Source organism: Sciurus vulgaris (assembly GCF_902686455.1).
Source record: "Sciurus vulgaris genome assembly, chromosome: 10".
Classification (NCBI taxonomy): Eukaryota; Metazoa; Chordata; class Mammalia; order Rodentia; family Sciuridae; genus Sciurus; species Sciurus vulgaris.
This window is the reverse complement of record NC_136470.1, coordinates 127,959,538-128,083,166: the sequence shown is the minus strand read 5'-3', so window position 1 is coordinate 128,083,166 and position 123,629 is coordinate 127,959,538. Positions and strand designations below refer to the sequence as shown.

The following is a 123,629-nucleotide window of genomic DNA, read 5'->3' as shown; positions in this document are numbered from 1 at the left end:
CCTGTTGCTGTTTTAAGAGTCTTAGGACTGAGACCTGGGGTTGTCTGTGCACTAAGATGGAGCTGAGACCTGAGCAGGAAGGGCTGATGGGGAGGGGTCTGGGGAGGTGGGACTCAAAGCCCAGAAGACATTAAATAAAGCATTTGGATGAAAAGCCAAATATGCCACCATCCCTCAACACCGGTACCCCAAATATTCCTTCTTGGTGGGTGTCTTATCTGCTACGAAGCTGATCACATTTGCTAGTGCCTCTGTGAAGGCGAGGGGAGAGGTGGAGTGGAAGAGAGCTGGATTTGGAGGATCCTCAGTCAGCGAACAGAGGATGGAGAGTAGCCATGATTACTCACTGTGGTCGTGTCTTAAATGTGACAGCGATTTTTACTTGGCATGCCAGTTTTATATTTCCATATTGAAAATAAAAATATTTATAAAGGTCTTTCATAGAGTTGGAAACCTAGAGCTGAATAAAGAAGTTTCCAGAAGGAAGGATCTGGGATTCTTCAACAGAAATTCTCCAACCTTTACAGGATTTTAGGAAATTAATTTCTGTGATTCGACTGAGATGACTAGGTGTGGGGTGCTGCTTTCACGAATGTGAAGAAAAATGTTTAAAGTGAAAACAGGTTTATTTTTGTCGTTGGAAAGGCTGAATGGGAGGAAGCAACTGTCCCTCCATTTTTCTCTCTCAGGGTTCCTTGAGTAGGCATGGCTGATATTTTGGCCAGGATACCTCTTGGTCATCAAGGGCTGTCCTCTGCATTAGAGGGGGGTGCTTAGCAGTTTCCCCCGCCTCTACTCACTAGATGCCGCTAGCTGTGACAATCAAAAATGTCTGCAGACGTTGCCAGATGGCCTCTGGGAGACAAAGTCACCCCCAGCGGAGCATGCCTGCTCTGCCTTAAAGCACCGGTATAATGGCAGGGTCATCGCTCTTGATAGGAACTCCGCTCTTAGATCTCGAGGAATATAAAGGAGAGCCATGTCCGTAACCTAGAGCAGCCTTTATTAAAATACTTTTCTTCTCATCTCTTCCAATATCCAGCAATGCCAGGACCCCTTGCTCTCTTTCCCCAGAGAAATGCTCTTTCCTTCTTCCATCTCTCTGTCCTCCCCCTCCCCCTTCGACACCTCTGGACACAACCACGTCCCTTGCTTGCCTCTGCCTCTGCCTCTTGACAAAAGGAGCTTGTCTTTCATTCTCGCTCCGTAGAATCTACCTGCGTGGCTTTTGCCATTTGTATTCCTCTCTCATTCTCCTGACTGCATCCAGTGTCCCCCAGATCCCGCCCGGACCCTGCGGGCTCCCCTGTGCAGTGGCGTGTGGCTGGATGGGGGGACCCGAGCAGTCTAGGCAGCACCCAATTTAGCAGTGGGAGGAGGCCGGGAGAGGCTCCAGCACGTGTATGTGAGCTACAGATTTTTTTCAGCCTGCTCACAGATGTGCAAGGAAGATGTAGCATCTTCATTTCTCTAAAATTATTCTTCTCTTCCTCTGAGCCTCCAACCACTGAATAGAGGGGAAACAGTCATCTCTTTAGGTTAAAAAAAAAAAAATGCTGCTTAGTCTCTTAGACTTCTGCATCCTCTTTTTCTGTCTTTTGGAGACGGTGTCTGGGTCAGCGATGGATTTGTGGCCAATGGGTTGTTAGTGACAAAGATAGGATCCTCAGATCCATATGCATCTTCTGCATTCCGCTGGTATGTGCTCTGGGTGGGCGGAATGGATACTCCCTGGTTACATCTTTGAGGGTGAGAACGGTCCCATCCCTGAGAGTTTTGTGTCCACCTGCTGTTGAAGCTGCAGCCACGGGCCACATGGCTTGGAAGGGCCTGCTTGGGTTCCCTGATGCCTTGGTCCCTGGTCTGACTGCTGCTGCCGACCCCACATCCTCCAGTTGGCTCCTCCCTAGAACATGAACCGTGTGACTCACCTTTTCCTCATGATGGCAGATGTAAAGAGGCCTACTGGCCTTTCTTTGGCGCAGGTGGGTCCAGTCTATTCTACAGTGATCCAGTGAGCAGCCCCAGAAATTCTAATTCAGCCCTTGTCCCTGCATAACCATGCTGCAGGGACTCCAACCTGCAGGTAAACACCCAAGTCCCAAAGTCGAGGGCTTCAGAAGCCCTTGGCCTTTCCCCACCACCGGCCCACCCTCCTGTGGCCGACAGAATCAGGAGTGAGTGAGACTCGCCTCTGACACTGGCCTCTTCCCTCCCTCCTCCTTCTTGCCCAAAAGACCATGAGGCCAGAGGGGTGGGCTTTCTTCTTTCTCTCCCGTCTGCTCCAGGACTTCCCTTCATAAATCTCCCTGAGCCAGTTGGCTCTTAATATGCCAAGAAGAGGGATAAAGAAACCTAGAACATTTTTCTCTCTTTCTTAGAACCCTTAGCTTTTCAAGCGACTTTCTAGCTGAAAAGTCCTAAAATTCCATTTAGACGCAAATACTTTGCTTCCCTGACTCCTGTTTCATCTTCCCATTCTTCTGGAATGATTCTCAGCCTCCCTGGAGAAGTAGCAGGGAGAGTCAGTATTAAGAAATTAAAACAGAGGAAGCCTGTTTGGATATTTTGAAACTGTACTACCACCGTGACATGCAGGACAATTTACCAACTGCATATCACGTTATAATGTAGTTGTCCCATTGAGGCTACAGTCTGTCCAGTCAATGGCCAGAAGAAGTGTAGGTCCCCAGACAGGAAACCAGGCTCTGAGGGCAAGCTTGACAAACAGGAGAAAGGGCGCTTTGCCATCCTGGAGATCTGGAACCTCAGAACGAGGACAGTCACCCAGGGGTGGGCTAATTCTGTCTCCCAACTGGAGTAGGCCAGGCTCTTCAAAGGGGATTTCTTCATTGGGTCATGCTTCCTCGACTCTACAATCCAAAAGATTAGTGTAATAAAACCTTTTTAATGGGAAGACCAACATAGGAATAAAAATCTTTCATTTTTGCCAAGTAAGAATGTTTAAAACAAACCACTATTTACCTGTTTGTATCATCTGTGGATCTTGGTGAGTTTGCTTTAAGGAAGGCATCATTTACTGACAGGAGGGAAAGCCACCTGAGACGCCTGGAATGGCGTGAACAAAGACCTGGATTGGAGGCAGGGAAGGAGATGTGCAATGTCTAGTCCAGGGGTGGTAGGTATTCTCCTTGGCCTCCAGGGACCATGAAGGCAGGACTAAAAGGAGGCTGGAGGTTGTCATGGAGATCCTTAAGTGGCAGATGAGAAACTAGAACATCAGTTTTGAGAGAGCGAAGCTTCTTGCTCTTTCAAGGAAAGGAAGCTGATACAAAAAGTGCCATGTCTGGGAATTTAAGTCAGAGGTTCTGCACAGCTTCTCATGGACTCAGTGCATTTTGAGGAGATGTGTTAGAAGAAGGAAAGTCATTTAGGAATCTATCCCAGCCTTGAGCCTAAGGGTAATATTTGATGGGAAATTAAAGGGTCACTTTTTCTGTACCTGTTTGTTACTGCTTCTATTGGTGACCGCAAAGAAAGGGGTGATTTAAGACTGTCACAAATACTTATAGTAAACATTTTAGACAATTCCTAAGTCATCGTCACAGAACGTAGTGCATGTTTATTCCAGGCCCTCTGCCATGATTCACCTTGTCTTATATCTGCATTCCTGTCTGTCTTTTCCTCTGGATCACTTGCTACAAATTGTGGTTATTTTATTATCCTGAGCATTTCAGTAATGTCTGTCCCCCTCAGCCCATCAAACTGTAATCTGCATAAGAACAGGATCCACTGTTTTCCTCACTATTATATCTCAAGCACCAAGCCTGGGCCCCACATGTGGTAGGTACTCAATACCTATTTGTTGCCTGAGTAAATCAGCCAATGAATAAATAAGTAGCTAGCAGAAGTAATGACATCATCCTCATCGAGTACTCCTTACTACATGCCTTCCTGCTGGGGGTCCTGGGTTGTTTGTTCATTAGGGTGAGCTTCTCAAAGGCCTCCCTTAAACACAGACAAATGGATGTGCACACTGCTAACGGAAGTGGTCTTGGTGGTTCCTGACGGCGTGCTTTCCCCTGAAGCACGGTGCTAGCACAGCGCCACCTGTTGGAGAAAACAGAAAGTACAATATTTTTTGTACAATCACATTTTCTCTTTACAAATAATCTGGTCTAAATGTTGTAGATCTAGAATCTTCTTTGGTATTTAAAAACGTTTACGTTTGGCTTCATTTCCTGTTAAACTTAGGCCGTTTTCTTACTTTTCGTCTCTTAAGCATTAGTTTGTTTCACATCATTTCAGATAAAGGAGTCATGATAACCTGTCGAACTTCAGTTATACAAAGTAGCTGGTGAATGGAAATATTAATAGACCTACCCTATGAGCCACGTAGGGATCTCTTGAAGATACAGGCATTTGTGATAGGAATACACTCTATGGCCAGGTGGGGTGGTGCACACCTGTCATCCCGGTGACTCGGAGGCTAAAGTAGGAGGATCGCAAGTTCAAGGCCAGCCTCAGCAACTTAGCAAGACCCTGTCTCAAAATTGAAAAAAAAGAAAAAAGAAGTACCCTGTATAATGATGGCATGGCAATGCTTTCATTGATGAGATTATTGAGAAGAAACTTCTAGAACATGCAGCTCTTCTGTCATTATTATAAACATTTTTTATACTAGGAAACATGAAAATAGCAGCAGTAGACTTGTGACTAAAGATGCTAGTGATCATGCTTCATGGGGCTCCTGCACTTTTAACATCTCACGTGAAATGCGTAGGCCCTCCGGGCCTCCTTACCCATTTTAGGAGGAACGCTCATTAATCCACGTTGAACTCTCCTGTCTCTCACGGAGGTTCTGTCACGTCAGTGTTGGCTCACTTGTCTCCTCTTCTGGACAGATGACCAAACTATCTAAAGTCCTGTGTTTTGGGTTTTTGATATTTCACTTTTTCTTTTCTCTCCTGATTACTGGTTCCCTGACAGCAGTGGAACCCCCTTATAATCCTTTTATCTGGGAATGTGGGTGAGACTGTTTACTTCTTACTGATTTCTTAGAAAAAACTTCTATATTAACTACGTGGCCCATTTGTATGTGCTGTAATGTGCTGCTATTGTCTCCTAGTCTGTGTGTGTGCGTAGCCTTGTGTGGTTTCAAACACACAGAGATGTCACACTTCACGCTTCCGTACTCGGTCTTTGCCTTTGTGGGAATTTCTATCATCACTCTGGTGCTCGGAACACCCTTCTTGTTTTGGATAACAGACACAGATGTACTTGTTTTTAACTTTGTTTTTCTGATGCTATTTTTCCAGACTCTCTAATTCACTTCAGATTTACTTTTGTATATTTGAACCAAGCATTACATGTTGGCTCCAAATAGACAATAACCTCCACAGTTCGCTCAACAGACTGTTCGCTTGTCCTTGCTTTCTGTTCCTTCCTTTGTTATAAATGAATTAATCTTACACATGAATATAAATTTTATAGCTTTCTTTTTTAGTTGCCTTAGGCAGCTTGCTGATTTATTATAGTAATACCACACATTTTTAACCACAATAACTACTTAATACCTTTCAATGTTCAAATCTTCTGTATTACTATTTCCTTTGGAATTTCTCATACCTATTCTTGTTTGTTTTTTCTTCCAGATGAACTATTAAAATCATTTTGCCATTTCCCAAGTTATAACTTTTAGGATTTTGATTTACCCCTTTCCATCCTATTCAACAATTTTTAAAAAAATAATTGAATGAAGAAGTTAATAATATTGACCAAATAAAAATGGCAGCAACATTTATAAATGAATAACTTCTTATATTTGCAAGGCACTTGAAACTTTAATATTATCTCCTTTCACATTGTCCATCAAGGATCTTCAGAATACTTGAACATAAGAAAGCTGTGACAAGTGCAAAGAAAGGAGAAGAATCTCTAATACAAACCAGGAAGAGACCAGGCTGGTAGAGGTTCAGAATCTCCTTAATTCAAATCAGAAAATTAAACGTCATATAAAATGTTAAGGCAGAGATTGGGAAAGGGGCACATGGGTTATTTAAAAAGTCATGGACTTAGCGCCACACTATAATGGGACACTGCATCTAACTGGCAGGGGTTTGGCATCTGAGTCAAGTGTATCCGGGTTCTGGGTCTGTGCTTTGAGGATCTGAGAGCGGCTCTGGGCTGGGTAACTAATAGCCTTTGCAGAAAAAAAGTTTGAGCATGATAAAGTAAATCAGTCATACTATTAAAACCTGAAGTAACTATAAATTTTATAATCATGATAATCTCTAAATGTCTGTCATTTATATTATTGGAAAAAATTAAGAAATTTTAAATAAGAACTATTAAGGTCATTTAAGTTGGTGAACAGAGTTCGAATGTTAAGCAAACTCAATTTGTTACACCTATAAGTTGTATTTAACATATTTATTATTTCTTAATGAATTGAGTAGGATTTTGTTTGTTAAATTTATAACTGTTCTGTGACAACAGAAATGCTTACGAGGATCCAACATTAAATTGGTAAATGTCATTTAAAATGTCTAAATGTCATTTAAAATGTTTAAAGTAGCTGCATCAATTTGTATGAAAAGGTATTTGCTCAGAGGAACATACTCTTTTAAATTTATAAGCTAAATGATCATTATTATTATTATTTTATATATAACAAAAAAAAATTTTTTTTGATCAGTCCTGGTATTGAACCCAGGTCCTCATGCATGCCAGGCAAGAACTCTACCACTAAGCCACATCCCCAACCTGATAACATACTTTTATATATACTTTGGAACAAATGTACTTATGAATAAAATAACCGTGTCTGCAGGTCGACTTTCTTTCCAAGCTACAAGGTCTGTGTTGGATGTTAACTCCATTAGCAGTAAGATAACTAACTCATTCAGATATTCTCCGGACAGTTTCAGTTTAAAAACTCAAAAGTCCTGAATCCCTGGGATCTTGGCAAGCCGGATGGTTTGGTCACCCTTATTGACAGACACACAGTCCCATCTGATCTTCAAGAGCCGTGGCAGCCTGCTGTGAAATGAGTAGGTGGAGACATCATCCTCACTAAGAGAGCGGCGAGTGGCTTCAGAGAAGTCAAGAAGGCCTGGCCAATGCCATCCTTAGTTTATAGTTACCGCCTTCCTTCCAGTCTTTCTCCACTTTGATTGGTTGGTTTATTTCTGAGATTTTTTTTCCCCACCCCTCCCCCACCCCTCCCCCACCCCAAAGAGAGAACTTGGTTCCTTCCTTTTGGAATGAATGTGATCATTTCTATTTTTAGGTTCCTGATCTGAAGAGGCCCATGGCCTCGGATTAACTTCAGCTGAGGTTCTCTTCAGCTCCTCTGTAGAAACGCTCAGGCACTTGCCTCAGCCTTTGTAGGATGGACGAACTGGACATTAGGAGGATGCTCCGGATGTGAATTACTGGGCATTGTTATCATTTTTCTGATTATTTGAAATATTTTACTTCTTACCATTTAACTTTTATATCAGTTTTATTGAAAGATAATTCACGTTTTAAAGTATGTAATTCATTGTTTTTTTATACTGTATATTCACAGTTGTACAATCATCACCACAATCAATTTTATATTTTCTTTGTCCCCCAAAGAACCCCTAATCCCATAAGACCCATGAATCCACTCTCCATTTCCTTTATCCGCCTCTTGCCCCACCTCAGCTGCAAGCAATCAGTAATCTACTTCCTGTCTCTATAGATTTGCCTTTTCTATGGCTGAATGATATTCCATTTTGTTTACATATCACATTTGATCTTTTCATTAGTTTATGGACATTTGGGTTGTGGGCATATTTTCACCATTATGAATAATGCTGCTATGAGTCCTTGTTTTCAAGTTCATTTGTCATGGGTATATGCCCAGGAGTGGAACATCCAGGTCATGTGATAACTGTTTAATCTTGGGAGGCACTGCCAACCCGTTTCCAAAGCAGCTGCATTTTACGTAGACACTAGCAATGCATGGGATCTCGATTTCTCTATATTCTCTCTCGCTCCTGATATTATCTGTCTTTTTTATGATAGCCTCTCTGGCGGATATGAGGTGACATTTCATTGTAGTTTTGATCTTCATTTTCCTGACAGCTATTGATGTTGAGCCTCATGTGCTTATTAGCCATTTGTGTATCTTCTTTGGGGAAAAAAAGGTCCAATTTGGATTGTTGGCCCATTTTAAAATTGGGTTGTCTTTTTATCTGAATCCTTATAGTGCTTTATACACCTAGATATATCTTTTTATCAGATATATGATTTATTAAGTGTTTTCCACTCTCCTGTGGTTGTCTTTCCATTTTCTTCATGGTGTCCTTTGAAGCACAGAGGTTTTAAATTTCGGTGATGTCCGATGGATCTAATATTTTTCTTGTGTCACGAGCACTTATGTTGTCACGTTTAAGATTCAGTTCACGGGGCTGGGGAGATAGCTCAGTTGGTGGAGTGCTTGCCTTGCAAACACAAGGCCCTGGGTTCTAATCCCCAGCACCAAAAAAAAAAAAAAAGAAAGAAAGATTCAGATCACTTTTAAAAGTTATCCTGAGATGAAAATGTTATTATGTGATAAAAACGAATACATTATTTATATACATATAAAGCAATTTAAATACCTGGAAAATAGATAGGCCTTCTAGAATATGCACATATACACATATAGATTGTCTTTCTCCATTAGTAACAAGAAGGTCCAAAAACCAAGGAGAGCTCCTAGATTCACCCCCATGGAAGAATAGAGAGAGGCATCTTTATTGGAAAGATTGCTTTAAAATGTCTGAGGAGGGTGAAGATGGGCTGAGGGGTTGATTTTACCCATGTGAACCACACCCAGTTCCAATAACAAAAACAATAAATGTGGAAAACATTTCATGAAGTTCTCTGATATGAACAATTTTTCATTGGGGCCAGGGGTGGGAGGCCAGCAAGTCCCAGGAAGAAGTTTGCCAGGATTGGAGGTTGGGGGAAGAATTCAGAGGCACCATAAAACAGATTTGGTGAATTCTTTCAACCCAGAATTAGTGGGAGTTTGTTTTTCTGAAGACTGGACACTAGATGTCTCAGTTTCATTGAGTTGGTCAAGAGAAAGACAGGAAATCACACACACACACACACACACACACACACACACACACACACAGGTCGGGAAACAGGAGTTGTGTCCCATCGTATATGATGTAACCTTTACATGGTTGTTAGAATTTAATTTCAGTCAAACTTTCTTTGAAATTCGGCTGTTCTTTTTAATTAAAACGCTTTGAAATATGCACCAGGCCCTGTCATTCTCTGGATGAGGAACTAGAAAAAATGATATTGAGAAACTTTTCTTTCTTTCTTTCTTTTTTTTTAAACAAAGCTGTAGATGAAAACACCATTGGAAATCAGGTGAGAATTCAAAATCTACCTCTAGAAAGCACCCACTGCCATTGAGTGATTTACAAGAAAACGTGTAGGAAGGTAAAACTAGAAAGTGCACCAGATGAGACACGTGGGGCAGAGAGAAAAGCACGGATCAGGAGCCCAGAGGCATGATTTAACCCCGGAAATCGCTGCCTTTCTGCGAGTCGATGCAACTGAAGACGGGATCCACATGCCCCCTCAACACCCTGCCCTCCTGGGTCCGGGTGGATCTGGTCCTGCCTGGATAACTACAGAGGAAGGACAGGGATAAGAGGCTCGTTGTCAGTCCAGGAACCTCTTAGGTGACACTTTTGGTACTTCCTGGGAAATCACCCTTTGCCCTTTCCTCTGCTGCCCGGGGTCGGGGCCGCCCCCACACCCCTCCTCAAGTGCAAGTGATCCAGGCCCACGAGGTGGAGCTGGAAGAGGGGCCCAGGGGTCCGGTTGTTCCCAGACTGCTGGGTTTCACGGAGAAGGAACAAATGACGCTTGTTCTTCAGAGCCGCACAATGAGCGGCTTTCTCCTAGGCCCTGACCTTTCCCAGGAAGAGGCCGAGCCACTTGTCAACTCTGCCTTCGCTGCAGAGAATACGTGGCAAACAGCAAGAGGCCTCCTTGCTAGTGAGGGCATCTGGAAGCCCCCGGAGCTTCTCTCACAGGGCCCGGGGTGCCGGGCTGGTGGGTACGACCCAGTTTTAGGTAGAAATGGAATACTTAAAATACAAGTCAGATCTGGATGGCCTGCGTGATGGCCAATGACCACCATGTGGAGATTCCATGGCAAACACATTGCTGCTCACCCCTGATCCATGTCTTCTTCTTTCGGATTCACAGAGGCCTGATTATGTACAGCCATGGGGTGACCGTGAATCCAGCAGCCTTTTAATAGCCGCCCCCTGCCCTTTTGCCAGGAGTTGGTCTTTGGGGGGCTGCTAAGGGCCTTTGAAGAAGGCAGAACATCCTTCTATGCTTTCTTCTTGTTTTTAGCCTCGTGTGAAACCCTACCACTTGGACTGGCCTGGCGTCTCCTGACCCAGAAGGTGGACATTAAAGACAGACTTGGTGGGTAAATAAAGGCCCGGGCCCTGGTGGGTACAAATGAGCTTCAGACTTGCCTGCTTTAGGATTCCTTGTTTTTTTTTTTTTTTTTCTTTTTTCTGGATTTCAGTCCAAAGCATCCTGCTTGTTATACAAACTTCTTTCCCAGCTGATCCAACACTACCAGGCATAAGACAAATCTTCAGCAAACCATTTATAGAACACTTTGGTTTTATTAAGGTTTCAAGAAAGATTCTGGAGGATTCCTGAGGAAGTTTGTGTCATTCCAATACAGAGGAACTGGAAATCACATCAGGCTAGAAGGCTAGGGAACGCTGCTTCCTGTCAAGACAACAGCCTGTGTACCTCAGAACTGGCTTTCTTTCTTGTTTAGTCATTTCTCTCCCGAAAGGATTTAAAACTGAGACCCATCTTGGCTGTCCATCCATCCATCCATCCATCCATCCATCCATCCATCCATCCCCATTCATGTGAGCATCTGCCAGTATGGCAGTGATGTGGTTCCTGGGGCTCCCTGAGCTGGGTGCCACAGTACTGTGACGACTGTGGCAGTGACGTGGGTCATCGGCTATGGCTTCGTTAGTTCACAGCCTCCTCCCTTCATAACTAGGCTCTCCTGGAGGTGGTGTCAGAGGAAGTCCTTGGGGGAACCTAGCCTAACAAAGATTTATCCAGTGTCAACTAGGCCAGGGCCTCACGGCTGGGTGTAGGGTCAGAGACCTGCTGCCATTGTGATACAGGGACAGTTGCATCAAAACATGTGGAACAGGCGCTGCTGGTTTAGAAGAAAGTCCAGGGAAGGAGACAAAAATTCAGCTTCACCAAAGTTCATTTGCCAATGAGGACATAGATCAGAGAGGTTAAGTCACTTGATGGGTGGATGTTCAAGTTCATCAAGTTATACACGAGATTTGCATACTTTACTGTGGATATGTTTTATTTCAATAAAAAAGCAAAAAGGAACACAAGAAAAAAAATGACCTTCAATATTTCTTTGCCACCATTCAAAGAAAGGAATAAAGCCCTTCGTGTATAAGGGGAATATTAATGATACTAATGATACTTTACACATTTTAATAATAATGGAACTGGTCCTCTTAATTTGTATTTTTCATTGCTCTTCTGCTAGAAGCTCTTCTAAATCCTTGTTGTTGTTGTTGTTGTTGTTTGTTTTGATGTCCCTGGATGGGCTTAATCTCTTCTAAATCTTAAATTGAAGTTTCAACGGTAGTTTCAAGGAGATGCTTTTGAGTGGGTGTTGTTTTCTGCAGATGATACCTGATAGGAGTGTTGCTATCTGTGTTAATCTTAGAGTTCAGGATTAGGTCTCCAAATTGTTGGCTCCCACTCTAGGTCTGTCACAAAAATTTGGGAATGCTTCTTTGGGAACAACCTGTGGGTGACTTTTGGGCATGTGCAGCTTGCTTTGGCAATTGAGTTGATCACAGTTTAGCCTTACTAAAAGGAATCCTAAGGGTAGCAAATGTTAGAACACCTATCTTATCTTGCCCACCCAAAGGAGCAGAGGAATGCAATTCTAATCAGCAAAAGGGGAGTTTATTGGCTTACTGAAAACCCAGGAACAGAAGCAGCTTCAGGAATGGCTGGATCCAGGGTCCAAACAATGTCATCTGAACTGTGTTTCCCTCTACCTTGAGGCTCTTCTGTGTCAATTAGATCTCAGGTCCCAAGTTGGCCCCAGTCAGTTGTGGATTTTCCCTTGTGTTGGCAACATGGAGGCAGAACCTCCAGACTGTGTATCCCCTCCGTTCCAATGAGGAGAGAAATGTACCTTTTCTCTTACACCATTGCCAGCGGTATTAGGTCTCATTGTCTCTGAGTGGGTCACGTGCACTTTGCTGGCCCGATCGCTGTGGTCTTGGAAATGCAGTGTATGGATTGGCTAATTCTCTTCATCAGAGCCCTCCCCAGGCAAATGGACAACTTCCTTTCTCTCCAGAGAGTTCCCTGGAGCCACTGTGCATCTCTTCCTCTTTCTGGTTTCAGAGGATCATCATAGCTGTGCCCAGGGGCTGTGATGTGCTCTTACCTTGCTGTCCCATCACTGGGCTGCCTGAGCGGGGATCAGGCCGTCCAGCCAGCGGCTCCTGTCGTTGGCATTCCTACCTGGCCTCTGAGGCTGGCGGCATTTTAGCTCTGGCCAGAATACTAGGTGGGTGCCATCGTGTGGCAATTCAGTGGTGCTTAGGTCCCTACTGCTCCCTCCCCCATCCTAAAAATGCGCAGTGTCTTCCCCTCTCAGTAGGTGGACGATCCTTGGGCATCTCTTTGCTCTGGTGATTGCCCTTTGAGAAGCTGCCAAGCCAGTCCTGCAGACACAGCTCCTGCTTGTGGCCCACGACGGCTCGGGGATGCTCCTTACCTATGTGACGGTCCACAGGCACCTTCTGGTACCACCTCTCCTAGGGCTGTCCCACTCTGCTCCACACCACCTTCCCCATCCCTCCTCTGTAGGGGTCTTTGCCTATGACCTCAGGTCACTTGGTGTGAGAGTGCGTCTGTGTGTGCGCTGCAGTGGGAAGGGCGTCTCTCCCAGGTCAGGCAAGAGGCAGGTGTAACTTATTTATGGAGTGAACTAAAATTCGGTAAGGTCCATCCCAGGACTGAAGCAGCACCTGATGATCTGTCGCGTTACTGTCTGTCTGATTCTGAGACCTCACTTAATGTTAAACTCAACAACCCTCGGTTGGGGATCTCGAAGGGTAGGTCCCACGGAGAAAAGCTGCTGATGGCAAGCACGCACTTGGTTAGTGCAGCATGACGTTGATTTCCTTCAGAGGCAGGAAGTGAGCAAGTTCCTGGAGAGGAGGGTGCCTCCCTATGAGGATGGGGCCTGGGCTGTCGCCTACTTCCAGCTGGCGTGTCAGCGCCCTCTGCTGGCAAGATTTTCCTTTGTGCTCTGCACAGAAGTGGGCAAAGTCTGTGGTTCCCTGTTCTTCAGAGAGATGCCACCAGACTAATGCCCCGCAAGGGTAGGGCAGACCTGGTTTCCATGCTGACGCTTTTCCTAGGGGGCCAGGGATCGGAGTTTAGGCAAGGATCCTATCCCTGCCTCCAGAGGCTTCTTCTCAAACACAGACAGCTTGCTCACATTACTCGGATATATATTTTCAGATCTAAACATGTTTCTTTAAAAAAAAAAAAAAAATCCTCAAAAAGAATATGTTAAAAAAATTTCACTCCAACCCATCTATGAAATTTCTTAAAAATAACATGTTTACAATTTGACGAAGTGAACTATGAATATTCTGTCAAAATAACTTCATTTTTTGGTCTGTGTGGGGCAGGGGCTGAGGCACCCTTTTCAAATACACAGATTACACACCTCCTATCGCCACACCATCTCTAACCCCCGTGAATGTGAAATGCTGTTGGGGGACAGAGCCTTCATCTGCCTCTTAGGTCAGGCAGACCTTTTTATTAACTGTGCAGGCACAGCTGTCTCAGGAGACGCCATGCTGGAAGCTGGACACTCAGTTGAAGCCACTGGGCAGGGCCATGAGGGCCCTGCTGGTGTGTGTACTGACTAAACAGCTCTTGTCTACAAAGCTCTCATGCCTGTGGGACCACTTGGTGGCACTTGAGAGCTTCTCCGGCCTGTGCCGTTTGCCTGTGGGTGGGGCCTCTGCAGCCATCTTCTACTGTGGGGCTGCAGCTCCTCAGCAGAGCTCATGGGAGGAGCAGTGAACTCCAGACCAAGCGGAAACCAACCCTCTTGGTGGGGTGGGGAGGCTGGGAAGCAGATTCCTTTGCTGTGAGGTCCTGTAAGGGCATCTTCCACCCACCAGAAGAGACCAAGCAGGCTCGCCAGCATGGAGAGAACCAAAGCAAGGGGACGCAAAGGGGACCCAGAGATGAGGTGACACATGAAGAGAGGGTTTCTACTTCCTGGTTCCAACTTTTCCCTGTCTTCCCTTAGAGTCTATCTTATCCTCTTCTTTCCAACTTGCCATTCGGTTGAAGCAATAAAAGATCACTAAGGCATGAACTTCTGTTTAGATTGCATTTAATACAGAAGAGAAGAACGCTGAAAAGTTTTGCTCCAGAGCTCAGAATTTGAGTTATTTTCATGCAAACTACCAGAGACCCGCAGAATACAGTGGGGCCTCTGTTAACAGAATTTTGTTTCCATGAGAATTAAGCAGAAAACCATTTTTTCTTTGTCTGTTTGTTTCCACCTTTGGTATAAAAGCCTAAAATGCACACACAAAAGCACAACATTGAAAACAACTTAGAGGCCTATTAATAGGAGACTGGCTAAACATTTCATGCCACAGAACACTACAACACCATCCAAAGAATAGGACAGATCCATAGCATGGAAGGCTCTCTAGGATCCATAGTTAAACAAACAAAATAATACATTCAGTGGCCTGTGTTGTGTGCTTTCATGCATACGACAAAAAAGAAAAGGGAAAAATATATGAGTTCATTTGCACACACACATAGATATGCTCGGATTAGCATGGGATTCTCTATTTGCATGGGATGCTCAAGCTCAGGCACAGTGCATGCCTTCAGGGAGACATTGCGGGGACAGAGAGGAAGGGAGTCCTCTTTTTCTCTGTTTACCCTTTTGCACTGTGCAAAAAAAAATATTTTCCCCACGTTCAGGTATTAGCTCTTTCAATACACTCGTCCTATAAGAAGCACACCCAGATGCACTTTATCAAGTATGGTTCGACACTCCTGGGCTCACTTTATTCTAATGTTTGCTTTCATCTGTGAAAACGGTTGTGCAACCAGGTGGAGGCGGGTAGGGGAAGAAAAGGCTTCTTTTCTTCCTGGCCCTGCAAGGTGGGGGCAGAATGAAACAGGCGGGGTGTAGTCTGAGCATGGTAAGGCAATACCTGCGGCCGGGAACCGCCCGGAAGTCAGCTGGGGTTCCTGCCTCCCGTGTGCGTTCTCGAGGCTCAGAGCAGTGGAGTCTTTAGACTTGGACCTTTAGTTCCTGCATCTGTTAAACGGTGAAAATGAGGCCTTCTCTCCTGGTTCTGAGGAATAACGGCGGAAGCACCTGGCTGAGTCTTAGCTAAGTGCAGGGCGTGGGGTGTCATTTTGATTGAATTTTCTTCAGTGTATCCTAAAAGGAGGTACACAGCCTGGATTGGTAGTGATTAGGAGGGTCAACTATGATGTGGATGCCCGGGGTTTGAATTCAGACTCTGCTGTTCAGAGATTGTTAGAAGAGTTTTTAAAAAGAGTATGTTTCCCTCCGGTTTGAAGAACTATCTTCTATCAGCATGGACATCTTTGACATCAGTCATCAGACTAGAGACCAGTCTGGGTCTGAGGCCAACACATACGAAAGTAAGCAGAGAGAAGAGGGATCGTGGGAGAAATTAAAGAGAAAATATATCATTTTGCTTGAACCCTTGGATCCAGCTTTGCTGAAGCCCACTACAGCCAGGTGTCCTCTAAGGACAGATGAGCTCTGAGATGCATCATAAGGCAATTTTGTCATAGTGTGAACGTCATAGATTGCACTTACGCAAACCATGCTATTGGTTGATGACTTGATGTGGCCTCTTGATGCAATGAAGAGGTGCGCTAAGCAAGAGGCCAGTGCTGGCCTAACAGTTGACTGTTCTTCGTTAACCTTTTCCTTATATATATAAGTAGGAGGTCATGTGAGGTGGTGAACATCTGCAACTTGGGAGGCTGAGGCAGAAACATCACAAGTTCAAGGTCAGCCTCAGCAACACAGTGAGGCCCTAACCAATGTAGCAGGACCCCATCTCAGAAGAAAACATAAAAAGGGCTGGGGATGTGGTTCAGTGGCTAAGCACCTCTAGGTTCAATCCCTGGTACCCAAAGCAAACAAAATAAAAACAAAATCCAAGACATATGTATGTATAGATGTAGGAGTACAGTCTAAAATAACGATGAAAAGTACAGTATGGTAAATGCATAAACATAGCATAGTCATTTGTGATCATTATCAAGTTTTATATACTGCACATAATTATACTGCTGTACTTTTATATGGCTGGCGGGGCTGTGGATGTGTCTGCACCAGTAGGACCACAGACTCCAGAGTAATGTGTAGAGCTATGCTGTTGCAATGGCCATGATGTCACCAGGCAACAGGAATTTTTCAGTTCCATCATAAGCTTCTGGGCACTCTGATGTGTGTGTGGTCTGTCATTGACTGAAACTCCACATCACATGATTGTATATCCCTGAATGGTGAAGAACTGGGTCACTGCCTCTGGAATTGAGGAGGTCCTCCCTCAGTTTCCTCATTTTTGTGTCAAGGCGTAAAAACATGTCATACTAGAAACCAGGTCACGTATGGCCCACCCACCCAGCCACCCTTCATCGGATCCCGATTCCAGGTATGCTCTGAAAATGGGGATAAAAGGGTGAAGAGTGAATTCTGAAGGAAATTTAGGCGCCTTCCCCATGAAAATAGGAAAAGACTGAGCAGGAAAACCCATTGCCAGCCACATCCTGCATAGGGTTCGAGAGATTTGGATAGGTCATTGCTTTTTCTTAAGAGTGAACTCAATTAAGGCATTTGCCAGTACATGGATGGATTGGAGACGATTGTGCTAAGTGAAATAAGCCAATCCCCCAAAACCAGGGGCCAAATGTTCTCTCTGATATGCTGCTGCTGACATAGTAAGGGTGGGGGAGGGAAGAATAGAAGTTCAATGGATTAGACAAAGGGGAATGAAGGGAAGGGAGAGGGGTAGGAATAGGAAGGACGTAGAATGATCGGACATGACTTCCCTGTGTTCATATATGAATGCGTGACCCGTATAACTCCACAACAGGTACAACCACGAGAATGGATCCTAATTAGAATAAGTTATACTCCATGTAGGTATAGGATGTCAAAATTCACTCTACTGTCAAGCATATCTAAAAAGAACAAATTTTTTAAAAAAAGAGTGGACTCAAAAATTCTGGGAGCAAATACTTCGTGTGGGCAGCTGGAAGCTGTGCATTAAGCTGGGTCCCCAAGAGGTTTTTCAGAGAAATGAGAGAAGAGGGGGCTTTGTGAGCCGATGGAGGGATTTTAGCAGGGTTCTGGCAATTGGGCCTGTGGTTGTTCCCTTCAGTCTCCCACCCCAGACCTGCTCGGCCTGGACAGATGACTGTGTGGTCTAGATGTCTCCCCACTGCTCAGGAAAGTGGACAGTCCCATTAGCTGTTTAAGACTTGTTGGTCTATTAGTTCTCCTGTTGCAGTTGCTGTCCCTCCTTGTCGGGACTAATGACACGTTAACTAACTCAGGCTGACTCCTTACTCCCTGGCAAGTGAGCAAGATCAAGGCCTCAAAGGCGGTTTCAAAAGTTAATGATGATAAATCAGACCACCGTCAGGGACTGGTTAGCAACAGTTTCACAAACGTGATCAGCTCGTGCTTGCCATATAGTCCTATGGGATTCGCCTCTGTGAACCGCCCTCTCCCCTCCGTGCCTTGCTGACCTTTAAGCTGATTGGTTCCTGCCTAGCCTTCACCCTACATAAAAGCTGTGTGACTTCCTCAATAAAGAGTTCCTGCTGTCACTGGTCTCCCTGACGCGTCTCATTGTCCTCCGCCCGGAGGGCTGGGTGCCTTTCCTGGTCTGGCCTTGTTGGGGAGTGCTCCCTTCCCTTGCCGCTGGTCGAGAAGAGCAAGGGGCCTAAAGACCCCGACACCTCCCCCCAACCCTGCCACCACAACTCCCCTTCCAGAAGAGCCTCTTCCCATTAGGGCGACCAGTCACGCTGGTTTGCTAAGGGGGCGCGTGGGGGCACTTCCTTGAGGACTCACATTTGGACAGCACCATGCTCGTGCTGGGGACATGGTGCTAAAGGAGTCAGCTCTGGGCTTAGCCTGGCGGAGCTGCTGTCTGACAGCTGAGGCTGTCAAACATGGATTTTGCTAGGGAGAGGTGGTGAGGGCCTGGGCAAAGGTCCGCAGGACTGGGGGGCTGCCTCATACAACAGGAGCAGGACAGAGGCCTTTGGAAGGGGTTTCTGCATTAGGAATTGAGAAACGACCCTGTGTGCCGATAGCGATGGGGTAGGAACGGACATTTCAGTCTGGCCAGGAGCTTGTACAGAGACAGTGTGGTGGACGCCAGGCGTTTTGGGGAGTGGTGGCAGCTATCCCCCAGCCCCACTCCCAACATTTGCAGGCCTGGGGTCAAGCACACAAATGGAGGCTGTATATCATGTGTCTCAATATTTTAAAGTTCTCTAGCAGGCCAAGAGCTCTTAATTACATGCTCTTAATTTATTCTCCTACACTGTACACGAACGGTCTCTGGTTCTCAGGGTTTGGGGGAGAGAGCAGCCACTCCCGAGATGAGTCAGCTTCGTTCCAGCAACATGCCACTGCTCCATGAGGTGACTCACCTTGTGGAGTCAGCCATGTCATTTCCTTGTCCCTTCATTAGAGGGACCAGGAAGTGCATAATTCATTGGAAGGCCCAGACATTCAGTCCATTATCTTGTACAGGAGGGGGCACTGAAGGAACTTGAAAATTCTTCCCGAGGCTGGTCTACGCCCTACATTCTAACTCTCTCCTCCAAGCCTTAGGCTCCCCCATATCTGATCCTTTTGAGTTGCTGACTACAAGTTCCATATTTTAAATATTTATGAGAAAACACACACACACACACACACACACACACATGCACACACATTTCCATTCCTTTCTGATTTGATAGACAAAAGCAAAAGTAAGAAGTCTTCCATTTGCCTTGGGCCACGAGACCTATATTTTTACCCCCCACGTAAATGGAATTTCTTTCCATTCATAAAATTTTTGGGCATTTCTTTTTCTCTCTCAGATGCTGAGAGGGAGCTCCAGAATGCTCTGGTTTTGCTCCTGGGCCCCCGATCACGGTAGCTCTGCGATGAGGAGCTGTGTCACGGGCTCCAGGACCTTCTGTGCTCTGAGCTCTGGCGCTAGCTCTCTGGGATTAGTGCTCTCTCTCCACATACCAGCTGTACCACCTTGGGTAAGTTATTTAACTTCCGTGTCTTGACTCCCTCTCGGGGGTTATCCCTTGCAGAAGCTCATCTCTAAATGCCGCCATCAGTTCCTTCCCTTCCTGGGTGCACCTGCCACTCTCCCATTGAGGATCGCCCACCCCTCTCCTCCCTTGAATCTGGGATGGACTCTGATGGCTTTGACGCCAGCCTGGGAAGCCTTTTCCAGCCCCACCACCATCTGACTAGAACCACGCAAGAGGTCCTGCTCAGCTGGTCCTAGTCCAACCACAGAACCTTGTGAGATGATAATAAGTGGGTGTTTTAAGTCACTAAGTTTTAGGGCACGGTACCACAAAATATAGCTACAATAAACACAGATGGCAACAGTCACCATGCCTTCCTCACAAGCTGGATGTGAGGATTCAATGAGTTAAAATTCATTAGACACTTAGAATAGCGCTGGCAATGCCATGTTGTCAGCTGTTCATCCCTGTGTCCAAAATACCTGAGAAGAACCGCTTAGAGGAAGGCTTGTTCTGTGGTTCTGGTGAGGGAACCAGGGCTGCTTCACCACTGAGCTACACCCCTGGCTCTTCATATATTTTATTTTGAGACAGGGTCTTGTTAAATTGCTCGGCTGGCCTCAAACTTACAATGCTCCTGCCTCAGCCTCCTGATAGTAGGACTTCTGGGCACGTGCCACCGCGCCCACCAAGGAAAGGTTTATCAAGGAAGGATCACGGTTTCAGAGGTTCAGATACCGTCAGCTGCTCCAAGGCGGAAGCATCATGGCAGAAGGCTCAACCCATGGCAGCCAGCAAGTAGAGAAGGGAGAGACAGGAAGGGGTGGGGGACGGATTCAGTCCCGGAGGCTGTGCCCACAGGGACCTACTTCCACCAGCCATGCCGCCGTCTGCCTGCACTTACCACTCAGTAGTTCATTCAAATTATCAACCTATCAAATGGATTAATCCACTGATGATGTCACAGCCCTTGTGATCCAATCATTTCTTAAGGCTCCACCTCCGAACCTCGTCATTTTGGGGATCATGCTTTCAACACACGACCTTTGGTGGGGGTGGGGGTCACTTCAGATCCAAACCAAAGCAAATGCCAACTGCCCTATAGAATATGTTGAATAAAGAAATGAGCGACCTAGGACTCTGAGAGCATTAGACTCTCAAGCTAATAAAATGAGGAAAGCACAGTCTTGGTCACTCAGTTCTGAGATACCTTAGTCAATGTGGATCAGCTGCTGAAAGTGAAAAGAGTGTCCTGGAGACCAAGAGGCTAAGAGTTGGTCTGTTGTCTGAGCCTGGGCAAGTCCCTAACTCTGCCAGGCCTCAGTGTCCCCAGCTCCCAAATTAAGGTGGTAATCATTGCCACGATGGCAGATCTACAGGAAGGACACTTGGGAAAATAGTCGCGAGGCGCTCTGAAGCTCATAGATTCTTCAGGTTTACTGAGACACCTCATCCTGACCCCTCCATTTGTGTCTCTCTGTCAAACATTGATCTGTGCTTCTGTTGGTTGTGGTGACGCATGCCGGCAATCCTGGCAGCTCGAGAGGCCCAGGCAGGAGGATCACGAGTTTCAAGTCAGCCTCAGCAACTTAGCAAGGCCCTAAGCAACTCAGCGAGACCCCATCTTTAGAGAAATATAAAATATAAAAAAGGGCTAGGGATGTGGCTCAGTGGTTAAGTGCCCTAGATGCAATCCCTGGCACCCCCCCCCTAAAAAACCCAAACCAAACCAAACAAAAACAACAACAAAAAACAACACTCCCCAAACTGCATCTTTAAATTAAACCCAGCTTCCACAGTCCTGTGGCAACTGATCTCTCATCAACGTTCTCCACTCCCTTGCCTCCTCATCCGTGGTTCCATCCGCCATGTTTCTCAGACCACAGGTTCTGCTCACAGCTGCCTTTCTCTGTATTTCTTCTCCTTTTATAGCTAAGCTTCTGGAAGCAGGAGTTCTTACTTGCTGTCTCCACCCTCTCCCCTCCATCTACTCCCCGCTGCACCACCACACTGGACCTACCCTGGCCAAGATCACCGCTGAGTCACCAGAGCAGGCTCACACCAGCTCTCACGAGCCAATTGGGGGCACCTCTTCCGATCACCATGTGCAGTGCTGTCCTGTCGGTTCCTTAAAATCATCCTCAGTGGGGGGGTTGACAAGACAGAAATTGGCCACTGCTACAAATCAGGGCCTCCCTTCTCACCTAAGAGCTGGTTGTTGAATACTTACCAGCACAGCACTGCCAATGGCCTGCTGGGTGCCAAAGGCGCTCTCCAGTCTTTCCTGACGGAGACACTTGGTCACTCTGAGTGGCTCTCCCTCTCTGGCTTCTCTGCTGCCACAGTCTCATGTGCAGGTTTTTAGGTCACTTGTCTTTCACATAGTGGCATTATCTGCAATTCTGGCTTCTTCCTCAAATAAGTGCAAAGGGGACATCTTGCATTCCCATAGTTTCAATGATTCTAAAACCAAAAGATGACCCTTGATCCCTTCCCAGGCTTCCCTGCCCGTATCCAATCCAACATCAAGTCCAATTCAATCTCCTGCATCGCTCTCAAATCCTCTCCTTCCTCTCCATCTTTACTACCACCACATGGTTCAAGCCACTGTCCGCTCCCGCCTGGACCACTGCTTTCTTTCAGTGCCTTCCTCCCTTCCTTCCTCTCTTTCCTTGCTGGGAAAGGAACCTAGGACTGCCTGCTGCACAAGTGCTCACCACTGAGCTCCACGTCCAGGCTCAGCGGCTTTCCGTCGCTGGTCCCGTGCAGACCAGATCCTCAGCAAGACCTGGAAGGCCCGTGTGCCACGGCTCCCGCCCTCCAGTCTGATTTTAAATTCGCGTCTCCTGCATCCCGGCGGTGACTGGCCTCCTACCCACGGTGTTCTCCAGAGGCAGACCTCGGCGTGTGCCATTCCCTGTACCTAGAAACCCTGCTCCTTCCCAACTCTTATTCATCTTTCAGATCTCAGCTCAAAAGTCCCTTGGGGATGGTATTCCTTGAGCTTCCAGACTAGGTCACTTCCCCTCTCAGATGTTCTCATAGCGCCATGTGGCTCTTCTTCGTAGCCCTTACGGTGATTATAATTACTTAGCTTTTTGTGTTCTCCTCCTGATCACAAGCTCCAGGGACTATTTGTTTTGCCCCCCTGTTGTATACCCAGTGCCTAACTCAAGTATGTTTTGAATGAATGAAACACATCTTTCAAATCCATATCTCAAATCAGTCCCCTCTTCTGAATTTCAGTGCCATGTATCTAATTGTCTGCTGGTAACTCCATCCTTCCTGTTGTTCCCCAACTTGGAGTCACCCTTGATTCCTCTCTCTCTCTTTTTGTAACCCCCTGGTACCTAAATCACCCAGCAAAGCCTATCAAATCTGTCTTCAAAATACATTGAAGGGCCGGAGAGAGAGCTCAGTCGATAGAGTGCTTGCCTTGCAAGCACAAGGCCCTGGGTTGGATCCCGAGCACCACAAAAACAAAAAGAAAATACATCTAATGTCTTAGCAGGATACTCTGTGCTTCCTCGTGGAAGACTGTTAACAACTGGAAAGTTGATTTGCTACTGCAGACATCGTGAACAACCTGATTTCCTTAAAACTAAATTGTGAAGAGGAAAAAAAATAGACACAGAGGATAAGCAGTAGATTAAAAGAGAGACATACCATCTGATAATTGCACTGTGGGACCTTGGTTGGATTGATTCAAGTTGTTAAGTTTTAACTGATGGGATTTGATGATATCAAGGAATGATTAATTTTTGAAGTGTGATTACAGTATAGTTAGGTTTAAAATGCTTATTTTTGGCCCAGTGCAGTGGTGCACACCTGTAACATTAGCAGCTCGGGAGACTGAGGCAGGAGGAGGGCAAGTTCAAGGCCAGCCTCAGCAACTTGGTCAGGTCCTAAGCAACTTAGCAAGACCCTGTCTCTAAATACAATATAAAAGGGGCTGGGGATGAGGCTCAGTGGTTAAGTGCCCCTGGTTTCAATCCCTGGTAGACACACACACACACACACACATACGAAGCTTACTTTTTTAGAATAAGCATAATGACATGAATGACGAATGGTATGATGTCCAGGGCCTGCTTCTGAGTAATACAGCAGAGGGGGAAGTAGGTGAGGCACAGACAAGAGTGGCCTGAACTACAGATGGCTGAAGTACCATGGCTGCCCTGGAATCTGCTAAACATCCATTTTTGCACAACTGTACTTTCCCGCATTAAAATATGAAAATTATCTCTATCCAAAATGTGACCTGTTCTTACTTTTTCCCATTCCCACCCTTGTCCAAACCACAGCCTCCCCCCTGACCTCCCTGCCTCCATCCCGGCCTTGCCCTGCAAACCGCTAACTACACTGCTGCACCAGAGTGAGCTGCTCAAACACATCAGGTCCTCCCTCTGCCTGCGAGTGAGTCCTCAGGAGGCTTCTCATTTGGCTTAGACCGTGTGGAACCTCTCTCTGACCTATCTCCTGCCACTCAGCCCCTCACTGGCTCCCCAAGTGCCTCTGTGCTATCAGGATAGAAGTTCAAACCCTCCTGTGAGCCTGTAAGTCTCCAGTGATGTGACCTCTGCCTATCTCTCCAGGGTCCCAACCCAAACCTCAAGCTTTGGGGACAGCCTACATCCACCACGGCTCCCTTGTTCTAACTCTCCAGCTTGGACCTGGCCCCTGTGGTGAAGGCCCAGCTCAATACCACTCCTCCAGCTCAGGGCTCTGCTTCATAAGCATCTACTGCTTCCTCAATCGTTCACTGGACTGAAGTTCCTTGAACGCTCGAGCTACCTCTGTATCTCAGTAGCCACAGTCTTGATAAAATGCCCAACACTCAACATTAAGCACATTTTGAATCAATGGATTTAAATTCTACACAAATGAACATTGTTGTATTTTTGAAATCTGTGACCAAAGTTTGTGACCAAATCACAAACTTTATATTTATTGAAAAAGCAATTTTGATTTCCCAGGAAAACATCAAAACAAATAGATGTCTTGAGGGTCAATGATGAAATAATAAAGATAACAATACTTCTGATTGGTTCTTCCATCCATTGTCCAAATTTTGAGTGTGCAGTTTTAAAAATTGCACACCAAGACATTTGCTTACTGACCGTCTTGTTTGAAGAATCAGGGTCAGAGGGAGCAAACTAGAAAGGGGTGCTTCTGTCTCCAGAAGATCAGTTAATAGATGGAGGAGATCTGGGGAGGGAAAAGGTACAGACTTCTCAGATGTGGATGAAATTGAAATAGAACTGTTGCCTCTGCAGAGAAACATGGGGACAGGAAGCAGAGACGCATCGGCCAATGGGGGAAGAGCAAAGGACCGCAGCAGGAACGAACAGAACTGAACTAATTAAAAAATAGGTACAAACAGCATTGCCTGGCATGATTTATTTTTACGCTTTTAATTCTGGTACTTTTCTCAACTGTTACAAGTTCTTTCAATATTAAATCTGTTGTTTGGGTAGGTAATGAAGTTAGTTTTAGCAGATAACGGTTATCAAAGTTTCGGTGAGTCTGGTTTGTCTCGCCCTTTAAATACAAAATTGATGCTATGGCCAGTTATTGGTAAGCCAGAAATTTGAATTATTTTTCCCTGTGTGGGTAATGGATTGTACTGCCTGAGCCACCGACACAAGCCATTAGACATTTGTGACTAATTGTATGCATTTGCAAGACGATTAGCTAAGGTCGGGAACATGGTTTGTGACAATGGAACAGAGTTCTTCCTTCATGTGAAAAATTACTAGCTTATAATTGCATTATATTATAATTTCACTCCATAGTCATAAAAAGAAAAACAGTGTAAAAACTCTTAAAAACTGGTTTTATAAAACCAGGTCACATCCCTATAAAGAGAAGCCTGAGTCGGTGACACGGAGCTTAGCGCTGCCTGCTTCAGCCTGCTGCAGGGCGGCTGCACGACCTGCCATGCCTAAGGCTGCTCTGCCTTGTCACGGCTGGTTCCTCGTGCTCCATTCCATTTATAGTTAGCATTTTGCTCTAAGATGTGGAGAGGTAACAAACACAGGAGCTCTGGAGTCAGGAAGACCCAGGTTGGAGTCCCGGCTCTGTCTGGCTGTGGGACCTTCTCCATGTCACTATAAAATGATGCGGAGGGCTACTTCAGGGTGGGGTTGTTCATGGGAGCCCAGGTAAAGACATTTGCAGAATACCTCCACGACAGCCTTTCACTCACTGAGTATGAGGTCAGGCCTATTCAAAACACTCCATTATCAGAAGACTGGATGTCTCTTATTCTGCTTTTTCTTTAAATGTCATAATCCATTGGAGACCTAAGGATGTAAATGGGGACCAAGAAATGTAAACAAGCACAGCCACAGAAATATATTGAATGAATAATCTGTGAGATAAAGCCGTGACTCACACAGAAGAAACAGCTGCACAAAAGGATTAACATTGAAACATTTAAAAAGAGACTTAACGTAGGAATAAGCTATTTTAATCAAGCAAAAACAAATTTATATTCATTATTTCTAAAAATAAAATTAGACTTTTCCAACCCTTAACATCTGCATTTAATAATATCTTCTAATCAAAATACAGATGCTAAAACAGCAAATTACAATATATCTTGTACAGCATACAGTATGTTCACTGTTTACACTTACTTAAATTCTAGTTGGTCTTTATGTACTCAAAGCATACTTAAACATCACTCATAATAAAATTTTCACAATTAACAAAAAATGTGACAAGGTTGTCTTAAAACGGCTCTGCTATAAATTGTATAGAATATACAGAATTACAAAGTCAAGTATTTTTTTTATCAAAATATACACCCCTCCCTGAAACTAACACAAGCTATCAACATTTTAAACGAATAGTACAATTATAGAAAATATTTGCAAAATTATTTTTTCATGTATAAATATTCTGCCATATTTACTTTGGTCTAGAATTATCAGCATACGAGTCCACTTAAAAAATATCCACATGAGGGCTTCACTACATGTAATCATTTTATATTTATAGTTTTAAATCAAAATAACTAAAATACATAATTTATTGACTCATAATCCTAACTCAGATAAGACAAATCAGTGGATCACAGGGTTGCTTTTTCAGTATTCTAATTATCAATCTGAAAGTGATTTTCATAAGCCCTTTGTGACTATCTCCTTAACAAAACCCAAATGGATGGTGTAGGTATACATATATACAACATACAAAATAAAGTTGAGTTCGCTTGCAATTTCCCATTTTCCTCTACTATATAATACTGCATGTAAGTGAAAGTAGATGAACAAAAGATAAATGCAGATACAATATTGGGGTTACTTAACAGCAAACTACTACGGTATAAAAAGGTCAACTTTAATCATGTCCTTTTCTGGGTGTTGAAATGTTTTCTCGCCCACAAAAATCCATACTAAGCCTTCTTCGTGGACACATCACACTTGTCAAGAGAAACTGGAGTCCTCTGAGCTACTTCTTCATGGTGATAACCTTCCAACCTCAGATCACCTTGGGTTTCCATCTGTCAATCCAATGGACATGGATGGCTGCTGGTTACCCTTGAACTTGGTTCTGAATTCTGCTCTCTCTGGTGATCAAAAGGGAAGGAATGTATTCTTTCTCCCTCTATTCTGGCAGTTTTAAAAGAAAGAATCATTAAGTTTCAGCTTTCCAAAACCTAGTCCATATGACAGAATATCCTGTAGCGCAACTGGATTTTTGAGGGCAATGTTGACGAGCCGGGCCGGGTCAGTATAAAAGAACGGTAAAGAACCTAGGTGGGCTGTTAGCAAGGGATCGAGGTGTCTGCAGATAGAAACATAAAGCTTCTGGATTTGGGGATAGATTTCTGAGTGATATAATTAAGGGGCAGAACTCTATATTCCATCTCCCCAATCCTCAAAAACAAAGCTCCTGTGTGAGGAGGAAGGCCTATCACTTCCTCTTGCCCGCTCAAGTCATTAATGGGCCTGGAGGTGGCCTACTGTCCTTCTATTTTATTCTAGGATGGACTTGTGGGCTGCATGATCTCCAAGAAGGCTAGTAATCATAGGGGCGAGGTTGTCACTTTCCCTAGCACACGTATGCCTTGTACTAAATCTCCCGGACACTCCTTTAGTGGAACGGGAAATGCCAGGTTTACTTGCACCCTTGTCTGTCTGGAACAGACCCCCACATCCACGGCCATGGCCTTGTGACGGTTGGAAGACTGCAGAGTTTCAGAAGAATTTGACCCTCTCTCATTCTCTGAGGTGAGGCCATTGCAAAGTAAGGTATGGCACAGGTAATCACAGGTAAATTCTGGGAAGGCTTTCTCCCACAGATAAGGCATGACCTATGTTCTCTGTGACTTGAGTAGACCAGTTCTAGTAACAGCTCAGCCATACTTCCAGGGAACCACACAGCATTCCCTCTAAAAGCGTGCGCATGCTCTTAAGTCAGTTCTACTCATTTTCACACCAGTCCTCGTTATTGGCAGATCTATTGCTTGTCAGAATTCTCTGCAGGGGATATGGACAGTTCAAAGTTCTTGTGATTCATAAATGTATTTTACAAGGTCTATTTGCAGAAGTCGTTCTAGATAATGTATGAATGTCCTACTGTAGGTTCCTCATTACACACATTTTCAGTTATATTGTTAAGTGTTTCATATCTACCCATTAATTTAAACACATTTGAAGAGTGCAGAAGCTGGGTGGGAATAAATACTGTCATAGCTCACTTATCATTTCACATATTTTGAAGATGCCATCTTCATATCTGACCCTTATTTTCTCCAGTGATTAAAGACAGTTCAGTAGCCAGCTCTTATTAGCATTTACTATTAAGTTTTAAATTAGGCTAAAATTAAACTCCTCTTTCACTGGTAGAAATACCACAGCTAAGAACTTCATTAACTTTCACAAGATACTTGGGATGTTGGAGGATTCAGCTATTTTATTTTTGTGCACTTTATGAAGTTAATGCTAAAACTCAAAGTAGATGTTAGGATCCTTTTTTCTGGAGTTTTCACAAATGAGATTTTTTTTTTTTTTTTTTTTTTTTTACATTTCACTCCTTCATGACTGTTATTATGTGAACAAAAACAAAATTCTAAACAACAAAACAAAACAAAAAAACTAAACTAAAAAAAAAAAAAAAAAAAAAAAAATCCCCACCAACTTATCTTTCCGAAGATTTTTCTAACTACTGCCACTCAGAGGACATTTTCAACAATGGTTTGTGCGTGATCCTTTTGATCCTTTTGATCACCGTCTTCTGAATCCATGAGATGTCGGTTCTCCAAGGGATTTGAGTTTTCCTGGCTCACGTCCCCCGTTTTCTCCTGCTGACTTGGGTTTTTGAATAAGTGTTTCTTTTGATGCATCCCGAGAGCAGCAGCTGTTTTGCAAATTTTGGGGCACTGGAAGCAAGCAAAGCCTTTCCCATCATGCTCTCGGATATGCCTCTGCTCATGATTCCTTTTTGTGGAGAGATACAAAAAACTCTGGAAGCAGAACTGACAGCGGTAACGCTTTTCGCCAGTGTGGATTCTCTCGTGGATTTTGAGGGTCTCATTCAAGGTGAACGCCTTGTTGCAATACTGACAGATGAACTCTTTCACGCCCAGGTGGATGCGTTCGTGTTTCTGTAAGTTCCCTTGCACTGAAAAGCAGCGTCCACAGGTCTTGCACTGGTACGGCTTCTCCCCAGTGTGGCATCTCATGTGCATTTTGAGCGTGGAAGGGCTCTGGAACTGCTTGGCACACAGCTCGCAGACATAAGGCTTGGAGGTGAGATGCCGGTGGGGCCTTCCGTGGCTTCCGGCCCCGGAGGCTTTGTCTCCATCGCAGAGTTCACACTGCAGCTTGGGCATCTCTTTGTTGTCTTCTTCCTCAAAGGCCTTGTCTGGAGGCGACTTCCCCACAGCACAGTCTAGTTCTGCTGGGAATTTACACCTATTGCTCGGGCTCCTGCTGCCCCGCTCTTTCTTCCAGTTGACCTTCCTCATTTTTCTCAACTGTCTGGATTTCTTTTTGGGCTTGTAGTTGTAGTAAGGGCGCCACGGCTTGTCAGTGGAATCCTGGTCGCTTGCATCATCGAACACCTCATTCATCTCCACACACTCGGACTGGCAAAGCCCCAGGGGGCTGTCTCTGTGGGTCTCCAGGTCACTCTCTTGCGGCAATGCCTCCTCCTGCATTTCATACTTAGGTCTTCTCCCTCTTTTGTAAAATAATTTAGATCCTAGGATATGCCTCTTCACAATGGCTTCATTCCCAATTTTCACTGTTATTTGGCAAAGTGGGGCTACGTTGCTATTTGTGGAGGTTCCCGGCAGAGCAGGTTTTGCAATGTAGGTTTCAATTTTACTGGTTTCTTCAAGGTTTGTGGTTTTGCTCAAGGACCCTCCAGGATCAGCGGCATATTTTGATTCCTCCGCTATCTCTCCCCTGTTATGCGGAATTGTTTTCTTTTTCTCCTTAATGCTTTTGGGTCTGCTTGCAGATCTGCCCACTTTATCCATCTCAGGCTTGCTGTCATCTTTCAGGGGCTGGTTGATAGCTGGCTCTCCAGGGGTTCTGTGGTTGCTGTTGGTCATGGCAGCGACGGCATTGCTGTGCATTATCACCGATGAAAACTGGCTACTATGCACAATGACCGAGGGTGCCGGACCACTGTAGCTGATCACAGAGGCTGGGTTCTCACTGCCATTGCTCAAAGATGAAACAGGTAGTTCCCCTCCCTGGGGGTCAGAACTGACCGCATTGTCAGTGGACGAGACTGATACCTCAGTTGAATAGAAGTTATTGTCAAGATCGATTTTCAACGTCTCCTCTCCCCATTTGGTGCCCTGTGCGTTTTGTGCGTTGGCAGAAGTGGGCGTGTCCCGACACGCGGATGTTTCCAAAGGGACGGCGGGACTGTTGGTCAAGGCGTTCACGTTCTCTTGGAAATTCAGTGTAGACAACTCAGAGCTGCGTGGATTCTGAACAACATAGGCGCCAGGCGCGGACTCATTCATCTGACCGTTTTCTCGCGCATTTTCATAGGAAGAATTTCGATAGCTCTTATAAGGAGCTCTCTTGCACTTCATAGGCAGGAGCCTATAAAGCTTATACGGATAGACAGTAGGCTTCAAGCCCCCATTGGCTGTTTTTTTGCTGATGGAAAGTCTATGATCTATGGCATGGAAAGACTTCTGATGGTTTTTAAGGATATAGTAAGTCATAAAAGTTTCAAGACAGAAAATGCACTGATACCGCCTTTCCCCGGTGTGCCAGATTTCGTGTCTTGTCCTGTACTCTGCCAATGCAAAGACTTTGTTGCAGTAATGGCAAGGGTATGTTCTTCTCCACGAGTGGACATTTGCGTGCCTTCGGAGGCTGGATAAAGTCACATAACTACGTTTGCACACGACACAACTGTAGAGCATTTGCCCGTTAACAAATTTAACCATGTGGTCCGTGTCTGGCAAGGTACTTCCAGGACTGGAAAATTCACCAACCCTGTTTTCAGATAGCAACGGTTCTGGACCGGTGAAGGAACCTCCATTCTGTCCAATGGTGGGATAATTTTCTAAGAAGCGCTGGTTTTCTCCAGGGACAGGCATGTGGCTTGACCTCATACAGATCTGTTCGTGCCGATCCAGTCTGTTCAGGGTGGTGAACTGTTTGTTGCAATACTTGCACACTAAAGGCTCCTGGGTTGGCTTGTGCAGCTGCATGTGGGCACTGAGCAAAGCGCTGCTGTCGAAGGATTTGGAACAACAGCTGCAATTGTAGACCAGCGGAGGGACCTCTGCTGCTGCTGGTGGCCCAGGAACAGCCGAAGACTGATTTTCATCTTCCCTGGAAAGATGGACGTCGCCTTCGTTGCTGGGAGATTTGGAATGGGGGAGGACCGTGGCGGGCTGGGGACTTCTTTCCTGGGTAGCCTCTGGGGCGGTCACGGGCGGGGGTGGTATATTTTCTGAGGTTGAGTCAGAATCCTGGGGTATGGAGAAGGTCTTTGGCTTCCGGCAGGTTTTCGGCTTTGCGGCAGGAGCCTCACAATCGTCCTTACCTGCTTGGGCAGGTGAGCTGCTCTCGTGCTCGCGCGCAGGCTGGCTCCGGTAGGCCTCGGTGATGGACGAGACGGCGTACGAGTGCTCGGCCAGCGTGCGGACCGGCTCTGCCTCCTGGCAGACATCGGTCCTCTCCAGGCCAAGGCTGGCCGTCCGCATGGAGTCGGAGACTTTTTTGAAACTAGCCCTCAAGTCCAGCGGAGAAAACATGTTATTACTATTTTCTGTCTCGATGATGGAAAACGCATTCGTGATCCTTGGCCCGTTAGTGATGGCTGGCTCTTCGTGCCTTTTCTCATTTTTCTCTTCTTTGACCACTCCCTTTTCAGTAATGCAGAACACATAGGGACCTGGGGAATTCGAGAAGTTGCGGTCAGTCAGATCTTCCAGGAACGATATTCCCAGCTTTTTCCCCGCAGCCGCAAGATCGGTGACAGTTTCCTGTCTCTTGACGACGACTGTGGAGCTGTAGATATAATTAAGTATTTCTGTGAACACTTCAGCTTTGAGATCATCCAGCTCCAGGACATGGCTGGAAATGCAGATTGTGTGGCTCCAAAAGATGTTTTTGAAATAAAGGCTTGAAGCGGCCAGGACATTGCTGTGGGCTTTGAACTTGGTATCTTCCACGATGATGGTGACATCACATAAAATGCCCCGGATACGCTGCTCATTTAAGATGGAGAGCACCGTGTCACTGTGAAAGTCATCCTTGAGGTCCCTGGAAAGGGACATGACTGTCATCTGAAACAAGAGGGGACAAATGGTCAGAGCCTCTTCCACAAGTGGCTTCTTTATTTCTAGATGCTTCACAACTTCTGAGAAAAACATTTTTTTTAGGTATGAAAATTCAGGTTTTTTTTTTTTTTTTAAATCTCATTCTGACTTGAAGTCAACATTAGAGCTAATCTTTCTCTCGCCCCAGCCTGTTTCTCATACCATTGCTAATAGTTATCATGGTTGGAAATCCTCCCAGAATGCTCTTCCTCCTTCCCCCTCCAAAGTTGTAACCGGGTGTATGAGTCCAAATTTGTGTGCAGGGCGGGTACTGTTTGTTTTTCCAAATGCTAAGGGTCTCATTACCACTCAAGCACGTTGCACTGATATCCTGGAGCTGGGCAGTGTTACAATCCTGCTACAGGCCTCCCACCTGTTCTCAAAGACAACCCTGATGACCTGATCCAGACATAATATATGAAGCAGGAAAATAGCAATATAAAAAGAGTTTTCCCTAAGCAAATGGTTCCTATCTGTATGTGAGGGTACTGCCTGCCCAGAGAACCAGCAAGAACTGAAGGAGCCATTCTAAGGTGTGGCTCTGACCACCATCTGCACTGTCTGTGCCATGGCTGACCACCAGGGTCACCTACCCATCTGTACCAGAGGCCCTGGTGCGTTCCTTATCTGATTTCCCCCTCATTATAGCCAAAGTAGACTACAAAAAGAACTCTGAGTTACAGAAGAGAAACAAAAGAGACCAATCACAAAACCAGGAAAAGTATATTCCTAAGTCTATGGTCATACGCCTCCTGGCAGATTCCTAAATCGGAACAATTTAAAGGCACAGTGGCTCTTGTTCTCTGGGGATCCTGTAGTTATCTTCCTTTATGTTTATTCCTTGTATGTCACACCTGTGTACACACTCACTCTCTCTCTCTCTCTCTCTCTCTCTCTCTCTCTCTCTCTCTCTCAGGGTGGGGTGGGGATGGGTGTTGTTATTCTTTATCTAGATCCTACATTGTGAGCTGGCATGGCCAGAGCCTACTAAGTGACATTCTAGTGAGGGATGACCAAAGTGGCAGCTTTCACATTTACCCAAGAAAGAAACACGGTACACAGTGACCTGAAATGAAAGTAATGCCCTGGCTACATGAGGTACCTTGTTCTGTTCTAGTATATTTCATTAAAAAACAGGCTAATAGCAACTCACTATTTTCCCTTCTACTGTTAGATTATCTCTGCAATTAAACATTTTAAAAAAGCCTCTGTCTGTGGGGCATACTGACCAGCCACCCCTCTGGTCTCTCTCCGTGCCACCCAGGACGTGTCGTTTCCAGAAAGCCACAAAGCTTGATGATCTCTCAACCACCAGTGTCTCCCTAGCACTGGAATATAGCATTTAGCTCGCTGCATTTATTCAGTTGGAAAGACCAGGTGGCCACACAAAGAATCTCTTTACCATTTTGTAAAGTGGTTATTATAAGCTGGGCCCATTATATTATTTAGCATTCTTTATACAAACATCATTTGACAAATTCAGCCACAGGAAAAAGGTACCTTCCTACCAACAAATTCTTCAGTTCAGATAATGAGAACAATATATGCACCACAGACAAGGAAGCTTAGAGCTAACTTTCGTCATCAATTGTAGCCATTCTTAGGGTTCTGGTGTGACTACTGTCTCACTTCCTTTATTTAACAATCGATCTTCTCTTGTTTCCCCTGTGTTTAATTGAACTCTTCCGTAAGTCTTTTCTAGAAGTGTGGGGATTGTTTCTACAAATAAAAATGGAATTCAATGAAATGAAATATCTATGGCTTCCCCTGTATCCTGCGGGGAGAAAGGGTCTCCCTGAACAGACTCAGGAGTCTGTCCTTCATGCAGTTACAGGACAAAAACGATCTGTGCTGATGTTTCTTTTGCCTTCCTTATGTCTCTGCTCTGGGCCAGCAGAATCTGCTTTCTCCATTGATTCAGTTATTCTCATTCTGTTTGGCTTCTCTGAAGCCTGTAGTTTATTTCAATTCTCTATCCAGTCTGCCTGGAAAGTCTGATAAAATGCATGCTCTATGAATCAAAAAGGTGGCTTCTATCTTGGCTTAGATCTATCTGATGTCATCTATTTTATCTTTCTAATTCAAAACTGCTTCTTCTAAAACACTCTGCAGTGTTTTAAATTCCCATGAGGCTCTACTTCCATCCGGGTAGCAGAGTCATCCCTCAGTATCGTGGGGGATTGGTTCCAAGACCCTCTGCAGATACTGAGATCCATAGATGCTCAAGTCCTTTATAAAAAAAAAAAATGGCATTAGTATTTGCATATAACTTACGCACACATTCCTATATACTTTCAATCATCTCTAAATTACTTACAACTAATAAAATGTGAATGTTATGTAAATAGTTACTATAGTATATTGTCTAGGGAATAATGGCAAGAAAAAAAATCTGCATATGTTCAGCACAGGCATAATTATTTACCCAAATATTTTTAAGTTCTGGTTAGTTGAATCCATGGGTGTGGAACCTACAGATACGGAGGGCCTACTGTGCAGTCTTTTGATCAGGTCAATAAATATTGGTGGTATCTTGGCTCAGGTTTATTATACACAAAGACTTTCAACAGCTTGGGGGGCTGAGGCAGGAGGATTGTGAGTTCAAAGCCAGCCTCAGCAACTTCACTTAAGCAACTCAGCGAAACCCTGTATCTAAATAAAATATAAAAAGGGGGTAGGGAAGTACTCAGTGCTTAAATACCCCTGGGCTCAATCCCTGTACCAACAAACAAAAAAACAAGCCCACAAAGCCCCATCACTTCTGTGGAGTCCTCTGATTCTTCTCTCACATGGTTCACTTAGTGAAAGGCCAACTGTTAACAATAACACCTTTGGCATTTTTAGCACTAGAATAATGTATATAATAATAGGTATTTTTGTACATATCATTTAAAAATCCTCATAACTTTAGAAAATTCACATGTGACATTGTCCAGGGAATAGCTACCTTTGCATGGCAGAAATGCTTTAAAAATCTTAGTTATTAAGTAGTAGCTTGATTTGCCTTCTTAACACATGCAAAAAATTTTTTTTTCATTCTTAATTTTTTCCAGCAAATATGTTAACACTGAACATGGTCAGATGTGGTGCTTGGAGACTGGAGGACGGAGGGGAGTGAAGAGGCACATGTCTGTTCTCAAGGAGCTCAGGGCTGGGCTGAAAGAGAACTGTCAATAACTGGATCGGTGATGGTAGGCCTTGACAGGTGGTGCGTATAAAATGTTAAGTGACAGGCACAGTGGCACATGCCTGAAATCCCAGTGATTCAGGGAGACTGAGACAGAACCTCAGCCACTTAGCACGACCCTGTCTCAAAAAAAGATGGGTTGGGGATGTAGCTCAGTGGTTATGCCCACCTGGGTTCAATCCCCAGTACACACACAACAAAAGAGACTAAATTACAATTTATTTATAGGACCCTGGATGGCAGGCTTCAATGCATAAACAAACAAGGGTGCTAGAAGGGTGCTGAGCAGAAGGAATGGGAAAAGCCAACAACAAAAAAGCCATAGAAGGGTTGACTGCGTGCAGGGGTGAGCATGGTCTGGGTGGCAGCTGGAGAGGGTGTAGGCCGCCCATTCCCAGCAACTGCAGCAACTTAGCGCTTTCTGTGTTCAATGAGGTGGGCTAGGAAAGGAAGAGTCAGACCAGGCGGGATCATAAAGGGCTCTAGAGGACCCCCCCTTAGTAAATTTTACACTGTAGGTTGTAGGGAACCATTGAAAGTCATAATCAACTTGAATTAAAAACAAAAAATCAGATTGGCTTCAGTGTGCTCTAAGGCTCAGAGGCAGGCATGCGGGGCTAGTCCATTGTAGTGGTCCAGGTAGGGAGTAGTCCCTCCTTCGCAGACACAGGGAGAGTCTGGGCACTCGGAGATGGTTCTGCTCCCTGGCTGAGAAAGTGGGATGGGTGGGGTGATAGTAGTATCTGAACTTAAAACTTATTTTAATTCTTTCAAAAAATATTTATTGAACTGCTAAGTAGAAGGCATTCCTCCTCGGAAAAAAAAAACACTTGCTGAATTCCTACCATATGCTTTTGGACAGCTGTTCCCAAACCTGGCTATGCAATCAAAATCACCTGGCTGCTTTAACACAGTGCAGATTTGCAGATTCAGGCCCCATCTCTCCCCGCAGAGATTTGAGCACAGCTGGGCAGAGACCCTGGAATCCATGTGTAATTTTATGACTTTATTTTGTGAGTAACACATTCACCTGATCCCAAACTGAAAAGGTACAAAGAGTGAACATGAAAAGCCTCCTCTCACCTTCTCCAGTGGTACTGAGTCGACCATCCAGAATCAAGGGCTGACTAAAACCCAGCGCTATAAGAAAAAAACGACAAAAAACTCTGCCCTCAAGGGCTCGTGGGGTAGCAGGGGAAATAAGGTATGTCCATGAAACACTGCAGAACAAAGATACCCAGGGAACACTGGCTCAGGTGAGCAGGGTGAAGGTTATGGGCATTTAGAGGAGCCTGGCTGGGGAAGGGGTGTGAGGCAGGCAGAGGGGAGAGGCCCCCCAACATCCACCCAACACCACAGGATCCTGATGGGTGGAATTCAGCTGTGTAGATATGGACAAAGGGAGAAAAGGGAATTGCAGGAGGCAAGAGGAAGAGTCAGAATTTCGTGCCATCAACAAGCGTGTAACCCAGAAGCTCCTGTAGCAGCTTAAAACAAAGAATCCAAATCTGCGAATGCAAATTGGAAAGGCAGTGAAACTTGCTGAAGAGGCAATGGAAAGATCTAACTCCTCCTCTCGCCCTCAGCCACCACATTGTGTCACAAATGCCATCAGAGCATCGTTGGCCAGCTCATAGGTGCAGCTCAGAAGGCGCTGCAGCTGAAAGCATCTGAAGCAGAATGAAGAGAGGAGTGTGCAGTCTGTGGGCCAGTGGGGACCTGGTGTAGGCAGCGGGCAAATCTGCTCCCTGAAGGTCTTGTTTGACTCCCAGGTTTTCTCTTTCTTTCCCCCCTCCCCACCCCTATACTGAGGATGGAACCCAGGGTGTTGCTCATGCCAGACAAGTGCTGTACCACCGAGCTTCAACCCCAGCCTCCACATTTTTAAAAAATTTAGCTAATGAACGTTGAAAACCTCTAAGATTTGAGGTTTATTTTGAAAATGAAATGTCCCTTATTGAAAAGCAGCGAGATGGGCAATACTGGGGTTGCTGCCTGCCTGGCACAGACTGGTGCCCAGGAGCTGGGCCTCCTATGCACACTGCCTGCCAGAGCACTTATCACAAGCGGCATCTCCAAGGAACTCCGTCGGCCTGGCCTCTTCGGCAGGTTCTGTTTGCCCGACTGATAAGAACAGGAAGTAAAATAGCACTGGACTTGCAGGTCTGGCGGACGTACCTTAGGGTCATACCCAAATGAAAACTGAGACCTGGCGCTCGTGGGGGAGGAGGGCAGTCACTTGCACCAGCTCTTAACCTGCTCACTCTGTTTCTTCATACGGAGTAACTCAAAACAGAGGCCCGAGAAGCTGGTCGAAAGCCATGATGGATTTCAGAAAAAGAAATCTAAGTCAGACAAGAAATATATATACATATATATATATTTGGTACCAGGTATTGAACCTAGGGGCGCTTAACCACTGAGCCACATACCCATTTAGAGACAGGATTTCGCTATGTTGCTGAGACTGGCTTTGAACTTGCAATCTTCATGCCTCAGCCTCCTGAGTTGCCGGGATTATGAGTGAGCACCACCATGTCCGGCAAGATGAGAAAAAATTTGGACGTAGCTTATTTAAATTTTTTCTAAAAGGCAAGTTCTGTATAATTAGTTCACTATTCTTAATGGTGTTACTGAGATGGACTAGATATGCATGAGAAAGGCTAACAAGAATGGCCCAGATATAAAAATTTTGGTGAGCCAATATAAAAAACGAAACTGGTTTATAATTAGATAACATGGTCATCTGCCTTATATTACTATCATCCTGAGTCACTTTAGCCAGAACCGTTTTTAAAATATATTCTTAAAATACACACATACATATTTATATAGCCAAAATGTTATGTATAATACGTGTTGGATATATAAACATATATGAACATATGCTATAAATATATTTTATAATAAACACTGACATATAAACAGGGTAAATGTATAATTCAGCACCCAAAATAGGACACTTGAGAAAGTAGCTACAAGTAATAACTCTGCCAGGAAAAGAGATAAACATTGGGATAGTATCCTAGGAAGTCAGAATGAATGGTCAGCCTGTATTGTAATATATATGTAAATATGTATATATTTTATATATACATATGTAATATATATATACATATATAATATATACGTAAATATGTATATATTTTATATATATTTTATTATATATATATATATATATAGTTGTTGATGGGCCTTTATTTTATTCATTTACTTATACGTGGTGCTGAGAATTGAACCCAGTGCCTCACACATGCTAGGCAAGCGCTCCACCACTGAGCCACAACCCCAGCCCTGTAATATGTATTTTTAATATAAATTTTGATATACATCTGCCTGTATTAACATAAAGTGCACCTTATAAGTATATAAAGAGCTTTAAAGAATTTTATAAATGCATGATAAGCATCTTTTATAATTAGGCTTTCCACAAATGCCACTGGGAAGTTCCAGTTAATCAGCATATTTGGAGAATTCCTAGCCCCTGCCCTGCTGCTGTGTCTCCTGCCATCCCCTGCCTTAATGAAAACTACAAATATGTATAATGCAAACACGGGCACTAAGTCACGTACTTTTGACGATTAAAATGACTTTGCCTCATCTGCTTTGTAGAATCTCCTGCTCTAAAAAAAGAATATAAATCTCTCTTCGTGGTGAGACATTTGAATAGCACAGATGTGCATGAAGGCAGAGACAGCAGCCTCTGCTCCATCCTGGCCTCCCTGTTCCCCAAATCATGGCCCACAAGGCACAGCACATATGGCACACGATCTCTTTCGTCCTAGGCTCCTCTTCTCCTGATTTTGTAAGACCTGCACGGTCCATCTGGATCAAGCTTTCAGAGAAAACCCGTGAGGTGTCTGTCTCTCTTGATCCCGAGCTCCCCCAGCTGGCAATCCTGAGATGTCCTCCAACTGACACCTCCTCTAGGCAGCCTCCCTCCTCTGGGATTCTAGTTCTTGGTCCATACCATCATTCTAGCATATGGGATTATTCAATCATTCACATATATCCTCCCTGTGAGCTCCTTGAGTGCAGGGACAGTCTTATCTCTTTGTCCTCTGTACCTACAGGCAGGGTACATCCTTGGTAATGTTGATAGAGAGTGAGAGGAACTGGCTTCTCAGACCCGGGGCAGCAATGGCTTCAATTACATAATGTGCTTACAGCACGCCCTGATTTACAGCCTTAAAAATCAGACCTAAATGAACCCAGATTCTACTACAGACGCAGCAAAATGACTAGGAAAATAAAAATCAGTTCTTGTCGAGCTTTTTTTTTTTTTTTCTCCCTAGCACTCTTCTAATCTGGTAGTTCTTATGGTGTTTCATGGACCTCTGTCTCTCAAGACCCTTCTCTAGGTTTCTGAGATCCAAACTATTTTCACATGATACTAAGATATTATTTGCCTTTAAAAGAAAAAAGAAAAAAAAAAAAAAAAGGATGTTGAGATGTGCCGGAAACGTACAAAAGCAATGATGGGTAAAACTGCTGGCAGGCACCATGTCAGTCACACCCAATTGAAGGAGTGAGAATTATTCACTTTATTGGGTCTTGACCCTGGAGTAGATCTATGCATTTTAATATTTGGGGAAGTAAAGTGGAAGGTGTGTGTAAAACACTTCTCATGCACACTCAAGCACCATGATGGCTCTGCATCTGGGAAATTGGGGGCTCTTTGAGTTGTGAGCTAAATTAGCCAACTGTTTTCATGAACCAGCTTTATTTGAAAGGATTGACAGAAAAACTATGTTGATTGAGACACATAGTTGGACTAAGACTATCTGTCACTTCAAGGATATTTTGTTACCAGTAATAAAATTTGGTTTTAAAGGGAAAATTTCAAAATTGGAAACATGTATTCATAGTGAGCGCACTGTGAGGCAGATGATGTCACCAAATGTGACATTATGTGATGTAGTTGAAAGATCATATGTAGTAGATCTGCCTAACGCAGTAAACCAATATTTTCTTTCTTTTTTTCTTTTCTTTTTTTTTTTTTTTTTTGAGGTGCTAGGGATTGAACCTAGGGCCTTGTGCTTGTGAGGAAAGCACTCTACCAACTGAGCTATAGCCCCAGCCCAAACCAATATTTTCCAATGACCAATGCATACTGTTACCAAAAAATCATGTATGGGCTAAACCATGCAACAGAAAATAGTAGATTTAAATGTAACAGAACATTAAAAGTTCATTGTACATTAAAAGTTTCAGATTCTATGTTGCAACTAACTTAAGAAACGACCACTTGTCAAGTTTTGGTGTAGTATCAAAAAATATCTACAACAACTGAAAAACCTATTTAAAAACTCCTCCTTTTCCAAATGCTTGCTTGTGTGAGGCTGAATTTTCTTTTCATACCTCAACTAACACAATATGCTGTATTGCAACCAAGTGTAAAAGCACATAAAAACCCAGCCATCTTTTTTAAGCCAAACTTAAATATATTTATAAAAATATAAATGAATACACTCTTTTCACTATTATTTTTTTTCATTTTAGAGGACAGTCATTTTAGTTAAATGTTATTTTATCTTGCGATTGGTTTTACCAGTCATTTTTCATGAGTTAATAGTTTTAAACTCTCATTTAAAATTTCGAATATGATAAACACCAACAGACAAAATGTAGATCAATGAATGCTCTTTGGGTCCTCAATGGTTTCTATAAGGGGGCCTTGGGATCAATAAATTTGAGAACTGCTGTGCTAGCCAATAGAAGATGTTTACGATAATTTTTAAATGATTTCTCCCACCAGAGAATTATTTTGCTCAATAAGATAAGTTGTATATAAACCTAAAAGGACTAAAGAGAAAGTGAATGAAAGTACAATAAAATACAAAGCAGAAATCCCCAGGAGACAGATGGGGAGACCAAGGGACAGAGAAACAGATGGACATACCCAGCATCACACAGGTACTCTGTACCTCTCATTGCTTTTCTAAGCTTGACATGATTACTAACTATCTCTTGAATTTGAGCATGGCTTCAAAGCCAGGTGACAACAGGCCTGTCCACACTGTACTGAGGAGATCGTCCTTGGATTTGCAGGGCATGATTCTGTCTGTACAATCTGTCTTTGCTGTGTCCCTGCACACCAAGCCTCAAGAACCAGCTTGTTCATAGTGATCTGTTTGCCCAAATGAATCTGTCTATTCACCTACTCAAAATCCGCCCCACGCTGTGTCCCGAATGCTGCTTTCAGGCCTTGGTTCACTCATTCTGGGGCTGGATTTGAAAACAAAGGAAGCAGTTCTTGGCAATGATCTGACCAGCTACTTCCCAGTACTTCTAGCATAATTAAACCTTCTTTCCAATTAATTCAGGCAATTTTACTAAAATTTATGGAAGTAAAAAAAAAATTAAAATGATATTTTCCACATAAACTTTACGTATCTATTATGTAGGCCTTTAAAGGCTTATTAATAAAAATCTGGCATAACTCTATTAGTAGATCCTTAAGACACGAAAAGAGAGTGAAATAACTTTCCAGTGAACTTCCTTAGTGAGAAGTGGAAGTCACGTGTCTACTCTTCAGGGCCAGACTGAACCCCATTTTTCTAAATCTTCTGATCAGAGGACAAGGCCAAGAGCCCTCTCACCAGTACCCTGGCTGCTCAATTCCTAAGACAAATAATAAAACGGAATCAACAGAACAACTTCCTCCTCTCTCTACTGCAAGCCGTCCTCTATAAAAAGAAACTTAGAAATAAACCCTAACTAAAAAAAGAACGCACTGTATTAGGATACTGACCTGCAGTCCTGCAAAAGTCAAACTCACAGTCCATATGGGGCCAGAGCGGAGCCTGTCCTGGTGTCGACTCTACTGCAGGGGTCTGCGGGTCCTGCGGGGAGTTTTCTCACAGAGGACATTTTGCTTCGGGAGCTGGCTGCAAACGACCCACACGCATTTCTGCAGTACATTTGCTCACAGTCGTGTTGGGTGTCTACGTCAGACCTCACGTGATGGGGTGTTAGAAACACATGCATCAGATCTCAAAAACAGATTACAAAACAGAAGCCCTTTATAGAGTTGAGCTGCGTCTAGGAAAAGGAAAATCCTCTTGCTTTTGTCTTCTACATGGGGCCCGAAAGGGCACAGAAGAGCATGAATCAGGGTTTAATGCACGTAAGCTGTCAGAGTCAAGAAGGCACCGGGTGCCAGGGAAGCGTGTTTTCTTAACCGAAACTCGGGCGGTTCTACAGGCCGACCTCCCAGGGCCGCAGAGCGCGCCACAGCCGGGAGCTGGCTGGGGCCACCTTCCCCATTACCTGGAGAAGGTAAACAGTCCGTCTGGTCTCCAGGCTTGTACTTGCGTGCACACAGGCTGTGAGAACAGGCACTGTGAGACTCGTGAATGATGCAACAGGCCACTTAAATATTTTAGGTAGCTTATTTGGAAAGATGAAAGGGGGAGAAGGTCCTGGTTTCTTTTTTTCTTTTTCTTTTTTTTTTTTTTTTTTCTCATTTTAAAACACAGCAGCGTTTTAGGGGAGCCTGAGTACCTTGGGTTCATCTCAGGATCAAGCTTGTCTGGACACCTGCTTGCTTAAAAAACCTGGCAAACAGGCTCGGAGAAGCTGTCTCTGAGGCCCTTGTGGGCTGTGTCCCCGTTTCAACCAAATTCCACCGACAGGAGTTCCGAATGCAATGGGCGGTTTTCATCGGGATGTTGCAGGGACTGACGACAGGGTTCCTGTCCACTGAAACTTCTCACTGTAGGAGTGACTTAGCATGAACAGATTGGTTTCAAAGACCAAATATCATTTTCTTGTGAACCACAAGAGCTGGCCGAGTTAACCCTACTTTTCTCAATTGGCTACTGCCCCCAGGGGAGGGCGGAGGAAGCCTCTCCACTCTGGCTTCTAAACAAGAATGGTGAGGACAGGTTCCCCTCAAATGGACAGTGCACCAATGCCACTATGGTGTCAAACAACCTAAATGCACCTCCTCACTGCTCCCCTGACCCACCCTCAGTCCCTCTGCACTGGACTCCAGCAAGAAGTGGATCACACTTCACACCGGTTCTTCCTGGATGAACCAGACTCTGGGTAGAAAGGCGTGGGTGATGTAATGTACGCAAAAGGCACCGAAAGCAGTACTTGGCACAGTAGGAGTTTGATGTGTATCAGCTGCGAGCAGCTTGAGACTCAACTGTACCCTGCCAACCAGGGGCTAGAGAGGGAACTGCTCTTGCAGCCCCCCTTTGAGTAGTATGCAGGGTGACTGACAGGTGAGATCAAGTCAAGCCCTGCTAACAGCCCTACTGGTGGCCTTTCCAAGCCTTAAAGTCCAGACTCTGTCATGGCCTAGAGGTTACTATGTCTGAGGCCTCTCCAGAAGTCCTTAGATACACGTGCTATGTTCAGGGGCTGACCCAACTGACACAATCACTTTGCCCACGTGAGATGTATACAGCTTCATCTGAAGTAGCTGAGGTATGCGCTGTGACATGGAGAAGGTGCAACTGCCATTACTTTTCCTTGGGCTTGGTCTCGGAGAGCCTCCAGACTGAGGATCTGCAGGAGAAGACCACGTAGGTCTTCAGATTTATTTGTTCCCTCCCACCCTGATCTTCTGCCCACTTGGCTTATGCACCTACCCAGTCCCATCTGAGCTTGGGGCCTCTGAATCACTGGCTCCAGTACTACCATGGCTGGCTCCCCTGATGCTCCAACCTCACCTGGGGCACCCCTTCCTGCTACCTGCTCCCCCTTTTACCTGCCCTCCTACCACTTACCTCAAATTGCAGTTACCACAGTCCCCACTTATCTACAGGAGAGATACTTCACAACCCTCGCTGGAGGCCTGGAACTAAAGATAGAACCAAACCCTGTAGATGCTGTTTTTTCCAAGCACACACACCAATGATAAAATTGAATTTACCAATTAGGAATAGTCAGAGATTAACAATTACAAATAATAAACTGTAGTAAAAGTTCATTTAAAACTTATGAGTTATTTCTGAAATTTTCCATGTATTATTTTCAGACTGCAGCTGACCTTGGGTCACTGAAAGGGTGAACAGTGAAACTTTGGATAAAGGGGGACTACTGTACCTGCCTGCTTGTTTCCTCTCCACTGTGCCTACCAGAAAGTAAGTTCCAAAAGGGACAGGGCCTTATTTATCCTGTTCACTACTCACAACTACCTCTCCAGGTCACAGCATATAGTAGGCACACAAAATGGAAATATCAGTACATACTGAGGAATTAAATGAATTGACAGAGTCAACGCTCAATATATGGAAGCTGATATTATTAATATGTAGAAACTGAGCCCAGAGAAGTGACTTGCTTACACCAGGGCGTGTAATTCCTGATGGCGGAACAGTGTTCAGCCTGCTGCACTCTGAATCCTCTTGTGCACCGGCACACACAGTGCAGAGGGAGTCAGAGCAGGTGACCTGCTCTAAACAGCACAAAAGGGCCCAGCACCAAGTTCAAACTGCAGGCTTATTATATAGGATCACTCCCAAGGAAGTTCCAAGCAGGAATAGACCTATGCTGGGACTTAAGAGGTAGGCCATCAGGGACAGCCAGCCTGAGTCACATGCTAGAAAATCACTGAAAGATACTGAAGAACGTGCCGGGAGGACCCAAGAAGGGGAGCCGAGATTCAGAGTTAAGGTGAGCAGCCCCTATCACGGCGGCAGTTCCCAGGACAATCTGGACACTGCTAGACAGTGCCACTTAGGCCTGGGGTCCTTCGTGGTTGGCCAGATGGACAATGACCGTATAGCAGGCGTCCTCCAGGTACTGCCTGGCATGCAGTCGGTCACAGCGACTGTCCCACAGCCCAGAAAACATCCCCGCAGTCAGGACGGGCTGGTCTAAAGTGAACACATGAGGAAGGTGAGCTGTGTGCCTCCCTCCCCCACAGCAGTGTGCAGGTTCACCCTCTCGTGGAGGGCACTGGTGCAGGTTCAGGGTCATGAGGCTTGAGCTAGGGACCAGCCAGGCAGGGTGCAGCATGAGAGCACAGGGTACCTGGGGAAGAGGCTCTCCTGGCCAGTAGGGAGCAGGGACACAGTCAGAGGCTGGCCAGATCCCACATCCATATCCCAGTGTCCTTGCGAAGGTTTATAAAATCCCCTGTGATTTGACCTCACTTCCTGCCACTCTATCCCACATGAGGCCTCTTTCTGTTCCTTGAATGTGCCAGGTCCTTCCCATCTCAGGCCATCTGCACGGGCTGCTTCTGCAGCCTGGAGTGCCCTCTAGCCTGGGCAGCAACCCACCCGGTCCCTGTTAGGTCCTCTGTTACGCACTCACAGCACGCTTTTCTTTCCAGTACTTATTATGACTGCCATTCAAAGTCACTTGACAAACACGTGCCTTACCACAGAGTACACTTGTGTGAGGCTGAGACTGTTTACCAGTTTCCCCAGCAATCAGCTCTGCGACTGCTACGTAAGAGGGGCTGATAAACATTTCCAAGATGAATGCAGAACCAAAGAGCACCCGCCACGAGTCAGCTTTACAGAAGCAGCACACTTGGCACGTCGGCAAGCTTTTAGGACCAGCATCAGGTCAACGTGACTGCCCCGCTGATTCCCAACCATGCTATGGGGAGGGGGTGGGGTACACGTTTGTATCAATAAAATCAAGAAAGCTATCCTGAAAGGGGAAAACAAAAGCACTACATGAAAACCAGGTCAACAATGGTGCCCAGAGCCGAGCTCGTAAGATCTTACTGCCCAAACTAGCGAGAACATTGACACAGCTTCAAAACCCAGAACGATCACTCACTGTCACTGCTTTGGCTCAAATGAGGAAAGGAACAGTCCTTCAAATTCTCCTGAGATGTTGTGCTCAAAATCCAGGGCTGGGGTCTTTGTCTTGGGGGCTTGGACTGAATTGGCAACCAACTTTTTAAAAATTAACTTTATTAAATACTAAAAATGAAAAGTTGGCAGCACACTTGTGCAGGGTCAGGCCTTGATGGTCTGGGGAGGACTTCGTGCTCACGTGACATCCTCCCTTCTGGCACTCCCGTGGCTTCCCACTCCCTGTAACCTCCCGGCCTCGTCCCCTCCCTTGCCCGACCTCCTCTTCTGAGAGGCAGATCTGGAGATGGTGCTGGGCCTGTGATCTGCTTCCGGGTTATGGAACTATGGGTGCTTGTGTATCCAGTGCTCCAGGAAATGAGCCACTCCAAAAACACAAGCTCCCCTCTCTATCAGGCAACCAAGGGCGAGACGGAGAGCGCTGGTAAGGGGCGCTTCCCAGCGGAGCCAAGTGACAGCAGACGCTGGGGAGAGGGGTCCGGGCAGGTGTGTTACCTGCATTCTGCTGTGTGCTTCACTAGTCTGCATCCTGCTGAAAACTCCCGAGATGCGCAGTGCCCACGAGCTGGCCCCTGGCTTCTGATGACAGTGTGAAGAAACAGGTCACTGTCTCCTGCTCATGTTGGAGCCCCTCTGGGCAGCGCTCCCCAAAGTTACTTTAAATGACGTCCACATCCCTCCGCAAATGAGTCCAGGTCCCCGTGTCAACTTATTCTTCGGCAGGAGGAAGATCATGCAGGTGTGACGGCCAAGCCTTGTTCCCCAGCACGTAAAGGGCACGTCCGTGTACCCGGCACTGCGGGGCACACCACATCCAGTGGGCCCATTCAGGCCTCACAGCCTAATTTTACAGATAATAAAACAGATTCAGAGAGGCTGTGGAACTCGGTCAAGACCATTTAGCTAGCAAGGGGTAGCCTGTGACTCAAGCTCATGAGCACCAAGACAGAATAAAGAACTTAGCATTTCCACTTCTGACCTGCAACCCCTGCCAGAGGGGGACCATTTCTCTAATATGGTCAGAAATACCACATGTACCATCAGGGGTTCCTGGGGTGAACATTTAAGGGCGGTTCAGTATTTTCCAGAAAATTCTACTTTTAATTCATTTTCTTAATAAGCTTCAGTGTAATGTAATGTATGCTGTTCACAAAGATTAATTCCTTTAACTTTTTATCTACTTTCTGTTTCAAGACAATAGTTATTGAAGGTCTCCCCCCACCATTTCTTGAGTGTCATATGGTAATGGCATCAGGGATGCCAATTAGAAGGGGGCATAGAAAGGGAATGCAGCGAAGACTGAAGCTATCAACCAGGAGAAGGAGAGACCCCCCAAACACTACACTAGGACTTTCCTATAACAGGGCTCTCTAGCTAAGGACAACAGAGGATAAGGCAGACGGTGTCCAGTCTAGTACGGTGGCAAGAGCCTGGATCTTGGCGTCAGTGGCCCTGATTCAATCAAGACCGGGGCAAGTTTCTTAGACTCTTTGCACCTCATCTGCCAAATGGAGCTCCTAACAGGAGCGACTAGGGTTAACATGAGGACTAAATGGTAAGACCCATAAAGTGCTCAGCAGTATATGGCACAAAATTGGGCTCCATAAGCATTAGTTATTCTATTACTATTATTTTGATAAATGATTATTATTAACCACAAACGTCAGTAAGAGCAAGGACTAGCTAAGTCTTGGCTCCCCAAATCAGGGAATGTGAAATTCCTCAATGGCAGCGACAAAGATCATATCTCACATTGTGCTCAGAGTTCCCTGCAACCCTGTCGTTGCTTGACGGCCCACAGCGTCCACCAACTTGATCCTTCTTCCCTAGGGCGGAGCCGCTACCCCCAAGCCTGAGCCAACGCACACGTGGGCATCTGCTCACAAAAACAATCTAAATGGTTCTCTTTTCTTTCATTAATGGCACTGTTGATGCTTCTCCTGAGCCTGTGGGAAGAGGCATTAAAAATCTAAATAAAGATCTTTAAAGGTGACTACTTATTAGCTGTTCGGGTAGAAAGCCTGGTAGGAAGGGGGACAAAATAATCTGTTTAAAACATATACTTAGAGCACTAATAAATTTCTGTTATGTGTGCTTTTCCTTTTAAGTCAGAAGGCCACTCGTATTTGGCTATAAATCGACAAGTATAAAGAAGCGGGGATGTTGCCTGTTTGCTGGACCATCTGCCTGTTGTGGGTGGTGACATTCTTTTCCCTTCCCCTGCATTCTGCCTGCTCACCTCTCTGGTCTGTTTACAGACTCTGGGCAGACCACACCTGCTCCTTTCTTTGCACGCAAAGGGGATCTTTGGCATGCAAAGTCCTAGCTCTTACTCTAAAGTAGGAACCTAAGAACACATCCCGTTGGTTATGGTTTATTTTAGGGAGAATTTTTATGGTTCTGGTTTTTTTGGTTTTTTTTTTTTTGGTACTGGGGATTGAACTCAGGGGCACTCGACCACTGAGCCATATCCCCAGCCCTATTTTATATTTCATTTAGAGTCAGGGTCTCACTGAGTTTCTCAGTGCCTTGCTTTTGCTGAAGCTGGTTTTGAATTCACTATCCTCCTGCCTCAGCCTCCTGAGCGGCTGGGATTACAGGCATGCGCCACCATGCCTGGCCCTGGTTTTGGATTTTTGATTTCATAATTCTTTAAATCTCCATGAATTCATTAGTATTTTGTCCAGTAAGAAAAAAGAAAACTTTGTGTTCATTTTGAGGTGTAGCATATTTATGTGATTTATTCCAGATTGTAATTCAAACTTGCATCAAAATCCTTGATTAAAATGATTGGCAACTGTCAGACGTAGTCAGGAGTTTCAAGTTTTCCCCTCCCCTGCTCTATCAGGTCACCTTTTTTCTCCCTGTGCAGCTGGTAATCTTTGTTCTGGAGGGTAAAATAAGGCCTTTGCTTACAGTGTCGGGGCTCATATTCCAGTTCTGCTAATACACTAGCTGTATGAACTTGTAGAAGCCCATTAACATTCTAGATTTATTATTTTTTTGAATCTATAAAGTAGATATGACAGTGCAACCTCATTCTTAATGAGGATTAAGTGAGATAATACAGAAAAAAGGTAAATTTCATTCTTTTTCACCCTGATCATTTTGGATGAAAATTCTAGAAAACAACAGAACGATACCTACAACTCCTTCCTCCAGCTCATCTTTCAGCGATGCTAGCAACCAGTCTAACACTTGATGGTTGACAGGTTCGGTTTGTAAGAGGGGATTTCCCTGAAGCTGAAGTGATGACTGGCCTGCAGAGTCCCAGGCTCTGAGGGCCTCCTGGAAGTCCAGGCACAATGAGCTCTGGTGGGCTCAGGTCAGGCTGGCCCCAAAGAAGGGAAATAAGCTAAAAAGTACTCAGGAGAGGTAAGAGGAAGAACAAATATTTAGCAAAATTGGGGACTATCAGTAATACAGACAGAATTCCTACTTTAAGGCCTTGGGAGAATGTGTTAATAATTTTCAGAACAGTGATGAACTCAGAACAGAACAGAACAGGTACGTGCATCACCATGTAACATTATGATATAGTCAATAACTACGTATTACTGACACAAAATTAGTGACTCTTCTGTTGTGGGGAGCCCCGCATGCCCATTGAAGAGATCGTACCCTGTACTCCTCCTATGCAGACTAACCCTAGAAAAGGATGGGCTTTGAGTTGCCAGAGAGGAGCTTCTACCCCTCGAGGGGCTTCTAGAGGCCCACGTGTTGGCCCTTCCCAACTAGGCAAAGGGACTGAGTCAGATTGTCGAGACCTAGATTGGAGTTTTACCCAGTTTTTCACACACAGAAACACCAAGGCAGCCAGCTTCTGTCAGAATGTTTAGGAGATGGGCTGGGAGCTCTCTGTGCTCTTCATACTTCATTCCCTTCCATCCTCACCTGGTGGGAAGGGGACTTTCATGCACAATAAGGTGAGTGATGCTGAGTGATATCAGTACCAGCAAGGAGAGGAGGCAGGGCAGAGGCAGAGGGATGTCTGAGGCTTGCGAGGCAGGGCTGGACATGGGATGCAGTGGAAGGGCCTGACTGAAGGGGCCTGGGTACCCCCCAGGCTTCTGAACCGGTGCATCCCTAGGAGACAGCTCCCTGTAGGCTGCACAACTCCCAGGAAGCGCTGGCGCTTGCTGAGTTGCTGACCATCCACTTCTGCTCTTCTAGGTGCCTTGGGTTTAATAATAGGGTTAGAGTCATTAATGTCAGCTCTCCTGGCTCTGAGAGTAGGCAAGCTCTCTTAAAAACATGATCCCTGTCCTAGTGGCAGCTGTTTCAGGTTGCGTTTGGGCATTCTGTCACAGTTGGTGACCACAGCCCATGCCCACTTCCGTGTCCACAAGATGGTGCTGAACACACACACACACGCACACGCTCTTGGGTCCCCAGGAGCTGACAAACTCAGCCCCCAAACTGTTCTCAAAACAGTGGAGTAGATGAGCAAGCCCTGCTTTGACATGGACCAATGACCTTGGGGTGTTTCAGATAACAAGAAGCAAAGCGCCTGGCTTGTGGTGCGGCGTTAGCTCAAATCATTCTGCATGCGCCACACGCGGATTTCAGAGGCTGTTTGGATCAGGGACGGGGCCACCCCCACAGTGTGGAACTCTCCACCTGAGAGGTCTTCACCAAGGAGTCATGAGGGCCCTCTGCTCCACACCCTCTGAGGGCTCACCCTCCCTGGTCTTTTCCTGGGCTCCAAATTCCTTCAACTATTCCCCTGCATATTTTATAGAGAAGCTGAAGATCACACGGGGTGACCCAGACAGGTGTCCAGACTTCTGGTTCTCTGAGCCTCACCACACCATGCTCCTTAAATGGCAGATGCTGGGCCCCCACTTACTGCATGTGACCTTGGAAAGGACCTGACCTCACTAAGCCTCAGTCTCCTCTATAAAAGGAAGCTAATCATCGGGAGGATTAAATGAAGGCAGATGAGCACTCAGTCAAATGCACGGCCGACAGTAGGTGCTCCATTATTCATTTTATTTTTACTATACAAACTTTCTGCAGGGGTGGAGAGCATGGGCTTTTCACTTTTTATTTTCTGCCTCCCCCTTTGAGTTCCAAACTTTCGGGACTAATTTTTTAAGTGAAACTCAAAACTTCATTTATTTAGTCTCATTAAATTTAATTGTGTTCATTTGGTCCATCCTTTCCCCGCCTGCTGAAATATTTCAGAATGTCGGTTCTATCATAAAATACACCTACTGATCACTTAAATGTGCTAACACTGATCCCTGCTCCAGATTAGGATGGTGGCACCTGTGGCTGAAAGGCAGGGCGATTGTAGCTGAATGTGACAGTCCTTCTCACCCACCTGAATCACACTTCAAGGTCACTAATGCTATGCTGATGCCTACTTAGGAAATACTCTTCAATCTGCTAGAATAAAAGATATAAAGTCTCAGCGGGCTCTTGAAAGGAGGAGAGTGAACACGAGGCACAGTGTCAGAATGTGACCAGGAGTGCACGCAGCTCTGGTCGTGGTAATGCACCAATACCTTTGGAATGGAGACGCTGAGACCACAGGTAAGTGACTCTGAGGTCAGACCAGAAAGCTTCAGAGCTGCTAGGAACAGTTGTTGGGAACAACCTAAGAGCAAAAGAACAAGAATCCACGCTTCCTGGGGCTGATCCATGGCCTCTGGGTTGATCTCTGGTTGCAGGTGACTCAACACATACCCTAAACAGTTACACTGGCTCTGCTCCGTTGTTTCAATAAACACAGTTTGACTAACTTTTCTAACCATTCTGTTCCATTCCCCCCTTTCTCCAGAGTAGCTCAACCCATTTGTTTTGCTCAGGCTCACAACCCAGCATCCCTGTGCCCCGCCCTGCTGTGGAATTCAGACTGCCTGCCATTGTCTCTGCGCCATATCTCCATATCCGCTTACCCAGCAGAACGCCACCTTCCCATCCTGGCTCCTCCCAGAGGCCAACCTTTTGGACCCAGACACAGAGCAAAGACAAGAGCACTCAGCCCTATTCCTGTCTAGTCCTGTACCACTGACAAATCACCTTCACACACACCACCTTGCTCTCCTTCTCACAACACCCTGGATGGCTGTGAGATATTTCCATTCCAAAGAGGAGACACTGAGTCTCAGAAAAATTAAGCCAAAGTCCCAGCACCACATAGCCAGCAATTGGCAAAGCTGGGTTTGTTACCCTGATCTTGTGATCAGCTTGAAATCAATCATTAACATTCTTAAAAAAAAAAAAAAAAAAAAAAAAAGAAAAAAGGACTGTGTTTGTGTCATCTAAATGTTAATAAATATAAACTACCATTTCATCTGTTGATCGGTGCTTGTTTATGCCAAATTCTGAGTGCAATGTGTATTTGCTACTGAAAGAACTAGACGTTACTAGTAATATCAACTAATAAAGCAGATTTTCCTGGTCACGTTCTATTACCACACTGCTGAACAAATGATGGCTTATGCATTGTTTCATGTTTCTTGTCACCTTGCGTTTCATGATCACAGCGCATTTTGTTTCATTTATCTTGTAAAATGGGAGTAATAGCCAAGAGGTTTACTGTGGTAAACAGAGCAATGAATGGACAGACCTCAGCCAGCAACTCTTCAATTGATACAGTCACATATTACTATCGCTAATACATTTTCAATACGTTCATTAAAATCAAATTGTGTTGTTGGCAGAATCAGTTCAGAGAAACCAAGTACTTCCCCCACTTCTCAACTACCTTCTGGAGCCCCCAGTCCAATGGAGGAGGCAGCCACAGACAGCTCCTGAATGAAGATTGCGGTGCTACACTGAGGGGCGTCCAGGGCTGTGGATGGGGCAGTCTAAAACCAGAAATTTTTTAAAAATATTTTTAGTTATAGAAGGACACAATACCTTTGCTTTATTTATTTTTATGTGGTGCTGAGGATCGAACCCAGAACCTCACACAAGCTAGGCAAAGTGCTCTACCACGGAGCCACAATCCCAGCCTCCTAAAACCAAATTTGGGTAAGGAAAGTTGGGGAAAGGGAACAGGGTGCGTCTTGAGGGACAGGGAGCACGTCCTTGGAATCCGGGAGGGAAAAAAGCATTCTGTTCTAGGCAGAGGTCTTCGCTGAGGCAAGGATGCCTGAAATCGAAAGGAACACCTGGGAAGGCCAAAGAGGTGGAGTGGCTGCTGCATAGGGTGGGTGCAGGGGCTGCCTGGAGGTGAGGAGGGAGACGGCAGGGCCTGGTCAGGAAGAGTCCCAAACCTCAGGACGAGCTGGACGACCCCGGGGCCCCACAGTCCTCAGCCCTAACTGCATGCTGGAATCACCTAAGGGTCTTGAGAAAGCATGGATGCTGGAGGCCCCAGCTCCAGATGCTGATTCACGCGCTCTTAGGTGGGACCTGAATATTGAGATGTTTGAAAAACTTCCCAGGTGACTCTGATGTTTAACATGGACAACGGTAAGACGCTTAAAAGATTTGAAAAATGAATGACCGTGACAAAGTTGCAGCAGTTTGGTGAGAAGGATATCTGTGGGGGTTCTGGAAAGAAGACAGGGAGAGAAGAGGAGGAAGATCTGAAGACCACGTGGATGGCAGTCAACCAACTGGAAACTGAAGGGGAGTGAGCGCCCGGTGGCTGACTTGCCAGTTCTGTGGCGCCATTAACGGGGAGGGAACCCAGATCAAAGAGCTGGTTTGGGAGGAGGGTAATGAAGTCTGTGCTCCCCAAAGCAGACTTGGAGCTGAAAGGGAAGCTGTGCAGTGCGCTGACCGGAGGAGGCGGCTGCACACCTGAGTGTGGGTTTTGCCCAGGGAAAGTGAACTACGTGAAAAGAAACGGGGCCCAAGATGGAGCTTTGAGGACAGGGGTGGACATGCCAGAATCATGGACTTATTACAACTTTCATTTCTTGAAGCTTCTCTAGACTGTCTGCATCAGCACAGCCAAGGTTAAGGCCCCAGAATCTGAGTTTTTAATAAGCTTCCCAGTGCTTGTGGATCGAGGCTAGGTTTGGACATTGTCCTCATTTCCTATGGGTGCTATAACAAATGACCACAAACTTAGTGACTTAAAAACAACAGTAATTTATTAGGTCACAATATCAGAGGCCAGAAGTCCAAATTCAGGTGTCAGCAGGGCCATGCTTTCTCTGAAGGCTGCGGGATGGGGGCGGGTACAGGAGGGGGGGATCCTGTTTTGCTTCTTCTAGCTTCTGATAGCTCGTCTTTCCTCAGCTTACAGCAGCCTAACTCCAACCTCTGCCTTGTCTTCACATGGTCACCTCCTCTTTATGGGCCTCTCCTCTGTGTCTCTCCTAAGGACACTTGTCATTGGATTTAGGGTTTGCCTGCTAATCCGGGATGATCTCATCTCAAGATCCTTAATTACATCTGCAAATGCCTTTCTTTTTTTCCCCTAAATAAGGTCATACTCAGGAGTTCTAGGTTCCAGGAGATATCTTTTGGTGTCCACCACCCATCCACTACAGATACCATGGCAATAACTCACGTGGATGAGTGGAAAAGGGTGTGGATCCAGAGCTCCAAGATAAATTCCCTGACAGGCAGGAAAAGGAGGCGGAAAATAGAACCACTTCAGGGATTGCTCAGGTACATTCCTCCCAAGTCTGCTCTGCCTAAGGGCCCTAGGCCACTAAGTGTCCAGGGAAATGACAACCTAAAAGAATATGAAACGTGGAATAGAAGAAAAATCATAAATTAACAGAGGGGTGGGGAGGAAAAATAACAGAATGAGACAAACATCATTACCCCTATGACATGTATGATTACGCAAATGGTGTGACTCTACTTCATGTACTACCAGAGAAATAACGGTTGTACCCCATTTGTGTACAGTGAATGAAAATTTTTAAAAAATCATAAGTTAATGAAAAAACTAGACAGACTACATTATCCACAAGATGTGAGCAAGAACTTTGAAGAGCTGAAAGGACTTTTAGCTCATTTTCTAAACTGGATTAATTTGAAATGAAGCTAGAATTTCTCCTCTAAGATTCCATCGCTCTTTTCCCCTGCCCACCGGGAGTGTTCAGTCTGGACAAGAAGTCAGCTTGGCAGAATGGATTACTTCTGTCCTTCAAAATGTTTATTAGGCCAGGTGTGGTGGTGCACATCTAAAATCCCAGTGATCCAGGAGGCTGAGGCAAGATTGCAAGCTCAAGGCCAGCCTGGGCAATGTAGAGGGACTGTCTCAGTCCCCTGCCCAAAAGGGCTGGGGGTGGCATTAGCTCAGTGATAAAATAGCCCTGACTTCAATATCTAGTACCCAAAAAGAAAAAAAAAAAATGTTTCCTTAGGAGCAGGGGCTACTGTTGGTGACTAACAATAGTAGTTCACCTATACCTCGTCACCTGCCAGGGTCCCATACATCTGCACTGAGAGTGAATCACCCACAGTTTCACACCAATGCATGTTCCACCACTGCAGTCCTACGTGATAACTATTTGTGACAGTGCCCTGCACAGAAACGTTTTCTGTCCTCCTAAGATTGGAATTTCCCTTCCACAAAAGTCACAACAGTCTTCAGAATCAGATTCTTATTTGTGGTCAGAATCACCCTATCTTACATTTCTATGCAGAACTCAAAGGCGCAACCTCCAAACACCCCTTAAACCTATCCCCAAACACCTCCTAGCTACAAGCTGGCACTCACACACAGCCCGACCTCTGCAGAGGTCGGTCTGTGCTTCCCTTGGTGCCCACACGGCATTCCCCACACGCTGCGAGTGTGAGGGATCTCGGAGCATCTTCTAAGACGGGCTCAGCATTTAGAATGGCTCCCAAGTCAAGCCCTTCCTCTAGGCCAAGGACCACACTCCGAGTAGCCAACATCAGAACTCACTGTAGGCTGTCTGATGGCTTTTGTTTGCCAACTAATCCTGAAACAGACTCCTAGAATGACTCTACATCTGGTCCCCCTTTTGGCCACCCCACATGGCATGAACCCCACAACCTCACTTGTAATGCAGAAACTTGTTTTTGTTTACTGCTGGAGTTCCAAGAAGCCTAACTCCTGTAATAAGCGTGGGTGAAGTAAATAGGCTCTGTGGGTGTGGTCCATCTTCACCTATGTCAGGTAGAGGTGCTGATATCCACCTAACCAAGTGGCTTCAACAGAGTTCAAGAGAACCAAGTTTCCTTGCCTCTGGTGAAATGGTAACAGTGGCAATGGAGACGCTGACGACTCTGATGGCGAAAGCTAACATTTACTGAGCACTTTCTACACAGTAGGGCCACACAGACCTCACCATTCAGCACCAAGAGTGAAATGAAAGTGGTTCAAAGATGTTTAGGATAAAGGGAAAGCACTGTGGATTCCAGGGTGTGCACAAGGTCAGGTGAGTGTCAATGGAGACCGTACTTCTCACACTTAGGAAGCTGCTAACTGCTTGATATTTCAGAAAACATCCTTAGACAGAGTAGGTCAACACCATAGTCCCGATCCATAGGGACATGCCTGCTGTCACCCATCTCCTGATGCTGTCCAGGTTGACCTCTGCAGGCTCAATTCCCTTCTGCCTTCTTGGGAGTGACATGCCCAGATAAGGAGATTCTTTTGATAGGTTCTTCCTGTTTCATCCTAGGACTGGTGTGCCCAGCACTGGGCAGCCAGTGCTCTGCAGGAGAAGACTGGCTGGTCACCACTGTGGGGCTCCTGACTGGTGGGATGAGTCGGATGGTGAAGGGGTCTAGCTGAATGTGGCCTTGTTAGGCTCCTGTGGTATTTTAAAAAATTCTAATGCCCCCCAGTTTTCCACAATCTAACATCCTCTATCTCCTTATACCTGGCACATTTAACATTCATCCTACTTTCTTGCACCTGTATGTATATGGGTTATAGACCCTAATCCATAAAAGGTAAGTATAAATCACTTTAAGAGTTTGTTCTGCCTATAAAATTTCAATCTCTGTTCAGTGATTAATTGTCCTTATAAAAGTCAATAATTCAAGCTCTCAAAACTACTCAAGTGCTCCATCTCAATGAGAGACAGGTAGTGAGAAGCCTTCTCATGGAATATATCCGGGTGACACACTTTTCCCTCAGGATCTCTCCAGTTCGTCCATTCTCATGGGGAAAATTTCTCAAGATGACTCCTAGGAGGCAAAGTGCAGAAAGCACATTCTTCCCTTTGCTCCAGTCATGCTTCAAGAAGGTGACAGTCAGCTCCTAACTGGCATTTCATGATATACCACCACCCCCTTTAAAAATGAGCCCCGTATTCATCATGAGCAGGTGTTGTATAACGGCGAAGCGATCATCGGGGAGTGAAGTACTGCTTTATTCAGTAGCTCCTTACTGGGTCAGAGTGTTCTGAAATGACATCATTCTTCATCATAGTGTCATACAAATATAAGGACCCACAACAAAGATCAGAGGAATGGAGCCTGACCACCTGACTGTCAGGGCTTCAAAACAACGGGGTCAACAACATAATGTACATCCACCGAGACACAAGCACCTGCAAGCAATTCTCAGAACTGCCCCGTGACCCAACGGTGGTCAACCCCAGGAAGCAAAATTTCTGCTCTAGAGACCTCAGGTGGACACAGAGTTGATCTGGAGGTCTCCAGGTCGTTCTGAACGTCTGTGGTGCACGGGGACTCTCTGCAGCAAGGCTGCTGGTGCCTTTGCTATGCTCTGCCCTCCCTCCTGTCTCCCGTCAACAGCCTCATGTTAGCAGTTGCTTCCTTCCTGGTTTCAGACACAAAATGCCAACAGACCGTTCGTATGGGCTGGGGCCCCTGGATGTTTACTCGGACCTCTGTCCATACCTTCCCTGCACGCACAGGGAAAGCTGTCCCATTCCATACAATTCCTCCTCCATGTTTGCAGGCTGAAGCCGCCACTGGTAACGCTGCCATTTCTGGAGGGAGGCCAGGCATGGCAGCTCAGCCCTCAGGTGAAAGCCACCACCTTTTAGGGTTCAGGAGCGGCCACAGATCGATCGGCGGGGGTGTCAAGAAAGCCTATGCATAGGTCTGAGGTCCAGGGAGAAGCAGCAGGGCTTTTGTATTATGGAAAGGTTACCAAACCAGCCAGCCTTACAAAAGGTCTTACAAATGGTAAGACAGAAGAGACAGACTGGGGAAAATGGCTGCGGAGCAGAGGAAGAATATTAAAGAACGTAGTTCCAGTTAGCTTTTGCCAAGTTCACCAGGAAATAATCGAGTTAAAACAGAACACAGGCTTCGGGCAGCAGGCAGGTATGTACGGCGCTCCCCTGCTCACCTGGTTTAGAGTGGACTCATCTGGGAGCGGGGAGGGGTGATATCAATACAGAAGTGGACTGAATTCAGAAAAGTAAAACTCCTAAAACAAACCCCCAAACCCACTGTGAGATAAAAACCCACAATATGCTGTTTAGAAACATTATGCTTTAAATATACTCATCTTAAAAAAAAAAAAACACACAACTAAAGAGGAGGCTGTGCCGTGGGACAGCGGGTGTCTGTTTCTGCTTTCATTTTAGAGAACAAATGTTCACGGGCTGCAGGGGGAGGAGTTCCCCACGGGGACCCAGCTCACAGAAAATGGCCACCCGGTAAGGAACCTTCCACAGGACGCATAGGGCGTCCAGGGACCTGCGGGGAAGATGGGCACTCACCTCGCACACCCACCACGATCGAGGTGCACAGGGCCTTTCTTTGCCACCGCCAGCATGAATCATGCCTGCAAAGTATTTTGTTTGCTGAATGCCACAATGACTAATCGCCAGAACTTTTATCTTCCTCATGGGGAGCAAGGGAACCTCATGGGGAAAACAGGTCATTTTTAAAGTAAAGTGGTTGCTAGGATCGGAGGTGAGATTTCTATTTAAATTTCATAAAAGGAAAACAACAACAACAAAAAAAAAGGGACCTCAACAATTATTTCTTAAAATAGAGAAGAAAAAAAAATCATCAACAACTCATTATACACAGCAAAGAAAGTCATAAAAACAGATCATTCAAATGTGACAAAAAAAATCCTTTGAGTTGGCTTCTTGAAAATGCCAAAAATAAAAACAAATATTGCCAAGTTAAATGCACAACAAACAGGGTAAGAAATTCACTAAGCAGCCTATCTCCATTTAGGAAAAATTGTACGTCCCGGGTCATTTACGGTGCTTTGTGAACAAAGTCAACTTAGAGTGTGGAGCGGCTGAAGACACTCCAGAATTGTTAGGCCTTGACAGGAAGAATTTTAAAGGTCAGGGTTTTCGCGTTTTACACCCTAGTGAGCACGGCAGCACTCAGGGTCTGCCAGGCCGCTGACGTCCCACTAAACCCCATTCACTTTCACAGAGTATCTTGGTGACTCTGCTTTTTCAAAGCGTCCTGTCCCTGCTCCCCCTTGAAGCAAGGGTGGATTTCACACTGATCTAAGGAAAGGGCTGACCATACGGCAGGAGGTGTGGTTCAGCAAGGGTGCTCGGCAGTGGGTGTGACTGTGACATTTAAACCCCTTCCACCAAAAAAGCATCAAAGACAGCACCAAGGCCTTAGCAACCCTGCTCTCCGTGTTCACACCAGAACCAAGGCACTGACGCAGAGACAGACCAGAATGCTGAGCAAGTTTTTTAAAAAAGGAAATCTTCATATGTATCAAGGAGCCAATCACCATCCTATCAGAACTAACCAGAAATCTTACTCACAAAAAATGCGTATGTCTGGGGAGACTAAGTCTGAATGCAGGTCTGCCTTGCCTGACAAGATAATAAATTCAGCTTTGTTTTTGCTGAATTGGTGGGCTTATTAACTAACTGGAATCAACCCTACAATCAGAACTTGTTCTAACACACGGACAGAAAAAAAAAAATTTTTAAATTTAAAAAAACAAAAAACAGGGCTCAGAAACAATTTCTAACTCACAAAGCAGGAAGTGATAGCTGAACACAGCTGCTCTCACCTTGCACAAAGCCTGCTTCAGGGGCTGCTGAGAGAATCCCAGAATGTCCTTCCTCAGTTTAAAACGGCCACCACATTGCTCATGGAAACGCACCCTGGGATACACACATAGGTCCTGGCCAGCAAAATGGGGTGTGTATGCTGGGTCTTCCTCTTCACACTCCTTGTGGAAATGCTTAGTTCCTCTCCAAATGAAGTAATTCAAGCACCGCTTAGTAGTTTTCATAACATAAGAGAGGAATTCTTATTTATTTTTTGGCAGTGCTGGGGATCAAACTCAGGGCTGTGCGCATGCCAGTCAACTGGTCAACTACTGAGCTGCATCCCCAGCCTGTGGAAGAACACCTTAAAAAATGGGAAACAGCCTTCTGCCTCTCCCAAGATTTTTTTTTTTTTTTTTTTTTTTTTTTTTTAAACTACCTTAATTGGCAAGAATCTAAGTGCTTTAGCTGGACCAGAAGTTCTGTGTCCTGTTGCCCTACTGTGTCTCGCTGGAAGCCCAGCAGGTACTTACAGTCATCTCTCTACACAAAACAGTGCCAGCCCCATTAGGCTTTGCTGCTGACCGCCATCTCCTGCCCTCTGGGAGCCTGCCTGGCAGACTGGGCATGGGACACTTTCACTAATTGTGTGACCTTAAGCAAGTCTCCTGACTTCACTGGACTCCCGTTTCCCTATCTAGAATGTGAAGAGGTTGGACTAGTTTATTTCTGAGGTTCTTCTGAGTCATAAAATCTGAAAACTGTGCCAGGAGGGCTGGCACACTCTACTCCCAATTACTCGGGAGACAGAGAGCAGGATCACAAGTTCAAGGTCAGTCTCAGCAACTTAGCAAGACCCTCTCAAAACAACTTTTTTTTTAATGGCTGGGGATGTAACTCAGTCATTGAGCACTTGTCTAGCATGTGCAAGGCCCTAGGTTCAGTTTCTGGTACTGAAAAAAAAAAATGAAAATCATATTTTCCCTCCCTCCCCTTTGTCATCTTTAGATCGACTTCCAGGCAGTCCCAAACTTTCTGTAAAAATCTTCATTTCCTCCAAAGTGTACATTTATAGGGTAGAGAGGCTACGTGCTCAGCCTAGCTAATATTTCTGTATCTATGAGGACAGCTGGAGAGAGTCATGAAACTGGGACCCTGGAAGACCTCAGACAAAAGCACCGCCCCCTTTCCATATGCTTATTCCAGCACCTCTGCTTTTCTGCTGGAGAGGAAATGGGATTATTGCGCCTTAGAGCAGGAAGAAAACTGAGCCACTACTCAGTCAAATCTTATCTGGTTATGGGTGAGAAAACCACCAGCAAAATCATTACTCTCTTTCTCAACGTTGCACGTTGGGTTGGTTGCCAGGAACAAATCCCAGGCTTTTATGGCTCCATAAACCCACCTCTGCAGGGGCTCTGGGCTCTTCCCCAGTGCCCTACAGAGTTCATCAGACCTCAGAGGGTGACCAACAAGCATTTACTGAGCACCTGTGGACAAGTGCCCCAGGAGCTGTTTTAAACTTTCAACTGGCATAGTGACCCCTGGTTAGCTCAGCAACCGGGACGGTTTTCCAAGACACCAAATAATTGATCTTATCAGCGTAGAAAACCATTGGTTTACTCTAAAAGTTCGCAATAGCACATCAATAGTAGATAAGGATAGGTTAGGAAAGGAGGAAGCCCCACAAATGGGGGCCTTGATTTGATATCTGGCGTTTAATTGATATGTAGCAAATATTTGTTGAACAAATTCAACTTGGACTAATCTCTCTCTGCTCCACTTTCTTGTCAAGAATTCTGAGGTTAAGATAACATCAGGAATGAGGGTCTCTAAATCTCTGGCCTAAAATCAGGAGCACATGGTTATTTCATACCCTCACAACGTAGATAGGAGCAGCTTGGGGTCTAGACAGAAGAGGCTGGCCTTTGGAGTCCCACAAACCAGGGCATGAAACTCATCTCTGCAGTGGTGTCTGCACTTTTGAGCATTATTTCCTTGTGACCAGGTGGCCTGAGGTTCTAATAAGATGGCTGAGGCAAGCACATCAGGAATGCCCATTTCACCCTCTTCTTCAGGGACTGTGGGCACAGACTGGGAAACCCTGTTTCTCGGAAAGGCTCCAGGTCATTGACATCCTCCTTCAAAAGAAGTGAACCATCAGCGAGATGCTGATGTTTAGAAATGAGTCAATATAGTTTTCTTTTAATTTTTTTTTTTAGTTGTAGATGGACACAACACCTTTATTTTAGTTATTTATTTTTATGTGGTTCTGAGGATTGAACCCAGTGTCTCACACGTGCTAGGCAAGCGCTCTACCACTGAGCCACAACCCTAGCCCTCAGTACAGTTTCAATAAACATATTTTCTTTGTGATTTGGAAAGTATGTACAAGTAACATAAAGCATAATTCAAGATGCAGAAATCAAATGTCTTATATTCTCCACACATAGCTTACACACCAAACACATATCGATATCTCAATTCTTTGTTGTGAACAAGCAGAGAGCTAGCACTAGGCAGGAAAAAAAAAAGGTAAATTATTTTTCATCTAATGAGGTTGGGAGAGATGAGCATCTAGAACTTTAGTCTACGAATTCTGTGACTTATAAGATGCAGAGGAGAAATAAAATAATGCATGTTTATCCACTGGAAGACAGAGAGTCAGATAGGTAAATGTATCAACGTGTTTCAACTGCATCACCCTGCAGTATCGCTACCATCTAATACATTGTTGCTAACGACTGAAGTTATACTGGTTTTGCAAACTCTGGGCATAGGCATAGGGTGTCATCACTCACTCCGCAGCAAAATAAACTGGTTTGGGGGCCGTGTCACCCTGTCCTGCTGTGGTTATGCTAAAGACAGCTACAGGAGGTATAATAATACCACCAGTCATTGCCTATCTGGACTTCCATAGATGATATATGCTTACAAGTAAAATCCACTCACACGAATGATACAAACGTAAACCTTTTGAGCGCAGACATATCTAATGGAAACAGACCTGAAATCAGCATGTCAAGTTGCAGGTTTACCCTGCCCCGTGCTTTGCATTTTAACAAAGTGCCATTTGTGCACCTTTGGCAGTCAGGGCGATACCCTCTCAAAATGGAGCTTTCTTGGTCCCGCCCCCAATCCACTCAACCGGAATCAGAGCCTGGGAATCTACATTTTGATAAATTGCCCAGGTGCATTTTTCTCCATCCTAATAAACTGCTGCTCACTTGAATTGACACAGGATAGCGCCTTAACGGGAGGTACGCACTTCCCATGATAAAATCCATGCATCCAAATGAGTCGTACAGATCATGCTGTTTGTGTGGGCGCACCCCACACAGGGCTGGGAGGGAAGGGAATCAACATTCACTAATTGCCTACTATGGTTTAGTTTCTGAACAAATTGTGTATCACTCCATCTTCACAATAAACCTATGTGAGCTATGGATGGAAAAAAGTTAGGCTTAGAGGAACTTTTCTACAGTCACGGTCTGGAAAGCGGCCCAGCTAGGTTGTGAAATGGGATTTATCTGACCCCGTCTCCTCATTCCATTGTACTAAGCTCACACGCACATGAGAACACAGACACACGGAGCGTCATACCACAGCCATAGGGTAGGAGTCAATGCAATCAAATTACTTTTAGAAACTGTGCATCAACAGAAATGTAGCTTTGACTGCACTTGTTCTATTAAGAGATATTCTGTGGTCTGTTTGCAGACAATGGAATACCGGGTCTGACTGCTACCAAACCACACTGAAGGGTGAATTTTAGCAATCAGAAGGGTGCTCTGGGACGTACTAGAGTCGAATTTAACAGTGACTTGTACAAATGAACCCACTGCAATTCTTCCTATACCTCACACTACCATACAAAGGGCAAGGCCGAGAAAAGGACAATCCACTACTTGTCCGTCCAATTCTGAACCCATCCCTCCTGCTCTGGGCCTGACATGCTGGCTCCCTTCATCAGGAAACCCCATCTATGGGCTTCTGCAATGTTCCTCTGGGGTTCTTCCTTGCTCTCCTGCCAGACTTCTCTGCCTCCCTAGGTCCTTTCTTTGCTTAAAATGCTCCATCCTCAACCTTTCCCCCCTCACACACACAATCTCTACTGGAAAATCCCTCTCCCACTTCTTGACTTTTTCTTACATATCAAGGACTCCCAGGCTAGCCCTGACCTTCCTGTGGAGCCCAAAGCTCCATCAGTCTGGGAGGACAGCGTGCTTTAACACTTCTGACTCGGCACCTCCAAAATGCAGCATCTCAACTCCTTCCAGGCAGCCCCCATGGCGCCACGGCTCTGGAAAGCTCAGTGTCAGCATTAGCTGCTCCTCTCCCCGGACACATCTGATTCTGTCTGTTCTTCCCTCATCCCCAAGGATTATCACCCACTCTGGACCTTCCTTCTCCTGCTTTTCCTTGGTTGGCTACAGCAACCTTCTGTTTCCCTGCCTCTCCTTCCAGTGTCCCCCAAGCCACACACACAAGCGCTTGCTCCTGATGCAAAGCCATCCACTCCCTGTTCAAATAGCTAGTGACACCCACTGGTTAATACATTTGAATTTCCTAGTTGGCATCTGAGGCCATTATTGTTCGGCACCAAATGTTCTCCAGCTTTATTTCCTACTGGATGCTTGTACCGACCAGTTCCAACTCAGCCGGACTCGACACTTTCCCCTGAATATGCTCCATGCTTTCTTGATCTCCCTCCATCCCTACTTCAAATGCCTCCTCAAGTTACCAGCATATCTTCCTTTTTCATTTACCACATGGTATTTCTGTATATTTTATTTTTTTAAGCTGCATAAGGGTCTGACAGGAAAGATCCCAGGTTGTTTCACTGCTGAGTTATTGATCCCCTTTACCACAGCGTCATTCTTAGAGGAGGTACCCAAATATTTGCTATATAACATTTACAGAACTCCTAAAGTTTACAAAGCATTTCACATTCAACATCTCATTTGTTTTTATTTGGGACTCAAGTTATTACAAGTAGCATTCAAGCCTTGCAATCTGATTTCTACTGCTGAATGCAATTCTCAGACAGATTCCCAACTTTCTTTCTTATAAAGCAAACAAAAGTATTTCTTCAATTGCTTTACTTTTGAGTGCCTCCAGTCCTCTGGCTTTTGAGGCTAAAAGAGGAGAGCATTATTGAACCAAAGAAAGCCCCCTTGCCAAAATATCTTTTCCTCTGCTTGTGAATGAATGATAGAAATAAAAAGGCCCCCCATGAGCAGGCAACAGTTATGGAAAAATGGAAATTTTTATAAAAGGAAAGTGAGAAATTCCTTTCTAAAGATTTTGAGACTTTAAAAATAGCTCTCCTATACATCTCCTTGGAATCCTACATGAGTTAATCTCCCACAGCCTTGCAGCTGATATTCCAGCACATCAAGAGAATAAAATCGCTAAGATATGAATAATTCCTTGCCAAGAAACTGGACATATCAATCGTAAAAACATAACAATCAGTTTGCAAACTCAAGGGCTTTGTCGGAGCTCAAGAAACAATTTGTTGAATGAAAAATAAACGAATTCAGAGGACTTACTATGGTTTACAAACAGAAAGCATAAATTTATATGTTAACATGGAAAAAAAGCGAAAAACTGAATTGAGAGGCAAGAACTTGGATGTGTCCATTACTCTGGTCTACTGCAGTGACAGATGCAGCTCATGACTGCTGAGAGGTAGGTAAGAGAGAGCCAGCGGGTGGCAAGCAGTGGCCATGTGACTGCCTCTGTGGAGTTAGGGTGGAGTTTCCGTTGCAAGCTCCTGGAGGGCAGGCACTTAGCTTTGAACTTTCTGTCCGTCACATAGAACTTTCTGTCCGTCACATAGCGCTTTGCATACAGAATAAACTCCATAAATGAAGCAGGAGATGCAAAGCTCTACAAGACCTGTCTACATTTTCACAGTTCAGCCCTTAACACCTGTTCTTCTTTACCTCCCAGGGGTATTGTGAGCGGGGAATAAAAATACCACTCTGAATGTCCTCAGTACACTGCCTGGCACACAAACATACACAAGTGCTTGACAAATGGAAATTGTTACTGTCACCATCTGGGGCTTTGTACACGCCTCCAACACAGAGCTTGGTGCACTGGCTGCCAGTTCCTGGCTTTGAGAACCCCAAGAGTCTTGAGGTGGGTTCTTCATGCTTATGAATGCCTGGCACAGTGCTCACCCCACAGCAGGCCAGGAAGCGGGTTGCAAGACTGAGCATAAGGGATCCACGTTCCAGCCCTGCTTTGATCCCAACCCACTGGGTAACCCTCAAGAGTCACTTAAACGGGGCTGGGGTTGTGGCTCAGTGGTAGAGCACTTGCCTGGCATGTGTGAGGCACTGGGTTTGAGTCTCAGCACCACATGTATATAAATAAATTAAAGGTTCATTGACAACTAAAAAAACAAAAATAAATTAAAAAAAAAAAAGTCACTTAAACTCCAGAGGCCTCCGTGATGTCTCTGGGTTCCTCTGGGTCGGAGAAGCCACTATCTATGAAGAGACTTATAAAAAGCTCCCATGACAGAACTGGAATGAGAAACCAGTTGTCTTAGGGCCTTGTTCCTTCATTCCCCTTCATTATAGAGGCCTCCCAAGTCATGTCTCCTTAACAACATGCTGTTTGAGAGTCATGGACACTTTGTAATCCCCAAACGTGGGGGACAGCTATCATGAATCATACAACCCTGAGGAGTCCCCCAGTCGCTCTGGAAGAACCATTTCCTATTTCACACAGACTGAGAGACACAAACTTAGTTACCTCAGTTAGAACGAACCAGTCTTAACAGAGTTAGCTTTCCGTGCTTTGGAAGAAATCACTTGGAAATCCTTGGTACTGAGTCCTCCATCTCCTCCACATCAAGATCTAAAAAAGAAAAAAGTGCAGTGTCCCATGAGGATTTGATGCTTCCGCAACAATAGGAATTGCAATTGGCATAGGATGAACACCTACTGTAAGTCAAGGACTGCACAAATGATTGACACATGAGGACTCCAGTAATATTCAGAACACTTCTCAGCTATACAGAGCATACGCCCATGTTACTGACATAAATGTGGAGGCTCCAGAGAGTTCATGGAACCAGTTCAAAGTCACACAGCTGGTTTGAGAGCTGGGATTCAACCCCAGATTCAAATGGCTGCAAAGCCTGGGTAAGTCAGGGTTTCAAAGGCTGTTCTGACAGTGACCTGCTATTTTTTTTTTTTTTTTTAAGTTTCATTTTATAAACTTAAAACCAAAAGTTTCAGAAAACAATGATTACCCTTACTCTGCAACGCCCGCAGTTTTCTATTCTATTCTTTTCTACTGCACTACATATTGTAAACACCCCCCGACACACACTCCCCCCCCCCCCCCCAGTAGCAACCCACGAAACGGATTCCACAATCTTCTAATGGGTTCTCAATTTCGGAAAAGCGCTGCGCTTACTTACGGCACCTCACCAGAAGTTTCTCTGAAACCACGACAACCGTCACCCCACCCCCTACTCCCAATTCTTTTGAGCCATGAGAACCTGACCGAGTAGTTCAGCTTCACAATTGGAAGAAAAGTCTTTAACCTTTAAAATATATATAAGGCACCACAACACATATCATCTATAATGGATCCCTAGAAGGCGCGTTCATTCAGGGCCGAAGTCCGGAATGGAATTAAGCACTTACCTACAGCAAAGCAGAAGTTTTAAAGTGGAATCGCGGACAGACTAAAACCTCAGGTGATTTATTGGATACTCTGCAAGGAAGTGTCTAACAGCGGGCGGTGGAGGGGTGGCGACAGAGCCCACCTAACTGCTGCAGGAATAGGAGGCTGAGATTGCAAACCCCTGGGGCAGGGCCCTGCCTTTGCACGTCCCGTTCAATTGCAGGGTCTCCGCGCTGCACAGGAAATCACGTTCCGGGAGGGCCAGGACTGGGGTCCGGTTCCCGATCCCGGGCAGGGTGGGCGCGACAGTCCGCGCAGCTCCGGCGCCCGCTGGACCTGCGCCCACCGTGTCCCCGGTGCGCAGTTCTCCCTCCCGCTGCCCTCTGGCACGCCGCGCAGCTGGGCCACGAGATGCGGCGCAGCTGCCCCGACTCGGGCTGAAGGCCACCCTGCGGGCTCGGGGCGCGGGACCCTGCACCTGCGGGCGCTCGCTCGCTCGCTCCCCGCGGCGGCGCGGCTTCCCGGCGTCCGCCGAGCTCGCAGCCCTGCGGGAGGCTCCCCGGCCGTGCTGCAGGCTCTCTCCGGGAGAGGAGCTGTCCGGCCGGCCGCGCCCGGGGCCCCGCGCCCGCAGGCCGCGCCTCGCCCACCCGGCCCGGCACAACTCCCTGCCGAGGGCACTTACGGGGCTCGGCTCCTCGGCCGCCAGCGCGCTTCCCCCGGGGGTCCATGGCGCTTCCGGACCCGCGAGTCCGGCCGCGGCGCCGCACAGCACCGCCCAGAAAATGGACGCCGGCGGCTGGGCTCCGCCGGCCCGGCCCGCCGGCCCGCCCCCGGCGCGGGGCAGAGGACGCAGCCGCCCGGGAGAGGTCGGCTCGACCCTCAGCCCCGCGGGGACCAGGCCTCGGGAGGCCGGCGGGACCCTGTCCCGGCCCGCAAGGCTCCAGGCCCGACCCAGGGCGGCGTGGAGGCCCGCGAGGCCCCAGGCGCCACCGAGGGGCAGCGGCCTCGGCCTCCTCGCGGAGGACACGATTTGGAACTCGCCAGGACAACCCCGTTAGGGCTCTGGCCACAGAGCCTCGTCACTGTCGGAGCGAGGCCCGGGTCCACAGGAGGGTCCTGGGCACGGGATCCAGACCCTGCACACTGGACAGGCGCGAGATTCAGAAAAAGTCCTGTGCAGCTTTAATTGCGTCAAAATCTCAGGAATAGGGTGTCACCTGTGTTTTCCCAAGCCTGTCAGGGGAGGCCTAGATTGATTTTCCCAACGTTATAAAAACGATTTCACTCCAAAGAAGTGACCCTCTTCCTTAAATAAAGGGCACTGGCTGCCTGCTGGAATCCCCCCCGAGACCCAGGGGCTGCTCACGGAGACACCCTTTTAGCGAGGGCCTGCGGCAAACTGCCTCGTGGAACTAACAGGCCCACGTGCAGACGTGCAGGTGTTTTTTTGTTTTTTAAGCAATCCTTCGTGTTCCTTGTGTTCTGATAGTACTGAGTCTTATTAAGATTCACTCCCAGGCAACAACTTGGAAGCATGAAGGAGAGTCTGCTCTTGGCATGGCCTGCAGCTGCTTTTTAACCTGGAATATACGAGCTTGAAGTTCTGCATCCCCATTCCCAGCCAAGTTTTAATAATGTGATCATTTTGATGATTTAAGTAGATTCTGATATTAACTGCAAAGCCCGTAAAGCACTTTAAATGGTACAGGAAAAATATATTGACTCCATGTCAAATTAAAGAATCATGTCATTTAAAAATAAAGGCAGAGTTTTGAAGGCTGACAGGTTGGGCAACATGCATACACACGTACCCCAGCAGTTCCCGACCTCTTTAACACCAAGCACTCTTTATTCTCTCCCCATAGGTCACATGTTCAGAAAGATCCTACTCCACTAAACAGCATTTATTAAGTAATGATTCATCCTCCCACTTAAAAAAAAAAAATACTGCAATGTTTTTGTACATATAACTGCCAATCAGAGCTTCCACAAAACCTGAGCTAACCTGTTGGTAATAGTGGATTCCAACCTAAAAAACTCATAGTCTAATTGCATGTTTACATGTTTCCATTAAGGTTTTTGGAAACAAACTATTCAAAGACCTGCAAGAGAACTGAGGCTCACAGATTAAGAAGTGGGCTTGGGAAGTACCAGGATGCGGTATCGCTCAGTCGACTTCTCTGCAACTGGAAGGTGGGAGGTGGAAGAATAAGGGCTTCAGATTTGCCTGCCTGGGTATCAGTCCCTATCTTGTTGCTTACCAGACCATTTGAGGCAAGTTACTTAACCTCCCTGGGCTTCAGCTTCCTTTCTGTAAAATGGGGCTAATTTTAATATTTGTGCATATCGGTAGAGCTGAGAACTAAATGAGATAATACTTGTGAAGCATTTGCAAAGTACCTGTCACGTAGCAAGTGCTAATTGCAAACTATTGTGACTGCTATTAGTATTGAAAGTTAATATTCAGTTATTAATTTATTTATTTGGTACTGGGGATTGAACCCAGGACCCTGCACATGCTAAGCACAGGCTTTATCACTGAGCTACATCCCCCAATCCAAGTATTCAGAGTTCTAAATTCCTACCATCCGAGCAGTGAGAATCAGCTACTGTGTGTGAAACAACCTTTATACTCCAGAAATTTTCCATGGGTAATCTGCTAGGGTCACATGGTGAGTGACATAGAGGATTTAAACACAGGTCTGACTCCACAGTCCACTTTCTTGCTTTGCTAACTGTTCCAGGTGGTACCTTGATCAGATGCTGTCAACAGCTTGTTACTGGTGAAATCGGCTCTGGCTTTCCTAAGAGGCTTAGCAAGTGAATAACTCCTTACATACACTTGGAAATTCACAAACAGTGGCATTTCTTTCCAATTGGAGCCAAATGTTTCTCCAGAAGTGAGTAGGTTTCCCCAAATTGTTATTAAAAACTGAAATATAATGGCAACAGTGTTAAACACCGCAGCCTGAAACTTACATAATCTGCCAGGCCTTCAAAATTTTCCATCCTTCCTCATAACCAGTCGCAGAGTTTCTCTTAATTATTCTTCTGGGTATGCGGAATAATCTGGAAATTTCCAGGAACATCCTACCTTGTCATAATTATATCTTTTCTGTAAGGATCTGTTATTTTCAAGATAACTAAACATGGCATATTTTCTATATAATTTTCATTTCAGTACATTTACAAAGAAACAAACAAACAAAAATTCCAAAAGCACTTTCAAGTGCCTCCTCTCTTAAATCTCTACCTGATCTTCATCATCTCTACTACAGTGGGGCTCCCTAACCTTTCCCAGAGGTCTTTTCTAGGAAGCTGCCCTTGTTTTCTACCTCACATCATTTAATTCCCATACAATTTGTATTTTGCTGTTACTGCTTGTTTTTGCTTTCTGACTGCTGCTACTGGACAATTTTACATTGATGGCCGCCTTCTCTTTCTGTGGGGTTTTAGGATCCTAGTTATACACATAAAAAGACCAGAGTGTTGTCTCTGTTAAGCCCACTTGCTTTCTTGGTTTTCCACCTAGATTAGGAACTCATAACTCCTTCTTCCTCCTGTGCTTACAGCTCTGTTAATTGCTGGTTTACTTCCCCGCAGCCTCCCGGGCTCTATCTGGAGACCGCCCCTGCTGTGGCTGCTTATCCCTTTCCCTTTAAGCATTTTAAGGCAGTCTCTTCCATATCATTTTCTCTCATCTCCACCACATTCCTGAAAGACCTCTTGTGTGTGAGGTTGGGTTGACCTCCACCACAGCCTCAGAAGAGGCATTGTTTAGAACTGGGGTGTCAACTTCTGGTGCTGCCTGTGGGAGCCTGGGAGATAACCTAAGTGGTGTGAACTGGGGCCTACAGAATTCCCATCCCACCTAACTAGCAGTAGGAGCTGGGGAGTGGGGGTGCTCACTATCCCGTCTCAGACTAATCTTTGCAAGTGGGAATGCCAGATCCACAAAATATTCCAAATGAAGCAAAAAAAAAAAAAAAAAAAAATTAGGATTTTTTATGTAAGTTCTATGAAATGTCAGCTACTACAAAAAAAAAAAAAAAAAAAAGGGGGTGCCTCAATCTGATCAAGCCTCCAGATGTACCCACCAGTTTATAGGAAATCTCTGCGGCTGAAACATATCAAAAGCACTAGGGTGCAATTGTCTAATTTCTGGTTGGGGGAAACTCTAAGGTCGGAGTGTTTCTTCAATAATTTTTAGAGCAATGGTAAGAATAAAAGAAAAAGAGGGAAACCAGAAGATCAAATGGAATTTAAGAGGGCTGGGGCTGTAGCTCAGTGGCAGAGCGCTTGCCTAGCATGTGTGAGGCTCTGGGTTACATCCTCAACACCACGTAAAAATAAATAAATAAAATAAAGGCATACTGTCCATTTACAACTATAAAAACTTTTAAAAAATGGAATTTAAGAGAACATCAATTGCACTGTATGGACCTTATTTAGAATGTGCCTTGAACTAACAAATTGGTTTTTGTTTTTGTTTTTGTACCAGAGGTTGAAGCCAGGGGCACTTAACCACAAAGCCACATCCCCAGCCAGTTTTATTGTTTATTTTGAGACAGGGTCTCTCTAAATTGCTTCGGGGCTCGCTAAATTGCTAAGGCTGGCTTTGAACCTGTGATCTTCCTGCCTCAGCCTCTCAAGCTGCTGGGATTACAGGTGTGTGCCACCATGCCTGGCCTTTTTTTCTTTTTAATGACCTAATTAGACAAGTTTAAATGCTGACTGTGACAGGTGATGTTATTAAGGAATTATTGTTCTTATTGGTGTGATGTGATAGTGTTCTTTTTATTTTTGAGCAATCCATATTTTTAAATGTATTTTTATGTAGTCCCCACTTTAAAATTTTTAATTTAGACATATTTTAAACTTGAAGAATTACAATAGCGCAAAAACCTCCTGCATATCTTCAACCTAGATCTTTTTCTTCCCATTTGAAAGTCACAGACATCATTCACTTTTATCCCTAAGTATTTTACTATTTCTTTCCTGAGAAAAGAGGTTTTCTCTTTGAACCTGTATCTTTTAGCGAATCATACTTAAATGTTTAGAGACAGAATGATGTGGGGTCTGGGATTTGCTTCAAAATAATATGGGAGGCTGGGCGCAGTGTTGTACACCTATAATCCTAGTGACTTGGGAGGCTGAAGGATTTCAAGTTCGAGGCTAGCCTCAACAACTAAACAAGACCCTAAGCAACTTAGCAAGACCCATCTCTAAATAAATAAATAAATAAAATATAAAAGGTGGGGCTGGAGGTGTAGCTCAGTGGTAAAGTGAACCTGGGTTCAATCTCCAGCACTAAACAAAAACAAAAACAGGAAGGAATTTACATGAAAGAAGCGGGGTGTTTATTAAACTAGTTCTGCTTCTATGTATGTTTAAGATTTTCATAGTAAAGTTTTGAGAGGTTATATTCACAAAAGACTTTAAAATAACATGAAATGCTTACACTATAATATTAAGAGAATAGGAATTTGTCTACAAAATATTGTCTCAACTAATAAAAAAGTCACCATGCACAGATTGCCAAAATGTGAACGTTCCAGTTTATTCACAGTAGGCGTATGTTATTTTTATAATAAGGAAAACAGGTAAATATGGAAAATTTTTTAAATAACAAAGACAAAAAGATAATAAAACTAAAAAAATAGAAAACAAAAACCCTAGCAACTAATTAAGTTAAATATATTTTTACAAGTCAAACCAAACACATATGTGGACTGGATCTGGCCAATGGCTTCCCAGAGCAGCAGATTTTGATTTTAAAAATGGGTCTGCAAACTCCAGCCCTCAGGTCAAATCCAGCCTGCCACTTGTTTTTCTATGGTCCACAAGCTAAGAATGGTTTTTACATTGTTAAATAATTAGGGAAAAAAAAAAAAAAAAAAAAAAAACCTCAAAGGAAGACTATTATATTACATAAAATTCACTTTATATATAATTCAAATTTCCATAAGTGAATTATTATAGAGACATAGCCACAGTCCTATTATTTTATTTAATATTACATATTATTATATTTTGACTCTCATTGATACGAACTTTGTGGGCATTTGCTCTGTCCTTTGTTATATAAACACACGTACAATACCCTCAGTTTTGCCTCAGAACACCGTTAAATAAAATTTGTGGGAGGCCATTGATTTAGAATGAGCTCCTGCTCTGGACCCCAACAGATTCAACTATAATGGAGTCACTCATGCTAAAGTTTCACAACATAAATTGGAAGTAAGTTGTTTATCTGACCTTCTGAGAAATCAGAAGACAAATCCCCAAACAGGCCAGTTTTAGCGGCATGATAAGGAAGTCCCCTCTGCTTTAATCCTTATAAGGAAAATAACCTGAAGTAACCCAGGGTGAACCAATCCGCTTTTTGTTTTATGCTGTTTCCTTGTTCCTGCTCAAGCTACTTATAAACCCCGACTTTTCTGCCAGGCGTAACAGGCGCCTCTCTCTTTTTTATAGATGGGGTGCTGCCTGGTTCACGAATCGCTAGGAAAAGTCAATTCGATCTTTAAACTCAGTTTGTTGAAATTGTGTCTTTTGATAACACAAGGCCTACAATATTCACTCCCTGACCCTTTACAGAGCAAGTCTGCCAGCCCCTGGTTAAGGACTGGGTGACCTAAGAGCAGCTTGGTCTAGCGAAAGAGCGTGCAACTTGGAGAGCGGCCCTAACTCTCCAGAGGACCTCAGGATGGTGCTTCTCTGGCTACTGTCCCCTCAGTGAGAGAACAAAAGGGGTCTGACTGAAGTCTGTGGTTTGAATTCCCCAAAGAGTTGGGCAAGGTGTACAGGGACAAAGGCAACACCAAGTGCTACTGTGCCACCAGGCCTGGCCACCCTGAAGACCAGAGTCCAAGCAATCAGCATATGTGCTGGGGACAGCTCCAGGGACACTCCAACCAGGGCGCGCATGGACTGCTGCTGAGCGAGCAAGGAAGGAAGACGGCAGCTTTGGGGCTCCCAGAACACACCAGCGTGCCTGCTGTGGGCACCACGACGTTGAGGAAAAGAATTCCTCAAGCCTGCAGCTTACAGCAGGTATTTTGGGTAGATCTTCAGTCTGCGCTTTGTAGAAGGCCGAAAGCGGGGCGTGAAAGGTCTGCTCAATTCAAGTTCGATTTAGATCTAGCAGAGCAGCAGGGGGATGGGTGGGGGGCATGGCGCTCTCAGCCTGTGGAATAGGAACCTCGGGACAGAGCTGAAAACCCAGTTAGACTCCGGGATAAATAGCCTTTAAGGGCATCAATCTGCAGGTTCTGCACGCAGGCCACGTGGGACGGTTAAGCAGCAAGGTCAACACTAGGAGGAAGCAGAGAGAAGACCACAGCGCCCAGTCCTCAGAGGCCTGCCTTCAGGGCTCTCCCAAGCCTTGTCTTCCAGTTTCGCCCTCGCCAGCTTCAGGGTGCAGGAAGGCAGCCGTTCCTTTTGCTGCCTCCCGACTGTCCCTTTGTTCCTTCTTCCTTAGCTCCTGCGCCCCGCCTGCCCCCTGGCTGCCCTCTCCAGCCTGCACCCGTGCCCCATTTTGCTGCCCAGATGAACACCCCGTTCTCCCCAGAACCCTGTGCGCTTTAGAGGATCTTCCCTACTAAACGTCCTCCTTTTTCCTTCCTTAGCTCAAGAAACGAGAAAAAAGGGGGGGAAATTACAAGGGCACTGCCCTTCTGGGATTTAACCACATTCTCAGCTGGTGGCTTTTGTTTTCTCGTCTCACTGGCTTGTAAGGCCCTGGGGGCAGGCGCCGTGCGTCATGCTCAGCACTGGGGAAGACGGGCAGCGCTGTGAGGCCTTAATTAGAGCAAGGCCTCAGCCCGGGTAGGAGACTTTAGTATGCAAAAGGAAAAGAAATTTCAAAATATCTATTTGGCAGCCATGGCCACGGGGTAAAGAAGAAGGTGATTTTATTATATAAAGCAATGAAAGCGTCCACCGCCTTTCACGAACCAGAATGAATATTTCTAGTCGTGTTTTTAAAACAAAACGGGACCAGAAAACAAACTCCCTCCAAGAGCTGGTCTCGAACTCTGAGCAGAAATAGCTGCAGAAGCAAGGAAGCCGTTCAAGGTAAAGATGCAAAGTCAGTTGCAAGATCAAAAGAGTAATTTTCCGTTCAAGGAGATGTGTGGGCCATGGGATCACCTAACAAAGACAAGGGATTGGACAAGTGGTTCCTGAATTACCTGCTCCCCAGAAAGCCTACTCCCTTCTGCCGGACAGTGAGCTGGGAGAACCCCACCCCCACCCTGCTTGTCAGCCAGGGAAGTTAAAAAGCAAAAGCATCTTGCCTGCATCACAAATTCAAATTTCTGCATTCAGGGGCTTCTCAACTTAACATCTGCTCATGAATGCAAAAGTGGCAGCCATTATTGAGGTCACCTGGCAAGGCAGGCAGACCAGCTTGGAGAAGGGCAGCTAGACATACGGTGGCTTATTAGGAGCCAAGACATCTTGAGAAAGTGGTGAGAACAAGACACAAGGTCCAAGTGAAGAACTGTCCTTGTCATCAGCTGATCTGCCCCCAACTCGAAGGCTGGACTTCAGGGAATAGTAACAAAGACTACCAAGAAAACTGTATGCTACTCGTTTCTTTCTGCAACAGGGAGGACACATAATTATAACTGTCCATATCGTGCCCCAGCCTTGTGTGGGAACCTGGACAGAGTTCCATAGGCACCACGTCAATATTCCATTCTACTCAGCTTATAGTCGTGCTGTCACATAGTAGATGCTCAACAAATGCCCCAAGAAATGAACAGAATGGTTGAAGTCCTCTCCCCGTAGATAGGCAGCAATATTCTACTACAAAGGACTAGAAGATGCTTATCTGCATTTAGTGGGATGAGTCTCAAAACCAAGTGAAGTACAAGGAGTCAGGCAGGTCATCTCCACCATGTAAGAAAAGTCTGCTATATTATGAATCAATTCTAGAAGTGCTTCTAGAATATCCAGAAGTCTCTGAAGAAACTTATAGTTTGTAACTTGTGGAACAAACTCATCCCTTATTCTCTGACCTTTGTCAGCTGACCCTCTTAAAAGGCATGAAAGAGTATTGGTTCTTAAGAATTTTCTAAGTACTGTTTGCTGTATCTAATAAGAAAACTCACTCTAAGCAGTAAGCCCTTAAAACCAAACAAAACAAAACACCAACAGGCAAAGATGTCTGCCGAGCTGGAGAGTTTTAGTGGAACCTCAAAACAATCTCACGGCTGGGAGGCAGTCTAGGATAGAGACAGCCTATTGGCAAGACAGAACAGACCCTTCCGCCATTTTGCCTTTTAAGAAAATTCAGTGGCTATCTTCGGGCTTTGTGGTGAGTTTAAATTCTGGGGTTCTTATGAAAAACAAAGCAAGACGCTTCCCAGAAATGTCCTTGCTCTAGAGGCCTTTCCTGGTTTGGCATAGGATCGGTGCCAGGGTTCCTCACTGCCCAGGCCTGCACTGCCTTGAGTTTCACGGCAGCTTCGTAGGCAGATTCAGGGTAGTGCCTGGGTCAGAAGCAATGACCCCACTGGCACCTAGCTCTGGGAGTTTGTCAAAACCAGTGCCTGGGCCACTGTCCCACTGAGGGAGAGCTTACCTAAGAGCTCAGATTGGCTCTGAGAGAGCCGTAGGTTCACACAAGAACAGGGAAGTTTGCAGCTTGAGCTTCGGTCCTCCTCTGCCTGGTGAGGCCCCATTAGACCTCCACCCAGCGGGGTCCTCATGCCAGGCAGCTCTCCATTCAAGTGTTCCCGCCCCAGGGAGGCTTTCCTTGTCCACCATTTTCCAGGGGCCATTCTCCCCAGCACATTGCCCTCATTTTTTAATTTCTTATTTTATTTTTCGTTTTTACACTTGTCTTCTTTGATTATTCATTGGCATATTTATTTTCGCCTACTTTTCCCACCTCCTGTCCTGCCATCGTAGAGGCAGGCCCATGAGAAGCAGGCTCTGGCCTGTCTTGCTCATTACTATCTCCAGCTTCTGGAATATGTCTGGTATATAGTAGGTGCTTAGTAAACGTGTTAATTATTTAATTACCAAGAAAGCTGTTTAGAATGGCACTTCCCTTGGAAGGGAGCAGTTGGAATGAGCCGCACGCTACCAGAAACCCAAAGGTTTAGCATGAATTAGTACCAAATAGAAAGCTGCTGGATCTTTTCCTAGACCTTTCTCACGTATCAAGCAGTAAAGACTCTAAGTCACGGTCTGACTCTCAGCCCATATACGGGGGATCTGTAAAAGTGGTTGAAATAGACCAACCTCACTGTAGTAGCAAGAGCTGAAATCCTGTACTCGCACTGAATGAAAGCTTGGAAAAACATTTCCTATTCTCCAAATGGGGTGGGGGGAAGAGTTGGGAATTTTACACTATAAAGCATCCAGGCAGAAAACCACACATTTGCCCATTTCATTCTGGTGAGAACAAAGCCGTTGTCTGCATTCTTCCTGTCCCACCTGCTCTGGCCTGCCCAGTATAAACACCTTAGCCAAGAAGTGTGAATGGGGTTAGCATAGTCTTCCACACAGTGAGGTTTAAAGGGGTAAGTGCTATCTTCAATCAGCAGGAAACATTTTCTGCTAATCTAGGAAATCCAATGATCATTGTAAATGAGTAAGTTTAGAAAAGCTTTGTGCCTTGTAAATATTGCTGTGAAATATGAAGGCAGAGTATTAGGTGAAACACAACAAAGTAATAAATAATAATTATCCTTCCATTCACTGGTCTATTTATTAGAATGACAGTGGTATAATATACTTCCCAACAGGCTTATTTGGCTTTCTGACTCTTTGAATTGTATTTAAAATTTTGGACAAGACCAAGAGCAACCTAAATGAATGATGCCATTAAACAAAAAAAAAAATCATTAGGTATGAAAATCTACAAGATGACGCAACCACCGTCTCTGAGTTAAAAACAAAAGGATCGTCATCTATAAATGTTGAATCTCTCAGGCATTCATTTTATGGTAAAAACAATTACATCGCATCCATCTAATCTTGTAATTAAGATTCAAATGGGTTCAAAATGATTAATTTGTATTGGCCTATCAAAATAGAAGACTTTGTAGTTGTAATCTTCCTGAATAGAAATAGTGTTTTAATTACAAATGCCCGGTTCACTATTTGCTCAAGAACAAATGACAATTAGCCGGATCCTGCTGCAACTGTTAATGCTACCGGTACTAAAATAAATGGCAATACTGAATCAGGTTTCTGACATTTTCTTTCAGGTCCTGATCTGATGGATACTATATTCAAAATGTACTTAGTCATTTTAAGTCACAGGCAAGAAGGAAAATGGCTCCCAAACAGCTTAAAAAAAAAAAAAAAAGATGTTGCAGGAAGGATATTTCATGGGAAGCCCAGAGCACAAAATCAGTCTGAGATGAATCATGTTCTAATGTAATTGAGCCAGAGACAGATTACAAGCAAAATACTTTAGTTGGCCTCCAAACAACACAACAACAACTACCACCCCTCTGTAGCCCACAAGAGGTTCGATTGTACAGATAACGCTTTAGAACATTAGGCAAACTGCAAGAAGAAAGCACCTATTTACACAGATGCCTCTGAGTCTCAACGTTCTTGACGTGGGAGCAAGGTTCAGCCTGGCAGCACCTTCCTCCCAACACACCTCCAAAGACGCTCCATAGAAACTCAACATGCACTTGCCATTGCGGGGGTAGGTTTGGCTTGGGGTCCTTCTCTATTCAGAGCTCCGGGGTCACCAGTGGAGGGATGGGGTAAACAGGAGCATAAGCATTTTCTGATTCTCAGAATTTCTGAAATATCTTTTGTTTCTGAGACGCTGTTGAACTCGTGATAATGAAACTACACCTCTGTGCACAAACCTTGACCTGCATTCTGGAGCACAGTACAAAGGAAACCTTAATTTTGAAAGTATTGAGCACAAAGGAGGAAGAAGAAAGCTGTCACTGTGCAAGCCTTCTCTATATATTTAGAAATATGGTTTAATATGTAAGGCTCGAAGACCGCATTTTTAAAACGTCTAAAATCAGCTCAGGTTCTCTATGAGAGGAAACAACTATACAATTTTCATTAAACATTTGTTTCCTTTTTAAACATATTCTTTTGCATATCTGTTATTGCATTTTTAAATACGATTTGGTTACCAAGGAAACAGGTTCCGGCCCAGTGTTAATTTGAAACTAAAATATATTTGGGAAGTTCAGCTGAAAGGAAAGAGCTCATGAAATTATTTTTTTAAATGCCAAAATTTGGTTCTTACAGAACCACAACTGCATGGTCTGTATTGAACCATTGCAGAGGTTCCATTTCACTTAGTGAAGCTCTATTTCTTCTAAGAGGGCCATCTATATTTAATATTTCCCCTATTAAAGATTGCAACCCCTCATCCCCCTAAATGGTATGTACATATCTAAATAGTGTCTGTGACCTTATATATTATCCAAATTTGGTTTTGGAAGTATATAAGTTTTTATTTTCATCTTTCATAGAACACGTTTAAAGACCGCTTCTTAAAATTTTAATATTTTTAATGTTTCTTATTAAGCTTATTTGCGCTCTTTGAAATCATCTCTAGAAACCCATTTATTTTTAGTTTCAAGCAAAAATGAAGCTGAAGCATCAGACTTTTCAGAAAATTCTTTTGTTGTCTAGAGGCGCCACACCTATGATATAACTGATTTTTTTTTTAAAAAGAATCATCTCACTCTTGTAGCAGAATCATTTTAAGTTTATCAAAGCTTTACATTTATATAGTATCTGAATAGAGAGGCTACCCAGTTTCATACCCTCCCCCCGAAAGACTATAGCTATCTTATTTTTTATTTTAAAAGTCATATTTTAGTGCATATTTAAAGTCATGTTTTAATGCTCTTGCTGCATGGCTCAAAAAAAAAAAATCTAGAAAACATGCAAATTTCAACCTACCTGTGTGTGTCACTTAATGCAGTCCTAGTATGACAAGACACTCAGCCATTTTTATGGAAGGCGATGGAGACCAACTGATTTCTCCGTCTTCTTGCTCACAAGTTTTAAATGCAACTGCCACACACACCAAAAAATCATACGCAGAACAGCTTGAATGTGCTGTGATCACGAGAACCGAATTTATCAACAGGAAAACAGGACCGAAAAGAGAAGTTTCTCATCCCAGGTTTCTCTGAGGCTGCCACCAAGGAGGTGATGTGTTGAATTTTTTTCCCCTTGCTCCTCTGAGAGTTCAAAGCTCGGAGCTGACCACTGCAAAGGCCACTGTCACATTTGCTGAAAATCAAACCACTGATACCAGCACCGAAAATACAAATTTGAGAACCCAAGTTGCTTGCACAGGACGGAGTGCATAAGAGTTAAAAATAGATTCCACCTTGCCTCCTACCTGCACAATAAACATGTAAGTTTCAAGTGTTTAATTTGATACTCACATTAATTAACAATACAACATACATTATTTAAAAGACAGCAAATGCAAGAAGAAAGGGGAGACACCATCTGGTAGCAGAGTTTTGTTGTTGTTTTCGGTTTTAGGGTTTTGTGGGGTTTCTTTGGCTTTGTTTCAAAAAGAAGGGAAAATCGTATTTTGAATGTGATGAAAACATCCAAATGAATCGGAAATGAAAGGTGATGTCGAAATACCTAAGGCTGTAATGAGGCAAAAAACAAGTCTTCGCTACCAGATGATATGGCATACAGAGCATTTACATACTCACATCTGAAATACTAGGCAACGTGTAATGAATTCTATACACAGCATGCACACAGCACAAGCCCGGCTAATCCTGCCTGCCATCTTAGGCTCGCAGAAGCAAGATACGCACTGCATGCAGCACACGAGCACTGGGAAAGGAGGAGGCAAGGGACAGCTCACCTTAAATGCAGTATCTGATTAATGTTGTAAGTGACATTGCATATCAGCCTCAGAGTCTTGGTTCAACTGGGTAGGAGGGAACAAAGAAAAATGTCATCAACTGCTGATGCAAGATGAGCCCAATCACTAAACACTGTTTAGCAAACTCCAAATTCTGCAACCAGACAGTAGAAGGCATTTCATACACTTCAGCAGAGCTGCTGCACAGTGCATGAACCCTTCTGCTTCTGAGAACCAATCCTTTTGCTAAGGAAGAAAATAAGCTGGAACGAATACAGTCATATCCTCTTCTTGAAGAAAGCTTTCAATACAGTATGTATCTGGTCCGGGCTGCATTTTATAGACTGTTAATTTCATAGAATTGCTAACAACAAAAACCCAAACTGTTAAGCTATTGCAAAGCAAAGAATGATTCTGATAAAGGGTAGAGCATTTCTAGACTATTTTTCAAAATCCTAAATGGTGCCGGCAGGCTTGCAGAAGAATGCATGATCAGCTGTCTGTATCCGTTCTATAACCTTTAACCACAAGCAGCGTAAATGTATCCTGCTGAATGTATCTGCAGTACAGAACGGCAGATACCGCTTCAGACTGAATTGTATTGCGATGGGAATGAATTTTCTTAAAATGAGCAGCAGAAAAAAAAATCAGGACAGAAAAATAAATTGATGCTGAGTTCCTTGGGATGTATAGCTGACCATCATGAACAATAAAAGCTATCTTTAGGATACTGACCTAAATATTACTAAGACTTACAGCTGCATACTGTACGTGTTCAGATCATAGAAAATGCAAAATGATTTTCTCCTCCCTCCCCCTTTGAAAGCTAAATTTAAAAGTAACAAGGCATTTATAGGAATACCGAAAGGCTTCAGACGGTACATACTGTAGGAGAAGAAATCGTGTTGTGCTGAGAGGCAATGTTCTTTGTTTTACTTTGAAGCTTATTTTAGCTACGCTTGTACGATGACATTGACATCAGGTCAGGGCCGACGCTGGGTTGCTATCCGTTTTATGAGTGAAATGTTTCCCGAAAATTAAATCTCATCTACTCAAACACCAAATTTCATGTCTTCTTCAATACACCTCCCTACCCCCACTGCTCAAGATTGATGGGACCTGGTTTGGCTGTATGTAATAAATTGGCATCACTTTCTGCAGAGACACCCATATATAATTGTGAAGAATTAATTTTTTAAATAAAAAAACCTGCAAGAATTCTTATGCACATCCTCTTTCATTCCTTCCTATCAACACACACACACACACACACACACACACACACACGCACACACACACATGCACACAAAATTGAAGCTCAAATTGCAATGAAATGTTTAACATGTGGAACAAAAACTATTGAAAGAGCTGCTTATTCAGGATTTTAAAGAAATGCCTAATAAGCAAATACTATTTTGCTACAAAACCAGTGTCACCATGTCCCCAAAGAGGAAAAGAGCGTAGCTTGCTAGAAAAATTTTCTCCAGATTGTGACGGCAGGTAAAAACAACAACAAAAACAAAATAGAAAAGCATTTCATTTACCATGCTATATGAAACAAGAGGTCATTTATTTTAAGGAAACAGAACATGTTCTTTCCACTGTTTCTTTAGCTACAAAGGAGCCATACCACCCCCACCCTTAGAACCTGGATATAAGCCAACATTTTTGTAAAATGCTATGAAATGGATTTTGAATATGGAATATTTACATTTTTCATCTTCTTATCTCCCCCAAAGTCATTAATTGCCTATTGCATCACTGCATATGCTAATGTTAATTAATTTGAACACATGCAAAAATGAATTAGTATTTTCTGATGTTGCTCGTCTTCCAGCGCCTCTCTCTTCTATAAGAAATGGCTGAAAATAACCAGGTGAACCAAACATTCAAGTTCCCCAGAATTTCTTAAAGGAGAGAATGCATTTGAACATCTCAACGTAGGTACTAGGTTTCACAACAGGATCTTTTGTTTCTAGCTCACTTCCTATCTCCTTCCCCAGAACAGAAGTGATTTTTAGCTGAATGTGTGGAAAGTACCCTGCCCACCGCTAGCCCCTACGCTTTAGTCTCTGCGTTGGGTGATTCTGGTGGTGGGTCATACCTGGGCTCCAGCAAGTCCTCTTCTCCTTGGAACACATCTCTCTCACAACTACTCCAGAAATAAATGTGGCTCTAACGAAAACAGTAGCTCCTGATCTAACACCAATGGGGGAGCCATCTTCCCCACCCCCACCTCAGAGCGCTGTGAGCTCTGGCTAACATTGACAGCGACAGAAAATTAGAATGGAGTGTCCTTAGGCCAATTCCTCCTTTACCATGGGGGTCGAGAATTAAGACAGACTATCACACTGAGTTACAAGCCACCCATTTAATAGACAGCCATCTATAAAGCAGGGTCCTTCCAGTGGGGTTGGAGGAGGTTGGCAAACACCTAGGTATTTGTCACTCAGTGTCAGTTGAGAGAGTCCCCATTAAGGACATTCGAAAGCTAGACATTCATGTTAAACATTCACGAATTATTATTATGTAGGCCAAATATTCACAATTAAGGAATCTGACCACATTGGTCTAAGTCGCTGCTTCCTCTGTCTGGGATAATAAATGACAGTGACAAGGACAGTAATCCATATCAGGCTCCCTGGAGATGGGAGAATGGTGTTCTGTGCTTTTATAGGGGAGGGTGGTCTGGTCCCCTACTGGCACTTGTAGATGCCAGGGCAAGCCATTTCCAAACCTCCCATGGGGTTCCCTATCGACCCTCCATCAAAACGAGCTGAAAAGCCAGGTGATGTTCCAAAACACTCAAGGAGCATACATGGTATGTTTACCAAACCTGCTTGGGTTAAACAAACTTGAGCTATGGCTGAACATATTCACAGGGATGAGCTTGCTTAGGCAGACATTCTCGTCTAGTAAATCCTGTTTTGTACTAAAAAAAAAAAAAAAAAAAAAAAGCTCACAGCTAAATTACTTCAGCTTTGTCATGATTACAAGTGGCAAAGCTATGCATTCACTTATGATTTTTGAAAATTGCGTGCACCTCATTAACCTCCTGGGGCATACGCACAGTCGTTAAAAGACAAATCCCTTTTCCCCAGTGAACAGTTGAGCCTGCTTCTGCCACTTTGACAAGTCAGGCACGAGGTATCCAAAATAATCTGGCAAGAGCAAGCTGGAGGACAGAGCTAGCTAGCAGCCAGGGCGAGTCTTTCACTTTGATTAACGTTCTTACTTGCTCTCCGTCTACTTGTTCTGCATGCCGAGCTAATTTTATTTTCGCTCCTGTGGGTTAAAGTTAAATTACATGGCTTATGCAAAGTACATAATTCAAGTATGAACACAGCTTGACTCTCTATGTTTTTAAAAAAACATAAAGTCAGGGCATTGAGTCCCAGAGGAATCCTTGGTTTATAAACATTTGGATTGGTTTGCACATTTCTTTACGCCATTCACTACATTAAAAATTACAGCTGGTTTCCTTTTACACCTAGTATAGTTGGTCAACTTGTGGGTGAAATTGTTATCACGTTAGGCTATTCTAATTGGAATGTAAAAATTAAATATTCACCAGATAAAACACTTTCATTTAAATTCTTCGGATTTAAAAAGCTTAGATTTTTTTTTTTTTTTAATGAGGTTGGTTATTACATCTGTCTATTGCTGTATTCATCCCTGGAAACAATTTGATGACTTAATTTATTAATAACTGAAATGACTTTGGGTGACATTTTAGCTGAAATTTTTGGGAAAGTCCAATCCTACTTTGAACATCTCTGTCTTGCCTAGAGATCTGGGTAGGAACTTCTGCTTTCTGTTGATTAGAGCTGAAAATCTGTAATAGCTATCAATTATGGGGACTCTACAATATTTAAGCTTATTAATTATTTTATTAATTATTCTGTTTAATTCTAATGCAGTAATCCTGGCAAAGTGGGTATTATTTAGTTTTAATAAAGATTACTAGTCACACAGTAAATAGCAGAACTGGGATTCAAATCTAAATCTAATGGACTGCAAGGTTTGTCTTTCCACCGATTGTGGAGGATAAGACTTCCTCCTTCCACTTCTAACATCAGTACTTTTTTATTTGCAGACACCTGGTGGAGGGTCCCCTAGCTCCTGGAAGTTAACAGCTACTCTTGTTTAGATGAACCAGTGTCTACTTTCCAGGCCCCAGGAATTGTGAGTATCCAGGATACCACCAACTGGAGACAGGCTGGACCCAGCAGGTGGAAGAGACAGCAAAAAATAGGAGGAATCAACAAATTTGGAGAAGTTAAGGGTAGAAAGCAGACCTAACAATTTGGGAGGAAGATTTATCATAATTTGGGAAATGTTTTTGTGGAATGTAAGTGGAAGAATATATACATATTTCCATGTGAGCCAAGATCTCACCTAGTAAAGTCCAGTTTTTTCCATATTACAGATGAGGAAACTGAGGCTGAGAGAGGGATCTGGTGATTTGCCCAAGATCACACCCCTTACTAAGTGAGTTTAGCCACTCATTGTATTAAGAATTGTGACTAGTTTTCCTTTTACACCTAATATATTCAGCAGTTGTAAATTTTTTATCAAGTTCTTTGATTATTCTAATCTAAATTATAATTAAAGAAAAATCAGTGTAACAATCAAGACTGACTTGGTTTTGATTCACAAACAGTATTTTTCTCCTGTACAGATAATCTAAGGAGGTATTACGAGTTCCTTCCCCCAACATATTTTAAAAATGGCCTTTTAATTTTTTGATTAATTAATTGATTTTTCTGTGCTGGGGATCAAACCCAGGTCCTTGCACATATAAGGCAAGCATTCCACTCCTGAGCCACCCCAAAAAGAACTTTTAAAAAGCCTAACTTTGGGGTAATAGATTTTCCTCTGCCAAATTTAGTGTTTTCCATGCGTCATTTTAATGAATGAGTCTATATGTTAAAATCTCTTCATTTTATCCTAAGGTCCCTTGCAGCTCTGTAAATTTGCTATTCTAAAAAAATGCAGCCCAGATTGCCTTCTTAGGTTGGACAGGCCAAGTGCTGGACTCCAAGTCTCCTGCCTCCTGGTGTTTGTGACCAGATGACTGTGTCACTTCATTGGCAGTAATCTTATATGGCAGCCAGATGGCTCTCAAAGGGGGCTTTCTAATCAATCAGCTCCACCCTGCCTGGCAATAGGAGAGGATTATCCTGCTCAGTGCTCGTGGTGATAGAAGAGAGCTGGTGAGTGGTCATGTCTGAGAAGTCCAAGCTCCAGGAAGCTGCCACCCATTCTTAGACATCGGCTTTCTCACCTCCATCCATTAGATCCATGAAAGGTGTGGGAAAAGATGTCAAGGCTTGGGCGGCAAGCCTTGGGGACCCACTGAGATTCACGCTCCAGGAAAGAGCTGGAAGAAGTAAGGAAATGTGAACTATGTGGTTTTCAACACAGAAAAGTGATAAATGACAGAGCTTCAAGGGAGGCTGTGGTGGACAACCACCCTAACCCCACTCAGATCCTCTTGCGGGACTATCCGCAGCAGGTGTCCCCACCACTGTGGATACCGCTACCTCAGCTTGAGAAAGAAATGAAAGAGTGCCTGCTTTCGTTTCTCGGTGGCACTAAAATGACCTTCAGTGCCCGTGGAGATGGATAGCTTCCCTACGCCCCTACCCACGTGCTCACCAGCTGCTTTGACTGCTAACCCGTCACCAAATGGAGAGCAACTAAACAACAGGGTCGTTTAGATCCTGAATTGGCAAAATACACATTCAGCAGAAAGTTGAGATTTTTTCTTTCTAGAAAGGCTGATAACTGCATTGAAAAAGGAAGTTAGGCATCTAAATGAAGGGGGTGAAGGAAGAATTTGTACAGATCCATAAATCCACCTCACATAAGAACCTAATCCTCTTCTTGTGTTCTTCTTCACCTTGGGCCACAAATATTCCCCAATTCAACATGGGAACAAACTTACTGGTTTTCTCTTCTGGGAGATAAATGACTTTGCAGCTCAGAAGAGCCACAAGCACGCTCGTCTTCTCAGCCAGAGCAGCTTAACAAACCTCAGTGAGCTCTCCACTTCCTTTGGACTCAAGATAAAAGCACAATATGTTTTGTTGTATTGAATTATCTCCCTTTCCTCGAGTCTCTGCTTTCCTCCTGGGACATCTTCCGTCCGCCGTGGCACTGGAGTCTTGAGCAACGGCAGGCCTCACTGGCGGAAGCTCTTGCCTCTCCCCTACCAGTCGCATCTTCAGCTCTGGGTTTTGAAGCCACCTCCTAAAACTGGAGAACTTGCTGGGTGAGTTAAGGAATGGCCCTGGGGCTCAAAACCCCCGCTAGAAGTCTTTCCAGGACTTCACTGCTTGTTTATCAAGGGGAGCCACAACCGACTGGCAGGCAGGGCCCGGTGCTTTGTGTAAACCTGTCCTTCCTGGAACAGGGAATGGGGAGCCGGAAATAAAAGTGGCCTGACAACACCACCACGGCCTCTAAAAACGTGCCTCAGCATTTCCTCGGGCCCTTGGTGGCAGAGTGTGTTTTCTAGTATTATAGGATGGGGACAATGCTTTAGAGAACACCATCTATGCCCTTTTAAATTATTTTTGCAGTACTGGGGATTGAAACCAGGGGTGCTCTACCATGGAGCCTCATCCCCAGCCCTTTTTTATTTTTATTTTGAGACAGTGGTCTCACTAAGTTGCTTAGGGCCTCAATAAGTTGCTGAGGCTGGCTTTGAACTTGGGATCCTCCCGCCTCAGTTTCCTGAGCCGCTGGGATTGCAGGTGTACACCACCACACCTGGCTGCCATTTTCATTTTTAATTTTGACACAGGGGTCTCACTAAGTTGCCCAGGCTGACCTCAAATTTTGATCCTCCTGCCTCACCCTCCTGAGTAGCTCGTATTACAGTTACCTGGCTATTACCCCCTCCCTCCCTTTTTTTGAGTGAGATGAGAATCAAGTTCAAAGACAGTAAACGTCACACCTGAAGACCCCAGCAACCCGGATAGAAGCATTACTCCTTAAATTTTAGTATTCTGCTCTTTGTAATTTCATACACAGTCTCAATTAAAAAAAAAATTCCAAACCGTCACTTAGATCTTTAATAAGTGGTTATTGATTAAATGGCTCATGAATAGATGCCAATAGAGAGGGTTTATAAGATGTTCCTCAGTTCCTCTTAGAGGAAAATGTTATGGCATACTTGATTTTTTTTTAAAAAAGCACAACTCTGTAGTTTTTAAGCAAGATAGTAAATAATGGCCCCAAATCACCTGGGACCAAGAATCACTTGAGAAGAATTGGAGAACCAGGCTTGGCTACTATTTTAGTCAATCGGACTAAGGTTAGCCAGCTGCAGTTGCCTTCCTTCTATTTGGTTTGCAAAGAAAAATCCCATGAGTTAGCATAAATAGCTAAAAATACATTGCAAGTTTCGTTTTCCATTGTTCTGTCTGGTTTTGAAACCAAAAGGTTGCAAGATGCGGAGATTCACCAACACCTACGGAAGTCAGCCCGTTCAAATTGTCGCCTTTCTAGCATGCTGTCTGATGGCCAGCTCACCTCCTGCCAAGAGATTTACACCTCTGTTTGCGCTCACCTCACAGCTTGTTCTCACGGTGGTCTCTTGAAATGAGTCCCCGAATATATAAGACCCACTAATGGGGGGACAGTGGGTTGCATGTTTGTGGATTGTCACTTGTGGACAGGTGGCCACATAGGCCTCAGTCCCTTATGCCTCAGCATTGATCTTAGGTGATGCTGGAGGCCCTTCTGCAGAGCAGAGGAGACACTAAAGCTTGAATTTCTTTAAGAAAAGGCTCTGAAAGTAATTAGTGCTGAGAATGCCCCTTGACCCAAATGCCCATGGCCTTGTGCAATTCCAAACTGCAAACCCAGGCAGCTCATGATCAATTTAATTTCAAAACCTTCTTTCCAGGGCCAAGTCTGGCAAAAAGGTGTTTGATAGAGGTGTAAATGCTTTGAAGAGAAGGTAGCCACCTGACTTGGTAGCATTCAGCTGTGCACAGGCTGTTTGTTACAAGAAAGCCCTCAACTGAATGGCATGAAAGGGGACAAAGAAGGGTTAATCTCCCTCCATTAGAGGAGGGGCCATTGGAGGAAGGTTGAAGAGAATAATCTGTGTGAAGGGCAGAACAAAGAGCCATTCCAGAAATGACTGTGCAGGGGCACGAGGGATGATTTGTCCTCGATTTTCACTGGGAGACCATTTCTTAGATCTCCAGATCTTTACCTAGCTTTGAAGTTACAGTCTCTGGGAGGCGAAAGGGGGCGTGTTCCCACTCCTGGAGTCCGGAGCTTTGATTCCATCCGAGGTGGGCTGGCTCTGAAAGGCAGAGGGTGAGGCCAAAGCCACCAGGATGCTGTGGAGGCCCAGCCACAAAGGAGAAGGCCGCAAAGTAAACAGCAGGAGTCGCATCCCCACGGTGGGGAACCCCCTCCTCTTTTTCTTAGACTTATTTTTTAAAAACTTTAAAAGTTGCTTTTGAAACCCTCTTTTAAAAATAGGTTTCACGAGAAGTGCAAAAAAATAAGTACAATAAGCGATATGCTTTGTTGTTCCCTCCATGGCGTCTTACAACCTATAGTATGTTGTCTAAACCAAGCCACGGTCATTGGTACACTCAGCTCAGAAAGAGCTCGAGCTCTTGCCTGGTTTCCCCAGGGTTTACGTACTCTCTGCGCGTGTCTCTGTGGTTCTGTGAAATGTATTGTGTGTCTAGACAGGTCACATAGTCAGGTCGCAGAACTTGTCTATCACCACAAATCCCTGTGCCACCTCCTAGTCACATGCTTGCCCCAGCCCTGAGCCCTGCAACCACCCATCTCTTCCCTATCACAGTAATTTGGTATTTGTAGTTTGTAATTAGACTGTATGTAACCCTTTGAGATTGACCTTCGTCTCCCCCGGCATAATGCCCTTGCGATCGTTCAAGTTCTAGGTGAAGAGCGAGCACTTTTTTTGCATGAGTAGTATTCCAGGTCTGAATGTACCACAGTTGGCTATCCACATGCTGTTGAAGGACATTTGCCTCATTTCCAGTTTTCAGCTATTAAAAAAAAAGCTGCTATGCATGTTCACATTCAGGTTACTGTGTGAACATCCACTTTGGTTTCTCTTGTATAAGTACCTAAGAGTGGAGCTGCTGGACCATAGGTTAAGTATATGTTTAACTTTATAAGAAAATGTCAAACTGTTTCAAAGAGTGGCTGTACATTTTCCATTCCCATCCACGGTTTATGAGAGATCCAGCTTCCCTACACTCTTGTCAGCGTTTGATAACATCAATAATTTTAATCAGAGCTATTCTGATAGGTGATAGGGGCTCCTTTTGATGGTCCACAGTCAAGATTGGCAGTAAAGTTTGGGACTTTCAGATCTTGGGGGGGTTGGAGCCAGATCTCTCCCATGGTTTTCCAGCTTTCCTGATGGCTGTCTACACAGCATTTTGTGCTGTCTGACATCGAGATGGTGGGAAAACAGTAGCGGTCTCTTTGGATATGGGGGGTAGCTTTTAGGTTTCCCAAGTTGCTCCTGACTGCAGTGGTGGCACACATTGCCACCAGGGGATGCTCGGCCTCTTGGAGGCAATGACCCTTGGCCCAGCAGGCAGACTGGATACTGGCGGCATGAACTCCTACGGGAAAAGGGATGGTGATCTGAAACCTCAGCGAAGGGGTAGAGCCTTCCCTCCTGCAGCTTTGATCTGGAGATTATATAAATGCTTTTAATTCCAAAGGTTGGTTAGTTAGTTAGTTAGTTAGTTAGTTAGTTAGTTAGTTAGTGTGAGGAGAGGTGAGACTCAGAGTCAACATGAACAAGTAAGGGTGGGAAACACCAGTGGCACTTGCCAAATCATAGGACCCACTGAACACATCTTTGCCTTGGGACTTCTACTCTGTGACCGCCCAATATTTTCAAACAGGATTTGGACTTGTCGGATGTCGTGGAATTCCAATTCGCCCTCAAGGGTTTAGAACTAGTGGCACTATATTGTTACCACATAGACTTTCATGACCTGGGATCCACACATCCTGTGAACAATCAGAACTTCATCTGCATCTCATCAGAATGTGCCTCAGCCAAGGACATTGTTCAGGACAACATGGACATGGGCTTTGCACAGGGCAAACTAGTGAGAATTTGAACTACCCAAGCCATTTCTCAGGCTTCTATCAGTTGTACCTCTAATGTAAGGAAAATCGTTGACATTGCCTGAATCTATTCGCATTGTGAACCTACATCCCCAGATCAATGAGCTTGGGCCAGGAAACAAGAATCAGGAGAGTAGGCATCCTGAGGTGGGGGACAGCCATGAGTTAATGGAGGGCATGCACAGAATGGTTAGAGCTCGGTGGTCAAGGGCAAACTCCCTGGTGGGTAAGCGTGGAGAAAGGGTACAGGTGGGCGTGCCTTGGGTTCTGGCCTCTTATGCTTCCCCAGCTGTCACGGCAGAGCATACATGTGGAGGAAACTAAGTGGTGACTTTACAGAATCCAGACACACACTGGGGACTATGGGAGCTGAGCTGTCTGTGAACTTGAAGGTCAAATGAATGCAATAGTGACCTTCCAGCCGTTGAGGTCGTGGAAGGAGAGGAAACAACAGGGCCCTCAGATTACCAAGTGGTGACCAGTGGGTGTGGTCTGATGGTTTTCGGCTTGTTACGCAGACAGGAGGGGAACGTCACACTTCCTGTAAAAGGTGATGAGAATTTGTAAAATCTGACTGCTGTCTGTCCACTAGGTTCTCCACTCTGGGTCCGTTTTGTCCATTAGTTTAAATTGCCATTTCAGTCCAAGCCTCAGGCCATCCCCTCCTCCCCTGCCGGCAGAGGGAGGGCCAGCCACAGCGCAGCTCACATTCGAAGAGGAGGCACCCCCACCTCGAGATTCTGCTAGGCTCCCCTTCTAGCTCTCTTTTCCCTTCTGTTCATCCCATGGTTGCCTGGCCTGGAGATTTGCCCATGTTTTTAGTTTGGCATTTGCCCAACCTTGCCCTGCTCTCTTGGTTTCTGACTGTGGACTCACCCCTGCCCTGCCCTGTGGCGTGGACCTCCTGGATGCCCTCTGCATGGCTTCCGTGTGTCCTCTTGCCTTGAGCTTTAGTACTACACCTCAGGGCTTAGGGCACGGGTGGTCTGACCTCATTAGGTGACGAAGATGGGCACTTGGGCCCCTCGTTGGGCCTGGGCTGCACACGTGTGTCCTAAGATATGGCCCTGCCTATCAGAAGGCTGATAAAAGTCCCCTGGCTGAGGCAGGTGATATCTTCTTGTTGGTTCCTTTTGTCTGCTACCCAGTGGTTGGTGTGTCTTTGTCTAGTTCAACCTGTCCCACTGATTCTCTTGGTGACCTCCAGGAAGTAAATGAACCATGTTGGCCTCAGTGATAAGGTTTCCTGGTTCCCTAGTAAATAATAAGCTTTTTATTATACCATACCAAAGGAAATCCCAAAATATAGAAGCCAAAAAAGAGGCTTCAAGCTACACTCTGATGGAGAGATGTGCTATTGCTTGGGTATGGTTTCCTCCAGAACTTTGTGTCCCAGAGGTTTGGTCCTCAGTGTGGTGTGTTGGGGTGGCGGGACCTTTAAGAGGTGAGACCCAGTGGAAGAAAATTAGCTCATGAGGCATCACCCTCAGAATGGGTTAATACAGGCCGTGGGACCTTCCTGTGAGGAGGATCATGATAAGCGAGCCTGGCATAGCCCTGAGTCCCTCTTCTGTATGTTCCACTTCCTACACTTGCATGTAATCCTGCCCCTGTAATGCCAATCACTCTGAGACCCTCACCAGAGTTGAGCAGATATTCTCTCAAATCACCAGAGCTGTGAGCTAAATAAATCTCTTTTCTTTATGAAGTTCTCAGCCTCAGGTATTTTGTTGTAGGAACACAAAAGAGGTTAGGACAATATACTAGCTTGGGGTTGCTTTACTTATTTTATATCATAAATATTTGTTAAATTGAATGTGCATTGAACTAATTGAATATATAGATGCTTATGGTTGTCAGACTCTAATGTGCATAAGAATTGGGACGGTGGATTAAAATGCACTGGGATCCCTCTCAGAGGTCCTGATGCCACTCGGGCCTGAAAGCCTGCATTTTAATACGAGAAACTAAGGGGGACCCAGATTTGGTAATAGACACTGAGACTTTTCTAGAGCCTAATTCACAGTACTCCTCAGGAGCTCTACAGCAGCTCATTGGACCATGTGCTCCAATTTCAAAGAATTTTTCCTAAGGCACCCACAGGATTTATCTAAAGAATGTTTATGTATGTACAACAGTGAAATACTGGGGGTGATCCAATTTCCACGGAAAAGATAAATGAAGATGCATCCATACGATGGGGATGTAGACATTAAAAGTCATGTTTTCAAAGAGCATTTAGTGACTTTGAAAAATATTTGCAACATAATGTTAAGTGGAAAGTGGAGCAAAAAAAACCTTTTTTTTTTTTCCCTTTATTACTGGAGATGGAACCTGGGGTGCTTTTTTGAGACAGGTTCTCACTAAGTTGCCCCGGTGGCCTTAAATTTGCAATCCACCTGCCTAAGTCTCCCGAGTAGCTGGGATTATACGGGTGCACCCATACATCCCACTCATCTGGATAATTTTTAAAAGAAGAAAGGAATATATATAGGAAAAATTAAAAAGGACTTTATCAAAATGCTTACATTGAATTATGACTTGGTGTTAGTTTGTTTTCTTTTTGATATTTTGTGTGATTTTCCAGATTTTATACAGTGACTAGTTATGACTCTATTAAAAAGAATTTGTCTCCTATAAAATGAGAAAGAAGGAAGAGGGGTCTCTTAGTAGTTGAACCCAGCGACAATCTGGTTGCTGCCTGAGGACAGGCAACAGAGATACTGGGTTCCATACCCGGGCTCAATCTTAAACTACTCTTTTGGCAAGGTACTTTGGTATAGTTGACGCCAAGGAACTTAGGTCAATGAGAAAGTCCTTTCTCTATATGCCACCTTGTTGCTGTATTTTAGGATAATGCCTGTAGGATCTGGAACATGGAGGGGAGTTCCTGCATCACCCTATGCAGGCTGCACTCACAATCAGAGGCATGCTAGTCAAGGATGCTATCCTGTCCTGGGAGGCCCCACCCAAGGTCCATGCTTCCACGGAGTGGTTTCTAAAACTTCTTTTCCCAACACACTGGGAGCCCCCAAAGGTTTCCAGGAATCATCTTTTGGTAGAAAGGTGACTCATCTCTCCACCCTGGAAGATCTCAGCAAATCCCAGGTCAAATATTTCACTGAAGGAGATTAGTGGCCTCTCCGTCAGGCCTTTGGGTTAGAGTTAAGCTTCCCCAAGTGGTCACTGAAGCCTAGCATATGCTTTGACTGGTTAGGAGTAGTACTATGGACCAGATGAAAGAGAATTAAAAAAACACACAACATTTTTTTTTCAAAACAATGATACTTAATAGCAACATCAAAAGCCCAAACACCAATACTGACCATAATGATGGTAATTACTTTCATTGACTGAACATGGACTTTTTAAGAACGGTTTGGGCATTGACCTTACCATTCTAACAAAGCCTCCACATTACATGTTTTAGAAACACCATTTTGGAGGTGGGAGGAAGCATTAAAAGTCTGATGAAAACCAGAGGCTGCTTGAGTTAATAACAAAACTTGAAGTCTCCAGTGTGGTGTTTTCCAAGTTGGTTCTTGACAAGAAATTAGGGGATTTCAGTGTGAGAAATTACAAAGTCCTATTACTGTGAATTCTTAGCTTTGGTGAATATGACATGGGCTTATTGCAAAACCCTCTAAAGGGAGCAGCAGAAATTTTATAATGCTGACCCCGGGGGAAGGGAACACTTCTGTGCCCTGACAATTAGGAAACCTCTGGGGTTAGAACGACTAATTGATGGAGGAGCGCTACATGAGACCGCTGTGTTCCTCCACATCTGTTCAGCATGGGCCAAGGAAGCCAGGCTAAGACCTTCAGATGACCGAAGCTCTGCAAAGACTATGGTCTCTCAGATTGAACGTTACATCTCATGTATAATTAAAACTGAAAGAAATAATCAGACCCCAAATTAAGGCAGCTCAAGTTCAAGAAAGTCTAGCTTCTTCCATGACATCTACTTTGATGGTTTTTTTGGGGGGGAAGAAATGTCAGATATTAAAATATTTATAAAATATTTGCATACAACTTTGCCTCGATAGTGTTGTCTGTGAGTTTACCCTACAGGCCGTATTGACCCTGTCAAGTGATCGTGGGGATCTGTGGCTTTCTTTCAAACACCAGTGTCGACAGCATTAATCTGGTACGGGAGTTCATGGTCACATCCTTCTTCCTGGTGTACTACGCAGCTGAAAATTAGAACTCAGGATGTTGACCCCTCCCCCCCCCCCCACCACTCATGTCAGTTGCCCCGCACTATGAGCTTTGAGGATCCCTGTCAGATGACAGTTGAAATTAACAAGCTGCGATTAGCCCCGTATCCCCACCGCATGGACACTGACATCTTTCCTCCTTCCCTGTGGCCCTGGGCTCTGCCCTTCCTGGAACCTGTTAGCTGGGACTCCAGCGGCAGATCATTCCACATGGCTCCAGCTTTTGGAAACCTGATACTTGTTTCTCAACTTACTTCTTTTGGCTTCCTGCTTCTAGAAAGCACCATAACCCGCACCCCCCCCCCCCCCCCCCCCCCCCCCCGCCCCGAACCTGCTTTATCTTTGACACTCTCTATCGGCAGAGCCAGCTCCCAGCTCAGGAGAGATTTTCAGTCCCCAACAACCCGGGAAAATGGACTTTCAGAGGTGGAAGTATTTTTGCAGAAATTACTCTATTGCTCTATTCAGCCCCTCTTCAGTTCCTTCGTGGTGTGAGGGGCCTGAGCAGAGTGGTAGACGCAGAGCAGGCCAGGCATCGGGCTCTGTCATCAGCCATCTGACAGGCTGAGTCAAACTGGCCAGTGACCGACCTTTTCATACAATGGACAATGCACGCTCTTTAGGGTGTGGATGTGGGTGCCAGAAATGTCAAGTCCAGTGGCAACATTGAATCAGAAACCAGACTGTTTAGCTAGCTATTAAGGACAACATGAGAGAGCTAGGTACCTGGGAGCTCAAGCAAAGACTTACGGTCATTTTTATTGGAGGTTTTTACATTAGGGACATCATAAGGCACGTACCATGTGGTTACTGAAACTTACCGATAAGTGGAAAACTGTACCAAGATCAACAACAGTTAAAAGTCTATATAAAATAGAAAATGAGCCAAGAGATCTCCAAATAGGATTTATAACTTTTCCTCTCATTATTTCAGTAAATGTTTTGAAATGTCCTGAACAGAAAAAGTTAGAGCTATACATCAACTCCTTTGGGGTAGTATTAATATCTCAACCTAAGCCTTTTTCAGTCTTCTTTCAAATATTTCTCTAATAATTTGGTTTGAAGGTTTCTCTTTAGGGAAATTTCCCCCCTAAGATCTGGAACAGATGAGATAGGATAATCTCTCAAAGTCCCCAGGAACAGAGAGTCACACACTAAGGAAACAAGGGGCCTTCCAATAAGTCGCTAGGGCTCATAGTTGGGTAGCAGGATTCTATGGAACAATTTCAGATGGTATGCTTCATCTGGAACAGGAAGGAGACAACACCACAAGGATCGTAGAGCAAGAGGTCCCTGGAAGGAAGAGCAGGGGAAGAATGCCCTTCCTATTTGAGTGGGCACCAGCAGCAGGTGCTCACCTAAAGTCCTAGGGCCGGTGCCAACAGAGGCTCTTGAGAAGTCTCGCGGCTTCTTGCCCACATGGCCAGATGTTATCTAAGAGTATCAGTTAGAAAATTCTAAATATCTGATAGATTTTCATTTCTCCTGTTGCTCCGTTCTGTAACCTTCTCCTTGAGCATCTCCAGGTTCCCAAATATACTATGCCACATAAAACGACTTCTCCAGAAATTCTCCACAGTAGTCAGTGCAAAGCAGCTGCCTGACAAGGGACTACATTTCCCAGACAGCTTTGTGGTTAGTTGTGGTCACATGACTGAGCTTTAGCCAATGAAATTCGAGGCGATGTGAAATGCTGTGCTTCTAATCTTGGCCCTTGACAACTTCCCTTGTGTAGTGCCCCCACCTGCCCACCCACCACCAGTCAGTGCTGAGGATTGAACCCAAGGTGCTCTACCCCTGAGCGACACCCTGAGCCCTTTATTTTTTATTCTCAAAAATTGCTCAGGGTAGCCTCACACTTGCAAGCCTCCTGCATGGCCCCCTTTGTCTCTGGGACTACAGGCGTGGGCCACCAGGGGTAGCCCATGTGCACATTTTTACACTCTCTTCTTCCATCCAGGAGTGAAGACACTCCAGGTAACTGTGAAAACCACATGCTGCAGAAGTTAGAGCCTCTCTCAGCCCTGTGAATCTCAATTTTGTTTGTTGGTTGTGTTGTACGGTGGGTTGACATTCCCGATGCCCACCCTGACCTGTGGTGCTGGGGACGATCTGCGGGGCCTGTGCATGCCAGGTGCCAGGCAAGTGTCTCATCCATGCCCTGCAGTCCCAGCCCGGAATTGGAATGAATGTGTTGAAGAGTTGTCCCCACTGACCTTACTGTTCATGAGTAGGACGTAACCTCTATTTATTGTTCTTGAGCCATTATACATTTTGGGTTCTATATAGCAATTTGTCTATCCTTACTAACCTGTCCTTTTTGATACAGCTGTTATTGTCAAAGGCAGACATCTGTGCCCTTTCCCCTTTTCTTTTAAATCTTTACCCTAAAATGAAAAGTAGAAATAGTAGACTTACAATGTAGCAGTACACTAAGGACAAATAACACTCACCAAATTATGATCACAGCACTCAGATCATGCAGCCCGAAGAACATAAGTATGTTGGAGCCTCGCTTTGAGACAACCTGATCTATTAAAAAAAAAAAAAAAAAAAAAAGCAAAACATTATTAGAATGTGGTAGTTGATTTCAAAGAGTGCTATTTCACAAGGTTCAATTCAGCACTGTTTTCTCGTAAATGACGAGCTTTCCCTATTGCCTTTAAAATGAGACTCGTTTTTTAAACCACCCCCACATCATTTTGAACGAAGATTTATGCAGAACACATTCACTGTGCTAAGTAAGCTATACAAGACTAGATGCTGACTCAGGGGCATGACTTTCGAAGCCAGGAATATCATTCTATGTGCTCTCTCTGCAGTTCTTATGTACGCCTTAATTTTTTTTTTCAGAAACTTAATATTTCTTGAATAGGAACTTCTAGAACTCATAAACTATAGGCTATGCAGAGGTGGAAGAGTTTCTAGACAAAGTTACCACAAACATACTATAATGTGTCTTTGAGTTTAATATCCTAATAAAAGCCATGACACAAGTTGAAATGAAATAAGTCCTCTGAGCCGGGTGTGGTGGTGCACTCTTGTAATCCCTGCTACCCGGGAGGGCTGAGGCAGGAGGATTGAAAGTTTGAGTCCAGTCTGGGTACTGAGCAAGACCCTGTCTCAAAATAAAATAAAAAGGGCTGGGAAGGTAGCTCAGTGGTAGAGTACTTGCCTAGCCTGTGTAAGGCCCTGGGTTCAGTCCTCAGCACCACACGCGCGCTCCACACACACAAAATGCCCTTGGTAAACAGGGTATGTGGTAACAAAGGTGCACACACCAGAAAGGGCCAGAAACACGCTCTGTAAAACAGAAGTGCTGTAGACAGTTACCTACCAGGGCTGCATCTTTTACCAGGTTAAGTGTGAAAAAAACCATTTGACCGCACAGGGCACGTAATTTGCCTAGAACAAAGTTTATTTTTATGTCTGACTGGTCGGTATAAGATCAGGAAGCAAGCTGTCCAGAACTCTGATCAAACATTCTGGCAGTTTGAATCAGAGGTGTGGGGCGGGAAATAAAGAGGAGGCCAAGTGAGAGGGTTGATGGGGGCTATATTTTTCCCTAGGATTTCAACTTGTGTGTGTGTGTGCGTGTTTTTCTTTCCTGATTTCTTGTCTGGTCCAGTAGAAATAAAAAAGATCAGGTCCCTTTAGACCTGTATCCAGAGGGTCTCCCAAGGGCGGTCCCCACTCCCCCCTCTCAGCTGGGCCTGCCAAGCCTCGGGTGTCAGGGAACAAGATGGCGCCCACGGTGAAGGGCGCTGAGTGAGGGGCCCAGGGTGGGCCTTCACTTACTCAGAGGCGCTGGCTCCTCTGCAGCCCAGACGCTGCCCACTCCCTGGGCTCAGGAGTTCCAACCGCGTTCCTGCTGTGGGATCTTCACTCCTTGTCGAGATCAGCTCCACATATTTTTCTGATGATGTCACTCATTCTGACTTCCTACATTTGGAAAAGTTGATCTACAAGTAAAACCTTCCATGAGGTTTTAAAAAAAGAAGAAAAGAAAAGAAAGGTGTGCTGTGTGCAGATGGAGAGGAGAAAGGCAGCGGCCTCCTTATTTTGAGCTTTGCTGCAGCTGTGAGTGCCACTCCCACAGCCGGTTTCTGGCTGCCGAGGGAGGCCAGTGGCCCGGCCTGGGTGACGTCAGGGCCCAGCCTGAGGTCATCGCCAGCAGCCGGGCTGCCCTGCCACTTGCAAGGGGACAAAAGGAACCTTTGATGTCCAGAGGCCCTCCTCTCGGCACACTCTCCGGCACCGAGCAGCAGGCCAGGAGAACATTCCTGCCGCTTCCCCACCCCCTGCTGCGCTTCCTACTTCCGGAACAGTCCAGACGGATTCAACAAGGCCTCCCCAAAGGACATTGCCCTCCTGGGCATGAGAGGCATGACTGCTCTCCGAGAATTAGGCAAGAGGAGAGATTTTCCCTCTGTCCTCTGCCTTCCTCCTTGTGGTACCCACCTGATGCAGCAAGTCCAGGGATGTGAAAAGGTGACGTCGTTCACGTCACCATCCCTGGGCAGCATCAGTGGTTAGTGACTCTCCTCCTCTACCTCGTGCCAGGGTCACAGGCCCCAGCTCCCGTTCTGAGTGCCAATACTAGCTCGTTTCCTGGCCCGGCGCATGGCAGGAGACCCAACACACAAAGAGTGAATAAACGGTCCTTTTAAAATAAAATAATAGAGGACATATATTGAATTCTTACATTTTAAGCCTCTATGAAGATTATTTCATTTATTGGTATATCACAACAAAGCTGATTCCCAGTTCTTCAGAAGAGGAAATGGATGCTCAGAGAGGTCAAGACACTTCTCTAAAGCCTCACAGATAGTTAGTGGCAGGTCTGGATCATTTGATCTCCACCTCCATATTCTTGATCACTCTGCTGTGCGGCTAGAATGACTAAGTAATACTGACCAGAGGGAGGAAAAGAAAAAGATAGGACCTCGAGATCAAATCCTATCAGGAAACAAATCAGGGATGTTCTGTGTAGGTTGGGTTGGCTCGTGGCCTCTGGATGGACCAACACAATCCAGGGGTGCTGCTCAGAGTGGACTGGAGGGTGAGTCTGTCCTCAGGTCCAAGAGGGGAAAAGACGCTGGAGGAAAAAGACCTAGTGGACACAATCTTGTGGTGCATGTGGCTTCAGGGTCTAAGCGCCGGGGTCCAGGACCTCAGAGGGCCCAGGCTTGACTTTGTTGCCCTCGGCTGGTGGATGCCATAGGTGGGAGGACATGAAATGAAAGGGGGTAAGTCTGGGGACAGCAGGAAGAGCAAGGGAAGGAAGACCCGGTAGCCTTCTCAAAGGTGTCTGGACCCAGGAAGGAGTGGGAGGAAGGTGAGGTGTCAGGGTAGGCGAAGCTAGCAGCAACGGGAGCAGATCCAGACTGGCCTCGGTAGTCACCTTTTGCTCTTGGCACCGTTCTGCCAGAGACCTGAGTGAGGGTCCTGACAACGGTCTCCAGGTGGGTGGAGAGAGGAAGTCTGCACAGGAGAGGTTTCTGGGCCCAGGTGAGGGTGACCTCCGAGGTACCCTCTGCACTGTGCTGTCTGATTCTGTGGGTAGTACTTTTCTGTGATTCTCCTGGGGTTTATGTCCCATCCCACGAGGAAGACAAAAGCAGGAACTTCCAGGTCCTCTGGGAGGGGGGGCCGGGAGATGTTGGCACCGCAGCAGTTCTGCCCACAACTTTCCCTCTCACTCTGGGGCGGGGTGTCTGGTCATGGGCACCCCTTCTTGGCTCAGGAAGCCGATGTCTCTGATGACTGGGGACACTGTATGGTTACCTTGTTCCCAGGAGCTCTGCCAGTTGCCATTCTGGGGAATTCAATTGCTCTGTGGGGGCTGAATCCCTTGGCAGGTGGAATTAGCGGAGGTGAATTTCCAGAGAGAAAGCCACATGCTTTCTCATCAAGGGAGCAGCAGGCCCCATCAGGGATAGGGTTCATTGTCAACATCCACACAGAGCCTGACCTTGGGCTGAGGAAAGTGCTTTAAGTTCCAGGCATTTTTGGCAGAAGATTGTTTATTCTTTTCTTCCCTCTCTGCAGAAAATGCCTCTGGGTGCCTCCCTGCCTCTGCTTCCCCCAGAGGCCTGGTGGCCTTGCCTGCTTCACATAAGCAGGTATTTGTTTCTCTGAGAAGATGAATAGAGATTGATTAATTTTCATGCTACCTTGTAGCACCAGGGTCAAGCACACAGAAAAAGAAAGGAAAAGAGCAGATAAGTTCGGGACCCAGATCCTCTGCACCAGGGTTGACGCTAACCTCGAAGGTCAACTCCAGGAGTCAGCAGACTTGGGGACAGAGAAGCGCACCTTGACACCTCCTCCCAGTACCCCATCTGGAGCTTTGTCTTCCTTCAACAAATGCCGCTGTGCACTCGTGATTTTCTTAAAAACCTTTGAGAGTTCAAGGGATTCCTCGGAAGACTTGTCTAAACTCGTTGCCTCTACCTGCTATGGTTTCATTCAGTCTCAAAGAAAAAAGTGAAGACAAAATTTATGTACCATAAGTTTCGCCCACTTAAGTGTATTTGCAGACTCGTGTGACCTCTGATCTAGGTTCAGCATATTTTGTCACCCCCAAAAAGGAACCTTGTTTAGCCATCACTCCACCGCCAGCCCTAGGCGACCATGACTCTCCTTTCCAGCCTAATAGATTTGCCTCTCCTGGACATTGCGTGCACATGGAATATATAGTCTATTGTGTCTGATTTCTTTCATTTCGCATAACCTTTCAAGGTTCATCATGTTGTAGAATATTCCAGTACTCCCTTCCTTTTATGCCTCAATAATATTCTGTTGTGTGGACATACGGCATTTTATCTTTAGCTCAGTTGGACATTTGTTCACTTGTGAATAATGTCACCATGGTCATTCAGACACCCGTTTTCTGGTTGGACTTTTTGCTGTCATGGCTCTGGGGCAGAAACCAAGACGTAAGGGTTTGCGGGTGACATGGGAGCTCTGTATTCAATATTTTGAGGAACTGTCAAACCGTTCTGCAAAGTGCCACGTAATTTTATGCCCCACCAGCAACGTGTGAAGGTTCTGCTCTTCCCAGGCCTCCGCCGGCACTGTTACCGTCTGCCTAGTGGGTGTGATGTGCTACTCCTTGTGGTTCTCAATTGCATTTGCCTGATGACAAAGGACATCGAGGGTCTTCTTGTGAGCTGATTGGCCATTTGGGTGCCTTCTTTGGAGAACTGTCTATTCAAATCGTTTGTCCATCGCTAAAATGGGTATTTAGTCCTCTTATTTTTGAGATGCAGGGCTTCTTTATGTATTCTGGATACGAGTATTTTTCATGTATTATCGCCTGTCTGTGGGTTCTGCTTTCACTTTCTTGATGGTATTATTTGAAGTATAAGAGTTTTTAATTTTTGTAAAGTTTATCTTACTTAGTGGTCTCCTTTTCTATCACTAGTGCTTTAAGTATCATAGTTAAGAAATCATTGTCTGACTCAAGGTCATTTACACCTGAAGTCTCCCTGTAAGAGTTTTATAGGTTGCATTCTTACATTTAGTCCTGTGGTCCACTTGAAGTTAATCTTGTTTCATAATGAGGTGGAACTCCAAATTCATTATTTTGGGGGATATCAGGAATTGAACTCAGAGGCACTCAACCACTGAGCCTCATCCCCAGCCCTGTTTTGTATTTTATTTAGAGGCAGGTTCTTACTGAGTTGCTTGGTGCCTTGTCAGTGCTGAGGCTGGCTTTGAACTCTTGATCCTCCTGCCTCAGCCTCCCAAGCTGCTGGGATTAGAGGTTTGTGCCACCACACCAAATTCAGTTTTTAATGTGGATATATGGTTGTTCCAGAATCATTTGTTGAAAAGAATATTCTCATGATGATTCAGTACATCTAAAACTTCTAAAATAAAGCTTATTTAAAAGATAATCTAGCTAGGTTCGGTGGCACATGCCTGTAATCCCAGTGATTCAGGAGGCTGAGGCAGGAGGATTGCAAGTTCAAAGCCAGTCTCAGCAACTTAGTGAGGCCCTAAGCAACTTAGTGAGGACCTGTCTCAAAATAAAAAATAAAAAAGGCTGGGGAATGTGGCTCAGTGGCTAAGCACCCTGGGTTCAATCCCTGGTACATAAACAAACAAATTGTTCTTTCCTCTATTAAATTATGTTGACCCCTTTGTAAAACAAAAACAAAAACAAAATAGTAAGTATTAGTATTTATTTCTGGACTCTTTTTGGTCCCAGGGATTGAACCCAGAGGTGTTTAACCACTGCACCACATCCCCATCCCTTTTTCATATTTTATAGAGACAGGGTCTTGCTGAGTTGCTTAGGGCGTCAAAAAGTTGCTGAGGCTGGTTTGACCTCTCCATTCTCTTGCCTCAGCCTCCCAAGTCCCTGGGATTACAGGCATGCGCCGCGGTGCCCTGCTATTTCTGGACTCTTAATTTGATTCTGTTGATCTAGATGTCTGTTCTTTTGCTAGTACCACACTGTTTTGATTACTTTAGCTTCATAGTTAAGTCTAAAAATTTGAAAGTGTGAATCCAACAACTTTGTTCTTTTTCAGGTTTTCTTTTTATTTTTTGTGGCACTGGTGATCAAGCCCAGGGCTTGGGCTGGGGTAGTGGCTCAGTGGTAGAGCGCTTGCCTAGCATGTGTGAGGCACTAGGTTTGATTCTCAGCACCACATAAAAAATAAATAAATAAAACAAAGGTACTGTGTCCACCTACAACTAAAATAAATAAATAAAAATTTAAAAATCAAAAATCAAAAAACTCCAGGGCCTTGAGAACGGTAGGCAAGCATTTATCCTTGGGCTAGAGTCCTTCAAGAGTACTTTGGGGGGCTGGGGAGAAAGCTCAGTTGGTAGAGTGCTTGCCTCACAAGCACAAGGCCCTGGGTTCAATCCCCAGCACTGCAAAAAAAAAAAAAAAAAAATAGAAGAGTACTTTGGGGCTGGGGCTGGGGCGGGGGCTCAGTGGTAGAGCACTTGTCTAGCATGTGGAAGGGCCTGAATTTGATTCCCAACCCTGCAGGAAAAATAAAAAAGCATTTGGCTATTCTGGACCCCTTGCAGTTCCATATGATTTTTAGGATGAGCTTCTCAGTTTCTGCCAAAAGTCCAGCTGGGATTTAGATGTTGTGTGGAACCTATAGATCAATTTGGGAGCTTTTCTTATCTTCATAATGTTGTCTTCTGGTCCTGGTAGCCTGGGAGGCTTTTCCATTTATTTACATCTTTAAGTTTTTGAACAAGGTTTTGTCATTTTTAGTGTAGCAATCTTGCTTTTACTTCTTCTGTTAAATCTACATCTAAATTTTTTTGTTCTTAATTGACATGGTTTAGAGTGGAAATCATCTTTGTATTGGACCTTTGGTGATCAAAAGACATAAATCCAAGCCCAGTTCCACCATTTATTAGCTGGATTCCCTAAGGAATCTTACTCTACCTATATCAACCTTTTCTTCATCTGAAAAAATAAATGGAAATCATAATACCATCCCCTATTATTAGGTAGTTTATTAGGTAGATTAAATAAGGTAATGCACACATATCACCATTGTGACCATGATCTCCTGGTGCAGTGTTAGGGTGTTGTTGTGATTCAGTCACCAAAAAGGAATTTCAGATGAGCTTTTATCAAATACCTGCACCTCTCCAGCACTATGCACACACCTGCCATACTTACTAAAATCGTCCTCTATGGGAACCCCACTGAACCCCACAACTCTGACTCCGCTTCGTACAAATCTTTTTCCCCAGTCCTAACCAATGTCCCTCTGGTTCTTCTACTTCTGTCTAGTTCTTCATTTGATGGGGCAGGAGAAACAACTGGGCTGGAAAATCAGGGAACATTCCAACTTAGGTCCCATTTCTCCTGAAAAGTGCTTGGTACAGAATCTGATATATAGTAAGGACTCAATAAATGTTGTTGTTATTTTTTTTTATCCTGTTGTGGTTGCACGATGTCCATCTAAAAGTCATATGAATGGTGTGTGGTGTGGGGTTTAGACCATGACCCTGAGAATCCAGCCTGGAGGCTGCTACCCAGTAGCCCGCCTCACTTACTTAGATACATTTGGAGAGGTTGAATTTAGGGTGGTGGTTCTTCCCAACAGTCATGTCTCAGGGAATCAGCCTTGGAAAACTGTAAAAAGTTCATTGTTGCGGCTCCCTGAATAACTGTGGGGGCTGAACCTCCTGCTTTGTCCCCAGCTGAGCATAAGAACCCTATGCTCCCTCCCCTTTTCTCACAACACCTTCTAGTAGAGTGAGTTTGAAGCTGCAGGTGGGGGCGGGGGTGATGGTGGTGTAGCTCAGCGGGAAAGCACCTGGTTCCAGACCCAGCACAAAAGGAAAAAAAAAAAAAAAAAAAAGAAAGAACGGAAATAATCTGCAAGTCAGGACCCATTATTTAGTGGACCAGCTTTGGTTTCAAGGTGACAGAGTGAAAGAAAGCAAAATAGAAAAGATCCAAGTCCATTATAAGTAAACTTTTGTTTCAACTTTATAATATGTATGTGAGCTGGTTCTCTGGGAAACGTATTTTCTACTGTGGCTAAAAGTTTTTATTTATTTATTTATTTATTTATTTTTTCTTAATGATTAAGAAACAGAGTTGAAGATCCTTCATTATGGTGTTTTTTTTTTTTTTTTTTTCTTCCAGTACTAGGACTGGAACCCAGGGTCTTGCACATGCTAGATAAATGCTCTACCACTGAACTGCATTTCCGGTTCATTTTGCTGAGGTTGGCCTTGAACCTGTGGTCCTCCTGCCTCCACTTTCCAAGGAGCTGAGATTACAGGAGTGAGCCACTGTGCCCAGCCTCATTATGGTGTTTAAATAACCTCTAAGGGTGTAAAGAAATACTCTGCAGCATCTGTGCATTTTGATGGGGATGGTAACTGTGAGTCTCAGGGATGGAGTTGGGGCCATTGAGACCTTTTCCTGAACCTGGGCAACCCTTGGAGAAGGACTCTGTTAGCCATGTGCCACCTCTCAGCCACCCCTCCTCTCCTTCCCCCAAAGTCTGCAAATCCACATGCTGAACCTGGGCAGGTGCTTCTGTTTCAAGACTATTTGATTCAAGACTATTTCTGTTTCCATCCTATTTGATGCTCACACTCTCCCATGAAGTCCAGGGGTCAGGTCCAAATCCTCGCTTGACCACCTAACTCACCGAGTGACCTTAAACAGATTGTTTGGGCTAATTGGCAAGACCAGGAGGAGAACTGGATTTTTCACCTCCCAGTCTAGCTGCCCCACGGGCTCTCCTCATGGAAATGCGTAGCTTTTTTTAGAGGTATGATTCATCCGACTGCCTGAGGAAGAATGTTTGAAAAGCAAAGACCATTTTACTCTCCCCACCAGATCTAAAAACACAACACCAACTTTTATGGCACAAAGCACAAGATAAATAGTTCCTCAGGCCTCAGGACTAGGCATTGTCACCCCCGATATTAAAGACATTTAGTTGAGACTGGACCATCAGAAACAGAAACAGTCCAGGAGCACAGGAAAACAAAGTTCTCCGCTTTTGTCCTTTGAGTGGCAGAGGGTCCCCTCTAGTGGCTCTGGAGGAAAATAGCCTCTGGAAAGGGACAGACGGATCCCGTGTTGACGCAGTTAGAGAAGCTGGCTCTGTGGGTCCCTTCACTGATGAGAAACCTAGAACAAGAGCTGGGCTTCTCAACCAGGGCCCGCCTCGTCCCCCTGGGGACGTTTGGCAACATTTGGAGACATTTTTTGTTGCTGGATGGGGGTGGGGGTGGGATGGGGGTGGTAAGTGCTCCTAAGTGTGGAGAAACCAGGGACGGCCCCACCTAATTCTAGAATGACCCGGCCCAGGATGTCAATGGTAGCAAGGTGGAGACAGACACCCGGGGCTGGGCAAATGAGAGACCCACCCAGGGGACAGGCAGCTCGTTCATGGCTCATGCTGAGCGTTCTCTTTTGATTCCTTTACAAACTTTAAAAATTAGAATTGTTCAGAATTCAAAAGTAATACATGCTCATAAATAAAAGCAATGTAATAAAAAGACTTGAAAGGACTTTCCATTCCTTCACCCCTTCCCAGAATCAACGTTGGGCTGGGGATGTTGCTCAGCAGTAGAACACTTGCCTCAGATGTGAGAGGCCCAGGGTTCAATCCCCTACATTAAAAAAAAAAAAAAAAAAGAAAAAAATTAATATTCTTGGTGGTTTATGAGGTTGAACTCTATTCCAATTCCAACTTGGACCATTAGACTTATAAAGCTGGCAGTTTCCCATGGCTATACTTAAGATGTTCATCCCTATTTCGGGTAGCCAGGAAGACAAGGGTCAACTCCCACAGGGAGAATTCTTTCAGCTTTCTCATTGGCTCCAACCAGGCATATTACAATTTACTTTTTAAAATTCAACTGGTGGAACAGCTCTTCAGACAGAAGATAAGGATCTCCTGCATGTTTCCAGATGTTTGGGATGCTCGGTTCCGTGGGCTCTCCAAGGAGTCAAGATGACCCATGATGATCATTAAAGGGAATTAAATCACGTGGTGGTGTCTCTGGTGCCTCTCTGATGTTTGAGACCTCACCCTTTTATAAAGAGCTTGGTTCAGGATTAGAATCTTCCAACTAGAAATTAATAACATTGCTTCGTTGTCTTTGTCTCTATGATTTATACAAAGTAATGCAATATTGGTTTTCTGCTGAGCGTGGGGGTGTACAATTTCAGTTTATAACAAATTTATATAGAAACCAGAGACAATTCCAATAAAAATGTTCTAATGGTACAAGATTAATTAAGAGTTTGGGAAGGAGTTCTGTGATTCATTCTTGGTATGGCTGATTATATGTCATTCAACCATTCTCAATTGATAAACAAATAGTTTTTTTTAAAAAAATCTTTCTGTTAGAGCAATATTGCAATAAATATTCTTATCCTTCTACTTTTATACTCTGATTTGTATATAATACATTGTTCTAAGTGAGGTTTCTGGCCCAAATTATTCTGTGTATTTTTAATTTTAATAGATTATTTCCAGATCATTTTCAAAAAAGTTGAAATGTCACACTCCACCAGCAATATATGAAATGGAATATTCTCCCACATCTTGGATGTGGTGGACTTATCATTCTTTTTAAGTCTGACGGCTAAAAATTGGCATCTCACTTTTCCTTTAATTTGCATTTTTCTAACTAAGTCTGGTAGTTAAGAGCTGTTAATCTGAAACCAAAATCTTTGGATTTGAATCTGAGATTGCCACTTAACTTCTGTTTTCTTGGTTGAGAATCTAAACTCAAACCCTAATGGAGATTCTAGCAGTATCCACCCTATAGAGCTGCTGTAAGAACTGAGTGTGTTGATATCTGTTTAAGAAAAGGACCTGAGTGATAGTGAGGTTTACATCAAGGTTAGTGTTACAGGTGAGTTCAAATAGCTTTGGTAAATTTATTGCCCATCTATGTTTCTTTTTTGTGAAGTGTCTTTCCATATCATTTGCCTATTTTTCTACGGATTTGTTCGTCTGTTATCAGTTTGCAGGAGCTCATTGTACATTAGGATATTTAGGGCTGTGTAATATGTGCTGAGAATATACACTTTTCTCCCCTTTACCATTGGCCTTTTGACTTCAAGTGTAGTGTGTATTTTTTTAAAAAAATATTGTTTAGCCGGGCGCAGTGGAGTCTTTGTGTAATCCTGGTGGCTCGAGAGACTGAGGCAGGAGGGTTGCAAGTTCAAAACCAGCCTCAGCAACTTAGTGAGGCACTAAGCAACTCAGTAAGACCCTGTCTCTGAATAAAATATAAAAAGGGCTGGGGTTGTGGCTCAGTGGTTAAGTGCCCCTGGGTTCAATCCCTGGTATCAGATTTTTTAAGTTGTAGATGGACATAATATCTTATTTTATTCATTTTATTTTTTTAATGTGGTGCTAAGGATCAAATCCAGTGCCTCATGCATGCCAGACAAGGGCTCCACCACTGAGCCATGACCCCAGTCCCTGTGGTGTGTACTTAAATAAACAACATTCACATTTGTGTGAAGCTGAACAGTTCTCTTTATAGCTGTTAGGTTTCCTATCTTGACTATGAAGATCTTCTACCTTTAAACAAATGAACTTTAAATTTTTTGTTGTTAAAAGTCTTACTCCAATTATTTGAGAATTTATTTTTAGAATTCCCCATATTTGCCTGGGCTGATGTTAGCCATATTTGACTAGTTCTGTGGCAGTGACTGACTGGCCACCTCTGTGGGAAGACGAGGGGGCAGGATTGTACCCTCCCTGCTCCCTTGACCCATGTCCAGATGCTTTTTGCCCCCTGCTGCTTGGTGGGACTTTAACAGAAGGTGGGATGTAGGCACGGAACTTCACCAATCTGGAAGGTCATCCAAACAGTCAGACCTGCCTCAAGCCTGGCGAATTCCTCAATCCCACTGTCTTTCCTGAATAGGGCCACCTCGGCACTGACCCCTTAGGTGAGTTGGAAGTGTTCCCCTGGGGACAGCCTCATGCAGCCTGTTCTCAGGCTGCTTGCCTGGTCCGCCACTGGTCTAGAAGTGCCGTTTCTCACCCCAGTCCCACCCAGCTGCTGCACAGGACACCCTTCCAAACGCCATTGCCTCCTTTCCGATGCTCACAGGGCTCAGTGGCACCTGCTTCAGTTAATGCTGAGGACACACAACTTAGGTTTCTTCCCTCGGCTTCTCTCTTACAGTGATGTCATCAGTTCCAAACCTCTTTGTGAAGCCTTGGGCCACTCCACCCCCACCTCTGCTATGTGCACACACGCACTCCCACACAAGCTGAGTGCTCACCCATGAAACACAGAGTGGCGGAGAAGTTAATTGGTGTCTTAGCCTTTTTACTGCTGTGGCCTTATCAGCAAAAAAGAGTGATAATGTAATTTTCTTCTTACCCTTGAGTCCTGTGTTCTGGCCTGGCTCCCTTTCCTTGGGGTGGGGGAGATAGCACTTTGTATTTCAAAGCTTTTAAAATGGAAGAGTTCCTGGGTTCCTAGGATAAACTCAGATCTTTGAAACCCAGACCTTAAAAGAATTCTTCAGGATAGCAGAGACAGTCACTATGATTAAAGGAGAGAAGTGTGGCCCAGCCCTATTGGTGGAATTCCTAAGTCAGGGAAGTCTGTGAGCACCGATGAGCGTGAGTGTATGTGTGTGTGTGTGTGTGTGTGTGTGTGTGAGAGAGAGAGAGAGAGAGAGAGAAAGAGAGAGAGAGAGAGAGAGAGAGAGAGAGGCATGAGAGGCATGTGTGGGTAGGAGAGTGGGTGTAGGGTTCCGGGGGGGGCAGGGGTCTATGTCCCACCACCTCCAAGGGAACTCAGGTGGGTGTCTACAGAGAGCCTATGGAGGCTGGCACTGTACACTGTGGCCAGCGAAGATGCGAGCACAGCACCAAGAAGCCCCTTCGAGTTCCCCCCAGAAGGCCTGACTGGCAGAAAAATCTAGCACACCCAGTACCTAAGGCACAGCTGCACCCGTGGCACCTCTATCAGGATACCCCTGTTCCCCTGGGTCCATGGAAGGGACAAGTAGAGCCAGGAATCATGACACTGCATTCTTCCCCAGTCTTGGAGAGTGAGGGAACTGAAGCCAAACTTAATGTGATTTTAGACAATGCAGAAATGGGACATTCGTCATGCTGGAGTCTGATGGAGAAATTCTTACTTGTTAACCACATCTCTCTCTATGATGTAATCTGTGAAATGTCCCCAAGAGAGGGGCTCCTGCATTTTGAGTAGCTTCTTCAACTCCCCTGTGATCACTACCTGTTAGAAAGTCTCTCTTGTCTACACAGCATGCAGAGGTTAGCTTATAATCTGCATATGTTACTTTAGGGAAAACACGAGGTCTTAGGATCTTGCCAAATGCTTCCCCCACTGGATCTAAAAAAAATTATAGAAACAAGAAGAACCACAGATGAGGCCTGAAACTGGGCCTACATCTGATCCTTGATTATGCCAGTGAGTCTCCCAGTGCCTCTTGGGAATCATCTGAGAAGCAATAGGGAGGTGAAGGCCTGTGTGGACTGTGTTCCTTGGATTCCATCAGACTTTGGAAGTAACACCACTGTGCAAAAAGCAACGCGTCAGGTAATTCAGAAGACAGAATTAAAATATATGGGTTGTTCCAGAAGGATGGTATTGCCTCTTTGGATAGAATGGTTGATAGGCCATGAAACGCATTGTGGGGCTGGGCTAACCATAAGCAAGATGGTGCATGGGGGGCCCAGATGGTCACAAGGACAGGGCAAGCTGGGGAGATCTCTCTGGAGGAGTGGTCCTGGGAGGACACTTCCTGATTTTGCCTATGAACTTCTTGATTTCAGTCAGCTGAATGAGACAGGTGGAGGGCAAAGAGGAGTTGCTCTGAAGAAGGGGACGGGACTTGGGCAAAGGGCCAGAGATGAGAACGGTCACTGTCTGGCTGGGAGGCAGCCCGTGGGTATTGGAAGTAATGGAATTAGACAGAGCCAGGCCTGGAGGGTGGGACCAACCTGAGGATGTCAGCCCCGGGCGGAGGAGTTCAGATGCAAGGCAGCTGGGTTTTCACACGGGAACTCCGTGCTGAGAGCAGGGTTTAAGGAGGATTAGCAGGAAGCTGCCGCGGGAGATACCAAGTGTCAGGGGTTCTGTGGGCTAGCAACGGTTTCTTCATAATGAAGCTTATGGTATTTTTTTTAAGTTGACTTTGAGCCGGAAGTATTATGCGTATGGTGGTAGAACTTCTAAAGAGGTTTATACATTGATATGCCTTAATCCACACTACTAGTAAGGGATTATTGATTTATGAAATGAACAAGTCCAATCAGGAGGATCTGGGTTGAAGAAATTTGGGAGAAGACAAACAAGTGTTGACTTTATAGGTGGTCAGGAATTGCTGCAGAAGTTGGCTGAGGACCAGGTTGTCCTCCAAGACCACACTCACAGGGTCCCTGAGGACAACTGATGGTGTCCAGGACAGTTTCCAAGAAAGCAGCTCGGACATTGGTGAGTGACGATGAGCCAGAACTGTCATGTGACACCTGTGTTTGATGTCTCATTTGCCACGTGCATTTCTTCCTCACTCACTCAAGCATTCATTGTAATACAAAGCTGCTCCCCCGCCCTTTCCGGTGCAGTCATTGCCCCGCCTCCCAACCACTTGTCAATCTGTGAACATCCTAGCTAGCTATTGGTTCATCAGTCAGCTTGCAAGTATCCTCCGATATTGGTCCCCTGTTAGTCCAGCAGGGTTCTTAAAGATAGCTTCACAGCCATCTCCCCTCTCTCGCTTTTGTCTCCCCCTGACTCACTTTCTTTCTCCTCCTCGCTTTCCACTCTCTCTAGCACACGCCCTTTCCCCTTCCCTTTCTTTTCCTCTCATTTTCCCTCTTACCCTGCAGGGAGACACTCTGTTTGCTTAATAAACTCCCTTATGTGATTTCCCGTGTCCTGCGTGGTTTCCGTGGGATCCCTTACCTTTATATTTCCTAAGGCTTCATGGACCGTGTGGGCTTCAGCGATGTGACCCATCTCTAAGAGCCAGCAGGAGAATGATGGCACTTCAGGATTGTTGTTCTCTCTTTCCTTCCCCCCCTACCCCACACCCCTCCCTCTGGAAAACCAAAATATTGGTTGTCTTGGCAGATGATGTGCTCTCAGCTTTTCTTCCATGAGCTCTAGTGTCAACTTTTGCTTTGTGGTAACAAGAGTGAAGACATTCAACAAGAAGCTTCTAGAACTCTTTACTTCTCCCTACCTTCCAAGGGGTGTGAGTTAAAGTTTTCTGGTTTAGCTGAGCTGAGGTTAGGGATACAAAGTGGAAAGTGGGAGGCTGAGAGGATCAGCCTGGAGGGAAAGAGTTCAAGAGTCCTCAAAGGGGAGAATTAGGGTTGGGTTGGGGCTTGACGGCTTGTCTTGGAGGGAAAGAAAAGGGGTAGGGAGGAGGGAGGACAGAGAAGGTGGCACAGACAGAGCTTGCAGGGGAGAGGAAGGGAGGGGGTCTGAGTCTGAGCATCCTTGGAGACCGGAGGGATGGGGAGGGGCTCTTCCGAGCCCTATCTGGAGGAAGTTTTCTGGTGCTATGCTGTGAAACCCCTCATCATGGACCACACTGCTACTTTTCAAGGCTTTGGGGTGGGAGTTGGAGAGGGGCTATGGTCTGAACGTGTCCCTAAAGTTCTTGCTTGGAAACTTAATCGCCAAAGCCTCTGTGTTGAGAGACGGGGTCTTTGTAAGCTGTGAGGTCATGAGCGCCCCGCCTGTATGAATGGATTAATACCATTATTAAAAGGCTTTATGGAGGGAGTTTGGCTTTTGCCCTTCTGCCTTCTTCCATGCGAGGGTACAGTGTTCTGCTCTCCAAGGGAACACAGTGCCCAAGGTACCATCTTGGAAGCAGAGAGCAGCCAGGTACCAGGACCTCGATCCTAACCTTCCCAGCCCTCAGAACTGTCAGAAATACATTTCTGTTCTTTATAAATCACCTCCTCTGTGGGATTCTCTTGTAACAGCACACATTTTGGTGCAAACCATTACTCATACTGAAGACAGACATGTTTTTTTGTGGGTTCTGTGTCGCCCTCAATTTTGCAGTCAAGTTTCCTCAGACGTCTTTGTGCAGGTTTGATAGCTGAGCTCCTTGCCCTATGAGCTCGTCATGGCCAGGGATACGACTTTCGTGGCTTCAGCAGGGAGTGACCTAGCTCAGCATGGCTGCTCTTCCAGCTGGGAGGCTTCACCCTCTCCCTGCTTGGGGAACTGGTTGTGGTAAAGATCGTCCTTTGGTCTGCCCTCCAGCCGACTCCTTTGCTCATGTATTAGGAAAGCTGGAACTCATCCTGCCTTTGAGTCCTTCCCCAGTGCCCCTCTCCCATGAGCACCGTCTCTCCCACTTTCCCGGCCACTCCTTCTGCCCAGTCTGCCTTCATGGAGGGCTTCCGCCATTCTAGCCTCTGGCTGACCTTCCTTTAGTCTGTCGTTGACCCTCTCCTTCTGTACACATCTTCACTCCGAACATACTCGAAATTCTACAAAATCTGGCAACGTTTTGATTCTGAGAGTTTGACCTATCACCTGGCTATTTCATAACCTATACATATCTTGAGGATATTTATTTGTGTGACCCCAGAATAGGTGGATGCTGGGGTCGCACTTCCCGGCTAACCACATGCCTCCCTTCATCTCTCTAGTCAGGTCTCTCTGCATGAAATAGAGATGCCCCCCAACCCCTGCTCCTTTTCCTGATTTAGTTTTCTTTACTACTTCCTATATAACATTTTTATTCATTCGATGGCTGAATACCTGTCTCCCCTATTTCCTTAGAACATAAGTTTCATGAGGGCAAGGGCTTTCTCTGTACTTCCAAGCCCAGAATTATGCCTGCCATAAATTCTTAGTGAGTTTCTGGTAGGACTCAGGTACTTAGTCAAAGTGGAACTGAATGAAATAATCAAAAGAGCACTTCTATAAACATAAACTCACAAAACAAGATTTTAATCTTTGTTCATATTGACATTTTGAGCAGCTTAAGGTTCAGATAGTATCTTCTCTATCTTTTCCATTGGGATTAAAAAATCCCCCAAAATATAAACTTAACTTAGGTATAAATAATAATTGTTAGATAACAATTGCACTTAACTTTTAAAACCAATTTATAATTTTGAATCTGAGAGAAACAAAAAGGAAAATTAACGATATACCTTTTTTGTATTTATAAAGAGAATGATGATTTTTCTTTTTATCGGATAATCTTTATTTTGCTAATGCTGAACTTGGGCCACATATTTGAAATGAATGCATGTCATCTGCCTGTTTAAAACAAAATGTAAGTGATACATCAGAAGAATTAATAAAACATGCATGTACTGTTTAAAGGGTCCATGCAAAGGAAGAAATGCCTTCTAAGCAAATAACAGCACCTTCAGGATTCTAGGACCCCTCCCTGAGTCCTCAGCATAACTGCCTCTTTGCCCCAGGGGTGACACATCCTGACTTGTCTGATAATTTTCCACTGGCTTTTATGTATGTGTGTGTGTTTAATTTTTTATTTATATATGTATATATAGTTAATTTTTATTTGTGCATATATATGCATAGTTTTAAAAACCATGTTTTATAATTTTTGAAGTTTTATCAAAATAATGAAGTACATTATTAAGGAAAAAAGTAAGCAACATCAATGGCTTCCTATCTTCTAGACATTTCTTCTGGTAGATCCCTCCATACCTTTAAGCAATGCCCTTCATATTGCTAGCACAGGCCAGCTGTATCCTCACTAAAAGAGTAGGGGTAGAGGAGAGAAATGTTTTCATCAACAGAACAAGTTTTGTATTGTATCTGACCTGTCCTTAGTAACACTGGATACTAGAAAGCATTGGAGCAATTTTCTGATGTTCTAAGAGAAAAGTGACTTTCAAATGTTCTGTTCACCAAGTATCAATTAAGTGTGGTAACTGAAAATTTAACAGCGAGACAGTTTTTTTTTTTTTTTTTTTTTTTTCCCCTGAAAAAGTTACCTAAGGATCTGCTTCAGCAAATAAAGGGAGTAAGACCAGAAGACACAAATGTAGGTTCCAGGAAGCAGTCCGATCCAGGGAAGACCCTGGTTCTAGAGAGCAAGCTGTCCAAACTGGAGCAGGGGAGGTCTCAGGAACACAGAAGAGGATTTGATAGGGATATATGATTACAGAAAGAGATTAGATAAGCTCGAAGGCTGAAATAATGGCAAAGATTCTCAGAAAATCAAATTCAAACTCCAGGGGAGAAAGAAACCCAAAAAACGAAAAGCTTATGAGAAAAGAAATGTAATCAAAATGATCACTAACTCTACATTAAGCAATATTTTTTCATAGTCACAATAACATAAACCCTGTTATTTTTTCCAACTCACAGAATAAACTACAGAAAGAATAGAAAGGACTTAGTTTTGTTTGCAGAACAGATTTTGAATATCATAGAGGATCTTTTCTCTATCTTGGATATGTAAATGTATTGACTCTATGTCAAAGAAATTCATATCCTTCAGCTGTGGAAAGTATCTTCTAATTTTTCATTTCTATTTTCTTTTTGTGTACCAACATCCTGGATTAGCACTTGAGTTCAAAACTTCTGTTACACACACATGCGCGCGCACACATACACATACACACACATTTTACAAATATGTTTTAAATATCCATGGTCTCTACGGTTTTTTTGATTATTCCTTTTTCATTGTGTCCTGTTCTTTTATGATGCAATATCTTCTTAAATTTCTCTTAGGATGCTAATTGGGAGTTTCTTCCCTTCTGTTTTCTGTCTCCTGTCTTACTCTTTCCTTGGGTCATTCCTGTGTTTACTTTTAACCTGTTTTTCATGTTATAGCCTTTCTTCAAATGCCTGGTCATCTTCTTCAGTTGTCATTACTTCAGAATGAGGCAATACGACTCTAACTTTGTTTTTAGTATCTGTTGAGGTTTGGATATGAGGGGTTCCCCCAAAATCTCCTGTGTTAATGAGGGAATGTGCAGAGTTGAAACAATTGGGCTGTGAGAACTATGACCTAATCAGTCCAGCCTAGTTTGAATGTGTTGACTGGATGGTAACTAGACAGGTGGGACATGACTGAAGGAGGTGGGTCACTGTGATTTGCTCTGGAAGGATGCATCTTCCCTGTGACTCTCTCCCCTTTCTCTCCCTGCTTCTTGGCTGCCATGAGCTGAGCTGCTTTCCTCCACCACACCATGACTGATGTTCTGCCTCACTTTGGACCTAGAGCAATGGACTTGACCAACCACAAACTAAACCTCTGAAACTGTGGGCCAAAATAAACTTCTCCTCTTCTAAATTGTTCTTGTCCGTTATTTTGGTCACAGCAACACAAAACTGACCAACATGGTGCCTAAACGGGGCTTATTACTTGGGGACTTTACCATATGGTGACTTATCTCTGCCAGTTAGTTTTAATGTGATCTCAGATAAATCACTCCATACATAGTTTTTGAGAACGTTCAATGAATTAGAACATAATGAACTCATGATGATACACTATAACTATTTGCTGCTTCTATTATTTTTACTGTAGTAACTTGGTAGGGACCCAGCTGTTTAGCTATGGAACTCTCAAATGATAGTATATATGGGGTCTTATCTCTGAGAGGAGTGCGTTGTTGAGGGATTTTTTTTTTCCCCCATTTTTCTTTTGGGCAAGGTGGGGAGAAGCAGGTGAGGGCTTGTCTGGCTGCCAGTGGGAAAGGCACCAACTGCTCCTTTGTGGTATTTTATTAATCACCCTAGCATCAGCTCCACCATTCACCCAGCTGGTGTTTGTGAATTTCTTAGGCTCCAAGTTTTGCACAGTAAAAGCTCTCCCCCTCAGTCTGTCCTCTCTAGCCCTCACTCCTGAAGCATAGGTTTGGCTTCCTTTATCCTCCCTCTTCTGCTACCACCCCTCCATCCACCACTGACTTTCCAGAAGTCACTCATCTGCTAAGAGCCCCTTTACCTGTTGGATGCTCATCACTTTTCAAAGGCCTCACTGTGATTTTCATAGGGTTTTGGTGAGGACAGACCAACCACCGTTTATCTGCCATCTTTAATCAAACACTTGTGTACTCTCCCATGGAAGTGACAGGTTCCATGTTTGAAATCCTAGCTCTTGTGTGTGCTTTTCTCTTGGCTGTAGGTCCTTTAAGTGTGGGCAAGATGAGGAAGGGAGGGGAGAAAGGGCGTTGTAGCCACAGTGGCGTGCTTTAGTTGAGAGCCTTTGGGACACGGGCTGCTAATGCATTTCCTTCAAATAGAGGTGATAGTCGATTCGAATTTGTAGTCAGCAAGAGAAAGGACTTGAGGTGAAGGTTCAGGAAAGACATTGTAAGAGTAATGATAAAAATGAATTACTTAAAGAGGGAGAGATGATTACTTCCAAGTTCCAAAGTTATTACAAGCATTTCTTTTACTCTAACAGCTACCAGATCATTCCTCCTTGACACTATTGCCGGAAATTGGTATGTATGCGAGCTCAAGAATGGATGTGGGCTATTTCTTAAAAATAGAGTAGTAGTTTCATTATGAATAACCATCATTTATTGGCTTATGATTCACTATTTCCATGACATTTACTACGTGAGCATATTGTGTAAATTTAAGCCACTGCTTTGAAGCTCGAGTTGGTGGAAGTCACAAGCATTTATGACACTTAAGCATTTTGAAATTTAACTGGCAAGTAAATACAACTTCAGTAGATTAAGAACTATCCTTCAAACAAAGATTTAGAAATAATAAGAGACACAATGAAGATATTTGCTAATAGTTAATCCATGTTAAGGGAACATGAGTCTTAACCATGTCTTATGTGCCAGTCACGTTTTAATTAGAACAGCAGAAGCCACTGCGTGTGTACACGACAGGGAATTTAATATAGGGAACTGGTCACACAGGTGACAGACAGTAGGAGATGCTTAGGGCAGCAGGAAGTCACGCCCAAACCTCAGTTAAAGGAACAATTAGATCGTCCCCCCCACCCCCCCCACTCCCCCCCACCCCACCCCCGTCACCCGTGTGGCTGGAACGGGTGGGCCTTTCTGGCAGCGGCCGGAACCAGGCTCCAGCTGCTATCTGTGGCACCCTTCAAAGGGGAGAGGCTTAGGGAAGGACGCGGGCCTTCCCCTTCCTCCTTGCAGTTGGCTGAGCCCAGCTGGAACCTGTGTGACCCAGAAGCCCGGGAAGCCTGTTTACAGAGGTCAGCCCCAGGAGGTAAGAGCAGAGCAGGCAAAGGGTAAAGGATGGATCTGAAGCAAACAATGCGTATGTACAATGAATACGTTGCCTTATACACAGTATGGACGTCGCCAGGGTGAAATGCGTGTCAAGGGACTCTGTGTAAATACGGTGCATACCCCTGAAGCACTGTCTGCACTCAGATCGAGTGAGCCATGAATACTGCTAAAATGGCTACCAACTAAATGACATGTAAAACATTTTAAACGGGGAATCACAGCAATCAGCCATCTTGTTAGTTTTGTCTCCAGTCTTAACCCTGGGGCGTACGCCAATCCCACAGCCAAGAAGTGTCATGCGGGCTACTCACATACAACTCGTAACGGCATCTGAATTCAATATTCTTTAGTAATTTTCATGAGATCATCAGAGAATAATATTCTGAAATCTTAGAAAAGTTCTCTGGTTCTTCCTTTAAAAAAGCTAACGACAGGTCCGGAGCTGTCCACCCTCCCTCATTTCCTCCTAGCAGAAGGCAGAAGCTGTGGTAGACAGCTCCTTCTTTGAGAGGTTCTGGAATCCAGAGGTCATGTGGAGAAGGCTGGAGCTTGGCCTTCTTAGATGTGAGCAGCAAGCCACAAAGCAAACCCAGAGTGTCTGTGAGGCGGCAGGGCGCCTTTGGGCCTTGCTTTCTAGAAAGTCTGATGCTGGCGGGGTTGAGCCGGCCAGGCTGGGCCCAGCTGGGCACTGACTCATTTCCTACTTAGTTCTCATCCGAGCAACTCTCCCATTGCTCAGGAAGACTTCAAGCCAAAAGGAAATAAAAACACCAAGCCGTAGATCGGGCAGCCCTTCCCCCACCTTGTCTTCTGTGGCAATGGCGGAATCACTTGGATGAAGGGAAGAGAACTGTACGATTCGTTCTAAATAATGACAAAATTGAACAGAAGGGAGAGAAGGAAAAAGATAAATTGAAGGATGAATTAAGGGGACAGGGCAAATGATGAAGCCTCCCTGCCGATGGCTCACTTCTATTCCCACGTCCCTGAGTTCACCCCTGCCCAAATTCTAGTGAGTCACAGAGCGAATCCTTGGGGTGTTAAAACAGCCAGATGGCCAGGCCAATTAAAGCAGACTGCTTGAGGTGAGACCCGGAGCTCAGTATTCTTTATAGGGCCCTGTGATTTCAGTGTGCAGCCAGGGTGGGGGATCTCCGAGGTGAGACCCCCTTCGGCACAGCATGGCCGAAGGTTGACAGTAGGAATTTTGGAGAGAGGAGATGTCTTTTACTGCTAAGAAATCACAGGCACTGTTTGGAGCGGAAGCCCAAAGGTGTGTTATTCCAGGAAAATTTCTTTTGCCTCCTAAACCAGAGACTGCCTCTGCACCCCAGCTGGGGCAGGCTTGGCCTTCCTCCCATGGCCCTCTGAGCAGAGGTTCTGACCCCTGGGGGCCTTTGAGAAATCTGTGGGGTTTTTTTCAGTTGCCATAATGGTCTGGTGGGTGAGGACCCCAGAGGAAACTAAGCTGTTAGAATGGGCTGGGAGGGACAGGGCAGGCAACCGGCAGTGGAACCTATTGCTGTTCCAGGCTTCAGCAGGCACGTAAGGGAGGTGAGGGGCTCCTGCTCTCACCCCTTTACCACCCCCACTACACACCCCATGCTCTTTGCAGCCTTTCTGAGTTTAGGAAGAAGAATGTGCTCCCACAGGGAAGTTCAGAGGTCCAGGAAGGAGATGGGAGAGTTCTCTCCTTGCATAATTGTCCAGGATAATTAGTTCTCCCCGAATGGGGTCAAAGGTGAATCATCAGAAGCACTCTGAATCTTACAGGAAGACCCAGGGGGCAAGAAAAGGAAAATCTATCCTCGAAGCATGAGGTCTGCTTGGCTCTCTATTAGAGGAAAGAATGAGCTGCAGGCTGAGCAGAACCTCTGTGTTCTGCAGTGCAATGCCCTTGAATCCCTGCGGGCCCGAGTTCACCATTTCCCAGCACACGGAGCCCAATACGTGCTGTCCTGGCCATGCAGCCATCGCCACGGCAGCTCTGTGGCATTCCATACCTGCAAACCCGGGACCAACCCTTCTCAACTTTCTTGAAATCAGTCAAAAAACCAATTTTTGCCATCCGGGAACACTGGGTCTCCCTTTCCCACAGAAACCAACCACCATTTTCTTCTCACCCAGAATGGGTGCCCTATCTTTTCAACTGGCACAAACACCAAGTCTGACCCAACTTCTTTCCTGGCAATAGTTCTCAGTATCCCATCTGGGTGAGGCTGATAACTCTCAGCAATATACAGTAAACCCTAGATCCCTTCTAGAAGTATCTAGAAATGCAACAGGCCTGCCAACCCTCTTGGGAAGATAGCAATTACTTTGTTTCTTCCCTAGGAGGGCTTCTTGCCATAGCAGCTGTGATAGACAAAGTAATGCCTCCCTCCCGCCCCAAAGACGTCCATGTTGTAATCCCAAGAATCCAAACGTGTTACCTCACGTGGCAAAGGGGCTTTGCAGATGTGATTAACAACACGGACCTTGAGACTGACAGGTGAGCACAATGTAATCACATGAGTCCTTAGAAACAGAGACCTTTTCCCAGCTGTGGTCAGTAGAGGAATGTGGCAAGAGATGCAACCTGACTGGCTTTGAAGTAGGAGGAAGGGAGTCGTGAGCCAAGGAACAGGGGCAGTTTCTAGAAGCTGGGAAGAACTTGAGAAACAGCTTCTGTCCTAGAACCTCATAGCCCTGCAGAGCCCTTGATTTTAGCGCAGTGGGACCTGCGTTGGATTTCTGACCTATAGAACCGTTAGATAATAAGTGTGCGGTTTAAGCTCACTAAACCATGATCAAAGCTGACCACAGTGGGAGGACCTCTGTCCTGCTCTTACTAGATGCAAAGTCCCTCTGGGTTCCTAAGGTATCAAGGAGGCACGGGACAGATTTTGTGCTTTGGACGTGCTGTTTAGATCCAAGACCCTCAAGGTTCTCAGGATCCCAGTTTTCTCTCCTCTTCCCTTAGAATCCTTGGGGAGAAAAATTTGAGACTCGTTAACAAAAGAGTGGTGGCCTCATTCTTGTAATTTACATAATGGAACTTGTCACTACAGCCTGAAGACAAGAGAGAAAACTACTATCAATATGAGCTATGTAACAACCATCTCAGGATTATATCAAGCCCAGAGCTGAGATTTTGTGGATATTTCTTTACCAAGAAAGAGGGTTGTGCTTTGGTCTCTTCCTGGTCCTAGCTCCACCACGGTTGCTTGAGATACTGGTGCATTTCTCTGTGGCAGTCCAGTTGGCCTGGAATCTTCAACCAACAGAGACTGAGGATAGCCCTTCTGCTGGTGCAGACCAGAAGGCAGAACTCCTTTGTGGACAAGAAGTCTATGCATGTAATGACAGCATTAGGTGCCATGCTGGAATCTTGACCACCAAGGGAAAACATTCCACCTGCTTGGTTTCCTTTGCTCAGAGTACCCGGCCCCCATTTCCTAGTTCACCCACTGCTGGGAGAAGTCCAGCCCTGTAGCCTGACCAGCTAGAAAGGACTCATGTTTAGCTTCATTTCATCACCTCATCTCTCAGGGCTCTTGTGTCTGCTCCTTGATGTTCCCCACCACAGTGACTTTCACGACCTAACACTGAGTCCAGGAGTCACCAAATGCTGCTGTCCTCCTACTCCCTTGGATGGAAACCCCTGGGATTCTGAGGCAGTCCCAAGATTAAACTGGAGTTTGGCCCGGCGCCTAGGGTCTTGGTTGCATTCAATTCCCTGAGTGCAGAGCATAAGGACCACACCTCTGATGGCTCCCTGTGGTCACCTGCTCACTTCTTCGCCCTAAACTTCCTCCAACCAGCAACGCCCCACCTGGCGTTCTCTTAAATCAATCCTGACAATACAGCTTGCCATTCCTAAAGCGCAGGAGGCTGAGGGAAGTGGGCCTTATTTTTGACTTTACATTCACTATGGTGAACATCTAGGGGTATATGTCTATTCTCCATGGAGATGGGACCCAGCTCCCTGTACAT

The 123,629-nt window shown here is 45.0% G+C and overlaps 1 protein-coding gene across 23 annotated transcripts; it reads right to left on the bottom strand.

The window, feature by feature from the left end:
- Window positions 1-2,081: 2,081 nt before the first annotated feature.
- ZBTB38 (zinc finger and BTB domain containing 38) lies at window positions 2,082-88,143 on the bottom strand. 23 transcript variants are annotated; one of them, XR_013757228.1, is made up of 6 exons: window positions 81,566-81,699; window positions 66,835-66,939; window positions 21,647-21,825; window positions 15,309-15,541; window positions 4,345-4,503; window positions 2,082-4,071 (listed from the first exon to the last, which is right to left on the bottom strand). XR_013757228.1 is itself a non-coding variant. In XM_079100369.1 (5 exons), the coding sequence occupies exons 4-5, from the start codon at window positions 46,730-46,732 to the stop codon at window positions 28,601-28,603; spliced, it is 3,627 nt and encodes a 1,208-aa protein (XP_078956495.1). In that variant the 5' UTR covers window positions 46,733-47,045; window positions 66,835-66,939; window positions 81,566-81,631; window positions 86,853-88,143; the 3' UTR covers window positions 24,802-28,600. The 23 variants fall into 23 exon arrangements, 11 of the variants coding, with proteins under 11 accessions (XP_078956495.1, XP_078956493.1, XP_078956496.1 ...); XR_013757230.1 differs by lacking the exons at window positions 4,345-4,503; window positions 15,309-15,541 and adding exons at window positions 68,399-79,578; window positions 80,629-81,076 and having other exon boundaries at window positions 2,096-4,071; window positions 81,566-81,647; XR_013757231.1 differs by lacking the exons at window positions 4,345-4,503; window positions 21,647-21,825 and adding exons at window positions 68,399-79,578; window positions 80,629-81,076 and having other exon boundaries at window positions 2,096-4,071; window positions 81,566-81,647.
- Between the last annotated feature and the right edge of the window lie 35,486 nt (window positions 88,144-123,629).

Excerpts from the sequence above, each read along its gene's own strand:
- ZBTB38 (XM_079100369.1), bottom strand. The coding sequence starts at position 46,732 with ATGCAGACTAGTGAAGCACACAGCAGAATGCAG. Across the intron at positions 32,195-46,699 it reads AAGCACACAGCAGAATGCAG|ATGACAGTCATGTCCCTTTC; the intron begins GTAACACACCTG and ends CTCTTGTTTCAG.